Source organism: Diplotaxodon limnothrissa, linkage group LG10 (genome assembly GCF_057381915.1).
Source record: "Diplotaxodon limnothrissa isolate DT_005_m linkage group LG10, D_limnothrissa_male_GT1.1, whole genome shotgun sequence".
Classification (NCBI taxonomy): Eukaryota; Metazoa; Chordata; class Actinopteri; order Cichliformes; family Cichlidae; genus Diplotaxodon; species Diplotaxodon limnothrissa.
The window spans coordinates 9,903,057-10,047,235 of NC_140605.1; the positions used below are offsets into that span (position 1 = coordinate 9,903,057).

Genomic DNA, 144,179 nt, shown 5'->3' on the forward strand with positions numbered 1-144,179 from the left:
ACAAAATTTATTTTTAGAAGAAATGGTCTTGTTTTTAAAAACAAACAACTGCCCATTATTTATATTATTTTAGCATCTCCAATAAAACTGACCTTGGTTCTCCCCCAGTACCTTTATGATCCCACCCTCAACCCCATCTCTATTCATGCCTTAAAACTGCATTTATTTTGATGCCGTTTTACTGCGTTCTTGCACAGCAGACAGCCGTGAATGCATGTCACCCTCCCGTGCCTTCCTCCGTTGAGGTGACAATAGAACTACGCAGAAAACCGTCCTGAGGACGAGCATGTGCATGTTGTTTATTTTGACTGCGTAGACTTCTGAACCATTCGTGAATTTTAGCCATTCCTGTTCATGCATGACTCACATGCCCACGTTCTGTTCGTCAAGTCAGAAGTTACTGACTGGATGAACAGAATGTGGGCACACAGCAATTATTTTACTGGCTAAATTAAGCCCTTTGATATAGCAGGCGTAAATTATAATAATAAAATGGCCTAGATAACTAAAGGGGGTGTAATGATAAGCATAGTAGATACTATCTACAAATGCTTTTTGAAAGGTTAGCTGTCATAAGAAGAAAGCATATTTCAACAAGCTTATCTAACTAGTCATTTTAGAATAATCCTCTTTGTCACACTTGGACTGTAAATTAGATTACTGATGAATGAAACCATAGTTTATGGTAATTACTTTGCTAAATAAGAATCTGTGATGGCTGGCCTTACTCTGAACTCATTCAAAGTCATGTGGTCTTGTCCCATGTTCAGAATCAGAGGTCAGAAGTCACATAAAAGCAGCTCTTAATGCTCCTATGACTTTGGCATCTTGCTCCAGTTTAGCATCTTCTTACCTGCACACAGACTAAAGTTAAGTTTTCCCAAAGAATTGTTCATTACATTCTTGCTCTGGGTTTTTCCCAACACAATGACAAGTTAAGTAACCCCGATAACCAATTTAGCACCCCACTTTATCCATTAAAAAGTTAAAGTCTCTTGCCAGAAGTAGGTAGGCTGACATCATTGGCAAATACTTACAGCCCCGAGACATAAACTATAGCTGGATAAGAGAGGGGGAAAAAAAGTGACCTAAGGGACTCAGAGCATGGCATAGTTATTTCCAGCACCTGAGGAACGTCTCACCTCAGGGCTTGTCATGCACAGCAGGGTCTAAGCTTTACAGGGAATTGGACTGGAAAAAAAAATCCACTCAGCTCCAGTCTTGACTCCTGTGGGCACAAAAACTAGCCAGGGAAGCGTATGCTGAAATTAGGGTAAGAAAAAGAAAAGCAATGTATTTCAGCAAGTGCAGGGTGGAATACAAGTGTAAACTGACCAGCGAATTGAAGCTCAAGATTCACACAGAAAGCTTCTTCTTTTTTTTTTTTTTTAAAGATAGTGTACATGTACCTCTCACTCGCCCTTAAAGCCTGCAGTAATCTGCACTCTATCTTCATTCTTGACTCACCACAGTGTCTTTGGAGGCAGGACATTTACAGAGGTTCTGGGTGTCCAAAACCAAATAGAATGAGTTGCAAATAGCTTTAAAATATGAGTTTAGACGTGCACGTTATCTGCTTTTTATACACAAGTTAGTGAATTTATAGAAGGAAAAAAACAACAAAAACAACAGCAGAAGTCTGAGAATAAGTCAAGTATTATGTCTGGTATAGGCTATCCTAAAAATGCCATCTTTATATATTCTTGTTGAACCTGAACGTGGCTATTGTGATGATTAAAAGGAAGGCTGTTAAAAAGAAAAATATCATCACAAGAAGCTCCAAAGACCGAAAGAACGCACAGAGCTCAGTTATTCCTCTTCCTCCAGCTAACTTTGAGGCTGTTCCATCAGCAGACGCTAGGAGCTGTCCGCGGTGCTGAATCCTCGGCTTCCTTTTTCTCTCCCCCCCCCCTCCTCTCCATGTGCCGATAGCTCACACAGCCAGCAATCCGCTTACTGAGCGTCCAAATTAAAGAGGGACCTCCGCATTTCACTTGATTATTCTCGACGGTCTTCAGTCGGCGAATTATTGAGGAAGTGCGAGAGCATCCCGCGAGCCTTTGTTTAAAGTCCTCGCCTTGCTTGTTTTTATTCTTTTTTTGTTTTTCCTCCCCTGGAAGTATTCTTCTTCTTAACACAAGGACGTGCTCCGTAGGTACGCGAAGAGCGACCTCGACTTTAGTAGACATGTGCGTGAAACAAGGCTGCCAATTTCAGACCCTCTGCACGGTTTTGCTTCTCGCCGCCGCCGTGGCCGAAATCCACGGGCAAGGTAAGAACTTGCGTCTTGGTGCTTTTGTACTTTTCTGGAATTTTAGTTTTTTTCACCCCTCCTTTCCTCTGTCGGCTAAAAAGCGAAGGCAGAGTTTAATGACACCGGGCTCACGATTCTCAGATCTACAAGTGTGATACAAGTGTTAATGTTTCCAGTGACTCGTTATCATTGTTAAGTTTATGACGTGCTGTACTACAGCACTGCTGGGGCTAAAAGTTGCAAGAGGATAGTCCTGTTTGTTTTCTCTATTATACACTGTAAACTACCGAAAGAAGGAAATGGAATCTGAATTTAAAGCGAGAGGCAAATTAATGAAACCCAACAGTTGCAAACAAAGCGTGGTGAATTAGAAGTTATGGCGCATCACTGGAGAAATGCGTTTAACAGTCAGTTACATAACAATAGGCTGTCCAGCACAACTTACACAAAATGGCTTTAATTTGTTCTAAAGAGAGACACACACATCCACGTGGCCACATAAATAGCATGGAAACAGCCTCTCTCCCCAGCTCAACCAACCACCACTACCACCACCAGGCAAGAGGAAAACTAAATAAGACAATCAGAAACTAAACACCAATAAATATGAACCTGAACCAATTGATCAATTTTCCAGCGGGATGTTTATTCGGTGGGAGTAAGCAGTCAGGAAGCGACTTGTTTGGGCGCTGAGGTCTGTGTGACAGACGGTGCTCGGTAATAAGACTCTAATCCTTGGGAATTGCTGAAGATTATTGACCAAGCTGTTTGACACAGATGAGTGCTTGTGGGAAGCTGCAACGGATTCATGCACAGTGGCCTTGTCCTAATTATTTCTCTAGTGTGGGCCTGCCCTCTCATCATCTATGCTTTCTGCTGGACACTATCTGTGTTTCTGCTTGTCTGCACAGCTTTACTGTCACCCCCCCCCCCCCCCTCTCTCTCTCTCACACACCCCTCTTTTGTGGAAATGATGTATATCTATTATTGTTCAAGTAACTGGATATGGACAAGAGCCACCACAGAAATAGTGAATGTTAAGTTTGCAACTCACAAAAAACACAAGACGAAAACAAATGCATATGAGTTTATTATAAAAGTAGGATTTCTGGATGTTATTTTGCCATTTTTATCTAATGCGAGCAACATCTAAAGTTCAAACAGATGCCGGCAAATCAAATGCCCCTGTCCATCCTCTTGTGACGAAGCCTTTTATGAAAGGTGCCTGTTTGGTGCTGAAAATGAACACATTCACGAGCAAATAGTGATTACTAAACAATGCAATAACTGCGAGAGTGAATTCATACTGCCTGGGCTGGTTCAGTCATTACATCTCAGCCCTTTGAAAACTGAGCTGCAATTCCACACCAGTGCCTGAAGCAATATTTTACACCATCAACAAAACATCAACTGATTGAATATCTAGTGGGAGAAAGGTGTGCTGTACGGGACAGCACAGACCTTTTTTGATTTTTATATAATAAGAGTTCAAATCCGGATCTTTTCGATACACCTGAAATACATTTAGAGCGTTTAAATCTTGATTAGTATGTGAATAAATACACACTCAGTGGTGGCGCACAGAACAATGCCGCTTTGAAAGATGTGTGAATTTTTGACTGTTTTCGGATTCACGATCGCACAGATCCCAGGCACACACCTGCTCTATTCGCCCGCTGCTCGAAACTCTAGGGAGAGTGAGAAATGCAGGGTGCATTATTTTTAGAGCAAAATAAAATTTAACAGCTTCCATTAGCTGCTGTTGCTTACCCAGCAAATGTTCACACTGTAGTAAACTCTCCAAGGTGGGGCATATCAATTTTTAATTCTTGAAAGTCGCCATTATCAGGAGTTTTGAATGCGTACTCAGTTACAGGAATGATTAACTTGTAGTTTTGAAGAGGTCCCAATCTCTCATTTGTGCTATGACTTGTTATTGTGAACTTGATTAATTTACCTTGCAGGGGGAACACAAAAACAACCATTCATTTTGTTGTCAAGTTTTTTGGAACCGTGCCATTATTTTCTCACCTGAACTGGATTTCTTTTTTTTTTTTCCAAGAGAAAAATCAGTCTCAGGTATTTATTAATGAAACACTTTCATTTAATTTATGATTTTTGCTTGACTCTAATGTTTCAGTCAGTAGACGTAAAGATTGTAAAGATGTATAAAAAAGTCTTAATAATAATTACAGTATCAGTCCAAAGATATTTGTGCTGGCCTTCGAACAGCACTCAAATCATCCACCTACATATGTTACTTTGCAAAAGAATTACTCAGCCCTTTATTTCGTCACATTAATAAGGGGTGATTTGCAGAGAGAGACAGAGGGAGGAAGGCTAAAATTCAGAACCTCCCAGCTAATAAAAGCACCATTACCTGCAAAAACAACGAGGAAAGACTTCCCGTACAGCCCCTGTATATCTTATGCTGTTAATTAGGCACTTACTTTTAGTTTGTCCTCAAACATCTGCAGGAGTTCTGTGTGTACTCTGCATGGTTTCCTTACACTTACATATACACTTAGAAACCCATGCTTACATTTTCTTCATCTTAAACACAGACAAGCCGACACTGTGTTACGAAAAAGTCTCACTTCATAAATAGACAAGCAGAAAAAAATGTGTGAATCATATTGAATATAATTAAAATGCCATTTATGGGTTGCAATTTAAACATACTGCTGGTCTGACTTGGATAGACAACAAGAAGGTAACAGCTTGAACTTTTATTCAGTGACAAATCAAATTTACCCTCCGATCGACAACGCGTTCTAGCGCTGGGTCAAATCTCATTGTAGGCCATGCAAGAAATGCTAGAGGAGTACACTGCATACAAAGTCTAAGCAGCCAGAGAAAGAAGCCCACATGTGACAACCTCCTTTATCTACATTAAAAAAAGCCGGTCTGCTAAATCAAAATATACTAAAAAAGCATATTATATTTCGACTTGTTACAAAGTCATTACCAACAAAAACAAAGCAATAACTGAATTTTTTTCCGGGAGTATTCAAACAAGTATGCCTAATAAGATGCCAGCAGATGTTAAATAGCTCATTGTGCAGTCATTTAGTGTGCAAAGTTTCTGTTGGCCCTGGTGTGAAACTTAAAGTGTTACACAATTTAATGACATTCAGCTGAGCCTATTATCTTTATGCATGCACATTATCCCCGCCTGTTAATAATGATCTGTAGTGATCTGGGAGTTGCAGGAGATGTGTTTTATGTATTCTGAAGTTCATTAAATCAGTGGCGATCTCCTCCTGGCAGACAGAACTCTCATTGACACACCGCTGTTGATTTTAAGAATGTGTGTTGAATTCTGTAAATCTTTGTTGTTTGAAAACGTAATATTAAGTGTCACGAATCCTGTTGGTAAAACAGTTGTAGGCTGATAATAATATTATTCACTTTATGGGAGATTAGATAATGTAAAGCAACACCACTAACATTTACCCTGCTGTAGTCCCTAAAACTGATGTGTGTTATAAATGAAAATGTCTTTATTTGGTCTTAATAATGGATGAGATGCATATTAAAACCACCGCCAGATACCAAAATGTTGGACTCACAGGAAGGATGAAACACGTTTCCGTGCTTATGCTTTTGTGCTGACACCTGTTACCACTACAGCACAATGAAGCGCCTTTCATTTCAAGCAGTTTTTTTTTGTATGCACATTCAACTCGGTGGCAATTCTTCCTGTTTGTCATACTAATGGTACAGGTTACAGAACAAGCTTTCTGTCTTCCATTGTTGTATGTGTTGTTCTCATTCACATATTCACACAGTTTGCCAAGATCACGGTTATAAGGAGGCATAATTCTGCCTTTGGGTAGATTGCTGCTACGAGCGGGAAAAAATCAGAACATCCTATAATTCCAGGGGAGGTAACAGAAATCATTCAACACCTGTTTGTTGGATTGCCAGTTATTAACTTCATCAAGGGCTATTCAGCATCTGTGTGCTGTCATAATTAGTTTAACTTTCCCAAGGCCTGTCAATGGTAAATGAGAGTCATTATGCCAGAATGCCCCTCTTCAAGGCTTGGCGCCTGCTTGCCTGCCTCAGTCCCTCTCTGTGCCTGTCTCAGTCTCTTTCACTGCCTCCTAGGTGGAGCTCACAGCTTGGCTGAATGCGACTCATTTTCAACTCTTCATGTGCAAATGCCTTTCTCGCTCTGTGAGAATGTTCTATGCATCCTAATTTGACTCATTGCCTCATATATTTTCTTCCTCAAAAAGTATGGAGCTTTATTTGTGAAAGGCAAATGGCTATTTTTGGAAGGATTTTTATTTTTTGGGGGGATTTCATCACCGTATTGCTGGGCTTCTTCTCCAACAGCTGGAGACTCATTTATAAAAATGCACTCAGATTTATACTTGTCTTAATATCATTCCTGGTAGCGTGCTCATGTTTGATTCATGAAAGATGCTGAGCATAAAAAAACACCAAACCAAAAAACATTGGTTAAGCAGGTTTATGAATCGATAAATCTCAATCAACTTAAAGTGACAACAGCTGTCTTGCGATTTTTCCTGATGTAATACCTGCACGAATAAGGGTTTAGTGTGAAACAGCCATAAACCAAAACAGAAAAGCGAACTTCACGGAAGATGAGATTACAGCAATGGCAGAGGTAACGCTAGGTAACACATATTATTCAGTGGATTAAGTCGTGGGGTGACAAACAAAGCATAACACGCGGCTTGAGAGTCTGTCTTTGGTGTAGTGAATGGGTAGAAACACAAAACCGTGACTGATGTCTGTATGAGAATGAAGGACAGATACACAATCGCTTACATGAAGTCTTGACTTCAATGAAAGGGATGAGAGAGAAGTTCATCTGTTTAATTTGTCCTTAAGATCAAAACTGATTGTTAGATTGTTTAATAAATGAGGCCTTTCATATACCATGACTAACACTTCAAATCTAGATGAAAACTGTGTAAATGACTGGACGTGTTTTTAACGGCCCAGCTTCTTGTTACTGTGTGGTTAACACACCTTAGGCCAGGTTCTATTAATACTAAAAAGATTGGATTGGACTAATCTGTTCTAAATCTTAACCTGTGTAAAGCAATACGGTGGCACTAATGTGTTAGCTAAAAAAACAAATGTTGTCTGCCATACATTCACACTCACGTGTGTGTGTGTGTGTGTGTGTTTTGCTTTAATATTCATCAGCACTCACATACACCAGTTGTCACTTGGCCATTAAACAATTTAGCAACAGAACCAGTGCAGTTTAAGCACTGAGCAAAGCCGCTCTTTAGTCCTGTACAAGGAAATTAGCATTTACACACTAGCATGCTAAAAGAATACAGGCACAGTATTTACCAATTATTATTTATGCAATGCAATTTGATTTATCTATCTACATTACACAAAAGAATTAGCCCAAATTTAGTTACATGTAAATGTTCCATGTGATTTTGTTACATAAGTACAATGAATATATTAAAATGATTAATTTAATTGCATCTGGTCAAATGAAATGCACAGGATTGGTATAAATTCAGTTAATACCAAACACATTATATTACAGTTTCCATTCTATCTATCTATCTATCTATCTATCTATCTATCTATCTATCTATCTATCTATCTATCTATCTATCTATCTATCTATCTATCTATCTATCTATCTAGTTATTTATCTACTAATTGTACATTACTAACCCACTATTTTTCACGCATACAGCATTACAGCTAACAGCAGCTGATTTCATTTCAGCCCCAATCAGATGCAATCTATCTATATGTCTATATTTTAGAGAGAAGACTGGCTTTTTTGCTGATAGCGTTTCACAGTCTGTTTGTTTAATCAGCCTGACAGTTTGGATAGACTTGAAATGGGTTCCTGCATCTAGATAATTATGTGAGAGGTTTTTTTTTTCTTAACACAATCACCTCTTAAGAGATTTCAGGTAACATTTTTACAGTGAAATTGTCAACACGTACCCTCAGCAAAGTAGTAGATGATTTGGGCAGGACCCTGCAGGAAACCGTACGGAGCTAATTTGGGGAAGGGGGATCCATGTCTAATTTATATCAAGTGAATAATAGTGCCCCTGTAGCAAAACTCTAAATGAAGAGATGTCGACCACTTTGTCAAGGCACTACATCGAAGGCTTACTTTGTACCTGTTTTGCCTTTGGCCTTGTGCCTTATCGATTTCGCCAGTTGTACACTGGGGGGTGGGGGTGGGGGGTGGGGTGGATCGGTGGGCGCAATAGCAATAGCAACCACCAGGCCAAGCCTCCTTTCTGCACCTTTTTACGCTCTGCCTGGCTGTGTACACACCTCCCTAATCAGGACTGGCGTGTTTTGCGGCTGCAGTGGGGATGGCTCTCCGAAACGATTAGGCCTGGGGACAGCTCCAGCTCTCTTCCCCTCTTCTCCACGCCAGATCCCATCTAGAAAGCATTTCATCTGTGGCAGTGGAAAGGCTTATGTAGGGTCGGAGAGTGCTGTGTGGAAAGCAGCAGCTAATAGGCTGTGTAATGTGTTTGGGGGAGTAGTTTTAGTATTCACAGTTAGTGCTGACCTCTGGCAGGCTGAGCCACCCCCACAGTAATTTCCTATGAAAAGATGTAATTGAATTCATCAGGATGAGTAAACATATTAGAAGGAGCGGAGAAAGATAACAATGTTGTGGATAGATCCAGGAAGAGGATAGTTGCTCACCAAGTAATTGAAAATAGTCAAAGACAAACACAAGCAAAGAAAGTGTGCAGGACGTTGGGAAAAGTTACTGCATTTACGGTAGGGAATGATTTTGATTGCATTTTTACCTCTCTGTCATTTTAAGCACAAATACTCTCAACTGCCATTATAAGCTCACCCAAGCAGTTTTCCAGTGGAAATTAAATCCGTCAGTTTGAATCGCTGAGTGCTATAAAGTATCGCAGCCATGCATACATTTTAAAAATGTTATATGCGTGGTGACATCTCCAATACAGACAACACGGAGGAAAGGGCCACGTTTTGACTGTAAGCCTTTTGAGATATATTGAAGTCGTGTCCCAGAGGACCTTGTGTATAATTTACAGGTTCTAACATCGACCGACATCTTCAAGATATCGAACATTTTCGGTCCAAGCTGCTGCTTGGTGGTCAGGCAATTGGCTGTCAGTTATAAGGCAGTCATCTGCCTCTGGTTCTCTCTTGGTGATTGTGGTCGCTCTCATCTGTCAGAGCAGTAAGGCAGTCTTTAAAAAGAATACTCACCCTTAAAAATGGATTACTTAGCAGGGAACAGCCGGTGCTCTGTTAGACCATGTCATTGATTGCTGGACTATACTGTAGCCCTTAGCTGCAAAAGCAGGTTTGTGCATTTCTGACATTAGATGGTGTGTGAAATAGAAGGTTAGTAGCTTCCTAGTGGAAAAAGAAAAGCTTTGCAGACTCAACAATCCCCTTTACAGTGCATTCTGCATTCTGTTGCTTATCATGCATATTTGTGCTTCAGCTGCATTGGCATGGAATTTGGGACAAATGCTTAGTGAATCCCAGAATAATAGCTTTGGGCAATATAGTAAAATTTTCCAACAGCCATTGTGTAACTGTTGATTGCTGATGTATTTACAGAGGTGTGTGCACAGTGCAATCCTGCTAACGCCTCTGTTTGTATTAGCATGGACTGTAGGGCAGGTTGTTAGTTCAGAAATTTGTTGAACATGGGAATGGAGACTTTCATACTACTGCTTCACTTACCACAGGAGCCCAGTTCTACATGGCACTGCACTGGCTAGTCATTTACCAATCATATACATCAGTGTTTCTGTATAAACTTCAACTTATAGTCAACACAACAATAGAAGATACATGTTTTATTTTTAGAAATTGTGACCTACAAATTAATTTTGCAAGCTCATGAAACAGTAAATCCTTCAGCTTGTTTAGTTCAGGGATCCAAAAACAAAATAAAGGCAAGGCAAGGCAAGGCAAGTTTATTTGTATAGCACAATTCAACAACAAGGTGATTCAAAGTGCTTTACAGAGACATTAGAAACAAGAACAAATAAAAAGCATGATTTAAAATTGATTAAAACAAGCAAATAAACTAACTAACTAATTAACAAACAAACAAACAAACAAACAACAGTATATAAAATCAAAACAGATAAAATCAGAACAGTAGATAAAATCAGTAGTTAAATGTAAGTTTTGAAATTTAAGCTTAAAGTGTGGATTTGGTGCTTTATTCAAATGCAGCTGAGAACAGGTGAGTCTTCAACCTGGATTTAAATAAACTGAGTGTTTCAGCTGATCTGAGGCTTTCTGGGAGTTTGTTCCAGATATAAGGAGCATAAAAGCTGAATGCAGCTTCTCCGTGTCTGGTTCTGACTCTGGGAACTGATAAAAGACCGGATCCAGATGACCTGAGGGATCTGGATGGTTCATACTGGGTCAGGAGGTCATTGATGTATTTTGGTCCTAAACCATTCAGAGCTTTATAGGCCAGCATCAGAACTTTAAAGTCTATCCTCTGACGGACAGGCAGCCAGTGTAAGGACCTCAGAGCTGGACTGATGTGGTCCACTTTTTTGGTCTTAGTGAGGACTCGAGCAGCAGAGTTCTGAATGAGCTGTAGTTGTCTGACTGATTTTTTAGGTAGACCTGTAAAGATGCTGTTACAGTAATCAAGCCTACTAAAGATGAATGCATGGACTAGTTTTTCCAGGTCCTGTTGAGACATCAGATCTTTTATCCTTGATATATTCTTGAGGTGATAGTAAGCTGACTTTGTTATTGTCTTAATGTGTTTTTCTAAGTTTAGGTCTGCATCCATCACTACACCCAAATTTCTCGCCTGGTTTGTGGTTTTTAGATGTATAGATTGAAGTTCTCTGGTGACCTGTAATCGTTTTTCTTTGGCGCCAAAGACTATTACCTCAGTTTTGTTTTTGTTTAGCTGGAGAAAATTGTGGCACAACCAGTCATTGATTTCCTCAATGCATTTACCAAGAGCCTGTACAGGGCCTCGGTCTCCTGGTGACATTGTGATATATATTTGTGTGTCATCTGCATAGCTGTGATAGTTTATTTTGTTGTTGTTTATAATCTGTGCCAGTGGGAGCATGTAGATGTTAAACAGAAGGGGTCCCAAGATGGAACCTTGGGGAACTCCACATGTGATACTTGTCTGCTCAGATGTGAAGTTACCTATTGATACAAAGTATTTCCTGTTTTCTACGTATGTTTTGAACCAGTTTAGTACAGTTCCTGAAAGACCTGTCCAGTTCTCCAGTCGTTTGAGTAATATGTTGTGGTCAACTGTATCAAATGCTGCACTGAGATCCAGTAAAACTAGGACTGACATTTTTCCACTGTCTGTATTCAGACATATGTCATTAAACACTTTGGTCAGAGCGGTTTCAGTGCTGTGGTTCTGTCTAAAACCTGACTGGAAGGCATCGTAGCAATTATTCTGTTTTAAGAAGTAACTGAGCTGTTGAGAAACTGCTTTTTCAATGATCTTACTTAAAAACGGGAGATTTGAGATCGGCCTGTAGTTGTTCATTTGTGTCTTGTCAAGATTGTCCTTTTTCAGTATAGGTTTGATTACAGCAGTTTTTAGTGATTCTGGAAACACACCTGATAATAAAGAAAAGTTGACGATCTGTAACAGGTCTGACTCTAAAGTCTTTGAGACCTTTTTGAAAAAACTTGTTGGCAGGACATCTAAACAGCAGGAGGAGGAGTTCAGTTGACCTAAGATGTCCTCCAGGTCTTTGCTGTTAATAGGTTGAAACTGTTTCATGGTGTTTAAACTGTTTTTTGGTGGACACAGTACATATCCTGGATCTGCTGTTGATGTACCAATTGCTTGTCTAATTTTTTGGATTTTTTCAGTGAAGAATTTGGCAAAGTCATTGCAGGCCATGGTCGAATGAAGTTCAGCTGCCACTGACACAGGGGGGTTTGTTAGCCTGTCAACTGTAGAAAATAAGACCCGAGCATTATGGCTGTTTTTAGTGATGATGTCAGAGAAGTAGGACCTCCTTGCACTCCTCAGTTGTAAATTATAATTGTGAAGTTTCTCTTTATAAATGTCATAATGAACCTGGAGGTTTGTTTTTCTCCATCTGCGCTCAGCTTTCCTACACTCTCTTTTTTCATTTTTCACCAGTGTGGAGTTTCTCCATGGAGACTTTTTCCTTCCAGAGATAACCTTCACCTTAATGGGAGCAATAGTGTCCATTACATTTAACATGTTAGCATTAAATAAATAGATAAATACAATAAAAACAAATTGTACCTGCATGTTAGAATTACCACAGTGGCAATGTTACCATGCTAAATGCACACTGAGTGACTATTTTCACATCTCATTTCTTTTTTGTTAATCAGATTTTTTCTCCAAAGACATGAAATAATGAGTGTCCCATGTTATGTCTTTAAGTATTAAGCCTCAGATAATGTCCAGGCTACATGACTTCTCTGAAGTACCTGTTACATTTGTTTTTGTAAAAGAATGGGAAGTAGAATTCACCGCATTTGATTTGTTGGAGATTTCTCGGCTCAAATGGCATTAAGATGTCATTTCCCTCCATTCAACTGCTCGCGGTTCTGTTTTCGTTTTTTTGGCATGTTGATTTAGTGAATCCATTGTGTTTGCATTGAAATAGAAGTGTATTTAGAGGGATATGTCTATGTACATATTGTCATTGTTAAGTTAAGCCGTTTGCCTTCTAAATGTGGATTCCCTGATGCCCTATAAGGCCTGTGCTTTCATGCGATGTGAATCTTAAATTATTTAAATCCCTTAAACATAATTTATACCCTAATAAAATCTAACTCAGGCATAAAACTAATACCTGTAATCAGTTTTTAAACAAATGATGACTCCTTTTATCCAATTTTAAATGACGCTGATTGAAAAAAATTACCTCTGTGCCTTTTTTTATGCTTTCTTAGTATATTTGTTTAGTAGTTTTCTTTTTCTCTTTTGTAGTTTTTCTTCTGTGAATTTATCTTTATTTAATTTTTCATTTTGCATTAAGATGAAAAATTCCCTTTTGACTTGTCATTTGACCTAGACGTTTTTAACATAACCTAGTATCTTGGAGTGGAGTGTGTATTCAGTCCATGAGGCCTTGTCGTGTATTTTGAAAGATTAAATCTGAATTATTAAGGCAAAGAGAGACAGAAAGGGAAATCTAACAGTAGGCGATCAGCATTGCAATGACCAGACAAGACCTCACACATAGTGTATACACATAAAACCCAAAGTGCTCAAGTTCTGGCTGGGTGGGAATAAGCCAAATATTTTTATATCAGTTTTTGCAGTGCGCTCCCTTGTGATACAGTGTTAACAGCATTCCTTTTATGAGAACAGCTGTAAATTAACTGTAATCCAGATAACATCACATTTTCTGTCATGCTCTCATATAATAAAAACATAAAAGAAAAATCACCTGCTTCAAAAGATCCCATTGTGGAAGTGAGCTATTGAAATATACTGCAAAACAGTATTATCAGCCCAACCATGCTTGTAATGTAAATGTCATATGTATAACTATAGTTTGAATATTGCTACAATCAGATTGTTATGTCTTTTTACTTACTATCTCGATTTCTTAGCTCCTCTGGGAGCTTAGTGTGCTTGCCAGCCTTTTGGCTACAGGAAAATGAAAAAAATAAATAAAATTAATATAATGTGTATGAGTTTAACAAGTAGAATTTCTGCAAATGCAAATACTTTCAGTATTGCTTTATTGCAATCCTGTTCATACATGATTCTGCATCAGGCCTAGATGCTGACTGCTTTGTTGAATCAAACTTGCAACATGCAGACAGCAAGGCAGAGACTGAGGAAGAGAACTTCATATGCCAGGAACTTCGCAGAAAAATTTTAAACAAAAAAAAATTCTAGAAAACAGAGAAAGCACGGGCAGTAAACATGTAACAACGGGAATCAAACAGGCAGACACACAGCTGAAAAACAGATAAGGGAAGCAGGAAAAATAAGAAGATGCAGCTGGAGACACAAGCAGCAGGTCAAAAAAGCCAGTTAGGGGATGAGTCACAGGTGCTCAGGTTAGTGGAACAGTGTGGACACCAGGGGCTGAACGCTGAGCGCTTTATAAAGCTGACAAAAAGAATCTGTATGCACATTTTTTTTATTTGCCCTTGTGAATGTGTAACGCAATCTGTACTTACGCCAAACCTTTAATGCGTGGAAATCAGGACTGTTGACCTTGGGCAGTTCACTAGGTGTCGGTGTCATCAATTTCACCCCGATGTTTAACCCAGAATCACAGTTTCTCTAAAAATAGGTTACAAGAAATCAAATGTATCCCAAATACCTGTATCCTGTCAGAGGCTAGTTTCGTAAAGGAGATTGGTAGTAGCTGCTCCACCACAGGAACAATAAGGCTTCCAGCACACAATGGACACCACACTTACTTAACATAAACACATTTATTAGACACAATTTTAAATAATAAACCCCTTTTTTTTTTGTAGTGTCTTTCCACTCAGTGTCATAAGAAAAATAAAATAAATAAATAAAAACAAATATGTATCCTTTAAGGTCCTTTGGCCAAAAGAAAATCACCTGAGCTCAGGGAAAAATAAAGCGCATCGTTGGGGCCCTTTGAATTGTTCCTACCGCTCTGTTGGAACGGTGTAGCATCCAATAATAGCATCCAGCAACGACCATCTATTTGCCAGGACGGTTCGGCAGAGTCATCAGATGAGGACTTCCACAAGGCAGTTCATCCAGTAGGATCCAGGGCACCAAAAGGGCAAACAAACCAGCCTACACACAAGTGTGCAGAAGAATTAACTGAAATGTTCATAAGTCTCAGTACCACTGACTCAGTGTCCATGTCACTAACGGCTTATTTAACAGACTTACCATTATAATAATACAGGTTTGTCAAAATAAAAATATAACAGAACATAAATGCTGTTAACAATGCTTATTAATGCTGTTCTCTTAGGCATAACATAATAACACTGTAACTGACCTCGTGTCGGCCGCCATTTCAGGACATTAGCTAGGCTCACTTAACGGCTAGCTTGCTAACAGTCAGCCAATAACACACGTTATACAATATTTAGCCTCTTTCTTAACAACATATAATAAGGCACAAAACATTTCATACGAACATGAGCTGCACGCTAACTCACCAGAGGAGTTCGTGTAATGGCGAATGCTGTCGGACTCAGCTCCGCTTCACGTTTGTAACTGCTACAAGACTTTTTCCTAACAACATATTAAATCATTAGCTTCACATATAAAGGTTTTTAAAACTATTTACAGCGACTCAAATGTCTACTGTACCCGAATTTCCAGCTCGTAGAGGGCACGAGAGCAGCATGCGCCTCATCGGACGAACGGAAGGAAAAACTCTGTAGCTGGACTAGAGAGTGGCTATGCGCACGGCACAGTGGTGCGTTCAGTGACCACAAATAATCAGAAATCCCATACTCAAACAATGATCTGGGTTACACTCTCCCCCTCTAAAGTGCATGAGTCTCTGCATGCACACTTGACTTAACAGGTGTGTGAAGGAAAGTGCTCTGAGAGAATACAATTGCGAAACTCTGACAAAAAGGAACTGAGAGCCAAAATTAAAGGCTCACCTAACTCATCATAAGTTAGTTTACGAGGTTGGCGTCTCTCTCTCCCAGAACGCCGCAACTCTACTGTCTCTGGCTCTGAACTCTGCTCAGCAGTGTCGCTGCTTTCTTGATTCATTTCAACAGGTTCTGTTTGTTCAGGAATGTCAATAACAACCCAACCTGGACCTTCATCAGATGGAATGGGAGATGTGGTCACCTCATTGCTTTCTGAGTGTAACAAAGGCTCAGGTTCAGAAACATGACTGGGTGTTTCTCGTGCGTGTGACTCGTCTTGTGGCTCTGCACGGGGCAACCTAGAATGCACATCCCCAGTGGACAGCTGAGGTGTGATAACCTGCCTTTCAGTCTGGATAAAAGGACCTCTGGTTATTATTTCTGGAACCACAAAAGCTGGATACACTTCGTCCTCATCACTGTATACCTCATCTTCCTGACCATCAGGGTCATCAGAAGATTGTACTTCTCTTTCGGCTTTGTTTCTCAGTTTCTTCCCTTTAGAGGACCCATGAGATCTGCTCCCTGCTATTTCTTCCACAGGTAAGAACCCACACGGTAGAAGGAGATCCCTGTGTAAGGTGCGTTTTGGTCCGTCTCCCAACTCGGGTTCCACAACATAGACAGGGCCATCATTGATTCGTTTAACCACAACATGTACTTTCTGTTCCCACCTGTCTGAGATTTTGTGTTTACCTCTGATACTCATGTTCCTAACCAAAACCCTGTCACCTGCACAGAGCTCGGCCACTCTAATCCTCTTGTCAAACCTAACTTTATTCCTTTCTCCGATCTTCTGGGAGTTTTTTGCAGCTAGGGTGTAGCTCTCCTCCAGACGTTGACGAAGGTTGTTCACATACTCTGAATGAGACTTATGGTTGGCATTTTCAGGTTGGATACCTAAGACTAAATCAATGGGTAGTCGGGGTTGTCTGCCAAACATCAGTTCATAAGGAGAGAAACCAGTTGTGTCGTTCCTCGTGCAGTTATACGCATGAACTAAGGGTTTAACAAAGTCCCTCCAGTGAGATTTGTCTTCCTCTTCCAACGTACCCAACATATCAAGAAGCGTCCGGTTAAACCTTTCCACCGGGTTTCCGCGAGGATGATAAGGTGTAGTGCGGATTTTGTCTGCTCCTATCAACGCACATAGCTCTTTGATTGTGTGAGATTCAAAGTCTCTACCCTGATCACTGAGTAGACGACTGGGAAACCCATAATGAACTATGAAGTTCTCCCACAGAGCTTTTGCAATGGTCCTGGACTTCTGATCTTTAGTTGGCACTGCCACAGCAAACTTCGTAAAATGGTCAGTGATAACTAATATGTTCCGGGTGTCTCTGTTGTCTGGCTCAACTGACAAATAGTCCATACAGACGAGTTCAAGCGGGTAAGTTGCTATAATATTTTCAAGAGGCGCTGCCTTCTGAGGCACTGCTTTCCTCCTGACACAGCGTGGACACTGTCTGCACTTCTCTTCTACAGACTTTGTCATCATTGGCCAATAGAATCTGGAACGGGCAAGATGCAGTGCTCGTTCAAAACCAAGATGACCAACTTCATCATGCACTCCACGCAACGCTTTCCCTCTGAACTGTTCAGGTAGGACTAACTGCCATACAGTGTTGTCTCTATTTGTCCATTTCCTGTACAATACTCCATCTCTCATTTCGAGTCTTCTCCACTCCTTGAGAAGGAGCCTAACATCAGGAACTTCAAGGTTTGTTTCTCTGAAGCTGGGCTTTTGAGCTCTTTCAACGAAGGTAATGACACGTGAGACAACCGGGTCATCCCTCTGAGCTTTATACCAGTCAGAGCTTGTCATAGATGGTAATGTGTCTTCTCCAAATACATCCGCAACTGTTGAGGGATCAACAGCAAGAGACTCTACAGCCAAGGGTTGTTCTAGATTTGAACAGTGCTCGATCTTTGACACCACAAGATGGCGTTGACATAAGGCAGATACCACCTCGTGACTCATCTCGTTGCTCACCTCTAGAAGACGGTTTTTCATGTCATCAACTCTCTCCCTTTCTTTGATGAAATCCTCATCTTCAAAAGGAGGAGCTTGTGGTCGTCGGGACAGCCCATCTGCATCGCGATTGGCATGACCGGCCCTGTACTTAACGGTGAACTGATAAGTAGACAGCGCAGCTAACCAGCGATGACCAGCAGCATCTAACTTTGCAGATGTCAGTACATACGTGAGAGGATTGTTATCCGTCACAATGGTGAAGTTAGCGCCATAAAGGTAGCTGTTAAACTTCTCACAAACTGCCCACTTCAAAGCTAGAAATTCAAGCTTGTGAGTGGGATAGTTTCTCTCACTTTTGGAAAGTCCTCTGCTTGCATAAGCCACAGCTCTCAGCTTCCCGTCCTGCTCTTGGTAGAGCGCTGCACCCAAGCCTTCACGACTGGCATCAGTGTGCAGGACATATGGTAGCTGTGGGTTGGCAAAAGCAAGGACAGGTGCCGATGTCAGTCTCTCAATCAAAGTCTTAAACGCATTTTCACATTCAGGTGTCCACTCCTCTCCAAAAGGTAAGTTAATGTTTGATGGTTGTTTGAAATGTTCTCCAAGATACACTTTACCCCTCTTTTTGGGTGAGTAGTAACCAGCCGTGAGACTATTTAAAGGCTTTGCGATCTTTGAGTATCCATCAATGAATCTCCGGTAATAACCGGCAAAGCCTAGGAAACATTTTAACTCTCTCTTGTTTGTAGGACGAGGCCATGTTTTCAAAGCTGAGATCTTATCAGGATCTGTGTGAACTCCTTGGGCATCAACCACATGGCCAAGGTACTTCACCGAGGGCCTAAAGAAATGACATTTTTCTGGGGACAGCTTCAACCCAAAGTCCCTCAACCGGTTCAGCACCCTCATGAGTCTCACCTCATGTTCCTCCAGGGTGTCTGAAAACACAATCAGATCATCCAAAAACACAAGTACCTCACTCAAGTTCAAATCCCCAACACACTTCTCCATCAGTCGTTGAAACGTACTTGGGGCATTTGTAACGCCCTGAGGCAGGCGATTAAACTCGTAAAACCCAAGAGGACAGACAAAAGCAGTTTTAGCTTTATCTTCCTCGGCCATCTCAACCTGATAATAGCCTGATTTGAGGTCCATGACCGAGAACCACTTGGCACCACTAAGGGCCGTGAAGGTCTCCTCAATGTTTGGGAGGGCATAAGCATCCCTAATGGTCCGTGCGTTCAACTTGCGGTAATCAACGCACAACCTGATTGAACCATCCTTTTTACGCACAACTACTATTGGAGATGCGTAGGGGCTCTCTGACTCCCTAATAACCCCTGCATTAAGCAGTTCTTTGAGGTGTTGCTTGACAGCTTCTCTGTCACTTGGGTGGATGGGCCTCGACCGTTCCTTAAACGGCGTGTCATCGTTCAGCCGAATGTGGTGTTTTACCACAGTGGTGTGACCATAAGACAGATCATCAACCGCAAACACTTCTGAAATAGACTTGAGCTTGGTGGTGATGCGCTCTTTCCATTCTTCAGAGATGGGTGACTCATCAAGATTAAACTTAAGCTTCTCTCCATCAAACTTGTCATGAGAAGAAGCATTTGAAACAGGCACCAGGGGTGAAATGTGCTGGGCTACACATACCTGGGCAACTGTACTTCCTGGTTGCAATACAATACTATGCCCACTCAAGTTCTGCAAGACGACTGGAACCTTACTCTTAGCTTTGTAAGGGATGTCTATCAAAGCAGTTTCAAGAAATAAACCACCAGGTAACTTGTCGTGTTCATTTGGTTCAAGGACGAAACTTACGTTAGGAGTGTTCTTTCTCAGCCTAACATCGCCCATTAAACAGCACTTGTGGTTGGCAGGGATGGTGACTGGTACTTTCCCGTGCAACCTCACTGGGTGTATATGGCAATCATCCATTTGTTTAGCCAAGTGCTGGAGAACCAGTGCTACATCTCTGGAACACAGTCTGTGAAGGAAATCTGGACCGTCACGTTCAGATAACTTATCATGGAGTCTTAACAGTGCATTGGTACCAATCAAAACTGGTATTCTGCTGTTAAAATGGCACTCAGGCACAACAAGAGCCAAAACAACCAACTCTTCCTCTTTGCCTGTAATGTTGTGAGGAAAAGTGATGTGGGTCTCAACATAACCAAGGTAGGGAACGTGCTGTCCACCTGCACCCTCAATCTCAAGCAATGCTTGAATGGGCTGAATGGGGAGATGTGCCAGCTTATCCTTGTGAAATGATTCGGAGATTGTAGTGACTTGTGAACCACTATCCATGATAGAGTTGCATTGCACACCCTCAACCAAAACAGAAGCTGAACAACGAGGACCTATCAGACCGGGTGGCAAGCGGGATTGGGAACTGAAATCTTGAACCGTTGTCTGGGTCTTTATTTTGCTCTGAACACCAATTCTTTGGTCACTTGAGGCGGGACTAATGCTGGTCTCAGCTCCTGGACGTCCCACAGCAGGAGCCGCTACAAGTTTAAAGCAAAAGGCTCAGTAACCTGTTGGGCTTGGAACCTTCCTTGCTTTTCCTTTAACTCAGCATTCTTCTGGCGGACTAGTGCCTGGTTGGGTTCATTTGGGCATCGAGCGGCAATGTGGTTATCTTCACCACATCTAAAGCAGAACCATGCTTTTGGCATAGAGGGAACCTTAACTGGTCTCCTGGCACTGCTATTTCTTGCCGCAAGGAAGTCTTTGCCACTATTATTCTCTTTAGGACATTTTTGGTTCTGAGTGAGCTCTCTGAGTTGTTTAGACAACTCATCTATTTTGCTTTCAAGTTTAACAGTTTCTTCTTGCCTCTGTTTTAACGCTGCACTAAGCTCACTGTCAAAAGGAGAATTCTTGGACCTTTGACTCAGTTTCTCTACCTGCTTTGAAAGCTCATCCATTCTCCTCTCAAGCTTAGATGCTTCGCTCTGCTTTGCAGTCTGTGTCGGAACGGGCTCATCATCATAGGAGGGTACATCAAAAATGGAGTGGGCATGTACAGCTGCTTTTGTAGCACCCAGATGTTTTTTCATCCTGTCTAGCTTTGCAGATCTACGACCTTCCTCGGTCCTCAACATAAGGAGTAGATCTGGGAATGTTGGTGGACTGTTCTTTTTGTTTTCTAGTTGGAGAGCTATAATGAGACTCTGGTCCCAGCAGCCTCTAATAAACTGTCTGAGTAGGTGTTCGCTCAAAGTTTCGACAGAGACTCCCCCTCTAGAAATAGCTCGAGTAAGGAGGCTATGGAGTCTGTTCAAATATGCTGAGGGCTTTTCTCCGCTATTCTGGTTGGAGCTGAGAAAGGTTGCAAATAACTCTTCTCCGTCCTCTACAACACTGAAAGCGGAATCGAGCTGCCTAACATAAGCCCTGGGTGGTGAACTCACACCAAGCAACTTAACAACATCGGCTGCTGGACTTAGCAAACTTTCAAGTATTTTCCTAACCTTTTGCACATCACTAAGAGAGCAATCACTGACAAGAAGGTCCACTTGTGTGCGCCATGTTTCATAGTCTACCTCACCATTGGGCCTAGGAGCACGGCCAGAAAAGGTGCGCAGTCTGGTTTGTGTAGACCACGGGGCTGTTGAGTCATTTCTGATAACGTGCTCAACGACAACTTTTTGAATCTGAGGTGGGTTAAGGAGACTGCGGTCGATATTAACAGGGTTCACCACAGCACTATCAGGTGCATTGTGGGTCTGTGTGTAGTGATTAGGTTCATCATGATCACTAGCTACAATGTCATGGAGGGATGTGTCACCATCCTGAGCTGTGTGTGGCTGTGTGTCAGGAATCTCAGAGTTATGTCGAACTTCTTTGACCTCACTCTGAATAACACTCAAGAAACCTGCTTTACCACTATCTCCAACAGCCTTCAGTTCTTCTAAATATCTACGAGCTAACTCCTTGCCTACCTCTTCCTGAGCAACATCTCGAATGGTTTTGACAGACCAACCGATAGCAGGATCCTTGGGGCTCGGCAAGTCGCCTAAGATCTGGGGGTTGATCTTGGAAATGGCTTGATCGGACAAATATTGTATCAGGACTCTACCCTCTGGCTGGTTTGATTCATCTGGAATTCGAACTATCCGAGAAACTTTACCATTTACTGAAAAAACACTAGCAATGTCATCATCTGTGTAAATCCCTTCAACGCCAGTCACAAAAAGTGAGCACTGGCCATCTACATCAAAACGTCTGCAAAGATCCATGTCCAACACAATAGGGTCAAGGAAAAGAGGTAGATGTTGTGAGCTGGAAAGTCAAGGTGCTACTTTTCACCAAGCTCCTGGCTGGCTCGCCACTTGTAACGCAATCTGTACTTACGCCAAACCTTTAATGCGTGGAAATCAGGACTGTTGACCTTGGGCAGTTCACTAGGTGTCGGTGTCATCAATTTCACCCCGATGTTTAACCCAGAATCACAGTTTCTCTAAAAATAGGTTACAAGAAATCAAATGTATCCCAAATACCTGTATCCTGTCAGAGGCTAGTTTCGTAAAGGAGATTGGTAGTAGCTGCTCCACCACAGGAACAATAAGGCTTCCAGCACACAATGGACACCACACTTACTTAACATAAACACATTTATTAGACACAATTTTAAATAATAAACCCCTTTTTTTTTTGTAGTGTCTTTCCACTCAGTGTCATAAGAAAAATAAAATAAATAAATAAAAACAAATATGTATCCTTTAAGGTCCTTTGGCCAAAAGAAAATCACCTGAGCTCAGGGAAAAATAAAGCGCATCGTTGGGGCCCTTTGAATTGTTCCTACCGCTCTGTTGGAACGGTGTAGCATCCAATAATAGCATCCAGCAACGACCATCTATTTGCCAGGACGGTTCGGCAGAGTCATCAGATGAGGACTTCCACAAGGCAGTTCATCCAGTAGGATCCAGGGCACCAAAAGGGCAAACAAACCAGCCTACACACAAGTGTGCAGAAGAATTAACTGAAATGTTCATAAGTCTCAGTACCACTGACTCAGTGTCCATGTCACTAACGGCTTATTTAACAGACTTACCATTATAATAATACAGGTTTGTCAAAATAAAAATATAACAGAACATAAATGCTGTTAACAATGCTTATTAATGCTGTTCTCTTAGGCATAACATAATAACACTGTAACTGACCTCGTGTCGGCCGCCATTTCAGGACATTAGCTAGGCTCACTTAACGGCTAGCTTGCTAACAGTCAGCCAATAACACACGTTATACAATATTTAGCCTCTTTCTTAACAACATATAATAAGGCACAAAACATTTCATACGAACATGAGCTGCACGCTAACTCACCAGAGGAGTTCGTGTAATGGCGAATGCTGTCGGACTCAGCTCCGCTTCACGTTTGTAACTGCTACAAGACTTTTTCCTAACAACATATTAAATCATTAGCTTCACATATAAAGGTTTTTAAAACTATTTACAGCGACTCAAATGTCTACTGTACCCGAATTTCCAGCTCGTAGAGGGCACGAGAGCAGCATGCGCCTCATCGGACGAACGGAAGGAAAAACTCTGTAGCTGGACTAGAGAGTGGCTATGCGCACGGCACAGTGGTGCGTTCAGTGACCACAAATAATCAGAAATCCCATACTCAAACAATGATCTGGGTTACAAATGCACACAGTTTTTGTACACTGAGTACATTGTGGACAGGTTTATTAACTGAAGACATTTTGACATGTGTAAAAATAGTTATTGATGTGCAGATTCCTTTTGTGCACTCTGACTCACTCGGGCAGTTGAAAAGACTAGAAAAGGAATATAATTCTGAATAGTGAGATCTTTTCTGATGTTTTGATGCGCTGAATACTCTTTCATGTGCCACACGATGCACTTATTTGTCTACTATGCTGACAGGTTAGCCTTTGACTGCAGTTGTGCTAGCTAAAGCAGTTTGCAACATGTCAAACCTCTGATCATTCATCATGGTTGATACAATGAAGAAAATGTAACATGGTTGAAAACTTTAGCTGAAATGCCTGCTGAATGAGTCAAATGTTAGTTCCACTGCATCAGTCTAAAGTCATACCAGTTAATTATGAATATGTGGAGGGTCTACATTTATATGTCTACGTGTCTATATGACTACATACAACATTTCTCTACAGGGGAGAACGACTTTGAACTTCTTGACTTCCTTCTTGCTCAGCATCTTCCCAAAGTGCAATTAAAGGATTGAAAGATCCTCCATGATGGCATACAAGGAATCATGGGAGGAGAGAGGAAGCATAAGTTTGCATAATGAAAAGCACCCTATGGGTGAATCTTTTTGCTGCACCGGGGCAAGCACATAATGAGCTGTTACATATCTCAGATTCTCTGAATAAATACTCTTGGGCAGAATCTGGAAAGGGAAACAAAGCAGGGTTCATATTTTAAAAAACCTTCTAGTACAAAGAGTTGCCTCTGGTGAGAATATTCTTAGAATTTTGACCTTTTCGAAGAATTCCCCTTAAGGTTGAGGTCGTCTTAAAGATAAAAGTTGATCACAAAGCATCTTAGTCCTGTAGAGAACTCCAAAGGTGAGACTATTGGAATTAGGAGTTGGCAGGAAGCCTTAGGAGACACTTAACAGCTTTTAATGCAATGGAGAAAATGCCAGAAAGACAAAGGATGAATGTTCTCTAAATATGAAATAATAGCAAGTAAATGAAATGCTCCAGATTAGTACCTAGAGGAATGTTTGTGGTCACTCTCAAAGATCTAGTCCAAATCTCTGATATGAAGCTACTTTGGGTTTTTCCCTTGCTACAAGGGGATGCCACAGCAAGTAGCTCCACATGTTTGAAAAAAAATTACCATGCCTGACTGGAATTGAACCAGCAACCTTTCACTTGTCAAAGTTCTGTATTAGCCACTCCACCACTGACAACACTTCCATAGCTGTCAAACAACCTTCCAAAATGATTAATACACATACATTGTGCCTGCCCCCATTTAAGTAGACGAGCTCTTGGCTGACCTTCTCTCTTGAATATCAACATCAGCAGCATAGAATTCAGTGAAGCCTGTTTTGCAGAAACAAAAATACCAAGATGCTTATCTGCAAGCAGCCTCGAAGAAGGGAAAGAAAATCCTCACACGGGGTATTTTTTTGAGTAACTATCCACGCTGCTACCAGCCACTCTCGCATAGCTCGCCGTTTCTATAGCTCTATTTTACATGGAATGTGCTTCCATAGCCACATATTTTTCACCATGACAAAAGGAGCAAAAAGGGAATTTGCAACACGCGAGTGCAACTCTTGAAGTAATCACTGGTTTAGACTCTCCAGTGCATACTGTCTTTCTCATTCTCTGTTTTTGTTCTTTTCTTTTTTCTCTTTTTGCATAGGTAGCTCTGCTTTTTTTTTTTTTGCTGACATTGAACTCATATATAGTGTAGCATAAAAGTCATATATTTCAATGTGAAGACTAGAACATCTTCAAAGAACAAAGCTGTTACAGCGTATCCTTTGCTTTCACACTAAGGATCGGGCCTTAGCTCCCCTGAGGTATAGCTGGTAATAAACAATTTGACAAGGAGGGCGCAAAACTGGGAGCAGAGTTACAAAGACATGGAGGAAAAATAAGGCAGAGTAATGGGAGATCCCCAACATCTATTTTCTTATATCAAATTTCGGATATCCCAGCTATTATTTGGCAATAGGGTTGGGGTAAGCAATAACAAAGACCGTGTTGAATTAGCAACGGGCAACATAACTAAAAGCTGAAAATGTCATTTCGTGCATGTACACAGCAGCAGGGCAGTTGGTAAATAGCCTTTCAATGTCAGCGGCCATTCCAGCTCGTAGGTGACATGTTTGCATTGAGCTGAATTTGTTGTTTACCCCTGTCATAGTTTCGCTTGGCGAGTAGACAAACCCAGAGGTTCTAGAAGGTTTTAGTAAAGCTGGAAAAAAAAAAAATCTCATCACAAAAGTGCACCACTTGGCTCCAGTGCAATTACCCTCTGTAAATGAAGCTCAGTCTGTCCTGTGAGAAGCTTACCCTCTGTGCAGGCGGTTTGCACATACATTGTGTCAACAAAGTAGCACAGGCCTCTGTTTGGAAGGTGTGAGGCTGTTTACCTTTGTTGCTGTGTGGATTGATGAGGTAGCTCAGGCAGAGGCAGGGACATGATGTGAATAGTTGGTGTATTACTGTGGAAAGAGGTGTTTCCCCTCAGAGGCGGCTAACTGAGTTTGACAAAGCTGTTTCTGCTGAGAGGCTGTAGGGACGCTCCCTGGCTCTGGTCCAGGGACCTGATACCTAAAACTCTGTGTAGATTCCAGATGAAAACCGTGTGTACGCATAGAGGCAGAAATGGGCAAAAGTATTCTATTCGTGTGATTTATTAAGCCGTGCGTGTGTTTGGTCCTCTTATAAATCTCAGTAATCTGGAAATAGTACGCACGTGCACTAGCCTGGTTTCCATTCCCACAATAGATAGATGTGGATGCTCCTTGAATTAGTCATTTGTATGTAATAAATGCCATTTGCACCACATGCTATTAGACATGGTGCTGAAAACAACAGCAAAAAAGAAGAAGTGTGATTTCAGCAAATTGGAGACACTTGTGAAGTGGTGGTGGTGTTTTATCTGGTGGTTTTGAAATCACAAGCAGAACAAAAACTCAGGACAGGAAATAAAAGGCTTTAGCTTTGGAAGTTAAGGGCAAAGCTTTGAAATAAAAAAAGTTCAGCCCAATTATTTAAAATACAGATTCTGAATGAAAAATTGCAGATATTAATATGGGATTGTGAGTGCGTGTGACTATGTGTGTGAAAACAAGCAAACAAAATATATATTAAATGCAAGATCTGTGAAATTGCCTGTTTCAAGTTAAATTCTGTCTTGCTTTGCTTTTCCAATTCCACTTTAACAGGCTTGCCTTGCTTAAAAATATTTGTGTAAGAATGGTCTGAATTTTGTGTGAGATATGTACATTTGTACTGAGCTTTCTCCCTTCACAAATATCAGTTTATATCTGCCACAGTTTCTGTGCAGGATGTTCATACACACAGCCTCAGGAGCTCTCTCTCTCTTTAAGTATTACACGTTAGTCTAGAGATGATGTGATGCCTTACTAGCACGACGAATGTGGAATAATGATCTAATGGTTTGAGATCTGGGTTTTCTTTGTGTGTGTTTGTATTTTTAGGTTTTGGGAACAACTCTAGAAAGGTCTGCTTTTGAATAATAATCCACAATGTAACTGGAATATCAACCCTGGAACAAAAGCGAGATTGCTTCATTCCTTTCAGTCCATGCCTGTTTTTACTTGGTCACATCGATTTTTACTTCTTTTCGTGTGCAGCGGATTCCTTTTAAATCGGTCTTTCTTGTTAGATTATTGATTTATTCTGCTTTTGGTGATTTGGGATTGCCTGATGGTATTTGGATGGCATATAGCCATCCCTGTGGCCTTTATAGGGGACAAACCACAGTGGTTTCTGCACAGCTTTGACTGCCAGAAAAATTGGATTAAACGTCTGCTGTGATTTTGGAGTCATTTTATTCTGCTTCTTTTCCTTTCATTGTCTGTATGTGAGCTATGTCTCAGCATCCCTTGCCATTTCTGAGTGTGCTCTGTGCAACCTACCACCCTGTTGTTTTAACCTTCGAAACTCTTAACAAAGTTAACCACAGGCTTGACTTGAATGCACTCAACTGTAAAAGAAAGAGAAAGGTTACCCCTTAAACCACTGGGACTGATGAATGAGCATTTCCTACTACAGTCAGTTCAAATTCTAATAAAAAGAAATATACAGACTAATTGAGAGTCAAATTCGAGTTAAAACATAGGGATTTCAGGGATTAGATGGTTAATAGACACAAAATTAATGTCACTTTATATTGTAAAGTAAAGACTTTAGAGAGAACCCCAACAATCAGACAACCTGCTCTGAGCAAGAATTTGGCAATGGTGGGAAGGAAAACTCCCTTTTAAACCTCCAGCAGAACCAGAAACAGGGAAGGGCAGTCATCTACCGTGACCAGTTTGTGGGTGGGGTTGAGGGGAGGGAGACAGAATAAAGACTCACTGTGGAACAGAGCCAGAGATGAATAATAACCAATAATTAACTAATAATTAAATGTAATGCTGATTTTCTTTCCTTTATCAAAAAGGAAAGAAAGACAAATGGTACCAAATATTATTTATTGGGTACTTTGGGTAGTTAACACATATTGGTTGTTGTTTAACAGAGTGTTTCAGATGTTTCACTGACTTAAAAAAATGTTCTATAATGGCTTGTTGGAATGTTGAGGTTAAGATGTGTTAAATTTATCTTTGGTTGACATTTCACTCCTTTTAAAACATGCTGCATACACGGTTCAGTGAGGAGTGAGGAACCAGACGCAGGACACTGCAGGCAGTGTGCACAAAACCAAAGGCACCCTTTACAAGTTTTTCAATAAAGGTTACAAAAATAAGCCCGATAAAAGTAGGGAAGTGGTGGGAGCAGAGTCCAAATGAACAAGTACAACAAAAGGCAACAACAAATCCTGTGGTTAACACATCACACGCTGAGATAAACACAGACGAACCGAGGGCGCCGCATGGACTATAAATACACCAAACAAAGGAGGGAAGACAGGAAGTACTGACATTTGAGCTTTCAAAATACTACAGGAAACAAAACAACAAATAAAACAAAACACTGTTAACTCACTGGTGAGTGCAGCTTTCACACGCTTACTGTTTCAGTGTCATAATTTGTCTTTTTTCTTTCAAACACAACAACAAGGAAAAAGAAACACCATTACGTTACGCGTAACGTAACACTGTGTGTTTAACAGCTAAAACGGCAACGCATAGACAAACTATTTCAAAACACGAAATGTTTCTGTGGACAAAAAAAGAGAAAACACCCTTTTACCTTCTAAATAAACAAACACATTTTGAAATAGTCAATTTTCCTTTCCCTCGCAAAAATCTATTATGAGCAAAACGATCTGTGTGTCTTTACGGTTTGCTTTGAAGAAGCTAAAACAAAACTTATTGACCAAGCCACACACTGGCAGACAAAGCAGGTGTCATATTCAACCCTTTCATTGACTCATGAATGGATTCTCAGAAAAGAAGTGTTTTAATAGATCCTCGGGGGTGGGGGGAGAAAAAAAAAAACCTAACCCAAAACACCAATCTGGCTGTTTCCATGGTGATATGAGTGTGGATTGTTAGCTTGCAGAAAGTAATTGCTGGAAGAAACTTTAGTTGAAATAAAGCGGATGCAAACAATAGTAAAAACATTAAGGAGCCCTCATCCTTTAATTAAAACATCTCATCAAAGCCGAAAAAGAAGTAGGCAGAGTAAAAAACATAATAACACGGCATACAAAAAGTATGGAACGATTGCTGGAGCAGAGTGGCATAAAAGGTTGTAACAAAACAAAAAAAAGGGTCAGTGCGTGCACACAGCAGACAGCTCTGCCATTACGCAAATGGATCTGGAAAGGCACTTCAGTATGTTTGCTCTTTGTCTCAGGCCGTCTGAGGATTTGGTGAGCTTGAAGACAAACAGCCCCTTGATCTGAAAGCTCAGAATCATGGAGAAGATACATCAAAGCCCGCTCCTTCTCTCTGAGACGCTTCCGTTAGAGTCAGGAAGATTGAGGGAAGGAAGGAGAGATAAAGGAGGAGGAGAACAGAGGGCAAAGTTTGTGTGTGTGTGTGTGTGTGTGCGCGCGCGCGCGCCTGTGTATGCAGTGTGTGTAATTAGGGTGTTTTTTTTCTGGTAAATGCGTAGGGTTGGAGATAGATCTGCTCAGAAAAGCAGCAGAAGTAAATCCCCCTATGTGGGTCTCGCATCCCCTCAGTCACACAGGCTTCACGGCCCCCTGTCAGACGCTGCGAGACAACATGAGGTCTGCTAAATGATGTGCGCAAATTAGAACTTGAAAATGATGCATCTGCTTCTTAAGTCAAGAAAGAAAAAAATAAAAATTGTGTAACGATTTCACCCGTTGCTAATATGAGTACGACAGCCACATTTGACTCACTTACATTAAAGTTTGAGAATTTCAACTTTGGAGGTTTTTCTGGCTTCATCAGCCAAATCAATAGCTGCAGCACATTTTGGAGAGCGTTGAAGAAAAGAAAATATTATCTCACATTAAGTTTATATTTTATAAAGCGTTTAGACCCTCGCAGGTTCTTGGCTATGCTTGGCATTCAGTTAATGATTAAGCAGAAAGCTGTCCTTCTGGCCTTTATTTGAAACACTTCCTGTGAGAGAAGCTTCTTAAATTAATTATGTTTGCCTAATGAATAATTAAGCTGGGGGAAAGATAATTTGGTGTTATGCAGTGAGCCAGGCCATTGTGCGTGTAGAGGAACCGGTGCTCTGTGTGCCGGGCTGATTTCACATTGGGAGTGTGAAATGAGAATTAGCAAACAATTTGCCTCCTGTTTCATCCTTCACCATGACTAAAACATCACTGCTGATTATGTCTTGACAAGTGTCAATACGGCACGCCTGTTTGTTAACTGTACCAGACACAGGTTGTTTACACGGCTCCATTGTTGTGCGTCTCAATCGGATCCTGCCGCTGATTCACAGTTGGAATGAAGGCAGACAAATACCACCGAGCCAGATTGTACAGTCGCATAAGTTGAGGCAATGTTTTAATGGCAGCAGACATAAATGGTCGTTAATAGCATCTTTTCTGTTGAGGGAAGACACAGATGATGATAGAGATTAAGCCAACAGAGAAGGCATTTCATTATCTAAGTCGTGCCAATTGTTACAGCTGAATAAAACATGGGTGAAGGGTTCTAAGATAGCACACAATCCTACAAGGCAGTAAGGTTTATAATGAGTTTTTCTCTCAAGACCCTAGTGTTGTTCCACATAATACATTTATGAGAGAAAATTTCATGACATTGTTTTTGGATTTTACTGACTTTTTACACACATTTTCTTCCACCTTTCTCTTGCAAAAATATAACACAATCTGTCAGCTGAAAGCAGCCTTCTTGAGGTTGTTTAATACTTTTGTAACACATTTCTAACTTTCACAGCTCATTTTTGGATAACATATCAAATCAAGCAGAAGGAGAAATTGGAATGTGTTAAGGTATCCTTCTTTATAATACACACACCTAGCTTAGATACAGTGAAACAAGGCAAACACAGCTGACAGTTTCAATTTTGGTGCCCCCAGTGATTTATAGGCTCCATGAGTTAGAGAGAGAGAGGAAAAAAAGATAGAGGAACAGAAGGATATAGACACACACCCATTCTATCTCTTTGTCTCCTTTTCTCCCCCTCTTTATCCCTCCCTAGTTATAAAGACACGCCAAGAAATCATTGGCTCAACAGAGAAAGGGCAAATCCTCTTCAGCCAATTTAAATTCTCCTGAGCACACGGTACAGACTATTCCAAACTAATTAATAGACATGTCATGAATAAAAACACTTTGATTATGAAAAGAGGTTGCCCTCTGCCTCCTTTTAGGCTTGTCATTAGTATGAGGACACATGTGGTGAATGGCTCGAGTGTTGGTACCAGCAGACAGAGACAGCCACAGATGCCCTCTCTTGATTAAATTTTTCACTCCATGTTTTATTCAGCGCCGACTGCATGCACCCAGTACTGCGGTCTGTGATTAGCTCTACCTGTACCAACAGGAAAGCTGGGGCCAGAAGGACCAGGAGGGCAAAACCCATTCAAAGAGCAGGACACAAAGACATGTGACCCTGGAGCCCGCTCTCACACAGATGCACTTCATCACCCACTACCTTCCTGCTCTCAGTCAAAGTGACATACAGTACAGTCCTCCTGTTCTTTAGAACCTGCGCTCGCTTAGTTTTATTTATGTGGCTGCTGCTATGCACTGTGAAGTTGAACACTCATAAGAATAAATTAGCTCTTAGGAAGCAGCGGAAAACAGTTTGTCTACCGGGATCAATTAATAGTGAGTGTTTACATTATTTGCGTGACTCTTTTTCTTTGGGTTTTTGGTGACAATGACTTTGCTGTCCATCCATCCATCCATTCGCTTCCGCTTCTCCTTTTCAGGGTCGCTGGAGCCTATCCCAGCTGTCATAGGGTGAGAGGCGGGGTACACCCTGGACAGGTCGCCAGTCTGTCGCAGGGCCAACACACAGGGACAGACAAACATTCGCGCTCGCATTCACTCGCACATTCACACCTAATGGCAATTTGGACTTTCCAATTAACCTATTCCCACAAGCTGTGTGACTTTGCTGTGTGGATCCCAAATTGTTGCATTTATAAAAAAGCCTTTGAAATTCTTAATATCACTACTGCTACTACTACTGTTAATAATAAAAATAATAATGATAATCCTAGTTAATTAGTCACTGGTAACAATTGCCTTTGCAGGCGATTTTAGATATGCTGCTATTTATATTTAGATCTGAAATCTTGTTTTAAAAAACAAAAACCTGTTTGATCCTTATATGACAATAGTATAAGTATGACGCTACGTTGCGATGATTTACGGGGGTATTAGTTTTCAGAAGGGAAACATCACACACCATGTACAGTCAAGAATGGATGCATGTGGGAGTTGTTAGTGTTACACTTGGCTGCTTTATTGATTGTGTGGTAGTAGCGGAACATCAGAGGGACATGCATGGTCTCACAGCTGTTATGGATGACTCTGTGGTGCTGCATTTTGCACTGCAAAGAGGGTCTGCCTGTCAACATGTGGTCTTCAGCTCAGCTGACTTGTCCCAAAGGGGAAGCAAACCCCCTGCAGGAGCCATCTGTATCCTGGACAAGACTATCCATCATCCTCACTGCGGTGCTCAATTTAGGGGTTCTGTGCAGACAGCTCCGAGCGGCATTGAACAGCTTTACATGTACGTGTCGGTAATGAGAGCCCTTGAAACCTGCTCTCAAAGCCAGCCTCAAGGGCTAAAGGGAATCAATGAGTCAGTCCCCGAGGCTCAAACCACACCTATGTTTCATCTTACAGTGTTGTTCCAAATATGGGTTTCTGCAGTACACTGCGCAGCAACATTAATTAAGAGAGGAGGCAGATTAGTGTGTTTAGTATCGTACAGTATCATACAGCCATGGCATCTGGGTCAGTAAATCTCAAATAAGCTGTGGTATTTGAGTCTTGTGTGAAGATTTCACAGAAAATTGAATCTGTCACTGCAACTGTGGATTGGGATACATGGCATCTAAAACAAAAACACTTAGAATACCACAATACACCCAGGAAACTGCTGAAAGCAACCCTGAAACACTTTATCAGTCCATTTTTACAACTCCTCTGACTTGATTTCCCGGTTGCTCTAATGATCTATTCATGCTCTTTAATATTTTGATCAGAGCAATGGTTTCCTTGTGGCACCCCAGCACCATATTTCTTTTCTGTTGTTCTTGTGGAATTTACACAATGTTTGCATTTATTTTAGCAGTAATGCAGACTTATAGCTCCCATTCATTTGCATCCCAGGGGCAAAAAGCTATGTGGGGAAGGGAGGATTATATGCAGTTCTTAGAATTGCATTAACTCATGCTTGAGGGCTGCCTGCTGCAACCACAGAAAAATTCTTCTCATTAATTTCTATAACCTAGACTCCTCAGGTAACCTCCAGACAACAAGCTTGCTTGTTTAAACTTAGGATACCACTGGCCATTGCTAGGAAACAAATACACATATACGTCAAACAATCAGCTCTGCCTTTGATGCGGTGCAGAACCAAGAAACTTTACTCAGAGCCCCTGAAGATCATGCCAGAGGTAAGAGCTGATTTCTTTTACAGTCATTCCAGTTTTATAGCATGATACACACCCCACAGAGAATTATTAATAATCTATTAAAGATCTGGACGAATCAATTTCAGCTCCCAGCACCAATGCACTTAAAATGGCTCTACAGTGTGTGATCTCAATCCAGGAAGGCTTTCAGTTGTAATGATTTATTTATGATGCATTTATTTATATTTGACTGAATCTTGGTTACAAACTATTAATGAAAGTCCGTCCACCACGCTATAATTCCTTCATGCAACCCAGGGTAAGCTGTTGTGGTGTAATTGGTATACGTGCAGTCTGACACATAATGGCCGTGTCTTTTCACTGGGCGTAAAAAAAGAATAACCCCTTTTGAATTACGGGATGCAACAGTAGATCAGATTTCAAATGCATAGCTTTTGTGAACTGTAAATCACCTCGCATTAATAGTGTAGCACCCCGCTTTTCATACAGCTGCATCTTAAAAGAGCAAGATCTGTCAAAAGCTGTGCAGTTTTACTTTTTAAGCCAAAGCCCACGTGCACGAAATGTTCCAAAACCATTTAAATTCTGCTTGCTTTTCCTCACCAAATATTTTGAGGTTAACCCTTGGAAAGAATGTAGCCTTGGGTAAACAACAACATTTGCAGCTGTACAAGAGAACGATGGAAGGTAGAAAACAAATGGAAAATGTCTACAAGTACAAAAAACTACAAAAGAGCCATTATTGTAGCATTCTTTCCATATATATCAAGAATACAAGAACACACTGTTTTTTTTTCTTTTTCATAGCTTTTACTCATCAGCATAGTCCCGTATTTTTATTTCTGATCGCCCATCCAGTGGTAAATCCATGCTCTACTTTTGCCTTGTTTATCCTATTTTATTGATAGAGTGAATTAATAAGATCCTCTCTGATGTCCTCTGTCCACATCAAGATAATTTGAACCAGCATTACAATTTGAACTTTTAATAAGAAACTTTTTAGAAAACATCTTCCATCCCCCTGAATGCAGCATTTTCAGTTTCTACTATTGACTTTAAATTTCTGTAAGTTGTAGGCAATTCAATTTGCTTGTCAAATGTTTCTGTCTTTGGTTATTTAAAAACTGCTTTCTTGAACATGAAAGAAACAGGATGAGATTCCTGTCTGCCTCACACATTTCTAAACCCATTTCTAATTTACTAAAAAAATATTAGAGATAAAATAGCGGCCAAGGAAAACCTCACAGCCAAGAGAAGCAACATTTCTGAGAAGTGCCATAAGGGTTCAAGAAGCAGCAACAATCTCTTAATGGCTGCTGATGATAGCATGTGGTCTGTCACTGTACAGGGTACATGGCTTTCGGCTTGCTAGAGCACAGGACTCCATGGGACAATCTTGTTGTCTGACAGTCTGATAGTCCCTTTCCCCAGGCTTTCAGTATGTTTTAAAAAAGATTTTCAGATTTTACTGCTTATATTAGTGAAGCGTGGTGTTGAATCTCTAGTTATATTCTGACCTCTTAGCACCAGATATTCTTTGAGAACAGAGAGAGCAGAGGTCTTTGGCCTGATCTAGGGGCCCAGCTGAAAACTAAAGGGGACATTGCAGTCAGGGCCCCGATCTGCCCAAGGAAATCACATCAGCTGAGTCAGTGACCTCCTTTGGGCTCTTCTTTAAAAATACTTGGGAGAGAGTCTGTGAGTTTTACTCAAGTTTTTTTTTAATTTAGCTTGAATGCTATTTATTTATTTAAGAAATCTCCCTTTATTTTCCCATACTGATATTTTTATGCACATTTTCTTGTAATCATTGTAGTGGTTTACACTTTTGCCTAACAAGCGAAAGGTCCCTGGTTGGATCCTGGGAAGAGACACAAATCTCTTTGGGGTTGGGTCAGGAAGGACATCTGGCATAAAAATCTGCCAAATCAAATATGCTGTGGTGACCCCATATGAATAAGGAAACAGTTGAAAGTAGCTTTTTTTTTTTCTTTTTCCAAAAACTGACTATTTTATTGCTCGTCTGTTTTATTTTGCTGCCCTTGTAAAGCACTTAGTAAAGTGGATTTTGAAAAGTGCTCCATAAATAAAGATTATGATTATTACACAATTAATGTCTGTCTAAGCCACTATATCCTGGTGAAAGCTTGTATCAGACACACTTTAACTGCCTGAATTCAAAGTCTGTCACTGATGCATTTATCTGTGCAGCAGGTTGAACAAGCAGAGTCTACTTCGTGTCAGTTAATTCGATCACCATCAGCTGACTACTGAGCGCTGATGGTACTCTCAGAGACCACGGGGGTTTCAGCCAAAAAACAAAAAAAGATAGGAGGATCCTCCTGGCAGGAGGGGTGAAATGTCATAGCCCACTGCTCGGGCCAGATGACGCTGAGTTACACACCAACTTGGCAGCTCGAGACAAGATAGCTGCAGCTTATCACAAGTAAGCTCAGGCCAGTGGGTTTTCCCACTTTGTGTTGTTGTACTGAGTCCGCATCTCTACATTACAAATCTCATTCTTCATGGTGGCTTGCTGAGCTTTCATACAGTTTCTCAATAATCGCATAGGCTGGTTGGCAACAAATCTAAATCCCTCTCCTACAGGTTCCCAATTCCATGTGCAACGCCTGATGTTGCACATTACTGCAGCCACTAGTCAGCTCCCACTGACTCAACTTACACTGTAAGATGTAAGATTACAGGATGGAGTGAAGTCTGGTATCTTAACAAAAAAAATGCTAAAGCATGCAGGAGAATAGCTTCAGCTTCAGCTTAAATTAACCATTTTTGGGAATATGAAGCACAGAACATAAACCTCAACAGGACCATACTTCCATTGTACCTCTAGTTATTAGTGTGAATTTTTGTATTTTGTTTCTTTTTTTCATTCCACTTGGTTTTGCGAGATGTGCTTTGACAGAAGCAAATCTGCACAGACCCGTGATGTCAATGAAATACATATTTCAAAAAGCCAAATGTAGTGCGCTTTTGTTAAGACAGTATTACCTCTATTACTGGAAAGTTTTAAGTTTTATCACACTGAGATATTTAACTGTAGAATGCTTTGAAACCAGTTCTCTTCAGTTTCAGTTTCTATCAGTGCATTTAGCTCACATGATTTGTAAGCTTATGCTTTGCTTCTATTCTTAGGCAGTCCCCAGAGGGGCCTTTGCTTTTACTTGGATCACACAAGACTATATCCTGATTTTTCCAGTGATCATGCGCTTCCTCACCATCTGTCGGACTAACAGCAGGCCTTCCTATAGACAAACATCTACCTACAAAAATGAAGGGAAATACCTCCACAACACTGATCCATCCATCCGTTATCTTTTGATTATTCAATTCAGGGTTGCAAGAGGGCTGGAGCGATAGGTGGGGTACACCCTGGACAGGTAGTCAGTCTGTCATAGTGCTAACACAGAGAGACAGACAACCATTAGTTATTAGTTAACTCAAAGTTGTCTGTGTCTTTTTGGAGACAATGTCCTTCATCAGCTTTAATGAAAACATTGAAAACAAAACAGAGATTTTCTGAATATCTGCAAGATGTTTAGCTCCCGCATTTAAACCTCGTGGGCATTTGTGTGTTCATTCTCACCATGTCTGTATCTGGAAAATGTGTGTGTGCGTGTGCCGTGCCGTGTTTGAATCATGCGTGAACAGTCGAACATGTGGCCGAGGGACTGTCACTAATAACAGAAATTACATTTTTGTAGATAAACATATGGAGATTGTGGGCTGTGAAATTGACTTCAGGCTGTGAAATTAAAGAAAAACAGAAAAAAACCCACCGAGGTGATAGCTCTAGTTGTTCAGAGGGGAGTCATACTGCACTGTATGTCCACATATACTGCAATTCAATTAGTGTCCTTGATCGTCTTCTTTAGCAAGTCTGATGTGGTGTGACTTTGAGATCCAGGCACAGAGAAGCCGACTCAATTGCAGAGAGAGAGATGCTTGATTTATTTATTCATTAGGAGCTCTCTCTGCAGACACATACCTCTCATCAATCCCTGTTCACACTTGACAAGAACAATCAACTGACATCTCCTTTCATAGCCAAAGGGAAATACGAGAAAAATTGCCATGCATCATAATCATCGATAAGGTTGCACCCTGCCAAAATTTTCAACTAACCCACAGCTTGGCAATCCCTTCCAAAGTGGATTTTATATTGCTTAGTTTGGCATGTGTGAGGAAGGAGAGGAGGCTAGTGAAATGCCAGGAGGATTAAGTCGAAGTGGATATAGTGCAGCAGCTATCCTGGAGTTGCTGTTTCTCAATAATACAAATGTCAGGAAGGGGAACGGGGAAGAGGGGAGAAGGGTTTGAGGGGAATGTCTTAGAAATCACAGCCAGTGTAGAATTCATCATTATCACTACCCACTCACAATGACTTTAAAATGGCATTAACCTTTGCTGCTGAGAAAGTTCACACTTGTTATCTAGGTGAGACTTTTTTATTCAAATGATTTGGAACAAAACTGCTTGATAATGAGAGGTCAGTGCAATAGTTTCCCCTCAATGAAAATGTAATCAATTGTTCTTCATTACGCTCGCACACAGGCACACAAAACGAAGCATATATTTGTCTTTGCAAAATAATAACAATTCATAACATTCTGTTAATATGCGGTTCCGTTTAGAGAAACAAACATTAAAGCAACCTTGCCTCGTGGAGGCAGTGTTCTTTATCACCATTTTCCTGCTTTTCTTTTTACAGTGTTATATTTTTACCTGAGCGATCACATTGTCAGCATCAGTAATTCCTATAGTAAATCCTACCGCAGAAAAGATTAATCTATGAGCAGTGCTGCTGCCTGCACTAATTAAAATTCTGCTGGATGGCCAGGGTTTCTCCTGCCATCATTGCTTCCAAGCATCATTCACTGTCTTTCTTACTGTCTTTGTCCTTTTGTCCCTCACAGCAGTTTTAGTCTCTTACAATACATTTCAGGCCTAATGCCGTCATTCTTTGTCTTTAAGGAGATGATAAGCAGAAAGAACAAAGGGCATTTTCAAGAAATAAAGCCAGAGATTGCCAATGCCAGCCATCGACTTTAACGGCTTTAGTTCTTATCACTGGGATCATGGTTATATACAGTATTATCTAGAAATGAAAGATTTAGTTTCTTTAGCAATTCTAATGAATTAGAGTTCGCCAAGTTTGATAGCATGTGTTGCGTGTGGGGTGCAGCATCTGGATTTGCTAATTTCCCAATAAACCCAGCATTTTTAAATTTATTTTATTTTTCCTTAAAGAGTTTTGCGGCCTTATAGTGATGCTGTCCAGAAATGAACTACTGCTGAAGAAACTTCTGTTATCCAAGACTGCCTGTCTTGCTCAATAAAGATGTATTTTCTTTATGACACTACGGCTCACAGCTTCACACATATATTCACTCACAGACAGAAGGGAAAGGCATTGTGCATCTCTCTGCAGCATCAGCATTATGCAAAATCAGTAAATTCTGTTGACAATGTCTAACAGCCCAGTAATTTATAATTTTCACAGCCAAACTTCATGCCTTCCATTTGTAGTTCACTCAAATGAAGTAACAGACACCTTTGCATGGGCTATGTCCCTCTCTATCCTTACAGTGTTAAAGACACATACTGTATATAAACGATGTTTACAGCCACAGTGTGGTCCCTCCCCCCCTTTTGACATATTTATCATGAAATCTATGGTGTTTTTTCTTCTTAATAGCCCTTGAAAATGGCACGAGTAGTGTTTAACTTGGTTCCCTATAAATCTTCTTTCCAGGTTAAATCAGATTTTTTTTTACTTAGAAGAAGAAGCTTGTTAGTAATAGCACAAAGTAGCTAGTTAGCTGTTTGATTAAGCTTATTAGCTGTTAAGCTAACCTAATGAAATGGTATGAATAATCTTCAGAAGCTGATACTACAGCAGTTCTCTGACAGTCTACGATACAAGAAAGCATATATAGTAAAACTTTAGTTTCTAGCCTTTTTGGTATCTGTGGTGTCACACACTAAATCACTATTAGCTGCACACTAGGGCTGGGCCATATCATATCGTTCACGGTATTACCGGTATAATGTTGGGCAACAATAAGAAAATGAAATATCGCGATAGAATATGGGTAAAATGTGCATGCGCAGTGCCTTTGTTTACATACGCACATGGCGGCGACAGAGAATGAGAAGGGCGAAAGCGTATCGTTGAATGAAACGGATGAACCAGAATTTGTTTGTAAAAATGCTGCAACTTCAGTGGTGTGGAACTGGTTTAGCTTTCGTCTGTCAGATACACAACAAAGCACTATTTTTGGTAGAGCATGCTAGCTGGCTGTCGTTATTACTGTATTTTCCCAAAAACACGGCACACTTAAAATCAATCCTTTGATTTTTCTGAAAATCGACAGTGCCCCTTTATAATCCTGTGTGCCTTATGTATGAATTCTGGTTGCGTTTACTGACCTCGAAACAATGTTATGTCGTACACGGCGCTCGAAAATCTGTCAATGTTTCAGTATGACTTTGCTAAGCTACGAAGCCGCACCGCTTGATGGATTGTCGGTAGGGTTGCCAACCGTCCCTTAAAATACGGAATCGTCCCGTATTTCGAAACAAAAGTACACGTCCCGTATTGAGCTAATAAGGGACGCACTTTGTCCCGTAATACAGTGAGAATCAAAAGTAGTCTATAAATGTTAATGGAATTAACGCTTTGTTTGAAAACATAATTCCCAGCCCCTCTCCTGCTTTGTGACCAATGAGCTGACAGCACACTTACGAGTATGACAATTCAGATTACCACTCATCTCATTGGTCGAGGAAAGGTCGCTTACGGAGAAAATACCGGAAGACAACAAATGACCACAACAAGAAGCATGGCCAACAGGGAAACAAACGCAGACACTGCGGTGCAAGTCTCGGACGACAGTAAACCTAAAGCTGGGCAGACACTGTGCAATTTTTTTCAGTCACGTTATTCAGCTCCTGCTCAAACTGCACGATTGACTCGCAGGGGTTAGAAGTTGGTAGGTCACGATGCAGGGTCTCACACTATACCGCCCGATGCTCTGATGCGACCTGAGTGCTCACACTGTGCCTCCATAAAATGAAGGTTATAACAGAAAATCTGTCGCGCTCTCTCTCTCTCCGTCTTACACTCACACAGACACACACACCACCACCATCAACTTTGCTAAATTGCTAATGAAAAACATTGATCGGGCAGCTGTGATTGAGCAGCGATGTAAATCCAACTGTTTTCACGGTTGTTGTGGTCATGATAATTTTGTGATGCCACATCGAAAAGGCTCGGATGAGCTTTCCAAAGTTCTCCAAGTTGTGCCTCCGTCGCTTGTGTCCAGATCACACGCTGCACAGCCGTGCTGCTCCGTCTTTTTCACGGCGTTTACGTGTTTGCGCGCGAGCAGTGTGAGCGGCTCACGAGCGATTGATGATCGGGAGCTGGTCGTGAGGTGTTAATCACTTCTCGTTACCCCACGTATACTACACGACGCACGATGAAGGCCAAAATCGGTCCGATCACTCAAAAATCGGCTCAAAATGGGCCTAAAACCGCACAGTGTGAGCCCAGCATTAGAGCAGCAATGTTTGTTCCCCTCAGAGAAAGGGAAGAATGGGAAAAGGAAAACACCTGGCTGGAAAAAGTTAATATGGGCATGTGCAGTGAATATCAGCGCTATGTGGCCAGAAGTGTGATAATATAATTTATTTTGTGTAATAAACAACTGCAAGAATAGATGATTACAACAAATAGATGACTAATACATAAAAGTAATACATAGATGAATAATGATGATGAGTTAAGATGCGTAATCATGGGAGCAAGTGGGTTTACAAACAGGAGCAGCTGATTAGCATTAGAAAAGCTGAAATAATACCTCAACTGAAGCCAATTGTACTAAATGCACTAAATGTGCACTGTTACAAGAATGTTTTTCTTTCTATTGTTTTCTATTATTTTAAGTTAAGCAGGACAGAGTTCTTTTAAAGAAAGATTTACTTATATTCTCAAAAGTTAAGCATGACAGGCTTCTGTTTAAGAAGGAGACCTGTTTTATCGTGTTAATGTTGTCATTTTGAGCTAAAAATAAATGGCTAAATGATCATTTGTTTGACATGTGTTCATATCACAAAGAATACACATCTACTTAAATCAAATTCAAGTCAAATGGTTAAAAAAATAATTTCACACACAAAAAAAGAGCTAGAAAATTCACCACACTGGGAAGGGTGAAGACAATTGGGTCGCCCGGCCCTGGCCATGAGGTGTCCCTTATTTATTTTTCAGGGAGTTGGCAACCCTAATTGTCGGAGCATTACGGCTATCGTATGTAGGCGCCTCGCAGAGTGATGTGCTTCAACATAATATTACCGTATTGTGTGTGTATAACCTCTTTTTAAGTTTTGTGGATATTATACATGGTTATGCTGAGGATATGTCGGCCAGTTTCCACTGGAAATGCCTTTTGATGAAACTGTCAGCAAGGAATTTGCATTTGCACTGTTACGTTTTTATACAACTTTAATGCAAAAAACAGCTGCTTGTTTAAGTGAAAATACATTGATGTTTTTTTTTTGCACTAATAAAGTTGTGGAGTTGTAAAGTATTTTGTCTAGTGTCAATTATATCGTCAGTTATATCGTTATCGCAAATTTGTATATCGTGATAAATATTTTTGGTCATTAAGGATTAAGGAGCGTAAAAAGGACAAAACCATGAAAAGCTATTTTATTTGTCATATAATAGATGGCTGAAGATAAAGTTTTACATACAAAACTTACAGCATATATCAAACTGGTCCCGTACTTTGCCCAGCATGTCTGGAGTTACTCTAGCCACTGCTGTTGCTGTGCTACCTGCTAGCTATCGTATGAAATTTACGAATCCACTTTTTCAAACAGTACATGTTTCGATCGTTACGGGTGAATGGCTGTGGAATAAAAGCACATTGAAATCAGATGATTCTGTTTGATACACTCTGTATGTATTATATAATATATACAGACTGTCACAATAGTTAAACTATTGTCTTCATTTTGAATAAATGTGTTGATTATATTGAAATAGGAAAATTAACAAAGAGATAAATTGATACCGTTTTCCACCGATTCTTAAAGATACAATACAATAAAGCATCTGTAAGGAAATTATTTATCATTTGCTCACTGCTGTCATAATAGTATCTGCTCCATAAAGATTATACAGTTACTTCAAGTCATGCCATATTAGAAACATAAATCTTGTGTAAACAGCTGAAGGAGAGAGCTCTGGGAGATAAAAGTGTTTCTTCCACTATTCACACCTCTCTGTTTGCTATATCAAACTAATTTCCTGCCTAAAATCTCTGGGTGAAGAACAGGAGCTATGCAGACAGAAAAACAGGTTTCATTCCTTTTAGTTACACACTTAACTAAGTGACAGTGTTTTGCTAAAGACCTGTTTCTTCGTGTCTTGTTAGAATGACAGCAGTCAAAGAAGTGACAGATATAAAAATACTGTAAAGCAATCAGTTTCTTATCTAAATCTGTCACAAGGCAATGGTGCCAACTCAGTGAAGCTCAGCAGTATGCTCTTTGAAAGATCTTTGATGACAGTAATCTGCCCTGTTTCGTAAGCTGTGCGACAGACCATTTTTCAGACTATATGATATGGCGCCATCGTTCCTGTCAGTTTAAATTTATTCGTGCCCCATCTTTGCCTCTTATTGCCTCAAATGTCATCTGTTTATCGGCTCTATCACCTTATCGAACTACCCTTTGTCTCTGCCTTTTACACTTGATTGATGAGTCTGTGTCCCATTTGTAAGTTCTCCAAAAATTATGTGCAAGATTTCTAAGTTTTAATCAACAACCTTGCCCGCTTATTGGGAACCTGATTTTGTTTACAGCTTTGGTGACCTTTTCTGTTCCATTAAAATCTGCCTGTGCCACTCTTTGTAATATCATAGGGTCATCGCTTCATCAGTTATCTTTCTGCTATAGTGGGAACATGACCTAGACTCCCCCCTGTCCTCAGCCATCAGACAGTGAGAGATAGATGGCTTTTTATCTGTAAATGTAGCTATTGCACTACACGTGCTGACATAAATTCCCAGATGATAAGAGCAGCACTTTACTGGCCAGATGGCTGGTCGTGGTTGCATCCTACCATGAAGCGAAAAGGAAAAGGAAAAGAACACATGGGGCGCCTAGTTTTGTAAATACAATTGCATTAAGATTGTATTTGGTAGCAAATCAGCTGTTTTTAACCTGCTGAAGCATGTATTTAACAGAAATCTGCTATTATAACTTTTAAATTTTTGCTGTAATTATAAAGTACTTTTGAACAGTTATATGTGGTGAAGAGCAATGCAGCAGTAACAACAACAATACCTGCCAAAAAAATAATAATTATTGTTTCTGCTCTCTGGATAAACCTTCTCACAAGTATTAAGTGAGTTGATTATCCCTCTGGCACTGTGCGGCACGTCTCTCATTCTCAGACCTAAGACCCCAGCGAATCAGCCGTCAGTGCTATTGATGCTGAGCTTGATAGATAAGGCATGGTAGATCAAATGAAGAACCTACAGTGGAGTGGAGTGAGCAGCTGGGTTGTCTGGATTAAGGATTTTACCACAGAAAATATGCTACATTCTAAAGCAAGTGCATACCAATATGAGTAAGACAGGAGAGAGTTTATTTTAAAAATATGGAAGGGTGGGGAAAATTGTTAATGAACCATTTAAGGTTTTATTTCATAATAAGAGCTAAACAATGCAGCATGCTGATTAACAAATAAATGAGCATAGAAGACCTCAGGGTCATTTAACTTATAGACCTTTGCTTGTAAATATTTAATTTACATTCATCATTCTTTCAGTTATTTGCATGCTAATTTTTATTATTTTCCTTTGTTTTATTATTATTTTTTTATAACATCTCAAAGCACAGCCAAAAGGGTTGAGGAATTTGTATTTGTGTTTTGGGTCTAGAATATTAAAATGAGGGTAACAATGCCTGATGCTCTCAGGCTCCGAATCAGATGAAATATCTGATTTGCTTTTACTTTTATTTTGTTTTCTCGGGAGAAGCATGCAAATATACGAGATATCGCTGGGAGATGGGGAAAAAAAGCAAAGAAAACAAGTCTCACGATCTCAGTTAAGATCAGAATTACCTAACCTTTTAACCTTGTGGCAGGCACAGCTCGCAGCACTGACACTCTGATGTGCTGGACTGCTTGCTTATTCACCTTCCCACAGGACAGAGCAGACAGGTAGCTTAAACTGTGTGAGGGTGGCTGGCTGACATTGTAGCGATGCCATTTGATTCTGTAAAAAGCCTTAAACAACACTTTATATTATATAAACATAATAACACTCGGCTGACGATTCCACTAAGATTTCAGGTGGATTTTTTGTTTTTTTTTTAACACCAGCATGACATTTTACTGCAAAGTCAACAAATGTCAACTTTGAACACCAAATTTTGAAAATAGCACTACAATAAATATAAAAATACATAATTTATTAAAAAGTATTATTTATGCTATTATGTCTGCTGCACAATTGGAAATCTGTCCATTTCATTTATTTAAATATGTCAACAAACAGCAGGTAACCAAAGCTCTTTTCACACGAGACCCAGCTAATCAAACATTTAACAATGTGACAATGTCTAACACGTAGTATGTGTTTCCAAAAATGCTGGCTTCCCATAAGCTGGTAGTTCTGCCAAAATTTAAGGGATTAGAGAAGGGTTGCATTTTCCATGGTGCTACAGACCACTTAACCCTGCACTGCTGTGACAACAGCTTTCCACTCAGATTAACCATCTTACTGTGGGACAGCAAGCTTAGTACTGCTTTCCTTAGTAAATGTATACCCATACAGTGTAAATATGCACTTTATATATTCCAAAAATAAGGTGTGATTAAGTGCGTTGAGTTAAGCAAATTCTTTACATACGTATGAGTAATTTAAAATAAGCACGGGAAGTGCAGGACAAACCTAGGTCTAATTGCCTTGTACTTACAAAAGATGAAACAAGTGGTATCACGGCTAATTGAAGGGTTTTGAAAAAAATTTTTCCTCAAGATAATAGCTGTTTCATAATGCTAGCTCTTGAGATGGCTCCCTAATTACTACTTCATGAACTAATGTGCTTCATTTCATGCCAGAGATCATTTTGTAACAGTAGGTGCTTTTCATTTCTAATGTTTCATTTCTACTCCTGGCATTTAGCTGTTAATAACATATAATGAATTGTTGCTTGCTGGGTTGCGGTGCAATGTTTCTCTTTGTGAAAGCACTGCTGAGTAGCTGAGGCAGAGCTTTAAATCAGCTTGCAACTCACTACATCAAGGCGGTGACATTGAATATCTGATTTTATCTGCTTAAGCATGAATACAGGAGCAGGAAAACTGAATATGGAAATGCATGATTTATTTTGCCCTAAAGATCAAGTACTAACATATGGCTGGACATGCAGTACATGGGCATGCATTGAAAATCCTTTGTGCTGCTGAATGCAGAGCCTATGTATTGATGATTAAAAAAATTACTGTGACGAGATACTTTCTCTGAGCTCTATCTCAACAGTAGAGGATCACATATGGTATCACGCCGAACCAGTACTATGGGCTTTGTTGACTATTCTTGTTTAGATAGACTCAAGTTTTAAATTGAAGCCTTTAGATCGAAATGATGCAGCTTTATTGTACTGCATGGTAAAAGAAAAAAAGAATCTGCCGTTTCGGGTTTGATAGGTTTTGATTGCTATAGAAATACAGCCTCACATACACATCTATTTAAAAGTCAAATCAATAAAATTCCAAACAAGTAGAGCCTATGCAGCATTCTTCTTCCGCAGCCCTCACCGATTGTCATATAATACTCTGGGTTTCTGGTATCCCTGGCAATTCAAACTGCTTTCAGACTGAAGTTTGTGACTGTGTATGCATCAAAAATCTTAAGAGATACCTTTACTGCCAGCGTTTTCCATTACACTCGTGGCTTTATCTAGACCTTTACCATTTATTTAGTAAATGCAGGCTACGTGGTAGATCTCAGCTGTGATGAAGGATGACATTTGTGATAAATGCACTGACCATAAACTGACAAATCATAGCAGAACCTGCCTCCCGGCCGCTCCCTTAGTTACACTCTGTACCCTTCCCCTCCTGTCTTGTCCGTGTTTCTCCCCTTCAGCCCTGCATGGCTGCCACGTTGGAAACACTTGGTCAGAGTTCACTTTGATGGTGAGTCACAGAGTCGCCAAAGGCATTTGGCAGCTAACGTTAGTCACCATTAAACATCTCTTCACCTCTTTCGACAAGTCTGCTTTTAAACTGTAGAACAATGCCTTGGTCTCCACTAAAAAATTCAGAGGAATAAATTTGGAAATCTTTTCACAACATACACAAACAACAACAACAAAAAAAGAAGTGTAAACATATATTAAAGAACACTGCAGAAAACTGGATGGCAGTGAGTTACTTACATCTCTTAGCTCCCTTTTATTTTCTTCATGTCTTATTCATTTGCCCAGTTTATCTTCTGCTGACAAGTTGTCATCCTCCAATTGTCTTTTGTCCCGTTAAAAAAATACATTGAATTATTCACCCTGCTCATGCATGATATTGCTGCTGTCAGTCTACTTCACTTTGAAGAGAAATGCTGTTGGATCATGTTTGTGAGAGCTTCCAGAGGATATTGATTAGTGATGATGGCTTATGGTGGACTTTTTTTTTTCGTCATGCGAATATGGTTGTGTGAAGTCATATCAAGATTTTAGTTCCTGCTAGAGTCTGAATATTTCTTTAAAATATGAGCATAACTGTTTAAAATTCTAGGAGATACTGGCCTCAACTCAAACGTATCACAGTTTAAACTGAGTAGAGTTTACAGTTTTAAAGGAGTGCTTCAGCCTGGTGACGCCACAGTAAAAAAAGAGGAAAGAATATATCAAAACAGGTCAAATGTGTGTAGCCTACATCTTGAGCAGCTAACATCATAAACACTAGGTTGAATGCTGTTATCCGTCTCTGCTCCTGGTGGACAGAATCAAGATCTCAAAAGAATATGTGAGCTGTGTACGCTGGGATTTTAGAAATTCATGAAAAACCACCCAGCTGACAAAAACAGATTACATGGCAATGAACTATGTTTCCTTTTCAGGGGGCAACAAAGATCCCATTGTTATGTACTTTTTTTTTTTTTTTTGCAGCTGGCAAGTTTGATGTCGCAGCACAGTGCTAGCACAACATGGATGATCATGGTGCAGGACTTGTATGTGTGTGTATTTATGCTAAATAGGATGCTAAAATCAAGAGCTCTTCATCTCCTTGCTGCAGAGCTACAGAATAAACAAAAAAGCTGCAGATGTGAGCATTAGCTTTGATGTATGTCTCTTGCAAGTGTGATAGCACAAGGGTTAGTGCTGGCGTGGGTGTGGTGAACACCTGCTGTCTTTTAAGACCTTGAGGAGCTGTGCTAGATTCTCAAGAGGGTTCAAAGAGGAGCATACAACAGAGACATGAAAGAGGCAGATGAGAGAAGAAGAGTTCCATCATTGATCGAACATTGTCAGTTGTGTTGCCAGTCACCTACCAATTAATGCTCCTCTAGCGTCCTTTAGTTCAGTTTAATCTAGATGGGATCCAGACACAGAGCTCATTATGCTAACAAAAGAAACAGATTTGCACTGAAAGCCCTATTTCGATATGAACTTGATGCTTTCCCTTTTTTTTCTCTTCCAGAACGAGACAGGATAATTGTTCATATTGTCCAGTTTGGTTTGCAGGTAGCCTTTCTGCAAAAGGTTCAGTTTAGTATTGTGATTTGGATAAGCAGAAAAAAGATGGATGTTTAATTTGGTGATAAAACTGCTTACATATCCTGTATCATCAACACAGCGGTAAGAACTATGAAAAACAATCAGCTCCAATTCACAAAAAGGGTGTAAACACAACATAGGTCCTAGCAACACATCTTTCTTTTAAATCCTGTGAGGAGGTGGGGCATCCATGGCCCATGACCCTGTCGCTGGATTACCACTGTTACTACCTCGGACCACTTTTGATTGTAAACTGGGAACACCCCACAAGAGCTGCAGTTTTGACCCATTTGTCTAGCCTTCACAATTTAGTCCTTTTCAGACTCGCTGAAATCCTCACCAAGTTTTTCCTGCTTCCAACTCTGAGGACAAAATGTTCACTTGCTCCCGAATATATCCCACCTACTAACAGGCGTCACGGTGAAGAGATAATCAGTGTTATTCACTTCACCTGTCACTGCTCATAAAGTTATGCCTGAATGGTGTACATATTATATATTAGCATTACTGCAACTATTTCAGCTGTTACCTGCCACTGAGTTTTGCGGCTTTTTATGGGAAATCTTAAAATGTGTACCATGTACATCACAAGGATCGCAGAATGTAATAGTGCACACTGGTAAGGGCTGGGAATTTACAACTTCATGCATTCTTAGTGTTTTTAGTGTCCCAGTGTTGTTGTATAAAAGACTGCTCAGGTTGCTTCTCCTCTGAGAAAGTATCTGCAGTTGATCTAGTAACGTAAGCCTAAAAGCCTCATCATATTATTATTAATTATTAGTTAGTTATTATATAGAAAAAAAGTAGACGACCATAGAGTCCTATATTGTTGCTTAACTCAATACAAAACAATTTTTGTTATAAGAAACATAATCCATGGGATTACAAATAAATTATTTAAACATCAAATACTGAGAATGTTGCACTGTGTTGAGTCATGGTGGTTAAGTTAAAGCATCAGTGCTCACCAATGTTTTGGTAATTTGCTTACAGTATATAGTAGAAACTCATGACGTCTGTTGGTTGTTTGGACCTATAGTTTAAAGACTGGATTAATGATGCAATGACTCACACACCAGTTTAGCTGCATAAAACAGAGTGTGAGAGAGGAGCACACACTGACCCTCCTGCTTTGTTTTGTTGAAACAGATACAAACCATTAAAAATGTATTTCAACAGTGAGAAAAAAGATTAATTACCAGCACTAAAATTTACTTTTCATGCCCTTAAATCCATTCAAGCTAAACAACTTTAATTTCAACCCTTATTTTTTTCCACTCTGTGCTTTTTCACACACATTTGCTCTTGCACCGCGTGTGTTTGTAGAGCCTCTTAGGGTAGCCAGGCCTGAAATCCAATTTTAGTAAAGCTATAAAGCACAGAAAAGAAAATAAATTAAATAAAAAGTTTACGAACTCTAATGATTCCTTTCATTACTCAGAAGCCTAAAGAGAGCAACTTTTCAAATTCAGTGCAGGGATAGGTTGTTGGTTTTTGTCACCAGTGCTAATGTGAAGTTTGCCAGGATACCTCTCCAACTATCTGGTCTGTCGATGTTCTCTGGTTACCTGGGATGGTAACCTAGCAGGCTCTTGCACATCCTCTTGTGTTAAATAAAATAAAAGCTGAATATCAGGTGTCTCTCAGTCATGAGCGAGTGCACTGTGCAGCAACAGTTTATGAAAGCAATAAGCTACAAGCAGCTGTGATTGGCAGCGGAGCCGCTCAAAAGAGCTATTCTTAGCTTAAACAACCTGCTACTGTAAAGTGGGTGACTGTTAACGTGATATGATGAATAAGTGCTTTGTTCTTTTTAATTAATGTAATTTTCATTTTGTTTCCTTTACCTTTCAGGACCCTTTTGCCTTCCGAGCTGTAAAAAGCCCGGCAGTGCCATATGTAGAGAGAGAATATGAAAAGTCCAAACATAAACTACAGCAAGTGTCTCGCTGTTGATTTCAAATATAACCATCGCAGTGGGAAGAACAACATCAATTTTATCTGCTGAGTGCAGCAGACGCAGATAATATAACATTGTTTTTGGAGAGGAGGTTTTTGACCTTTAGCTGCTCTTTTTCTTGTCTGAGGCCAGTAAACTGATCTGTTTTTAGGTGTGACACTATTGAGGAAAGGGAAGTTAATACTAATGCACATAAACCTGACACAGCAGCTTATTATGACTGTGCCATAATACATACTGGTCTTTAGTGTTTGGTGCATTTTGTTGTTGCTATATTTTTTTTCATAAATTTGACTGTTTTTAGAAACATTGCAGATCACTAACTTTGAGTAATCTAGCTATTTACTTTACCTAAAGAGTGGTGTAATTTCAAAAAGCGAAGATGAGCAGGCAAAGATTTGCTTTTAGAGACAAAGCAAGCACTGCTGCACATTAGGAAAGAGCTTTTAGGAATATCTCACCTTTATTTGTTGGTAATATTCAAGCATATATGTAATAATGGACCCACGGATGGCAGAAAACACTGTCTATATCTATGCAAAAGAAATACATTAATGTTGCACACCTATTTTTTATAACGCACATTTTACTCGTGTATGCACAACACACAAAAGGCCCCTTTTAGTCTAGAAAACAGTGCTTCGTACCTGTAAAGAGTCCTCCATCCATCAGACCTCTACAGGAAGCAACACCATCCATCACTGTCGGTGTTAATATTGTTTCCCCTCACCTCCCAATAGGCAGCTTGTGTTTTGGTTTACAGCGCTTATGTTTTGAGACTTGTGTACTCACAGGCCCTCACCTGACTTTGCTCTTTGGCATCCACCTGCCAAAATGAATAAAAATAATTTAAACTTTACATGCAGCTGGGATATTAAAACGCTTCTGGTCAAAAATATGTTTGTCTCTCTCTTTTGAACTCTCTTATCCTCTCCTTTACTGATTATTGTACTGTATTTATTCTTATTGTATTCTAATTTTTGCCTCATAACTTTTGCACTGTCCACTTCCTGCTGTGACAAAACAAATTTCCCACGTGTGGGACTAATAAAGGTTATCTTATCTTATCTTATCTTATCTTATCTTATTGTTTTTTAAATACTCGTTCTTATCTCGTTTCGAGATAGTTTTAAAATATCGCAGTCACTCAGACTTAATCCAGTTAGTGGATAAATGCATATTTTAATTGCTCATTTTTTTCAAACATTTGAAAATGCCTTTCATTTTTAAGAGGGTTGATAAGATGCTACAACAGTTAGAGCTGTCCGAATGTAATGGCCCAATGTCTACGCTGACTAAACTATCACAAAGCATGCTGAACACACTAAAATAGAAAGCTTCGGGGCAAAAAATTATTCAAAGCCAAAACAATAACAATGCTGTCTAGCCTCTTCTTTGTTTGTATCAATACTGTCTCTACTCTTGGATGCAGTTTTCCAGTAAGCTTGTCACCCCGCTTGAAGAATAGTTACCTAATTGTGGATATTTCTTAGTCTCTGCCCTTCCTTGAAAGAGATTCATCCTTCGCATCTAAAAACATATATCGGTTTTGCCACATTGTGTGTATGCTGCTTGTATTCTTTTCTCTTCTGTTCAAAAAATTCCCCTGATCAGTTATTTTACTTGCTTGCTAAGTCAGAGTGCACATAGAAAGTATCCAAAATGCTCTGATTTTGTCAGATCTAAGAGTAAAAAGAGAAACAAAAAACAAAACTGTTTTTGTCCAAAGGTCTGCTCTCTACCTGTATCCACCTAATCCAGTCAATATGCAAAAGGTTAAGATTCACAAACATGTTTAATCCTTTGATCAGTTAGTACTCCATGGGATCATAAAATATACTGTAATTTTTCCTCCTTATCCATGGTCATTCCACCCATGCATCCATTTCTACAATTCTCCACTTCTTTGGGGAGGGGGTGCTGAGACATTAGTTATTGCACAGTGAGACACAGTGAGTCACCACTCCATCACAGGGCTAACAAATAGGGAACCACACACTCACGTTCACACCTATGGCCAATTTAGATTTAAAAATGAAACAATCTTTGGACTGTTAGAGCAAGCCGGAGAGATTTGGCGGTGCTAACCCATGCACTACAATGATTCAAACTGTGTGTGTGTGTATGTGTTTTTATTAATAAAAACCGGTAACAAAGTATATAAAAACAAATATTTCTTTTGCGTATTAAAATTCAGGTAATCCAAATATATTCACCTAGTAGTCACATCTAAGATCACCAACGAAATATAGCATTCAAGTCACCTAACAAGCTACTCACAGCAGCATGTGGAAATGAGCAGCACTAGCCTGAAGCAAGCGATCAGAGTACCAAGACCACAATTTGAGCTATAACACCAAATGGATTTTCAAAAACAAGCACCCACAAAGCACTTTCATTAATACCGTCCTGAAACATGATCTAGTACAACGTTTTTTAATCATTTGCCTTAACTAAAGTTAAGGCAAAGTTAAAGCAAACTACTTGTGCACTTATGTATCATAACATAAGCATTGTGACGAAGCTCAGTGTCAAAACAGTGTTGGGTGTGGGTTTAATATACATCTGTTTGAATGTGTTGAAAGTAAGTGTTGTTTCTGCACCTGTTTTTAAAGACATCTCTCGCAGTACTTGTCATGGGGGCAACATGGAAAATGGAGCTTTGGAACAAGTGGTAAACTTTGCAACATATAATATTATTTAATATTTCTTATTATTTTATAATTATTTTAACCCAAACCTTGATCTTTTTCTAAACTTGAAGTAGACTGATGCTCAATCCAAAGAAAACAGGAAGGGAACAGAAAGCAAATAAAAGTACTTTTTTTGACTAATGAGTTTCTTAATGTCTGTGAACAATAACTAATAAATACAATTTATAAAAGGTTAATAATAATAATCATTTCTTGAATATTTCACACAGTGCTTTTTCTGTGTTGGAAACAAGGTGAACTGTGTTGGAATTTAAGACGGGACTAAATGGAGCCTGTATCTCACTTTCTCTAAATACCAGGAAGCTTATTTAACTGGAAGCTGATTCTGCAGGAGGAGGTTTCTACAGAGTGTAACACTCGGGGAAAACATTTTTAGTTTTCAATGCATTCAAGCAAGTGCATTTAAAAAAATTGGGTACTTTTGAAGCAAGAAGTGCTGGATCTGTTCTACACAAAACAAAATATGTCAATATAGACTATTGTTAAAGGACTTTTCAAAAAAATAGAGGTTCATTTTGATGTTTGCTCTTCTTTTTCCCATAATTTCTGCAGCAATGAAAACACCTACTGTAAAAAGAAAGAACAATCTTTCAGTCTGAGCTTTGCCTACATGTAGAAAACACTAAAAATGATTCTTTGCCCTCGTAAACGTGCACCTTTTGTTCAAGAATAACCGTCATTTTGAGTAAAATGCAACTGAAATATTTAAGAGCACAGGTTTATTTATTGAAATAACTAATCATTAAGGAAAATGTGTTAGATATGAACTCTTATTATATATCATGTACTTAAGTAACGAAATTACATCTAATCAAATTACTTAAATGTTTCGTCACTCATCTAAGTGGCTTCTTTCATTTTGGTATAGCTCTTCTGCTTTAAAGTGTTTAGATAGTTAGTCTCTGCCTGAATCCTCTTAATAAATTTGTTTAGTTTTTTCATTATGCATTGAGCCAAATGCTGATCTGAGACCTGCATGTCCTCCAATTTGCCTGCGATATCCGCAGTTTCCAATTTTTTGAACTCAGTCTGGACCCTCGATCATTTTTCTTTCTGGACTCTGAGAGTGGTCAGCTCATGAGAAAGGATCTGCTTTTCAGCTAGATGCTTCCTTTTTACCTCCTCAAGTTCCTGGAGAAATTCCTCCACTGTGAAGGAGCAGGCTACCCTCTCCTCACTCATCTCATGATTTTTCAAGCCTTCTTGACTCTGCAGCTCATTTTTCAGGTCTTCAATTTCCAGGAGCATGACCTCTTGGCCACTCAGCCGAGATTAAAGCATTGTAATACAATTTCAGCTCCCGACTCTCAAGCTGAATGGCATCAGTCTGTTTGGAGAGGACACCGATTTCACCCTGATAAATATTACACAGGTCAGCGTGCACGTGCTTTCCTCTCAGTTTCCTCTCAGTCTTTTGTCTTTGTGGTTCCTAAGAATACTTGTTCTCTCTATATATGAGCTCTCACATATCTCACAACACAAACCAAAAAAAATAAATAAATAAGAAAGTGATTTTTTTCCTTCTCTTTTGCCTGGCTTCAATTTTCAGATGGTCTCTACTATCTGATGAAGAAGAAGTTCTTGAGGCTAAAATGAATCTTGTTTTTGTGTCTGGTCTAATTCAGAGTTATAACATAAGCCTCCCCATGAAATAGAGAGTATTGACAGGTGTAATGGTCCACATTGGCACGTCGATCTATAACAAGTACACGGATGAGATTGAAAATTGCTGGGGTGGCTCTTTAGTAGTGTTTTCCTTGAGCTGATGGATTTCCTGTAGGTTTGGGAAATCATTTGAACGTGGGCAAAGGGTGTGACATCAATCAAGTAGCTTTTAAATTCAAAGTAATGTCTGCGCTGTCACCAGAAGAGCCACAGATGTACACCGCGCTCTCTCTCAGATAACTATATTTACAAGATAATGATGCTGCCTATTTATGCATTTCATCATGTGTTTGCGTCTTCATGCTGAATACCTGGATGCATTTGACAGACACGAGCAAATGAATTAAAAGGGGTTTTTTTTACTCAGTCTTCCAACTTTTCCCCCCCTTTTTTCCTTTACAACTGTTGTTAACACACGGTGGAGTAATTTTCTCACTGTACTGTAACTGGCTAAGGATTTTAAAGTTGTAGTTCTTGTTTCACCAACAGCTCTCTTCTTAATTGACTCCACCATGGAGTAAATGAGAAGAAAATGAAAAGATAAATTACACTAATGGAAGGAAATGAAGTGTGAAAATAGACATTCCTCCCAGTATTTTTCTAGGATGCAGAGCAATAGTAAATTGAAATGCAACAAGGCTTTGGCTTCTACATAAGACAGATTCTATCACGATTACGGAAGAAGATGTAATTTTAATGCCAGGCATTTGTAAAACAAGACACGTATTCATTTATTATTTGTTCTTGGGCCAAAGAAAAGCTGGAAAAAAAACTGTAAATAAAAAAATAGCAGATTTTGTTTTTCAAATAACATTCAGCTGGCAACAGTTTATTACCAATTAAAACACTTTTAAAGTTCCGATTTGGTTAAGAACGACCTGCTACCACCTGCAACTTAAATACTTTACAGTAGGTTTTAATGCAAATAGTGGTGACGTGTAACTCTGTTTTTGTTCTACTCCAGCTTAAAGGTCAGGCCTTACGAGCTTCATGGCACCATTAAGACACAGTTTGTTTAAAGGCTGTCTGAAGGACGATGTTCAATGAACCGGAACTCAGAGAGGCTAGAATAAATGAAAGGGAAAAGTTATGGTTCCGCTCAATGAAGTCAAAGGTCACATGAAGGATAAGAGCGTGTCTCATCTCCATATGCTGTTATCCCCATGACTCAAAAGCCAGACAGACAGTACAAGGAAAATGTGATGCTATGAAATAGGAATGTCACTTCTGTTTTTAGACATAATTACTGCCTGAGAAATAAATCGTGACTTTTTTCACCCCCCTTTTTTCTTGCCGGTTTTATCCAGTAATCAATTTAATTTTCCTCATTTCCTTCCTTCTACCTTTTGTTTGTTTATTTATTTCCCCTTCCGTGCACCTGTCACACCCACAAGGAAAATTAAAAGATCAATTCATTAAGTTGACTAATGGAATCATTTATCAGTTTCACCCCATTATTTCCTCTGGTCTCTCCTAGTCGTTTTATGCAAACAAGTGTAGAATCTGCACATACTCGGGGAAATGGAGTCAAAGTCAGCAACAGGAAATTTTTGCCTTAGCTTTACAATGAATTCATGAGTGCAAACCTCCACAGAGAATCCTAGAAGGAGTTACGTAGAGAGACCTGAAGCCCTTGTATCTGAGCCCAGCGGAAGTGGCTTATTGATTTGCTTGTCTAGTGGCTCTCTGTAATAATAAGGAAATAAAGCCCCTGGATATTACGAGATTGATGTCAATCAGAAGCCTGCCTCAAGTGTGGCTTGTCCCATCTTATTAGTGCTCTCTCCATGCACTGAGTGTTCACTGATGACTCCATTTGTATGCAACTGAAGAGATGAGGCTGTCTGTTGCCATCTTGAGGAGCATTCCCCAATGATTGCTCACTCTGTCATCTTAGTCAGTGTAGACTGAGAGATTGTCATGGATCCATGGACAAAGCATGATCGTGTGCCTCCCAATGTAAATGATGCACATAATCAGGATTGCTGGAAAATCTTTATTATAATTGGCCCTGCAGGCCATAGGATTGTAAATATATTCTTGGTTTTCTACATTCTAATGTTAGACTTCTCTAAGGATTTCACTAGATAAAAACCAAATCACAGCCTAGTTGAAATTTATAACATTTTGCACCATTTAACATTTGTTATGGTATCAGGGTTGTCTCGGTTTGTTAAGGTTATTTTATATCACTAAGTCTAATATTCCTGTTTCTCAGTTTTGACAGCAGAGCTGGTACTTTTTGATGTAACGGGGCAAGAGAGCATAGCAGATTTCTTTAGGGGCAAATGAATATATTCCGCACTCTTTAAATGGTTTCCTTCCTCTCAGATAAGTGGTCTCATAAACGTGTACTGAATGTGCTCACAAAGGAAACATGTCACTAACTAAATTTCCCCCGGGACAATAAATGGTATTTTATTGTACTTGTTCTAATGCACTGAATAATATCACAGTAACGTCATTCTGTCACTGCAATTACCACCTTTAATTTATGAATTAGCTCTAATTAACCAGCTGCAGTGTAGTGTGATGTGATTCATTTATACACGTAACCTCTTTAGCGTGCAGCATGGTTGCTACTTTTAGCTGTTGCACGTCAATAAATGATGTTTACCTGGGGTGCAGAGAAGCAACAGCTTCCACGAATGATAACAGCTGCTATGGCTTTGTGATTTAAAACTAATCTTGTCACAAGTCTTGTGACTTGAAAGAACTTGCCTGTCACTGTTTGCAACAGTATGACACAAACCTACCAAAGCACATAAAGGTCACATTTTTTTTTAAAGTACACTGTGTACGGCAGTATATTAGAGTACATAGACACATGGTTAGACAATAATGTTTAACTGGTGGGCAGTGTTGGGAGATATTATAACTATATACTTCACAGTCATGTGAAATAGAAACTAAGTAAACCCTTAGTGGTTCCATAGGAATTAAGAGGGTAAGCAGTAGCCAGGTGCTGCTCATCAAATGCACTTGATGAACTGATCATCAAAAAGTTCGAGCGCCTCTATAACAGCAGATGTTTTGGCATTTTTATGTAGCATTAAGTCACAATAACATTCACTTCATGGTGCTTTATATTGCTTTATATTGTAAGGTAAAGAACCGACATTAATACAGAGAAAACTGTATCATATATATAATCAGAACACACATCGTGATCAAGCACTTGGTGACAGCGGGAAGAGTGAAGAAGAAAGATTCATGCATCACGGGAAGCCCTCAGCAGCCTAGACCTATTGTAGCATGACTAAGATGACGCAACAATAACCTGATGCTGCTCTAACTATAAGGCTTATCAAAAAGTAAAGTTTTAAACTGGGATGTACACTCCATCTCCCCAGCAGTAGAAATCCAAGCACATTACCAGGAGAAAGCCTCTTTTTTCTAAAAAGAACATGGCAACGCAGCTTAAGTTTACAATGTTGTATCAGGACAAACCACAAGACTTCTGGTACAATTTCTTTTGGGCAGACAAGACCAAATGCACAGCACCACATTTGATCATGATGATTGGAGACGATAATTTGGGCCTTTTTTGGAGCCTTGCAGTCACTGAATTGACCATGAACTTCTCTGTATACAAAAGTATTCTAGAGTTAAATGTGAAGCCATCTGTCCGACAGCTAAAGCTCGGTCAAAATTATGTCATGCAACAGGACACTGTTGAATGCCAGCAAATCTAAAGCAGATTGGCTGAGAATTAAGAGACATGATGCAATGGCCCAGTCAAACCTCAACCCATAACCCTTGAAATGTTGAGGTGGGACATTACGAGAGCTGTGCATAAAAGAATTCCTGTAAACCTAAAGGAACTGAAGCAACGCTGCAGAATGGACCAAAATCCTTCTGCAATGATTTGAGAGACTGATAAAGGTCACATCACTTCCCGTTATTGCTTCTAGAAGTGGTTCAACCCATATGGAAAAGATATATATAAATCTTATAAAGTTTGTATCTGTCTTGTGTGAAACTTGTATGAAAAGCATACAAAAGTGAAAACAGATATAAGATCCCTTGAAAAATTATATAATGAAACTTGTATGTTTTGGATACTTCCTAAAAGAATATATGAAAGTAATGAGAAAGTGGCCACTTTAATGAGTAAATCATATAAGTTTTTACTATTTCTTTTCCATATGGGAAGCTACTAAATCACAAGGCATACTTAGTTTTTCCCAACTACATAGTCTTACTTTCTTTTTTTCACAACTTCAGCAACAAGGTGTGTCTGTATTATGAGGAATGCCGCCTGAGAAAAACGCCAGTTATTTTTCATAATGTAACATTACCATGAATAGCATCACAATTTAAACATTTGCATGACATTTTGAAAGCTTTGCTTCTGGTCTTGCTTTTTTTTTTTTTTTTGCATTATTTGAGAACGTGTATGAGAGAGGACTAAAATTACAGTTCAGGCTACTTAAGCAGAATATTATTTTCGTTTAGACTACTGTTGAAAAATTCCTGGCAAATGAACCCCACAAATGGTGAAGTAAAAACAAACAAACAAAAAACCCCAAAATGATGATGAGCCTGGCCATGCTCTCAACCTGACCACTTAGGACTTGAACAAGATGGTTCTTCCAAGAAAACCAGTGCTCATTAAAAGTGATGATCCTTGACATCACGACGGCTGAACCAGTTTGAAATAAAGGAATTTAAATTTAAAAAGGGAACTTCAAGCCAATTTTTTGGCTTGAATTATAGCATTAGACAATTAATTATATGCAGTCAGTATTTTAGTGATGTACCTGGATGAAGCATAACTAATTTTAACATGTTTTTTTTTTCAGGTTGAAACTAATAAATAAATTACTTTCCTGATTAGATTTCTTCAAAATTATTTTATTGATTAACTGTCCAATTTGTTGAGATAATAAAAATACATGTTAAAATGCATAAATACTAATAGAAATGGTACTTAAAATTCAGTTTCTCCCTGTTGCTCCAAACCTCAGCTGTAAACAGCCAATTAAAGTTTGGAGATTAGAACAATATGGTAGCAGTGCCTCTCTGTAATCACCACAGTGAGGTCTTCAACCTGTACACATTGATCCTCTATTGATCTGTGTATGAGAAACTCTGGTTCAACCCAGCCTTCCATCCTCACTCTCCACATTCACTCAATATTCTGACTGGAGGGCAGAAAATAGATGGTCGAAATCTGTGCTACAAAGACAGAGACAGAGGGAGAGGAAGATAAGACAGTAGGAGGCAGGGCTTAACAGCCACAAGGAGCAATTACAGTAATTACGATAAAAATAAATAAATGAATAAATAAAAACTCTCAATTTATTATGCAATATGTGTGTATGTGTGTCTTTGAGATTGTTGAAGGCCAGTCTTATATACTTCAATCATTTATGAAGACCCCCCCCTTTAGTCTCTTTATTCTCTCTGCTAGAATGACATGTCAAATATGCTTAGTTTGCCTTTATAGCACCATTCTTGCTCCCCTTGTTGTGACAGAATAAGGCTACAAGGAAATGTTTCTCCTCCATCTTAGAACATCAAAAGGTCTTTGAATTGCTTCTGTCACCACAAAAGATGAATGTGGTGTTGTCGTGTTTGTCAGTAAAATGTAAAACCATGTGTCAATTCTGTCCGCCTAGGAGAGGCTTTGTAATAAAGCTGTTTACTCTTCCTCTTGAATAGCCCAATCAAAGTTTTATCAATGTGCCCGGTGGTGGTAAAAAGTACTCTGCGTCAGCAAAATGTTACAGAACCTTACAACTTCTTTCCAAGTTTATGAGCAAAGCAGAGCGTCTCCTTCGGCACAGCAATTTTTCAGATTTATTCAGATACTATTTCTTTTTTAAAAACCCAAATGTATGTTTCCTGTTGTGGAATCCTTAGGAAATCAATAACTTCAAATTTGACTTTGCAGGGTGAATGTTTACCAACTGGCAGGCTGATTTGAGCCTGAAATATATGCTATATTTCATAGGCAAGAAAGTGACGGGTTCTTATAATCAACACATTGAAAAGTGTCGGTCGATTGAAGAATATGCAAGCTTTATAATTGAATCAGATGTGAGGAAAGAGGATGAAACAGAGTTCTGTAAGAGTTCACGCTGAGGATCATGGTATAAATTCATGTACGATTAAAGAAACAGGCTTATCTAGAATTTCAAGGCACAAACAGTGCGTGTGCTGTGTATCTATGTACTCAACATTTTTTGTGCAAATGACCTCTAAGGGAATCACAAAGGCCTAGAGACCAGTGGATGATCACCTATCACCCTCTGGTCCCTATAGTTAAATATTCTCCCGACAATATAAAACACAGATGCAGCTTCCAGGTTGGAAAAATGAAGCCATCACAGAAGTAGCTTCAACATGCACTGTAACTGAAAGTGACCAGATGGCAAGAGCTGTGGTTGCACAAAGGCTCCCAATAGAAGAAGACTTGAGCTCTGTAAACACTTTCCTGCTAAGTTTATGGGCTCGGTCATTCACTTTTGGTCATATATTTAAAAAAAATAAGTCCATTTTGTAAATCGTTGTTATACCATCTTCCAGAAACGAAGAATTATCTATATGACACCACATGCTCATGCTCAACCACAAGCTTGTTAATCACAAGTTGTTAGTCAATGAGCATGCGGTTTAATGCTGTAGCAGTGCACATAAACTGAAGTAAAGCTGGTAAACTTTTTTATGTTTGTGAAAAAGGCAGTGTCTTCCATGCATACCAATAGTGACTTTCAACCTGCTAGCAATCAAAGCAGTTTCAAGGTGCATCACTGTATAGTTCTTTATAACCAGTTTCACACTAATGATTGCCATCTATCAGCCTCTCACAGAATACATATTCTTCCTAGCGACTCATGACTACCTAGAGTCACTGACCAGTCTTTTGACCTGTGTGAAGGAGGCTTTAGCAATTGATTTCACAGCAAATATGAGCTACCTCCAGCAGCCACTCACAACTAGTTGGGGAATACACTTTTTTTTCTCAATTCCGGTGGTTGCCAGATGGTTGCTGACAAGCCTTTAGGCTTCTCTGACTGAAGCCCTAAATATATAACGGAGTCTTCCATTGGTTTTGATTTCAAACTTAGATTCTGTCATGCTCTTGGAGTGCTGTAATAGAAGCACTCACATAGGGATATCTCATTGATTTGCTGCCACGGTGTCAACAACATCCTTTCATCTTTAAGTGTGAAAAGTGTGCCGGCAGCTATTTTGCCTCATTAAGGCAAACTGTCACCCCAAATGCAAGCTAATTAAAGTGCCAAAGCTGACAGCACTGTTTCTTGTTGACATATGTGTATAAAAGAAGATAATATGAACTTGCAAACCTTAACAAACCCTACATATTATTGAAATAGTACCAGGCTGATGTGTCAAATACTGAAAGTTAGATATATTTTTTAAAATGTTAGAAGTGCCAGTATCAGAATGGCAAAATGACTGCTTAGTTTGGGATGATTTAGATCAGGGGTGTCAAACTCAAATACACAGTGGGCCAAAATTCGAAAACTGGAACAAAGTCGCGGGCTAACGCTAATATTTATTGAAAAAAAAAAAATCTTCCTCTAGATATAAGAATGAATCTTTTCTTATGGACTCAAACAAGTTTTGCTGAAAAACTGAATATGGAACAAGCAAAGCTTAATACTAAACAATATATATATTAACTGTATAATACCAGTAGGCCAGCTCTAATAGTAATTTGGTATGGCTTCGCGGGCCAGAGTTTGACACCTATGATTTAGATGGTTAATGATAACTGATTTTACCCATGATTGACTAATAGAGAGCTTGTTTTCATTTGGTGGTGTTTTTACTTTTTTTTCTTGTTAAAAGCTAGACTACATCCTCTCAGTCTCACGCCAAGCTTTCATTGAATGCAGAGTGTAATTATGGAATCTGTTTTTGATACTACCTTATTAATTGTGTTCATGGTCTTAAAAATACCCCAATATGTTAAGTACTAAAAGTTTTTTACATTAACATAGAAGATGGATACACTCCATGTGTTTAAATACTCCCTCTGTACAGTAATATTCATACTATATATTATATTTATGTTAACCTATTAGACTGACTTGCTAGTGAATAAATTTATAAAGGACTTTATTATGGTCATAGTTTCTCCAGCCTCACTGCACGCAGATGCACGCACACACACATATACACACACATGCATAATGAACTGATTAAAAATAGCAAAACTCAAAAAAGAAAGTGTGGAAGAATTATACAAGAGGAGAGCCTCTCACCTCATTAGGCATAATTTTGCAAGATTATAGGCTGGCAGAGTTGATGATTCTATAATGAAACTGTCAAAAAGACATACTACTCTCGTATACTGCATGTTGCTTCTATAGATCACTGGACTGTAATATTTTGCTTAATATAACTATATTACTTTTTTTTCTCCTTTTTTCTTTTAATTTTCAGTTGCAAAAGATAGTAACAGCATCAGTAAGAGGACACTGGACCTAGATAGGGACCTCTTCACACACTCATCAACGCAGGACACAGAAAGTGAAGTCCATTCCATCACTACCGTCTCACCAATGAACATCCCCAACCACCAGCCAGTCTTCAAGGGCCTGCTGCTTCATGAGCATTTACTTACAAGGGACTTCCGGGGGGACCAGCATTTTTTTCGGAAGGATGGCTATGTGGCTGCATATCCCACCATGCCAGGCTCTGTGTCTGCTCCAAATGCAGCAGACCTTGTCACTCAACTTGTGCCCCATGAGGATGCTCCAGCTTTTTCAGATGTTGCCTCTACTGCTACTGTGGCTGCCACATCACCGCTGACTACATTTTCCCCCACAACACCAGCACTGCCCATGTCTATGCCTCAAAAGAAATCAAAGGAGAGGACCAGGGGGACAGACAAGGTCAATCCAACAACACACTCACTTACCACCCAGGTGACACCAAATAACAGAGGTTCAGGTGGTGAAAACAGCGGAGTACCTCCCTCATCTTCACTAGGAAGTCAGCCTCAGAGTTTGGGTGCTTCTCCGGAAGAGGCCACCTCGGGGAAGATGGAAAAGGGGGAAGCTAGTGAAATGGCACTAAAAAACAAAACCAGCCCTGGTCATCAGCTCCACAAGCTCACTCCGGCTTCTTCAGAGAAAGACACCACAACAATGTCCACGACTGTTACCACAACTACCACCATCACCACCATGCAAACATCAGGTAGGCAGAGTAATATTCTTTTTCTTTTTCTCTGACTTTCAAGGATGTACTGTACTGAGCTGGACATTTACCCTTAAATATAACACATGTATCCCAGAGGAAAAGAAAATTAAGCATCAAATCCTCAGCATTACTCCTGTTCATTTTGCATTCTGCACACAGCTATTCATCTTTCCGTCAGGGATAACGGAGTTGCTCATATGTCAAAAACAATCTGATTTTTCCTGATGTGTCCTGCCCGCCCTTCCCACTGGCCACAGAGGGCTGAAGGCCCAGATGAGTAGTGTCAGAGAGGATCTCTGCAGAGATAGTTAGAGGGTTACAGGGCCAGGGAGACACAGGTGGGCTGTCAGAAAGATCAGTGATCCGGGAAAAAGGGAATCACTTGTCATTTTACTTTCTTCCACAGAGCCGTGTAGTCTGAATTTCACTGACCCTGAGGGTAACATTGAAATCCTGCAGCAACTTGACTCGGGAGTGGAGTGTAACTACTTGATTACTGTCTACCTGGGATATGGCATCGAAGTTCAGGTCAGTGCTAAAAGCTCACAATAATTATAATGTTAGTAATTTGATGAACGTTTGATGAAGTGGCTGTTTGGTAAGTTTCAAAACTCCATTAAGTAGCCACCTGAGAACAGGCTAAAACCAGCTCTAGCCAAAGCACTGCAAGAACTTTGGGATAAAATTTGAGGTCTGAAAAGGTGGAATCTAATGATATTGTCAGGTTGTGTGGAGCGTAAAGGTTAGGGCCCAACTGCAGGAAGCTGAAGGTTGAAAAACCACAAAAAGTGATGGAAAAAAGACAAGACAAGACAGTGCGTGAGGAATAGACAAGGGAAAAATAACAAATGCTATGAAAAATGCTAACTCTGCAGTCTGCTAAAGGGAAGACAGGACTATTTATAACAGAGGGCTGATTGGGGAATGACAGATAGGAGAGTGGTGAAGGCAATCAGGACAATCAGGTAGAGACAGATAGGAAGTAAAACTAAGAAAATAAACTTTCAAAGTAAAGCAGGAAATAGCCAAAGGAGACTAATATAATGAATGCTAACACTTAACAAGATGCCAACCTAAGAGAAAGATACTGAATGTGGACATAAGGAGACTCACACTACACATGAAGAAAGAGACAATGGAAATAAACTACAATGAAGAATAATTCAATTTCATTTCAATTCTATTTGTACGCCAAATCACAACAACAGTCGCCTCAAAATGCTTTATATTGTAAGGTAGACCCTACAATGATGCATGCAGAGAAAAAACCAACAATCATATGACCCCCTATCAGCAAGTACTTTGGCGACAGTGAGAAGGAAAAACTCCCTTTCAACAGGAAGAAACCTCTGGCAGAATAAGGCTTAGGGAGGGATAAGAGAAGGAAGACAAAAAATGTAATAATAATTAAGATGTGAACCAAAACACTGGATTACCAAAGCTGAACTTCATTACAAGGTCAAAAATAAAGTAATATCAGAAACTGTAGACTGAAAATCACAAGAACCAAGGTTCAGAATGGGATACCAATAGAATCATGTAAAAAGGAAATCCCAGTTTTTAACATATACACACAGAGATCAAAATGTCATAAATCTTAAAAAAAAAAAAAACAAACCAAAACACACTAAACTTTTTTAAATAGTGAAAACAGCTGTCAGTGTATGGAGACAGTGAACCAAAATACTAACTCTGCAGTCTGACAAAACAATTAGCCTAAAAAGGCTATAAAGCTCATGGGAGCTGGGAGGAAATGCATAATTGTTTGTGGGTTTGTCAGAGCGACCCAAAAAACATGTTCCATTGTTAATCTAAAAATACTGATTATCGCCATTTCAACCTGAACTGTGCTTTCTGATGCTTTATAAAATGCTTATTAAACCAGTAAAGAGCAGTGACATATTTTGGTTTAGTTTAAGCAGTAACAGTAATTTCTGGTCTTGTGTGGGTTGATAGAGATAGAAATGCAATGAATTACTGGGTTGAGTGGGTGGATGGGAACACAAGTGATGGGGTCTGTCTCAGGTTGAATGTTTGCCTGGTAAGTCTTTTCACAAAAGGTTATAAAAATTAACTGTCAGTGTATGCGCTCCCTGGCATTTGCAATTCTTCAAACGCCTCATTTACCATTGGAGACTTTATAAAATGTGTGAGCTTTGTCTTGCTGCCTCTGGGGGGCGAAGATAAGTCTTGACAGAGTATATGTTTGAGAGTGTGCCTTTTTTTTCTGAAAGCTTCCTCTGGGTAACTTAAGTAAATCTTGAAGCACTTATAAGCACATGCACACTCACCCGCACATGTGCATGCATACCCACGTAGGCATTTGATGTATCAGCTTTTTGCTTTCACAGCTTCTCCAGTGCTTTTGGCAGAAGATTTCTTGAACTGAAGGGCTATAAAGCGAAAATATATAGACATTTTATATTCACACATCAGTTGGGCTTGATAAAGAAATAAGATGAAGCCATGCATTTCAAACCACCATGCAAGCAGACGGGGGCCACTTTTCCCCTCCCTCCTGCAGACAAGCTGATAGTGATCTGATGGCAAACTTACAGACAATTGCTTGGCACGACTGAAGAGATTGAGGAAACAAGGCCCCTGTTCCTTGGGAATGCATGAAGTGACTGAAGGTGGAGAGATAGAGATTGAAATCAAGCATGTGTCATGCCATGCCTTTTCATCAGCACTGTGTGAAGCTCTTCTTCAGGGAGCCTATCCAAGATTTGGAAGGTTTTAAAAGGAAAAAAAGATTATCACAGAGTAGCAATGTGGCGTAGCAATGTCCTCATACAACCATATGCAAGGAGAACAACCTTAAACCATAAAATATAACCTTAAATTGGAACTATTTTGTTTTTTCACTTGTGAGTAATTTGTGCAAGCAAGCAGAAAAATTTGAATGTATTTATTCCTACTTAATAGTAATTTAAAATTAAATATGAATATTTAACATTAATATTAATTTGTTACATTCTTTTGCACTACTCCATAACATGTGACCAGTAACCAGATTACACTTTTCACTATTAAATTCAGCTAATACATTACACAAAGGTTCTTCAATTATCTGCATGTTGGAAGGATAGAGGAGAAAAACATCAAACAAACATGCTTTTTGTCTACCTGTGCTCTTACACTACAGTCATCTAATTTCAGCTCATCTGTGGAAGAGGAAAATAGTGGCGTGGTCATTACATTTATCTTTATTAACCAAAAAGACGAGAGACAAGTGTATTATACTGCTAACTAACTAAATAACTGCTAAATAGACCCTGTGCACGAGAAAATGCTAACTTCCTGGTTTGAGACCGGATGTGGGGTTGTATATTTCCGGTAGCTTTACTTTGCGGTCAATCGCTACTGCGGATCAGGTAGCGAAACTCGAAAACGGAAAGATCGCGTTAAGTTACAAAGAGGAGAAGGTGGGAACACTCACCACTGTTGTGTCATAAAAAATCTAATGATTAGTTTTGACGTTTAAAGAGTTTAGATCGATCAGTTGTTTACATCACTCAACACAAGCAGAACTGCATTACAGAATCAGAAGACACATCGTCCACATTCAGAAGCACATCTCTGTATAGTGACAGTTATTATGATTTAAACAGGAAAATGTTCAGCATTCAAACTATAGGTGAAGAATAGTCAAACCAGATGTTTCCCCCGTTATGTTGATATCAGCTAGTCAAGTACACACCTACACAGCATGTTAACAAACCGTGAAAAAAAAGCCACACAAAAAATGAATGATTGCTGGTAAGGGTTTCTATACATTAGTATTTACGAAGGGTATGTTGTGACTTACCTTCAAAATTACAGTGGTCCCTCGCTATAACACGGTTCACCTTTCAACCCCGATGTTTCGCAGATTTTTAGTGCAAGTTTGCATGTTTTATTTTATGTCACATTGTGTCCTGCGTCCTGATCGCTGCAGACGATCTCCTCCGTGACGTCTCTCCTGTACAGTACAGAATCGCTGCATCGATCGCTAGCAGTGTGACTCTTATTTTTAGAACATAACACCTGTGATAAACGAGGGGCAGCTGTTTACAGATACTGAGAAATATAACATTTGAATCCCTTTTCTCTTTTGCTGTGAGGCGGGGGGGTAACATCGACAAGTCGATGAACAGCATTTACAGATATATTGGGTAAATGCCCAAGACATCTATAGAAATGTAAATCGCTGCTTGATTCATTCATTTGCTTAACTTGTTTTGGACCGTAAACAGGGCGCGAATAGGACACCGGAAACAATGCTCCCCACAAGAGTTTCCGCACCGGAAGTAGCATATGCTAACGTGCACATAGTCTATAGCATGCTAACACAAAGCTAGCCTAGAAGTCAGAGCGGCACTAAAGCTCAGCGCATCCCAACCCCAGTCTAACAGCCTGACGCTGAACTTTATCAGGTAACAAAGGCAGTGATGAACACAGTAGTGTTCCTCAATGTTTGGTCTCCTTTGCTTCTGTCCCAACTGTTGAGAGGGCCCAGTTGTTTTTAGGGTATTAGGAAGTGAGCACAAAGGATGGGAATTCACTCTTGTTGTTTCTTTTTTTAAATCTGTGGGTAAATAGATGGTAAATACCTTTTCCCCCCTCTTTTTTTTCTGTCTTTTTTCTCTTTTCCACATGTATAATTGTTAATGTACGTAATGGCTTTAAATGTATATGATTCCCTTTGTTTTTGTGGTTTGTTCTGTTTTGTTTTTGTGTTTGTGCTGATAATGAATAAAAACTGTTGAATCATGTGGGAAAAAAAGGCAGTGATGAGCAATCAAGTTACAGCCTCCCTTTCTACCTGTTCATGTTTCTAAAATAGGATCATCATGATGATACTTTAAAGTCTCTGTGAGCTTTGCTTTATGGTGTCAGCTTTGTGTTCGCGTACAACTACTAAAAAAAGATCCACATTAGGATAGTGATTTGTGTTGGTGTGTGGAACTGTACCATAAGGTTTGTGTTGTTAACTGGTAATTGTGAGACATTGCATTTCAGGTCATTTTACAGAGTAACAAGAAAGTAATGTAACAAGTAAGTCACAAATTACTTTTCTCTGGTGAGTATTAAACCTGCTGAAGGTATAAATAACACGTTACAGTCCGGCTTCCCAAAACAGTTCCCAATCCTAGTTGGAACACAAATACAGCCTTTCTTTAAGTGGTTAAGCCAAAGCTGAAGTGCTGAACCCTAAGCTGAATGCAAAGCAGAGTTGAAGCCCAAAAAGTACTGGTAGAAATGGAGGCTAAAATGGTACAAGCCTGACTTGAAGATCAGGCTCTGGCTACTGGGCTGGTATCAGTATACATTGAGCTTTAACATCACTCTGGCTGCTTTTCTAGCTTTGTGTTAGCATGCTGTCTGTGGAGATACAAAAAGCTGATGTTGTGTTGGTAGTATACTTCAGTTGTTTCTTTCCTGATTGCAGTTTGCACTTTAGCACTCGGCTGTCGTCCTTTTGTGCAATAAAGGTAAAAGATCTAAAATTCCTCAGAAATTTTCTGTGGACTACTGTGGACCATTAGACCATTTCCCACCTCACTTATTATTGTATGATATTTACGTAACAATATTAAAATGCATTGAGATGACTGTTGTTGTGATTTGGGGTTATATAAATAAAACTGAAGTGAAACTGCTCAAGATAAAGTTACTTCATCTAATCACTCTCCTCTTCAAATCCTACATTCTTATTTTTGACACAAGATTAACCATTTATAATAATAATAAACTGGAAAAACACTTGGAAATCAAAGGGTTTCACAAAAGCCACCATTTGGCCCAACATTAAAAACAGGAGTATAATCAAATAAAATGCCTATTAAGATTTTCAAGCACTTTCACGTTCTGTAACAGCAGGTGTCTTCTTTGTAGGCAGCCCTTTGTGTGGAGGTTTTTGGGAGATTTTTCACTAAGATATCATTGTAAATCAACAGTTGCTTGTTTAAGTGGAAAGGTATAAAGTTGGTCTCTACTAAAGTTTAAAATCCTTCCTTTTTTTTTAGTAATTTTGAGATAAACAGACAAAAACATACCCATGTTGGCAGGGATGAATTAGATTAAATTACCAGTTGTTGTAAAAAAAACAATTGATTGCTTTCACTTGTCTGATGAGCCTATTTGCAATAATTACATATTGATCTGTGAAGGGATCACACCTTCCCTTCAATTTCTCCAGTTAGGTTATGGATTTGTTGGTTTGCTAGAAACATACAAAATAACTCCAACCTGGGTTAAAAGCTCTTAGTGCCCACTTTTCAAGCTGTGTACTGATACAATTTACATTACCAACCATTAACACAGATTGAATGCACCGCACTTTGTACCAGAGGAGCTGTAGTAGAGACATTATCATGAAGGGGCCTCTATTCTGGAAGGTAGCCATCAGTACAGAAGGCAGGGGAGGAAAATTAGATGAAGGAAATAATCTGAAGGGCAAATATGGAGACTGTGATAAATATTTATATGTTGCTGTTATGTACCTATGGCTCAGAGAAAAAATATAAATCTAAACAGCATTCAGAAACCCCCACTGAATTCTACCTGCATTGAAAAAAAAAATCCCACAGAAATTGGTGGGGAATAAATAAGCAGAATCAAACCTTTTCTGTATTTAGTCAATATTCCTTTCAGCAGTCTGGCTTCTTGTGAGAGAGGGAGGATGAAAAATGCATCACGAGAGTTTACTGCCCCCAGCCTGACTGTTCAACCCCTCTGCCACGGCTAACAGAATGCATTGCCCCATCTGGTGATTCTGAACATATAATGATTTTTTTCATGCAAAATAACTGCAAATATTAAGAAGCTGCTCTAACATGCCTTTTAGCACTAACCTAAACTATTAGTCACTACCCCCGCCCAAAACCCCCCCAAAACAAAACAAAAAATAAACAAAAAAGACCAAAAACCAAAAAACCAAACCTAAAAGTAGTTTTGAAAAGGGCAGGCTACTTTGACATTAGGTGCAGGTTTTAATTGTTATCTCCTGGCCTTGTATTCAATAGTTAAATACAGAAAATATGTACAGGATGATAGCCTGTGCAAACTATGAGCTGGATATGAGATGTAAAATACTGATTTCCATCTGACACTCACTCCTATTTTATGAGGTTAGCTGTGATGAATTCCTTTAAAGCCACAACACTAGGGACTAGGGAGAAGTTTTTTTTATGGGTTTAATTCCAACCTCGGCTCTGAAACTGATTGTAGATTCAAATTGTGAAAATAGGAAGAATTAGAATCAAACTTAATTTAATATTGAATAAAGATAAAGACTCATGGGCTTACAGATGCCATTAGACAGTCCTATGGAGTACAAATGCTACCAAATCAACAGGAAGGAACATGTTTGTCCCTTTTCCCACTGTTTAAATACACATGGAGGTGATTTTTTTTCAGCTGTGAATTAGTGATATCTAAAGCAGATCTTATCTCTATATCAATCTCCCCTTGTACTCCACTGACACTTTTGCAATAAGGTTTTAGGGGAGGACAGATGGAGGTTTTCCAGAACTGGACTGTGGCATTAAAGTGCTTAGAATCTGTTATGGTGCTTTTTTTTATTTATTTGATCAAATAAATCCAGTGGGTTAGCTAGATATCAGTGCTTTCCAGGCCATCTGTCCTGCTCTGATTTCTCTGTTTCCTCTGCTTGCTGAACTACCTGCCTGGGTCTCAAGCAGAAACCATTTGAGGCGATGCACTGGTTGTCTCAGTTCTGTTTCATACCCGATTCTACATTCTGGCTCAAAGCAGTTGTAATGTGTGAGTACCATTGGTTAATGCATTACTAGAATTATAAATCAATTGCAAATCTCTCCAACTGTGTTGAAGTCTGATTATATTAGTGTTCCCATTTACTGACAAGCTTATACTACTATAATTCACGGTAATGTTCAGGAGTTACTATGCAGTCAGTACTCTATATTTTTTTTAGTCTTTCACCATCAACTTTTATTTACTTTACCCAGTTATTTTTCCACCTTGCTCTCATCTATTTTTTTTCCAATTCCTTCTCTCTTCTGGTTTGTCTAATCCACTTCATAGTATTTGAGCAAAGGGGAGTAAATTAATAGAATATGGCAACCAATTAGCATGACTCCAGTTGATTTGATGTTCCATTCATTTTCTTCCGCTAATCATGACTGATCATGGGGACAGCAGCCTAACCAGAAGAGGCCCAGACCTCCCTCTCCCTGGCCAACTCCTCCAGCTTGTCCAGGGGAACACCCAAGTATTCTCAGGCCAGCCAAGAGATATAATCTCTCCAATGTGTCCTGGGTCTATCTCCTCCGGGTCAGAAATACCTGGAACACCTCACACAGGAGGCGCCCAGGATGCATCCTTGTAAGATGCCCAAACCACCTCAGCTGGCTCCTTTTTTGATGTGGAGGAACAGCGGCTCTCCTCTGAGCTCCTAAATGATGGCCAAACTCCTATACCTATCTGTAAGGGACACCAGCCACCCTTCGGAGAAAGCTTATTTCTGCCGCTTGTATCCACGATCTCGTTCTTTTGGTCACTACCCAGAGCTCATGACAATAGGTGAGGGTAGGGACTTAGATCAACCGGTAAATTGAAAGCTTTGCTTTTACGCTTTTTAGCTCTCTCTTCACCACAACGTACTGGTACAGCGTTTGCATCAATGCAACTGAATCTGTCCATTCACCTCTGGCTCCTTTCTCCCTAACTCATGTACAAGAACCTGAGATACTTAAAAAAAAAAAAAACCCCACATCTTACAGTAAAAGAAAAGAAAACTTGCCCTTTGCTTGTTTCCTTAATTAAACCTTATGAATATCAAAGGCTTTCAGTCTTAGTGGAGAAATTTAAAACTTCCAAGTTTTTATTTTTAATCCTGAGAGGAGTAAATATTGCTTCAGACACTTCCAAAGTAAAACAACAACAGCAACCCCCCCCCCCCCCCCCCCCAAAAAAAAAAAACAAAAAACAAAACAAAAAACAACAAGACAAAAAATAACAAACCTAATTAGCTCAGGGCTGTATATGCTAATGAATGACACTGAAGGTAGGGTCGCCAAGGATGACCATCAATGAAATGCCCCTTTAAGGATTAAGATGTTACAGAGCATGCCAAGAGTTTATAGCTAAAACTGACTTGAGGGTTAATGATTGGTATTTGATGCTGCTTCTGTGACCATGCTCCTCTGACTCCAATCAATAGTCATGTTAATAAGCGGCACAAATACTTGACACACAGGCCCCTCTCAGTGCTGGTTGAATTGCTGTATTGATCCTTGCACTCCGATTTTAATTCTAGCATTTCTTACAAAAGAAGCAAACTGCACAAGGCATTGACCCTGGCTGAGGGTGGCTGATGAGGGAGGGAATTAAATTTGTTTTGTTGGCGTTCAGTGACCGCTGGTGCTCGTTTCAGATGGAAGTGCCACAACAAAGATGGAAAGATTTTCAACAAAAGCGAGTCTCGGCACTTTTGTAAAAACAAAAGTTCCACTCGTAAAATTCTTTGAAGAACGTAATCACGCGGTGTTTTAACAAGGTAATGTTTAGGCCATTCTTTGGATCGGGTCCCAGGCAGCACAAACGACAAAGGACACCGCAGATGTGTCACAGGGAAACGAGTCTGACTGAGGAATGGAAGCCAGCGGAGGCTTGCTGCCTTTAATCAACTTGAGATGAGGCAAAAGGAAACCTTCATCAGCCTTTGCTGTGGGTGAGTAAGTCAGGTCATAAAGAAGGCCAGTTTGATCTTGATGAGCTTTTCAGGGCTTTGGCGAGATGAGTTTTCATGGCGCCTTGCAATCCTGAGAGGAATGCTTTCAGGTGACACTAATTGCTCCTCCACCCAGCTAGCTGTCATAAAGGAAGAAGAAGAAGTCTGTCTGGCAGAAGGTGAAGTCGTCTCCCCCCCCCCACACAACTCTTTTAGTGCCATGATGAGAGTGGGAGGGTAGAGATGCATGCTTGAAAATATGAAGAGTAATCAGTAATGCATGAATTTAAATCTATGCAAAAAATGCAGTGTAGCAAATAAACCGAGGTGTCAAGGCCTGAGAGAAAATGAAGCTGATTTATCAAAAAGAAAGAATCTCATCTAATGAAATGGCTTCTAATGTCTGAGTAACTGAGCAAATAGAACAAAAAACAAAACCCCAGCATCCACTGTTTAACTTATCACTAAGGTGGTTGCATTTGGTAAACTCAAGAGCCAGCTCAAATTAAACACAAGGGACAATGAGTGAGTTATTGTATGCAGCTTCTGGCTCCTGCACATTCTCATTAACATTCAGCATTTGCTTATTGGTAAGAATCCATTGTTTTAGACAGCAGGGCAAACAGGACATGGCCTTGACTGTTTTATGTAGAGGTGAATGTTCAATTAAGATAACGTTTTTATATAATGAGCACTACAACTCCTTTTTTTTTTTTTTTTTTTTTGCTTGCACAAATCTATCCAGAGATACACGAAAACTGCCAACTGGATGAGCCAAAAATTATTCAAATGGCAGTGGTTGTGATGGTGGTTGTGGTGGGGGAGGCACAAGCAAGGAAGCAAGGTAGACACATTTCTGGTATGTTCCAGTTTATAAGCCAGGGGATTTTATCATAGTAATTATGATACTGCAGCTGGTGAGTCCAGTGGCTGTTGATTTATTGCCCCCAGCGGCAGGGTCATTTAATTTCCATGTATGGCGGTATCATTTTGATTACATACAGCTCATTTCTGCATAAGCAATAGCTCCTGTGAGTCAGTGTAAATGTTCATTACTTTTTGCCACCAGATGTTTTCAACAATAAAATATCAGTGAGAGCAAGCCTCTGTGGACAGTTAACTCATTTTGCAGATAAATGAATAAATTAGTGAACAATGCCCATATCTCACGTGTATGAAGTCAGATTGGTTTGATATAGTGTCTATTTTAGGACACCAGGAGAAACATTTGGGTTTTGTCCAAACTGCATTTGTACTTTACATTTTTAAACATAAATATCAAAGTTTGAAATAACTCCTGGCTTTATAATATGGATTATTTAGTTTATATTTAGTATTAGATTAACTGTACAGTATGACGCAATCACTGCATGAAGTCTGTGTTTGGCTGTTTTCTGTTCAAATGTGATAACACCCCTACACGCTGTTGACGCACACAATAGTACAGTTCAAAGAAAGCTCCTTGTCCTACAGGGCTACACAGCAAGATCAAGGTGTTCAGTCCTACAAATATCATTGTCTTTTTGAACGTTATAATGGACATTTTCTTTCATAGTTAGTATTCCAAGTGCAATTCTAGGCCTCACAATTGTACTGTAGCCTTGCAGGATAGTGTGTTCATTACAGTGGTTTGATTGAAAAGACACAGGGTAGAGGAGAGGGGTGACCTTCTCTTCTCTAGTCCTCTCATTTTGATTTGTCTCTGGAAAAATATTGGACCAAGGGTTGGGAGAAAGATAATGCTACTAGAGAAAGTGCACCTTATCCAAGGTCGGTGTTGCATTTCTTTTATTGCCCTGAGCTTATTTCATGAAAAAAAGAAAGAAAAAAAGAAAAAGAAAGATATTCTGTCCTCTCTCAACATAATTCTGAAAATGGAACACCATACTGTATAGATGGCATCCTGTGATAATGATGTGGTTGGTGCAGAAGTGTGCTTGGTCAGCCAAATCCCTGGCCACACAAATGTGTCTGCTGAGGCAGGGATTCCAGCTAGGACTTACCATAATACTGCTCTCATTACAGTCCAGAGGAACACGCATGTGTGTGTGCTCTTCCACACACACACATACAAGTGTATGTGTGTGTGTGGTGTATGTGTGTGTGAGTGTGAGTGTGAGTGAGACAGTGAGTCCCTGTGGGCATTTGGCTGTAGCACTGGAGAAGATAAGGTAGTCTGATGTCTCCTGACATGGTCAATGATTCATAATTGAGGCAGGACAGCTGTTGCTGGGTGCACTGACAGGTCCCAGGGTGGATGACAGATGATAGGGCCCTCTGGGGCTGAGCTATCTATCAGTCCAAATGTTCTCTGTCCACTATCTGCTCACCTATCCTTCATAAGCCTCCCTGATATATGTAAACCAAGTAGTCACAGATCCGCAATCTTGTTCTGCTCACTGAATATGATAAGTTGTTGCAGTATCAAAGACTACTGTCGATACCGTATCCAAGGTGGACATCAAATAATTAAGAATCCAATTTACAATCAAATTATCTTCTGTGTTTCAGTGAATTCAAATGCTGTTTTTAAACAAAGCCACAAAAAGCTCTTAAGTGAATATTAAAAATGACAAAAATAAAAATTTTTAATATTTAATGTTCTGCACCATAGACAAAGCAACATTTATAAATCAGAGCTTTTCTAGCAGGTCCACCACAAGCCCATGATAGTGAGAGTAAGTATGCTACGAAAGTGTTTGTTTCATTGTGCTCTGGAAGCCACTATATGGATGTCTCCTCTGTTAAGACACTTTTATTGTGAGTTGCAATAAAGGTGTCACAGCAAGTGTTAATCTTTTTTTAAGGCATCAACATCAAACGTCTGAAAGCCAGGACAAAACACATTGGTGACAAAAAAATGATGCACTAAAGTAAACCAGTGGGATTATGTAATGTTTTACACTGTACAGTATATACTAGAGGGTTTTTTTTCTCATTTCAGAAGGAAATTATTGTATTTATAGCACAGAAAGACTTCTTATCTCACAGAGTGAACTTTACATTTTGCATGTGCTTTTACCTGGAACAACTGTGCATCTGGGAATCGCCACTATCTGATTAGTAACTACAAATTAATTATAGTTTCCTCAATAACTGTAACTGCACAATTAAATGTACATAATAACACAATGCAGTTAAGATGACATCATTCACATCTGTTTTCTACGGCTCTCATTTGCTAAATTTGACAGGCTAAATTGCAATTCCACATTGACTACGTTTCAGTCTCATTCTTTGAATATATCAGTGTGACTGTTAAAATCAGGGAGAATTACTGTGCTCTCCTGTGAGCCTGTAGGGAGAATTATTAGGTTATAAAACAGTCAAATAACCTAAATAATCTGATTTCCAAAAACACTGTGCCCACAGCCTTGTCATTCTCATTACCCTTGAGGAATTGAGAATCTGATTCTAAAGTCACGTTTCATTCTTTTATTACTCACTGTGACACTCCTATTTAAGGCACATGCAACTATGCAACTCCAAAAAAAAAAGCATCTTGGCATCTTTGACCTGATGACTGACTGCTTGTTGTGCACCTTGTATCCCAGAAAACCTTCAGAGATTGGGTTTAAATCTGGCATTGATTAAAAAAAATCAAATCAAAGTGGCTGATCTCATGGATAATTCCGGAAGAAGTCACCTCTAAGCTCAGGCTTGCAGCGTCCATCAGCCTCTCTGCAGTCATTGTCAGCACCTCCTCGACTGAGTGACAGTTTGTCTACGTGACCAAATTCATTTTGCTACCATCGTGTGACTAGTACTCATCTTGCCCACTGTCTCAGCTTTTCCAAGCTGCTGCACTAACAATCCTGCAACATAGCCTAGGGCAACCTTTTTTTTGCCTCGTGACATACCTGAAACCTAAGCCCACTACCTGTGACAGCATTCAGTTTCACATACTGTGCCGACCTCTTGAGTTTTATACATGGCTCGGAAAATGGGAAGATATTTCAGAAGACATTTATTTAAACATATGCAAACATAAATGAAAGTATATAAGGCAAAAGTTTAGAGTTACAGCAACAGTTCACAAAGTTTTACCAAGCTTAAGTTTGTGAACATCTCTTGTGTTGTTCTTCTTCTTGTGTTCTTGGCAGAACTTAGTCTTTTCTCATAGTTTTTCATAGTTTCTTGACAGCCACCTTTCCAGTAAGACTATTTCTAATGATGCTTTGACGAACAGTAGACTGATAAACCAAAGAACTAGTGTCAGATCATTGCTTAATTGTTTGTTGCTTAAAGATGTGACTTTCAGATACAGTTCATGCGCTCCCAATAGTTTTTCAGCCTGACACTCCTTTTATCCTCCACTTGTACAGTTTCCTTCGAATTTTTAAGGATACACTGGACACCAATGCCATATCTTTTGGCAATCACCTTGTTGGTGCAAAAATACAATGACACAAACTGTGTCATCTTTATTTTTTGTAGATTCAACTAAAGACATGGAAAAAAAAAAAAATGTTTTTGCGACATGCTACTAATAACAAAGGTCCAAAAGATATAACCTGTGAGTGTCGCTTTGCTAGGTTGTCTATTATGTGTAGACACAAAACAGGTTCATCTACTGATTTTAGGTGCCTCCTTCATGCTTGAATAATTCATAGTTCAGTATTAAATGGCTTAACAATCAAACAAACTGTCACGGTTTGCGGGGCAAGCCGTGTGGATTTGTAGTAAGGACCCAAAAGGCGGCAGCTCTGGTGCAGGTGAGTGTTTATTTACAGCAGTGGGTACAAACAGCAACGGGGTGTGAACATGAAACCGAAACTGGGTAAACTAACAACACAAACCAGGAATGACGGTGCAGGGAGGTCCGGGGAAACACAGACGAACCAGCGATTACTAAGACAGAAAATACAACTTAAATACACTCAGAACACAGGGAGATTACACACAGGTGGGAGACACAGCTGGGAGTGATTAACATGACGAGACCAGGGAGGCAAACTGAAAACACTCACATAAGATGCAGACCTTCACAATAAAACAGGAACACACGGGGGGAACAGGGTAAACACCAATTAGAGAACAGAACCAAAATCGAAGAGAAAACACAAAACGCTGGGTCAAAAGGACCCAGGATCATGACAGTACCCCCCCCCTCAAAGGCTGGCTCCAGACAGCCCAACAAGAAACAAAAACAGCCAGAAAAAACAGAAAACAACCCGACCAGGGCAGGCGGCGGGGGCCCAGGAAGGAGGGCTCGAAGCAAAACAAAACCGGAGCACCAGAAGGCCAAAAGACTAAAACAAAAAACGAGCCCAAAACAGAAGAGTCCAGGGGGCCGACAGCACAGGAGTCCAAAACAGTTCGGGGGGCCGGCCGTGCGGACGGCAACGGCGGCGACGTGGACACAGTTCGGGGGGCCGGCCGTGCGGACGGCAACGGCGGCGACGTGGACACAGTTCGGGAGGCTGGACCAGACGAGGCTGATGATGAGGCTGGACCAGACGAGGCTGATGATGAGGCTGGACCAGACGAGGCTGATGATGAGGCTGGACCAGACGAGGCTGATGATGAGGCTGCAGCCGGCGAGGCTGATGATGAAGCTGCAGCAGGTGGCTGGACGGGCTCCTCGGGCCGTCCAGCTGAGACAGGTGGCTGAACAGGCTCCTCGGGCCCCCCAGCGGAGACTGGAGACGACGGCCGGAGCGGTCCCTCGGACCCTCCAGCGGAGACACGAGACGAAGGCTGGACGGGCCCCTTGGACCCTCCAGCAGAAGCCATCACAAAGCCAGCAAGCATGGAGTCCTCTGGCAGACATGAAGGCAATGGGTGCTGTGCTGAGCACTGGCCCTGCTCAGACAGCACTGACACGGAGTTGTTCTCTGAGGGCTGCTTAATCTTCAGGGGTCCAGAATCAGCTGGGGACTGAGACCTAGCCTCTGGGGAAGCCCTGGAGTGCAGAACGGTGCCTGAAGCAGCTAAAGCGCGAGAAACTCCCTGACTGGACCTTAAATTTTCTCCCTGCATGGAGTGAATGAGTGGGGCCTGCGCTACGGGCGGCACTGGAGCTACTGGGGCCTGCGCTACGGGCGGCACTGGAGCTACTGGGGCCTGCGCTGAGGGGGGCACTGGAGCTACTGGGGCCTGCGCTGAGGGGGGCACTGGAGCTACTGGGGCCTGCGCTGAGGGGGGCACTGGAGCTACTGGGGCCTGCGCTGAGGGGGGCACTGGAGACTGAACTGAGGGGGGCGCTAACCGAGCTGAGAGTGGCTGCGGGGGAGCTAACCGAGCTGAGAGTGGCTGCGGGGGAGCTAACTGAGCTGCCGGTAGCTGCACAGGCGATAAGCAGCTCGCGTTGACATCCGCCACACAAAACGCAGCCCCTGAATGAACAGTCATGCAGTCTGAAAATGAAAAAGAGTCCTCACTCACCACAGCCGGCGATTTAGAAGCCCGAACGTCCGGCTGTGGGGTGGCGCGCTTGCGGCGCGATCGGCGTTTCCTCCCCGCAGACGGCTCCGACGGGCCGGGCAAGATCACATCCGGCGAGTCGGGCAGCGAGGCAGGAGTGGCTGAGAGAAGGTGAGGTGTGTGCCGGAGAAAAGCCTGTATGGTCGGAGGAAGTGAATTCAGTAGCCATGGCAGGCCGGAAAAGAGACGTTGTAGCCGACCTTCCACGGCGCGGCGAAGCTCGTACGGAGGATTCTCCAGCCACAGCCCGAGGAGGATCTCCACATTGTAGCCGATGTCATCCTGGAGCTCCTCGGACGGATTGACTGCCGCTGGGTCCATGGTGGCTGGTTCGTTCTGTCACGGTTTGTGGGGCAAGCCGTGTGGATTTGTAGTAAGGACCCAAAAGGCGGCAGCTCTGGTGCAGGTGAGTGTTTATTTACAGCAGTGGGTACAAACAGCAACGGGGTGTGAACATGAAACCGAAACCTAAACTGGGTAAACTAACAACACAAACCAGGAATGACGGTGCAGGGAGGTCCGGGGAAACACAGACGAACCAGCGATTACTAAGACAGAAAATACAACTTAAATACACTCAGAACACAGGGAGATTACACACAGGTGGGAGACACAGCTGGGAGTGATTAACATGACGAGACCAGGGAGGCAAACTGAAAACACTCACATAAGATGCAGACCTTCACAATAAAACAGGAACACACGGGGGGAACAGGGTAAACACCAATTAGAGAACAGAACCAAAATCGAAGAGAAAACACAAAACGCTGGGTCAAAAGGACCCAGGATCATGACAGTACCCCCCCCTCAAAGGCTGGCTCCAGACAGCCCAACAAGAAACAAAAACAGCCAGAAAAAACAGAAAACAACCCGACCAGGGCAGGCGGCGGGGGCCCAGGAAGGAGGGCTCGAAGCAAAACAAAACCGGAGCACCAGAAGGCCAAAAGACTAAAACAAAAAACGAGCCCAAAACCAAAAGAAACGAAGCACACCAGAACACAGGAAAAAACAGAGCCCAAAACAGAAGAGTCCAGGGGGCCGACAGCACAGGAGTCCAAAACAGTTCGGGGGGCCGGCCGTGCGGACGGCAACGGCGGCGACGTGGACACAGTTCGGGGGGCCGGCCGTGCGGACGGCAACGGCGGCGACGTGGACACAGTTCGGGGGGCTGGACCAGACGAGGCTGATGATGAGGCTGGACCAGACGAGGCTGATGATGAGGCTGCAGCCGGCGAGGCTGATGATGAAGCTGCAGCAGGTGGCTGGACGGGCTCCTCGGGCCCTCCAGCTGAGACAGGTGGCTGAACGGGCTCCTCGGGCCCCCCAGCGGAGACTGGAGACGACGGCCGGAGCGGTCCCTCGGACCCTCCAGCGGAAACAGGAAACAAAGGCCGGAGCGGTCCCTCGGACCCTCCAGCGGAGACACGAGACGAAGGCTGGACGGGCCCCTTGGACCCTCCAGCAGAAGCCATCACAAAGCCAGCAGGCATGGAGTCCTCTGGCAGACATGAAGGCAATGGGTGCTGTGCTGAGCACTGGCCCTGCTCAGACAGCACTGACACGGAGTTGTTCTCTGAGGGCTGCTTAATCTTCAGGGGTCCAGAATCAGCTGGGGACTGAGACCTAGCCTCTGGGGAAGCCCTGAAGTGCAGAACGGTGCCTGAAGCAGCTAAAGCGCGAGAAACTCCCTGACTGGACCTTAAATTTTCTCCCTGCATGGAGTGAATGAGTGGGGCCTGCGCTACGGGCGGCACTGGAGCTACTGGGGCCTGCGCTGAGGGGGGCACTGGAGACTGAACTGAGGGGGGGGCACTGGAGACTGAACTGAGGGGGGGCACTGGAGACTGAACTGAGGGGGGGCGCTAACCGAGCTGAGAGTGGCTGCGGGGGAGCTAACCGAGCTGAGAGTGGCTGCGGGGGAGCTAACTGAGCTGCCGGTAGCTGCACAGGCGATAAGCAGCTCGCGTTGACATCCGCCACACAAAACGCAGCCCCTGAATGAATAGTCATGCAGTCTGAAAATGAAAAAGAGTCCTCACTCACCACAGCCGGCGATTTAGAAGCCCGAACGTCCGGCTGTGGGGTGGCGCGCTTGCGGCGCGATCGGCGTTTCCTCCCCGCAGACGGCTCCGACGGGCCGGGCAAGATCACATCCGGCGAGTCGGGCAGCGAGGCAGGAGTGGCTGAGAGAAGGTGAGGTGTGTGCCGGAGAAAAGCCTGTATGGTCGGAGGAAGTGAATTCAGTAGCCATGGCAGGCCGGAAAAGAGACGTTGTAGCCGACCTTCCACGGCGCGGCGAAGCTCGTACGGAGGATTCTCCAGCCACAGCCCGAGGAGGATCTCCACATTGTAGCCGATGTCATCCTGGAGCTCCTCGGACGGATTGACTGCCGCTGGGTCCATGGTGGCTGGTTCGTTCTGTCACGGTTTGTGGGGCAAGCCGTGTGGATTTGTAGTAAGGACCCAAAAGGCGGCAGCTCTGGTGCAGGTGAGTGTTTATTTACAGCAGTGGGTACAAACAGCAACGGGGTGTGAACATGAAACCGAAACCTAAACTGGGTAAACTAACAACACAAACCAGGAATGACGGTGCAGGGAGGTCCGGGGAAATACATACAGGGAGACCGAGGGGAAACAACACAGACGAACCAGCGATTACTAAGACAGAAAATACAACTTAAATACACTCAGAACACAGGGAGATTACACACAGGTGGGAGACACAGCTGGGAGTGATTAACATGACGAGACCAGGGAGGCAAACTGAAAACACTCACATAAGACGCAGACCTTCACAATAAAACAGGAACACACGGGGGGAACAGGGTAAACACCAATTAGAGAACAGAACCAAAATCGCGAAGAGAAAACACAAAACGCTGGGTCAAAAGGACCCAGGATCATGACACAAACAAACAAACACATTTCCTCTGAAAATGGTTGGGTGCAAAGACTTGACTGAATATGAAGGAAAAAGCAGCCAATGTTCGAAGAATAACTTTAAAAGGTCTTTAGAAAGCCTGAAGAACTATTGTTCAAGACCACTTCAAAAACAAGAAAGACACGAGGAGTGGTTTAATTTTACAGATTACTGTATAGAATTACTTAAGATTATTTAGCTGCTTGGCCACCAACATCCTGTTGCTCTTCAGTTTTCTATGGCAGCGGTTTTCAGAGCAATGTCTCAGCGTACTCTACAACCTAAAGAAAACAGCAATTAGCTTTAGAACATAGTGAACCATTTATCAGACATTCACAGAGAGACTGGTCGAGACCAAAAATAGTGCTGAAAGGCAAGATTAGACTTGCATTTTCCAAGTGGTCAGAAAAAGAAACCCGGCTATAACTGATGTGCACAACATGATAAACAACAAATAGAAGACGCAGGAATTTATACAAGGGCAAACTGAGAACTAATAATGGGAGTGGAAACAGCTCTGGAACAAGAACAGGGGATGACAATCAACGCAACGAGATAGGCGAGAAAGTAAAACTAAATACAACACGAGAGAAAGCAAAAGGCAACAACTCTTATCTGGAAAACCAAGAGCTGACTAAAAATAAAAAGCCAATTTAAAAAAGTAGAAAAAAGTCAAATGATGATAGAAGAATATATATATACAGGACACAGGGGAGGGGAAGAAAATAACAAGCAAGGAACCAAATAATTACTAGGACTCTAAGGTAAGCTAGCAAGAACCAAACTTCAGCATGAATAATGCAAAACTCAAAGAACCATAAACTATGCAAAACTCAAACCCTGGCATCAAGACCCAGGGACCATGACAGACTAAACAATATGTGTGTCAGATGAGAAGAACAATGAATTATAAAATCCCATCAACCTACAATGACATAATCAGAATGTTCTAGCAAAACCCAGTGATGAATGTACCATCTTTTATTATCATATAGAATGATGATTAGGATCTGTTGTTGGATTTTTATTTTCCTTTTTGACTTCTGCCAATAATTAAATAAATGATGCTCCAAATGTCTTTACACAGACCGTTTTACTACATACAGTAGTCCTGATTCCTTTGCCAAATTTAGCTGCAGATTCTGAACCCAAGACATAAGGCGTTGCTAACAGACTATTCTGCAGGCAGGCAGAAAACATAGAAGAAGAGGAATTGTGCAACAAACCATTAGTGGAATGACTCAGATAGATTCTACTATTAGTCAAAAATATGTTTTCATCCCAGCTGCAGGTTATCAAAGAAATGAAAGCAAACATGTTTTCTGAGGGGGAATATTAAGGGTGAATACATATGCTCAAACTAGTACTGAAAATAATATGTATGCAATGTAACATTTGATAATGTGTTGGTCTAATAAGAGCCTTTGCAGTTCTGTTGGAAAATTGTTTTTTTTGTTTTGTGAAATTGCACCAGTGAGAGCTGTTGTTTAATCTTACTGCATGGGTGTGTTTTTTTAGGTGCTAAATGTGAGCGTGTTGGAAGGAGAGCAGGTGACCGTGGAGGATACAGGAGGTCAAGAACCCTTCATCCTTGCCAATGAGTCGGTCTTGATGACTGGCTTAGTGCTACGCAGCTGGAGCAACCAGATCTCTATCAGTCTCCGTAGTGAGAAACGCCGCAATTCAGCATATCTCCTACTCCATTACCAAGGTGAGCAGAAGCTATACATTACTAGCTTTGGTGCCACATCATTCAAACACGTTACATTAAACATGACAACAGCTTATTGTTAAGCAGCAGCTTTCTATCAGGTAATGCTTGTCCTCAAGCAAAGATGGTGCAGAGCTGGTGAGAGGCTGCAAAATGGTTGACTAATTGCATTTAAAATTGCTCTATTTCAAAACACTATCTGTTGACCTTCAGCTGGGCAATGATGTGTATGTGCCTTTTCCATTTAAATTTTTTCATTTGCCATTTCACGGATCACATTTGTAAAGAATCATTAAGTGTAATAAAGTAGTATCTGGTGTGTCAGCCGCAAATCCTGTCAGTAGAAATAGTTACTGTGTTGTTGGTGAATATAATGGCCTATAATTTCCAACCTCTCCCTCGCTTATTTTGTGTGTGACATTGATCTTCTATGTCTGTAACAATGTCTGTTTATCTTAGCAATCACACAAAGTGGCCGCCAATTACATGCCCCATCGATTTGAGCTGACGGTGGTCGCTGGTGGACAATTCATTCTACCACATTACTGTGGTACTTTCATCAGCTAGAAAATGAAAGGGGCCATCAGAACTGTGCGGCTGATGTGAGATAAATCAGCCCATCGCTGTTGGATGTTTGAATATCACTGTGAGGTCAGGCCGAATGATGACAGTGAAGGGTCACCACAGAACATACAGGGTGATGTATAGCTGGGAACACATGGTGATAAACAGTTGAAATATATATGAGTATTATTTTATATTATTTATATTTATATTATTATATCAAACTCAATTGAAGTAATGCAATGCAAATGCAAAAGTACAAAAAATAACATTGAATACATAATGTACTCTATAATATACAGGACATCCTTAAGTGAATAGCATACCTCCACCTTGGCATTGAAATTATGCATGCTGTATTTGCTGTAAAAAACAAACAATTAATTTCTATATTATCCTATATTGCACCAAAATAAGTCAACATTTTGCTGTGCTTCTCAGTTTTAACATTAGCAGGGCATTTTTTCCCAAAATTCCTGCCCACTATGAAAACAATTTAACATAATAGGCTTCCGTGTTATACTTCTTTGCCAACAATGTGTCAAAAAAATGATCACACATGCAGCCTTGTCCGTCTAAAAACCTGTTTGGTTTGAAAGTTGATGGAACAAATTCAGCTACATTAATGAGAAAAATAGCAGGAGCAGATTTCATGAAGATTAGACATATCGGAGTCACGGAAGATATTTCAATTTGTGTTCTTCTGCTTTGCAAGCGGGGTATCTTCTTGTCCTTTACAATGGACTGTGAGAAATGTAATTGGACAAGCGTGGAGAAGCAGATAGAACTGTGGAGAGACGCATCTCAGCTCGTCTGTAATTAATATTTGCTACAGCACGAGCTTGTGATGGCAGACTGATGTATCTGTCTATAACAAGAGCAGTTTGACACTTGGAAAATAACTTAAAGTGTTTTTTACTGTTTATGTTAAGAGAACATAAAGTGTGGGAATGAAGAGGGGCTTACCACTCTCCTCATATGTTCTTATCAGCGTCTTTTTCTCAATACCCCCACATATGTTTGTGATCTTATCTAGAATTGAAAGTATAGTTAATAATATCATCTTAAGAGAATGTATGTCTCGATTGTTCAAATATTCTCCTTAAAAACTGATTTTGTTAAAAAAGGAAAAATCCGAAAAAATACTTACAGTTAGGGATTTTTCTTTTACTTTTTCTAATGCACAGATTAGCCATTACATGAAACCCGGTGACAGATGAAGTGAATATGATCTGATGTGATTGAGCAATCTGAATGAGCATCAACGACATGCTGTGGATCAAGCCCAAATCCATGGAGATTCCGGCCCACAAACCCACAGAACGCAAAAGAGCTTCTGCCAGTGCTGTGTGCCAGACTCTGCATGATGCCGGCGTAGGTTTCATTGCCATGCTGCAGTGAGTTAGAGCTGCTTTGGAGGCACAACAGGGAACGCTATATGACGTTAGAGGTTTTAATGCTGGGGCTGATTAGTGTACAGTTTTGGTATTAATAATAAAGGAGTTGGGTCAATTAAAAAAAAAATGCACACAACGAAATAAGCACCCACCAATACAATTTTTTTTTTCAAATTCAGGCATCTATTCTCTGTAGGATTAAACTGAAAACAATTTAATTTCTCAGTAAGGCATTGCTGTTTAATATAAAATAACAATGTGAAAAATTTATGATCTTGCTCTTTCAATGAGAAGAATCGGTTTAAATTTAAGTTTTAAAAATGAAATTGCATACTACAGTGCAAGTAAGGATTATGACTTATTTTATCCCAAACCCATCCCTGCTTTCTGAAAACTTACTGCTGATGAGTAAAAGTAAAGCCCACCTTTCGGCTATTTTATATCTATAACATACATAAAGAATTTTGTCTGAATTAAATGTAATACCGATGTAATGTCTGTAATATTAAATGTAATACTGTCAAAGCCTTATTTGATTCCAAAATGTTTGATTGAAATTATTTACAACCTCTTAGCATTGAGATGATGATATAATAATTGTATTTGACATCTAAGGTGAGCTAGGAGTTTTTAGCTGTATGAAGTAATCCATGCTGCTGATGGCAGCGGTGTTTCACAGTAATTATTCATTGTTTTTAACTTAAAACCTGCAACGACAAGAGATGTGGTCAGAGGACCCCTGCCGCTGGTAGCAATCCAGCACATGCCACCTGTTCTAAGTAGCATTGATAAGATTCTTGTCTCTAGTTCAAAGTTATTGCTTTTTAATAGCCTTTATTGAGTAAATGGCCATTTCGATTGAGGCTTTAACCAAACCACATAAATATCAATAGGCTATATCACTGCGGAACTATCGTCTGGCTTTGTACAAGTGAGGCACTTTACCAGAGACAACACTATTGATGTTTCTATAAAAGGTAATGCTTTGATGCACAGCCAGGTCATGTGGCTTAGATATATATTGACAGCCACACTCTCCCACATGTCGCCTACAAGCTGAGCGACTGATGTTATATCTGTATATTAAACCAATAACTGACTATAAAGATGACTAATCATTGCCATGGAATCTTCGCTTCTTGCACATTTTACTCTAAATGTCAGTGTAACACACAATGGATAATATTTTCCAAATATCGTGCCATTATATATAATAACAATCTACACTACATTCATTATCTGTGTTGTGTTTTCTGTCACCTCATTTCATTATCTGCTGCCATTTTTGATCCTATTCCAGCTCTCCACCTGAAGGGATTCAGGCAACGCATACAGGAGTGTAAGCGTTTATTAGAGCTAAATTGAAATGCATTTTATTTGTTTGGCCAAATACACTGTGGGTAACTGACTATTACTAGCTTCCTCAGCTCATCTATTGTGCCCTAGTCAACAACATTTGTCCATCATTGGTTGAAGAGCAGCATTCTCAATTTGAAGTACTCAGGCAGATGAAAAATGTGCATACAGCTGAATGAGGCTCATTAATGGAAGGAATGTGTGAGTGCATGCAGGTGTCGCATCAGGCGTTCTTTTGGGAAATGTTTACTTTCTTTAAATGTTTTCGAAGGTTGATCTTAAGTAAATGTCGATAGAGGACGGCAGAACGGGGAACTCATTATTGGATCCCAAATACACATTTAGAGTTCCACATTTGAAATTCAAGTTTGTTTTTTGTTTTTTGTGCCAACATGTAGGTGTGAAAGGGCAGGAAGCAAAATAAAAAGCATACTTTATATTCAATAAAGACAGTACAAATCCACAGCTTGTGCACAGAGAAAGAGAATAAAAGAGAGAGTGAGTGAGGAAAGAATGGCAAGAATGTTTTTTTGTAATACTGACAAAAATAAAAATAAAATAAAAGACAAATAAAAATAAAAAAAGACAATTAGCATGTGCCCATGTTCCTTATGGTTATATATTGCTTGCGACAAGGTACAGTGTAAAAATCCAGAAGTGTTTTGAGCTACTTTTCCTCTTCTATTTTTAATATTTACTAAAGTGACATTTTATTCCATATAGTGTGGCATTTTTGTCAGGAACGCTTCATTTTGACATCATCCATTGTAATATCTGCCGATCAGGCATAGCATTATGAGCACTGACAATAGTAACACTGATTATCGCTTCATCATGTCACCTGTTAGTGAGTGGGATATATTAGGGAGCAAGTGAATATTTTGTCCTCAAGGTTGATGTGTTAGGAACAGGAAAAATGGGTGAGTGTAAGTATTTAAGTCTGAAAAGGGCTAAATTGTGAGGGCTAGACGAACTCAAAAGTGGTCCAAAGAAGGAACAGTGGTGAACCAGGTCCTGGGTACTGAACAAAAAATGGTTCAGCACAGCAATGAGTCTGAGATTTTGACCGCCAAATTCCCTAGTTCTCAATCAAGTTACGCACCTGTGGGATTTGCTGGACAAACAAGAGGGTCCACCTCGCAACTTTAAGGATCTGCTCAGCTACATCTCAGACTCAATAGGCCTCTGTTAGCAGGAGTTAAATGCCAAAGGTCATGAAAGCATAATTACAAAAGACTGAACATGACTTGTTTGGAAGGCTTGCCAGCAGAAAGCCTCTTTTCTCTAAAAGACCATGGTAACATGGCATAGGACTGCAAAGCTGCATCTGAACAATCACAAAATTTCTGGAATAATGTCCTTCAGGCAAACGAGACCAAAGTGGAGATGTTTGGCTATAAACCAACATATTCTAGAGTCATCTATCTAGCATTTAAAACTTGGCTTAAATCCTGTGACGTAACAGGACAATGATCCTACGCAACGCAACAAATGCCCACAAACCTCGATGTACTGAAGCAATGTTGTAAAAGACAGTGGGCCAATTCCTCCACAACAAAGTGAGAGACTGATAAAGTCATTCAGAAAATGGTTACATCAAGTAGTTGGTGATAAAGATGACTCTACAAGCTATTCAGTTGTTGGGTGTACTCAGTTTGTCACCTACACTGCCTCTGCATTTTGGCATCACTTTTGTTAAAAAAAAAATACTGAGCCAGTGTAATATTTATGTCTTTTTGTTCATCAGAGTTTGAGTTTTCCCTGGGTGAGAGTCTGCATTATTTTTTACCACAATCGTACAGTAAATCTGTGGTATTTAAAAGGTAATAAACAATATTTTAATGAGAGAATTTGAATATTCTAATGATACTTTTGCAACTAGCTTATGCATGTACTGTACTACTGTGGGTTTACATGAGTATTACTATGACTATGACTATTTCCTCCCCACTACAAGAAAACAATAACTAAAGACATACGCTTCACATCTGTTTCCTGTGGCTCTACAGCACCATCAGCTAATCTTCCTGGCTGTCTGCACTGTGGATCTATTATTTCTAATGGTGAAACAATCAGACTTTATGGCCCAGCACCACATCTACTGGAATGGAGGCAGCACGTAATTTAATACTTCAGGAATTGGCTCCACAATTTTTGCCTCTGGCTCTCCCACTGCATGCTCAATAGGGATGTAAATGCTGCTATGATAATGGCAATAACTAGGTTCATTGGAGCTAGTGATAAACTATGAATGGAATGGATGACCCAGGGGCAGTGTACCTCGTCCCTGTGGCTCACTGATTTACTGCAACGCAAAGGCCGGTTTCATTATGGTAGAAACCAGTGGCTTGTGTAAAAGAAACACATAAGTCAGTAGTTTCACAAACCTTTATGGCCGTTATGCATTTAGGGCTGTTTTCCCTCGAGTTCAAGTTCAAAGATTGATAGAATGACTTTTTTTTTTTGAATAGACAATTTAGCTTCAAGGTAATGGTAGAAAACATCACTAAAGTGATGTTTTTTCATGTCCAAATGACTTGGTTGAAATGAAAGCGCTTCAAATCCAACCTGCTGCATATTGTCTAATCTGTTTGCACTGTTTAACCTCCACTTGCCCTGCTTTTGTGGAGGTGGGCCAACAACCCTGTCTATGAAGTGTGTGCTATTGCTTTATACATGTGGCTACTGCTCTAGTACTAAACACACCATGTTAAGATGCCAGTCTTGTAGCTCTTTTATTGAGGATCCTGTATCTGTGCTTTTTTGTATTTGAACCAAATTAGACTCGATATATTGAAGATAAACCCATTTCTTGATGTAAACGTACTTTTTTGATGTTACGTAGCCATTTGTGAAATCATGCAAATATATATTAAAATTATGAGTGTTATACAATTCACTTAACTGTGAGCAAGCTACCTTTACCATATATTATCATTATTATTAATTTTGGCCATTGTGCTGTAATTTAAGACTTTAAGGCTGCAAATATGATTTCAGCAAGACAGTTTTAACAAACACATGACTACCAGCTGCCCTTTGCTTTGTTATCGTTGCCTGTTAGCATTTGTTTAGCTTTTGCATCCGCTCCATTAAGCTAAAGCATGTTATACAAGGCTTCTAGCTTTCTGTACTTCTGCAGTCTCACAATCACACTGTTATTGTAGCACAAGCCATAGTGCGTCCAATTATATTCTGTTGTTCACACATTTCCAGAAGTTTAAAAGTTTTAGTCTGGCCATTAAGTGCCTACACTAATGAGGTAGAACAGTGTGGTTATTAGACAGGAAGAGAAGGTTGTTTAATAGCTTCCATTAAAGACTTGGTTAGCTTACTTCATTATCAAAGTGAACTCCATGCCGTCCTACACCATTTATTTAAAAAGGGAACAGGACAACAATGCATAGCAAGTCTGGGAACATTGATCTTACCCCGCTGCAATCGCAACTCTTTGACAACCACTATAGAGGCTATTCCTCAGCCTAACGTTACAGACCCACTATGATGTTCATCCGACCAACCATGCATCCATTTGTCAAAGTATCTGCAGCAACTATACACCAAACCACACAGTGATGATAATTACTCTAGTGCCAAGAACATGTCTCTGTACATTTGCATACTGTTTGTACTGGTAAACTACAATTAAAAGATGTAGTGTATATAAACAAATCTGAAGGCTGGTTCTAATAACTTCTTTAATTGCATGTTGAAGAGAAACAGGAAGACAGAGACAGATTCATTTGCACAAATTCACAATCATTTTGGATTTAAATATTTATGGGTCTTCAGCAGTGGTTTGGAGGAGAGACAACTTGGTCAACAATGAATACACAATGCAGAACATAGAGGATTATGTTGTGCAGCCAGTTAACATTGTTGGCAGTTTGGTCCAGGACTGGATTGTGCTCAGACAAATAAAAGGCTGAAAAACCCTGGAAAATGATTTTTCTAAATGCTAAATTAAAAAAAAAAAATAAAAATAACTTAGACCAAGCATGTCCTTTCCCAAAATGATGCATTTAGTTATTTGTGCTGTGATTTCACAGCTGCTAATGGTGAAATCAGTTACATTAAAATGCAATTACTGGTGTTATAGTATAAACATGCTTTGTCTCTCTGTCTCTCTTTCCTATCACTACTGTATAACATACTGAACTTTATAAATCGATACATTGCAACAAAAATTATCAAATTATAATGTATTCATAAGAGCACTTTCATTTCCCTTTCCCTCTATTTTTGACTCCTTCCTCTGCAGCCTTTGTGCTGAGTTGTGCATTCCCCAAAGAGCCTGCTGGTGGAGAGGTTTCAGTGACGCGCCTGCATCCCGGCGGAGAAGCCTATTTCAATTGTTTCACTGGATACAAGTTGCAGGGTCCAAAAATGCTCACCTGTCGTAATGCAACCACGCCTTACTGGAGTGGAAAAGAACCCCGATGTGTCGGTAAGGCAAATTCGTTTTCTGGATAGGCAAGTTTCAGGGCAACAAGATCCCCCCACCCACCCAACTGATACTCTAACAATAAAACTGCAAAGAATGTAATTAAACTAAATGAAATCTAAACGCTATAACAGTGGGTTATGGGCTTATCCCTTCAGCTTAATTGGAATGTTGGGTGATTTGGTTTGATATTTAATTTTGCTTTGTAAACTAAATTACCTTCAGGCTCGTTGCCTGACAGTGAGTGTGAATATGTTCAAGTAGTTAACATTGACTGCCAGGCTTTCAAAGCAAACATCTAAGTATTGCTATTAATTTTAATAATTATTTAATTATTCTTATATTTGAGAGTTAAAAGAAAAAAGAGTTAAGGAAAATAATTTGCAAAGTGAAACTCGCAATTTTAAAGACACAAGCCTGTTTCTCTTCAGCTTTCTCTGAGAGAACAGGTGATTTTGATTAACAGAGCCTTTCACCGTGTTGTCTCCTACTGAGTCACACTCGGAGGGCAAATGAGCGTGTTTGCATGTGATTAGCAACACAGGGAGCTGTTCTTTGGAGACGGGGCAAAATAAGGCCATTGGACCTGGCTGCCTTAATTAGAACTGGGCCACATGACTCTCCTTCTCCTGCTGGTAAAAACTCATCTGCTAGTTCCAGCCTTTCACCGCGCCTGCCTGCAGCTGTTCTAAACTGATAGTGTTACTGCCGCTGTTTTGCTTTTACCTTCACAAACAATCAGGCACTCTTAGACCCAGGAGAGCCGCCTGGTGTAGCTCAGCCACAGTCCACTGCATATCGATGCAATCTGTGCTCAGACAGGGACTTTTCTCCAAAATCCCCCTACCACAGTTCGAATCATTACTTTTTTTTCATCAAGTTTTTACTTCCTACTCTTTGTCCTTTTTTCTTTTCTTTTCTTTTCTTTTTCTTTTCATACAGCATCCTGTGGGGGAATGATAAAAAATGCCACATATGGCCGCATCGTCTCTCCTGGTTTTCCTGGCAACTACAGCAACAATCTGACCTGCCACTGGGTTCTGGAGGCACCTGAAGCCCACCGGCTTCACGTTCACTTTGAAAAGGTGGCTTTGGCAGAAGATGATGACAGGTAGTTTATGTATGCTGTTAAAATCAAAACACACATTGAGAATAAATGTGAGCATAGTGTGGAAATGTGAGTTGCGTCGAGCTTTGAACTCTGAATAACAGTATTCCTGCAGATGGAGGATTAAAATTCTCGAGGGCTATAAATGACCAAAATCTTTAGGGAGTGACAGATGAATTTGAAAGGACCTTTTATCATGATAATCCTTTAAGTGTGCTCTGTCAGGCAAATGAATTGAGGGGACCAGAAGGTAGTGAGAGGTAGGAGACTGCAATTGCATTATGTATCCTTCTGTAACCACTGATCCATATGGCAATTGTCATGCATGCCCATTCACCTCATTACAAGGTGTAGAATGTTATCACAAAGTTATTACAGCTGCAGCTGGAACAATGAGCAGGTCTCGGGTACCTTGTAATTTCTTTCTTTAACATCTATTTTAATCCCATCAGCGCTCTCTCCCTGTTTTCTTTTTTTAGGTTGCTAATAAAAAATGGCAACAACATAGACTCTCCCCCTGTGTATGACTCCTATGAAGTTGAATACTTGCCAAATGAGGGAGTGCTCAGTACCGGACGTTATCTGTTTGTGGAGTTCACCACAGACGGGACGATGACCTCCACCGGCGCAGCCATAAGATACGAAGGCAAGCTGATGAGGCAGAATGCAGAGTTTGCTAATAATATCTTGCACCATCCTTGTCACTTATGTTCAATGTCATACACTCTGTCTGCAGCTTTTGCGAAAGGGATGTGCTACGAGCCCTTTGTGAAGTACGGGAACTTCAGCAGCAGCGATTCCACCTACAGTGTGGGCGCAGTGGTCGAATTCTCATGTGACCCTGGCTACACACTGGAGCAAGGCTCTGTGGTGATTGAGTGTGTGGATGCACAAAACCCTCAGTGGAATGAGACCGAGCCAGCTTGTAGGGGTGAGTTAACAGATGTCATGATTGCAGGGCATAAAAAAAATAAAATAAAAGTGCTTCCACTGGAGAAGAACTTGGAGCAATATCAGATTGACCCGAGGACCCGAAGCTTTCATTGTCTGCTTGATCACTGCAGGAGTTAGTTTTTCTAATATTAAATACCAGTGACAGTTAACTATATCTTCCTAAGCTGCTTTCCTCTGATCCGTGATAAATTTTCTCTCAAAACTGTAACAACGATTTACTTTGAAATGTGCGCTCGCAGGGCAGATTTTCGAAGTGCTCGAGATTAAAGGCGCACAATAGCTGGCCTAAGATGAGAACTGCCACAGTTCACAGGCGACGCATCACATTTAATAGCGGCCCAACCCTGAGCCCTTCCCTTCCCCTCTCTGTTTCACTCCTCCCACATGCACATACACACAAACATGACATGCTGACCTTAGTCTTGGTCTTTAAAGCCTTCATGGTTATTCTGCAACAGAGTGAAATTGAAAAGCTCTCCAGTAAAGCTAGCTATAAGAAAATTTAATTTCTGCTCGTATGGGTCATGGTCACCAAGTGGTTCAGTGTCAGTTTGCAGTTTTGCGAGGATCACACCAAGATGCTTGCACAGCACCTGATTTCAGCTGTATTTTATTAAGCACTAAGATCACGGGCATAATCTAGCTAGACAAAATTATCTATGTACCAACATATATTTTGAGTGAATTGATTTCTAATTTGCATCTTACTTTCCTGTATCTTCAAATCTTTTACAATTGGTTTTTTCAGCCTGTACTGTTTGTGTGTTGCAGCTGTGTGCAGCGGGGAGATCACAGACTCTGCTGGTGTTGTGTTGTCTCCTAATTGGCCCGAGGCTTACGACAAGGGGCAGGACTGCATCTGGGGTATCCATGTGGAAGAGGACAAGCGGATCATGCTTGACATCCAAGTGTAAGAGACTGCACCCAGGTGTAAGACTAGAAATCACTCAGGGAGGTCAGAGAGGATGTCAGGCTCCAGATATAAACACACACACCCCTCTTGGTTATTTTCCCATCCTTTGTCTCATCTACGCAGACACACTACAAAATGCGAACAGGAAAGTGTTTCTGTGGTTGCAGTCACTAATTAGATTTTTTTTTCAACATCCCCTACATTAAGAATTCTGTGTTGCTTCCAGCTCGCTCTCTGACCAGATTAGCCAGTAAGCCTTCCTGTTCTCACTTCCCTGGTGTCTGCCTCAGAGTTGGCTTTGAAATGAATCTGCTCTGGCAGTCAACTACTCTGAGCCACTTATTCAGCCTACCCAACTGTAATTCAGCACAAATGCACAGAGATGTCAAAACAGACAGATGCGCACACAAAATCCAGGCACACTGTTTCACCTTCACCAATCACTCATGCACAAATGTCCCCTGAATGCACACACATTTTGTTTCAGTCTACACTAGTAATTGATCTTAACTGAAGTGAAAATAATCGCACAACCTTTTCTTTATGGTACGTGGAGCCTTTCTCAAAAACAAAAAACTCCGCAAAATTATATATCTTGTGCCACTGTCTTGTTATCTTTTATGGATTTATCCCTTTGCTTTGGTTGAATGATTTCCACAATATTGCCTTGCACATGCAGCCTATCGTAAGCACCAAAACTACATCATAAGTGATTCCTGTTGTTGCCTGAAGCACTTGCAAACAAGAGGGCACAGAGAGGTTAAAAATAAACCAATGGGAATACTGCCTGAGGTTGTAAAAAAAAAAAAAAGTCGCTGACAAATCTCAACCAGTGGCAATTGCTAGCTGTTGGTCAGAGTGGTCAATTGTGCATGCGTGCATGAATTTGTTCCCTTCACTTTTCATATTTCCCATATTCATAATTCTTTCTGAACAGTGTAATAAAATTAGGACATAATTATGAAATGAAGTCTGAGGCTGTACAGACAGATTGCAAGCTGTCCTTAATAGACAACCTCCAGAACAAATCAAATCACTATCATTACTACAAATCTACCATAGTGAACAGCAGCCAGAGGCGGCAATCATGAAGCTTTTTCACTGATTTAAATCACTCCATCATTTCAGTTAAGACATTCATGGTCACTTTTGTGGATGCATAGGGAACAGTGCTCGCTAGTTTAACATTCAGCACTAATGCACCATCTTCAATTCATTATTGTACATCCCGTGCATTAAGTCGGTAGCGGTATAACTGACGTTTGGTCAGTTGCTCAGCATTTTATTATTTGAGCTATTTAAATTTAGATTTTTTCTTATGTGGAATTTGTTTTACATATGTTTTTAATCAGGCAGTAACACAATGTGAAACATAATAAAGCCAAGAATGTGGCTCTGAGTTCCTGGTGAAGAAAGCTCCACCACTGAAAATGATTAAGTCTAGGCATAGTCATCATATGGCATTCTTATATCTGTGTATCTGAATTGTGCTACTTTGTTATCAGAGTGAGGTGGTCACAATCTACAACCAGTACTGTACTCAGGAGTGGTTCTGTTGCTATAAACTGGGACTTGACTAAACTAGAGAGTGTAAAATATACTGATAAAAATAAACTAACCTGTTCATATTTAATGTACACTAGAACAACAGTAGATATAGTAACAAATACTGTGTTCCACTGCAATGCTCATTCATCTTTTAAAAGTTGCTGAACTAAGCATAAAGATACAGATTAATATCGCCCAGCTGTGTCGTACTGAACATTTGTGTGGGCGGGGATTATTTCTGCTCATGCCCAGTTTTGTATGCTGCTGCGTGGTCTAAATACGCATCATTTCCCAAACTATATCTGTCCGGCACTGAGATATGAGCCGTCACTCAAATATGAGCCGCAGATCAAAAGGGAATAAAAGCATTAGAGGAGACCAATACAAAACAATGTCTGAACACAGCACTGAGCTTTATGTGACCCTGCATGCCACTGTGATCTTTAGATAGAGATTAAGACCCAGTGATTAATCTCTGTTATTAAAAGTCAACCAGTGCACCTAGGGTAATAAAATAAAGATCAGAGAGGATTTTTTATTTTTTTTATCACGCAGAAGTAAACAAGTTTGATTAGAGGTAAACTGATTTTCATTCAGTGCCCTCTTTTTAAATTGCACCATACTCAAATTTCTTTTAATCCTGGCCACATGAGACTGTTCACTGTAAATTAATGGTGGTGTGGCCGGCTTTAGTTTATCTCAGGGTTGGTCATGTGTAGCTTTCCTGGCACTTGAAACCCACAGCTTGTCTGATCCCTGCGGACCCCACCATTACCTTCAAGTCTGGTCCACTCTGCTTGAGAAAAAGCATTCCTTTAGGCTCGGCCAACATGTAATTTGCATCAACGTGTGTTTGTGTGCATGCGTTTAGCATGTTAAAGTGACAAAAGGCTCTTGTGGATAAGAGTCGTCTCATTATAAGGGTGGGCACACACTTTTCTGCAGTAATGAGAATGTTTTCTGTGTTATCATTCATCACTGTGCCAGTGCTGGCAATTACAGAGGAGCAATGTGCATAATGAGGACTGATTAATTAATTTAGGCCAAACAGGAGGGCCGACTCCTTGCTAATTAGCATGGAGCATGGCTCCAGCAAGAGCCAGACACAAGGGGTTACAGCTGATATCCCCACCTGTGGAATATAGCTAGGTAAGTGGTCCGCGTGTGCTTTAGCATTGAGCGTATTGTATCTGGAAGTGTGTTTCACCAGACAAAATGATCACAAAGTCTCTTTAACAGTGCTAATGTTTCAGTTTAGTGAGCAGGACTGGAGACTTTGCAGCTTGAACTTACTGGTTTTTAGAGTCCTCTTGTGGTGACTCTATACATGACATGCAACCTGGACGTCAGCTTATGCTGTGATTATGTAGGTGCCTATTTTTTATGTTATTTGAACTGAGCAGAACAATTTAAATGTCAAATATGTATGAAAAAGATGTTAGAAGGTTGCTTTTGAAAGTATGGTACCGTGAGCTATTTCCATTCTGTTAGAGTTAATAGAGATTTGCTGTGTTCTTTAAACTTGACTGGTCAGTGAAGGTGAAAGAATGCCTACAGGCTTGTAGAAAACAACTGTCATTCCCTCATCTGCAGAACTGAGCCGGTGGCATTGGTATGCAGAGGAGTTTTCAGAAATTGTTTTTCAAGCAGACCTTGGAACTTTGCAAATGCCTGTGCCAAGTTGGTGAGGGAAATGTTCAGTCAAGTAAGATCTGACTAAATTTAGTCAAATAAATAATCTTTTTTTAAGTCTGTCTTGCATTCTCACCCGTCTTTGTTTGTGGCCAGTAGTAGTTCGTGACTGTTGTTTACCAACAAAGATCTCAGATGTTGTTGCTGTATTCCCAGAAACACAATATCTTTCGAAAATTGAAAAGAATTATGAAATCATGGATACAGAGCAAATGACTCAGGGACAACATATTTCTAAGATTAGTTACCAGTTTTCAAACCAGGACAGGACTGGCTTTTCATGACTTGGGGGCCATCTTTTAAGAAAGGAGCCATGTGGGATGACATTTGGGTGCAGTGACTGCCAGATTGGTGCGGTGTGTGGCCGAGTAGCCTGCAGTGACTTACTGTGCTGTGGATGTTTGGACTGGAGGCATCTTGCGTTTGGCAGTCTTCTGTGGTGTCACTGGGATTTTTTAATAAACTTCAGGTAGAAAGGTTAGCGAACAGATGAGGTCAGTAGGGCAATTTAAAACCAAGGTTGACCGCAAGGTTCTTGACGAGCTAGCGTGACTGAGGGGGCTATTTAGGAAGCCAGACGTGAGTGGTTTCAGTGCATCAAGTGGAAAAGTTATCCGCTGATGGTGCCCACTACAATACTGATTGTTTTTGGATATTACAACAGTGTTGAACATGATATCTAAGATCTCGAGGGGACCTAATGACGCTGAAAGGCAAAGTTGTGCACCTAATTGTTTATCAGAACGTCAGCTATGGCACTGATAAATATATTTTGATTAAAACACTTTAAAGACCAAATCACTGCCAAAACTGTGAGGAAAGATTTCTCAGATGCACTGGTTTGCACAAAGGGGGCAAAGATCAACACGGCTGAGATGGAGCTCACTATACATCATTAGTGTCAAAGAATATGGGCTGTGGTGCTGATAAACCACCGTAGTAGGAAAAAACAGGAAAATCAATCACAGTGAAAGTAGTAAAATTAGAAACTAGCTTCATTAAAAAAAAAAACAAGAGACAAAGAACAGCCAGTACATTGGCAACATTTTATAGTATGTGGCAAAAGGGATCAGTGGGTGTTGATATATATTTGTGATGAGAATGCAGAAACCGGATGTAATCACACAGTATTAATACCAAATGACAGATCTACATCACTCTGGGAGGAAATCCATGAGAGCAGAGAAGACTGATAGCTTTTATGACCCAAAGGTGAAGAAGAGCTCAAACAGAAATGAAGATTCCATGCAGTGTATGCAGAATTCATGGTATTCCTCAAATAGATTTATGAGAAAGAAGAAAGTTTAAGGTCAAAAAAGTTATTTGCCTATCCTGTAGATGCCCTCATAGAAGGCACCAGGTCTGTATTTCCATAGAGTATTATCATGGAGATTTGGAAGTGAAAATTGGCTTTGTCATTCCTGTCACTTCAATCCACAGTGGTCGATTGTCAGAGAACACGGAGGTGTAAATTGCCCTCATAGTGTTCCAGCTAACCAGAGGGAGTACATTGCCACCCAAATTCATGCGGCCCACATTCATTATTTGTGTCCAGGAGGAAAACCCTGTCCAGATTTCTTCTTCTTCTTCTTCAAAAAAAAGATCTACCCATCATTCTGGCCATATTGTGTTAAAATTTTATTTTGCATTATTTTTCACAGAAGCAAACCTCGTGGGGCTAATTAGATCTGCTTTTTGTTTATACTGTTAGTCAACATAAAATATTCAAGATTTATTCCTAGTCTGATTTTAACAGCAGTTTGTTTGCTCTCAGAGGAATTCTGTGGGGAGGTTCTGGGTAAAAGACAGAGTAGAAGAGAGGTCATTTGTTTCCCTTTATTATGAAACGCCGTCAATCACAGATAACATGGCTCATCAAATGCACCACCATCTTGAGATAACATTAGCTGAGCAAACTTACATTAAATCGGCTCAGCCAAATTACCATCAAACACTGGACATACTTGACAAAGTTTGCTCCTAATACAGAGCAAGGTAAGAAAGCTAATAGCTCAGTCAGACGAATGAAAATTAAACACCAACCTTATTCCATCTACATAAAATCCTCGGCTCCTTGGTGATTGCATTGAATTTTTTAAACATTCTCCAACCTACTGCAGCTTGTGGTGACTGAATGTCTGCCCAGAACTTGAGTGTTGCACATCATGACAACTTAAGATCACAAGGCAGTTGCACAGATAGGAGGCAACCTTTCTGCAAACATCATAGTCTGACTTGGACTAACTTCAATCACTCTCAGAGAGATTGTCAACAGTTTGCAACTATAAATTAGTTCGCAACTAATTTATAAATGCAAACTGGTTACCAACAAGATAGGACTCGACTCAACTGCCTGCCAGCCGGTTACATTTGGTTTATATTCCTATAGAACAACACATGGTTGAATAGGTGCAAATGTGGATTTCTGTTTATGTAAACAGCAACAGGTATGCGATTTTTGACAATTCATCATTTAATTGCTTTATTATCAGAAACAGATAGCATTCAGTTACAGACTGATATCAGGCTAATAGCAGGCAGTGGCAATATTTACAGCAGGTTTTAGTGACAGTGTTGGCATGTTTGACAATTTCAAGTAATTTATTGGATAAAACAGTATTTAATTTGGGTGATATAATTTGAATTTGAACAAAGGTGAGCACAATCACAGTATATGTTTTTGCTTCAAATCTTAAGGACCACTATAGTGACCACAAAACTATGACTCAGTAATATCATAAAACTGAGGTCATCATATAAAATAATGCAAAACTGGAGCCAAAAACTCAATCAAGAACATAATCCAGAAGCTAAAAGATACAGTAAGCAAATTTGGGGATCATAACAGCAAGTCAGCTGGTAGTTGCATTTTGTCTGTCCTCAGCATGCGATTTAAAAAAATCCTGTCATGTCGTTTCAATGGCTCATGTGTGCATCAGTCACATATATCAAATCTGGTTGAGCATGAGATACTTGAAACATTCACAAACATAAAGTAGCACAAAAATGCTATAAAAGCTGTAATTTATTACTTTAGTTTTCATTCATCTTTTAACATTAAATATTTATTACACATCTGTGCTCTTTATACGCAGCATTGTGCTGCTGAGATATTTTTTATTTATTTTTTTAGAGTGTTGGCATATGTTTGCTTGAAAGTTTTTTTGTCAGTATTAATAATCAGCTCATTAATGAGATTTTTTTTAAACATTTGAGAATAGCATATTATCTCAGAGCTTATTATTATTATTTATTTGTAACATATTCTTACTCATTTGTGTTCGGACAGTTGTTACACAACAGTCGCTTTTCTTATAGATGAGCTTGACTCAGAATTGGATATCTTAACAATATGGATATCTCTACAGTGTTACTGTAAATCTATTGCTCAGACAAATACATGTAGAAAAGACAAAGACACACCATTTAAGAACAAGCCGAAATTACATACAGCAGCTACAGAAACTGCACATTTTTGAGGCATAGTAATTTGAAACTTGTACTCTGAGCACTGTTTTCTCACCACACTTTGTGCCCTTGTTTTGTCACTTGATCTGGCACAGTAAACAGTGATGTGCAGTTTGCATTGGAGACGGCTGTAAAGACACCACTGCTGGGCTCCCATGAAGCATGTGATTGAAGGCATTGTGCTATTTTTATTCTTAATTTTTAAATGGTACAGTTCAGTGATTATTAACACAATCAAGTTAAGTCGTAAAAACTAGCTGCACTGCTATTTCGACACCAAATTTAGTCACGGGTAAGAGCAACCATTTTCTTGTCCTCTACAGCTTATATGACTACATTTCTTCCCCCCAGTATTCTTCATACTCTGTGTCTGATTGATGCTGATGTGATTACAAAAACATATGAATTTTCCAAATGGAAAAAGGTTAATGCATTTTTATGTTAATCAGTAACAGCGAAAAATCCGCCAAACTGTGACTTGACTACCGTATACTCTATCACACATTAACATCACAAACACAACACAAAACATGTACAACTGAATTCATACGTATTTATTCATTATTTATTATCTGTTATTTTTTCTACCTGTTTCTGTAGTTCTTCTATAATTCAGTTTTTGCTTGTATGGCAGCTTTTTGTAAAAGGCCGGTAGGACTATTCAAAAAGTAATTCCTTTGGATTATTTTGATGATATGCTCAAATACCCATATATGCACATCAGTATATATTCATGGGATGCGGGGTGGGGTGTTGGGGGGCGTCAGACAGACATGAATCATGAATAATTTAATGTTTACATTGCATCAGATGCATCTAATATAAACAAAATTGCAATTTTCCAAGGACTGCTGACACTGTCTAGTATCATCAGCTTGTGCTTTCATCAGCGTAAAGGGAGACAGAACACATTTACCAACTGAAGCTCTGTGCACAACACTCAGTGTCAGGTTTATATTGTTGATTGTCATTTATGCTTAGAAATATTTAACCATATATGCTTAGAGGTGTATAATCGATTGTGTAGTGATAGGATGTGTGATCCTTAGGAGTCTGCAAAGACTTCCTGTGCATTCCAGAGTGCTCTGGCATTCACACCCACACCCTGGGAGCATGGGAGAGGTCGTACCTTGTTTTATTGTTTTATGGTAGGATAAACATAGCTATGTCAGTTTTAGTCTAAGTGCCTTTTGTTTAGATGAACTGCTGGACTTCCAGGCCAGCAGGTTTAGGGAAGTTGTCTATGGGGTCACACTCTGACCCCCCCCCACACACACACACACACACATACTTACACAACGCACAGGCAAGGTACTCTTTGTGTGTATGAACCTATGCATATTCATATAACCACAATAAAAGGAGTGTTACAGGGAACCTGGCTGAGAGTCTGACAGAGGTCAAGTGGGTGGAACGACACTTGGCTCCAGGCAGGCCTCACGCATGCATGAGTAACACAAAGAACTTTGCCTACTTGTGTCTTGCTTTTGCTGTGTAGTAAATTGTCTTGAACGTTCCAGCGAATAGGTTTATGCTACAAACCTATCACTCAGCAAATACACCTCAGAGCCAGGGAACTCTGTCTGAATCTGCAAAGTTACTAAGGGGAAAACAAACAAAAAGTAACTCCTTTTTTTTGTGATGTCAATCCTAGTCTCCATTTGGGGAAGAATGACCTGCTGACCTTCTATGATGGTGATGACCTGACTGCCAACATCCTGGGCCAATACAGTGGCACGCGACCACATTTCAAGCTCTATACCTCCATGGCTGATGTCACTATTCAGTTTCAGTCTGATCCTGCCACTAACATCTACGGCTACAACAATGGCTTTGTAGTTCACTTCTTTGGTAAGACGGTGGTTTAGTTTCATTCCCTCTTAAAAAAAACCAAAACACTAATATTACATGCTTTTAATATAAGGCATACATTCTTCTAATTTTCTTGGGATTACATATATTGTATACTTTTTACTGTAAAAGTACCACAAGCAAGGGACCACAAATGGAAACAAATGTGGAATGTAAAATGTTACTCATATCTGGAACCTAACACATCATCATTTAGGGAACAGGAAAAAAAAGAAAGGTGTATTTGTTCCCCTGTCTCTTTGTTCCCCACTCTTGCTGTGCCTTTGTCTATCTGTCTTCTGGCTTATCCCAGGTGCACAGGATTAAATAACAACAAACACGAAACATAATAAAAGTGTTCACTTCAACATCAGCTGGTTTTACCTAACTCTTTGTGTTCCCCGCCATGTATGCTGCAGTTAGGGAGGCACAGATTGACTGGTGCCAAACCACATGCTGCGCTCCTCCTAGGAAACATCACAATTTTCTTCCCAAACAGTTTCTGTTTAGAGCACAAAGAAAGCAAAAAATCTGCAGTCGTATTTATTCCCTGCAGTGGGGGTTGCATATTAATGCTCGGCGTTTACCTTGAGGATCCTCATTATTCCTTTTAGATCTAGATCTGCTCTAAACAATAAAAAAAATGTTTGTTATACAAGAAAATGGATTATTAGGAGAATATTTATATATCCTCAGTAACACATTGTCCTCACAATCTTTGCAAATCCTTTTTTAACAACCTGTCTCTTCCCTCCCATATCTGCGCTGCATGACACCAATGGCGCCAACGCCAACAGAGGTGCCAAGGAATGACACCTGCTCAGAGCTGCCGGAGATCACCAACGGCTGGAAGAGCATGTCGCATCCTGATCTCATACACGGCACTGTGGTCACCTACCAGTGCTACCCAGGATACACACTGGTTGGCTCTGAGATCCTCATGTGTCAGTGGGATCTCAGTTGGAGCGGTGATGTGCCAAAATGCGAGGAAGGTGAGAGGAAGCATATAAAACTTTGTAGTTTCTCTTTAGTCCACCTTGGGAGTTAGAATAAGCCATCATTGGTCCAAGTCTCAGACCTTTTTGCTTAAATATTATGATAACATGGCTAATTATAGTCTTGTTACCATAATACCTGGTTAATTAGTTAGTTTGATGTAACTGTGTTATTCTGTGACTGTTCAACTTTAATACATAACATGAGGATGCATTGTCATGTGGCAAATAGTTAACAATATGACATTTAGGGAACAATATTTAGTGCAGCCGGTGCACTTCCTTTGCACAACAAATTCAATGTAATGTGCATATATGTAATTGCCCCTCATAATTTTTTAAAGGTTTTTCCAGTTACCCAAGAAAAAAAAATCAAAACAATATCAAATTGAATATTTTTCCTTGTTAATTATACTTTTTATCACTCCTGTACCAGCACCGGTGGCAGTAATAACTAATTATCATCACTTGTTTTTGGTGTTGCACCAGTGATGACATGCCAGGACCCCGGGAATGTGCAGCACAGTCGTAAAGTGATCACAGGCAGTCGCTTTGCTGTTGGATCGACTGTACAGTTCATCTGTAACAAAGGCTACATCCTGTCAGGCTCCAGCCTTCTAACCTGCTACAACCGTGATTCAGCTATGCCCAAGTGGAACGAGAGACTGCCCAAATGTGTCCGTAAGTTCCCTCAGTCAGAATAGCATAGATTCGCAGACATGCAATTATGCACGCCCACACTGTCAGCGATGTGCAGCTAAGCAATTATGAGTAAAAGGCAAAAATTACAATGTGTCACTGTTTTTACTGTACAAAGGTGCATGAAAATAATAATAGTCCTAATCAAATATATTGTACTGCTCCTCAGCTGAAAAGTATGAGCCATGCAGGAATCCCGGTGCAGCTTCCACCAGCATGCAGAGCTCTGAAAAGGCTTTTTATCAAGCAGGAGAGATGCTGACTTTCTCCTGCCACCCCGGCTATGAGCTGCAGGGTTATGCCACCATATACTGTGTTCCTGGACACCCGTCACAGTGGAATAGCACTCCTCCTGCCTGCAGAGGTAAACCACGTAACAAGCTTTTAAATACAGTCAAAATATACAAAAAGTAAAGCAGAATCTCAACAGTTTTAAGTGCTGTTTACAAATGCAGGTTCTTTTGATTCTTTTGGCCATAAAAATAAAGCATGCACTGTGATTCACATTGCATAAATATGGTCTACATACTCATTAAACTGCAATTATTTCTTGGTAGCGTCCTCGACACATTATGTAAATGAACGCAGACTAGATGGTAAGTCATATTTCAGTACCTTGCAGAATTGATTGATATTTATTTGTTGACAATCATTCACAGGGGTAATTACATGTTATGTCCTTTTTTTTTTCTTCTTCAAGTTGTTAATACAAATTATGGCACAGAAGGAACCAACATTGCCCTTGCAGTATTTATTCCAACTGCAGTCATCTTGGTGATTGTCCTTGGGATTTACATCTACTTTGCAAAGTAAGTAATGACTCAAAATTTTATGCGTTTCCCTTGTAATAAAGGCTTTACATGATGTTTCCTGTTTCTGTACTCTTTGCTCAGACTCCAGGGAAAGTCTATCAGAATGCCAATGTCCTCGCCACCGTATGACAACATGACAGAAGAGTCTGCTTTCGACAACCCCATATATGAGAGTGGAGTAAGTACAGATGTCATGAGCATGCAAGACGTGGATTCACAGAACACCAGCGTGCTGTCCTGATCTTTTCCCATCCGGATGTCATCCCATCGTCATCTCATGTCTCACCAGCAGAGGGCGCCCTCACACCTTTCGTCATCATGTCACTCATCGCTGAGAGCTAGTGGTCTGAGCTGTGAGATAGGAACATTTTTCCTCACTTTACTCTGATGTCACATCTCATTTGCATCCTGGATTTCCATTCTATCCTCTCAGAGAAGTGAGAGTGCTATGTTAGAGCTCATAGTGGTAACTTTTACCCAACTTTTCCCTAAAAGTTGTGGTGCTGTGTAACGCTGATTTGGGGGCAACAGTAGACTAAATACAAAAACAAATTAAATTATTTTTTTTAAAAGAGTGTTTTAGCGAGATTAAGAAATGCTTCAATGTGAGAGACAGTATAGATAAAGAACATTTAAATGTAATTTACCAACATGTATTTCCAGAGGTGGGACCAAGTCATTGTTTTGCAAGTCTCAAGTAAGTCTCAAGTCTTTATCCTCAAGTCTCAAGTCAAGTCTCAAGTAATGTCAGGCAAGTCAGAGTCGAGTCTCAAGTCACTGGTGTAAAAGTCCGAGTCAAGTCACAAGTCTGAAACTTTGAATTTCAAGTCCTTTCGAGTCTTTAAAAAAAAAAAAACAACGAAAAAATAATGTTGCAGTTATATGCTAAATGTAAATATTAGACCATGTAATTTTAAAATCTGTGTTTTTCTCAACACATGACAAAATAGTGAACTTAGAAAATATACACAAATTGTGAAATTGCACCTCTATAAAATGCAGCTCAATTAAACCTAGCTCCAAGAATAATTTTCACCGACAGTTCTGAGATAAGCTGCATGTTATTCTTGGATGCGGTTGTAGGACCAGCTTTAAAATCGCATGACAAAAATATACACATTAAAAAAAACTGTATCACCAACGTAGCCTGGACAACATTTGCTAGTTAGATGAAGTCAGCTATCTCATCTTAGCATATTTATATGCATATTTATAATTATACGGTTCTTGGAGTGAGTGCATACACTCATGAAGTTTAGTAACTTCAGGTCACTGCAACAAGCCCAGGTACAGTTTACCGACGGATGGGTACAGGACCTTGAAATGCACCGTGTAGAACGAAAGACCATCGTACGTATCATAAGTTTACCAGTCTCACAAATCGTCGTCATAAATACACATTCCTTAACCGTTTATTAATAGGACCTTTGAGCTCAACGGTAATTAATTAGTAGTGGAAATAATTTCTGGTAGCATCACAGAAATGTAGCAGTGACAACAATACTGTATGCTGTAATCGTACTGGGCAATTAGTGATACAAAAAACCTGTTTTATCCTGTGAATAAAAGTATATGTTTTTGTCAATGTACCATAATAACAGAGGCGAAACGCAATATTGTGTCAGGACAATTCACTATTTATGCACAATAAATAAAGGAGCATAGCGCGACAATTTCTGTTCAGCGCCAGACTTGCTTGTAACCTATATCACCAATTATGTTATGAAAATGACGTATTAACTACTAAAAAACACTGACCTTCGTGTAAATGCTTGGAGCAGACTAACCTGTGAGCTGGAGTGTTCTGGGATGTTATATTTGATCTTTGAATGGCTGCAATCCAGGCCATCCGTCGCGTCTTTGTTACTTCGGAAACATGGCTTGAACAATTTCTCTTCAACGACGTAATCCGATAACAACCGATCTCTTTACCCGTCGGCTTCCCGTGGCTGTCATGCGACCGGCTATTGCAGTTAATAATACAACGGCTTCTTGACATTTTTGTGTTTCTTTTTATCGCTGTATAACTGATTTTAATTGAAAGCCTGCGTGCGCTAGTACCGCTTGCCACGAGTTCCCAGAATCCTTTGCGGTTCTACCCGTGAATGACGTCACATTTTCAATCTCTATATAATATGCATGTTAAATTTTATATTTGGGGTAAAATATCAAGTCTTTTCAAGTAAACCGGTTCAAGTCCAATTCAAGTCCCAGGTCATTGGTGTAAAAGTCCAAGTCAAGTCACAAGTCTTAGAACATTTTTTCAAGTCAAGTCTAAAGTCATAAAATTAATGACTCGAGTCTGACTCGAGTCCAAGTCATGTGACTCGAGTCCACACCTCTGTGTATTTCCAATACTGCATAATAACATCATGCTATTGTCAACCACCCAGAAAGCATTGCTTTAAAATGGTTCTGTAGCAGAAATCCATTCACACGTTCAGGAACACTTTCAAAAGCCATTATTGTTACTGCATCTACAAATCTAACACCACAGTACAAAGGAGGCCTTTAATTTTCAACACTTTACATGTTGCCTCTGTACAGGTTTCATTTAAATATGGCTTTTAAAATTATTTGGAAATCACTCTGTTTTGTTTTGATTTACATTTTACACAGCATCACAATTTCTTTTGGAAATGATATAGTTGTATGTTTATCATGCTATATGCTGCAGTCCCCGTGTGTGTATAAAGGTACAGTTTGCTGTAAAATCTAGCAAATGAAATCTAGCAAATGAACTTGTGCTGTGACGTTAATTAGCCTTAAACTAGCATATACCTATAAAGTGTACTTTAACCTTTGTAGTGAGAAGAACCTAGAATTACATAAATGGCTATTTTTATTTAAAATAGATATTTAGTTTTTATACATATTCTCAGTCTTCTTGAGGGTATAGTTACCAGCTGATTCATAAGTCAAAAGGTACACAAGGTACATAATATATGCATAGGCTGTTGTGACAATAGTAATTCTATGACTCTATTCTCTCTTCTTTGCTCCTTCAGCACTGGCAGACTCATTCTAGATACTAAATCCTGTCATTATGTCCAGTTTGGCTGTACTGCAGAACAACTATGAGGTGAGGTCTCCTTCTGATTCTGAGATCTCATCTTACTCCAGTACCCCGACCGTTCAACGATCTGTTTTTGACTTTATCTCGATCCTGCCACTTACTCACTTTTTGTCTGAAGATTTTTTTTTCTCTTAAGAACCACTGGTTGGTGAGAATTTGGAAAGACATTGTCGGTCTGTCATGAAATATGTAACATATTGAGAATGAAATGCTAAATCATGTTTGTCTATACCTAAATAATGGATAACAGATAGGCTACTTAATAAAAAAGAAATATCCCCTTGAAGATGCTTTGTCTATCACTGCATTTCAGTGAAGTTCACAATGTTGTGCTGTTATTGAACAACAATTTTATGTGTGGCTATAACATCTATGTATGTCATATGCAGACTTGTCAAACTTCTTTTTAGTATTGTCTTTATCAGCACCCTGCTTTACTGTTTATAAGTGACAATTGTTTACTCACTTTCATCAGAAGAAAAGTTAAAATGACCATAAGCTGATGATAGACTTTTTTTTTTTTTTTTGGTAAAAGCTTTAGCAGTGGTATTTGAAAAAAAAAAAAACATGTAGTGGCAATCCATAGCTGCCCACCTAACAAACATTTCATAGGCTTTTTTTTTTTTACTGTATCATTGCCATTGCAGCCTGTATTTTCTTATGTTCAGTTTAATAAAATGTCCAGGACTGATCACCAACACTTTATACATCATCTAACTACTTGCTTTCATCTAAGCTCGCACTGCTCATTTTGACAACATTGAATCAGAATGGTAATAACATCTATTAGAAAAGAGATTTGCTGTAATAATTAACAGCTGTATTATAAGGAGGAGCATATATGCACTTCACAAGCTGTACCACCCTCAATAATTTCCTGGGTTTTTTTTAAATTATTATTATTATTTTTAAGCAGATTGCCTTGTCTGATCTGTACAGGATGAATGAAAAAGGTTAAGAGTGTTCCATTTAGAGCACAAGTAAGAATTACTCAATTTCTTTGGACCATCTCTGCACTAGTCATCTTTTACTCCAATATTCTTTTTTTTTCTTTTTTCCTCCCCATTTTACCTATTTTGTGTATTACTGTAAATATGTCTTTCTCTCCACAGTCAAATCAGTTAATCTGTGGGACATCATGGTGATATTTTTCTAAAGTAAATTGTTGATGACTGTCAGTGATTGAATGTTTTCGAGTCCTTTTTATCGCCTCGAGTCAGTGGCAATTAGAGATTGGAGGAAATCTGGCTTTGATTGTTCAGCTCTGTTGGATACAAAGGCCCCATCCACCCAACAGACTTTGAAAAAAATAATTGCCATTATTACTTGCTTCACTTTGTATGAGTCTGCTATCTGTAAATAGACTGCCTGTCCAATATGAGTGCCTCACGACTGACTATAACCTGAGTCATCACATGTGAAAATAACAGGTACATGAAAGATTCATTCAAGATTCATTTACTTTCACTTATGATTCATTTCTATCTTAATGTTCATGATTAAGGGATTTAAGAAATGATCCTGGATATATTACTATGAGCATTTGTGTAGTTCTGACTGCATACGGCCTCAGAGGATTTCTCAAATACATGTTTTCATTCAGGAACCATTAGCTATGCATACCGCTCTTCTCCTATCACACTGTAAAGTCTGCCTTAAAGGATAAACATCAGCTAGCTAATTTGTGTATGTTACAAAGTGTAGTCGCACCACATCATTAGCATCCTAGGACAACAATCCTCAAAATCTAGTGAGTGCATACAGTAATCAGCTCACATCCTGATCCATGTCACTGAGTCACTGCTTTACAAAACAATTGAAATCCTGCAGTGTGCAAAATAAATCCCTGTGCAACAGATGGTTGTTTACTTGGGGTCATGTTGTGGTGCATCTGCCTGTGTTCAATTTTGTAGATAGATCTCATCTCCTTTGTGCAAATCCTTTCTGTTCTAACAAATCTTTCTTTCAGTATCACAGCTGCTGTGACCACATACAGGAAACTGCTTCATCTTTAACTATCTATAACCCTCTCAAAAAAATAAATTAAATTGTTACATAAGTATTGTCACTGACTCATTAATGACTAAACTTGTGTTTTAAACTCATAAAGAAGTCCTTACCTGATATAATAACAGGGCAGACACGTAACATTATATGTCACAAGTCAAAATGTTAGCTTTAAAAAGGGCCAAATGGAAAATGTATATTGTGTGGAACCACTGATTTTCACCACAGCTACAGCGGGATAAGGCCATATACTAGAAGCTGCAGCATAAGCATTTATGCTGCCACGTGTCGGCAATTACCAGAACTGAGATTATCAGCTATCTGTGCAACTGAAGCATGTGCGTTCAAATGAAATCGATGCAAAAATACTGTATTGCAGGCAACACCATATAAATGTCTCCATGCATTTGTGCACCTCTAGATGGCAGCATGATAACAAGACATGCACATGAGGTACTCACAAGCCTTTGTGATGAGCATGCTGTAGTTCTCATCCAACTTATATTAGTGAATTATAACTCACAGTGTATTTGTTTCCTCTTCACATCTTCTTATGAAGCATTTGTATATATTAAAACAACCCATCTCTGGTGTGTGTGTTCCTCAAACCCCACTAGAGGCCTGAGGTTATTAGCTGTTCCTAGGGCTTCCCTCTTCCATTGAGGTTTGGGTTTTACAGCTCCCAATGCCGCAGGACCACTGCAGAAATGCATATATACATTGCCAGTTACACCAGTGGACCATGGGCCTTCTCCACAGGTGAGGCATGGACAACCAAGGGAAAAATATGTATAATAACTAATTATATATATATATATGATTTATAAAATAGACACAATAAGATAAACATAAGCACTTTGTTGTTGCCACCGTGCTCAACATCAATCCTATTTCTATTGTTAACTGGAAAAGCAATGGGATGTGTAAGGGTTGTGAACTTCTTCTTAAATGGGACATGCCAGAAAGGATCCCAGAACCAATGAATAAGATGAACAGTTTTGATCATGACGTCTTACTCATTAGCATTCAAATAGCTGAGTATGGCTGTGCACTCAGAGGGTTTTTGTGAGGACCACAACTAGAGTAGCAGTAGTAGCAAATCTGACAGCCTCAAATGAAAAGATCTGACTTGCACTGCAATACGAAGAGTCGGTTATGTTGTTTAACAAAAAAATAGGAAGAGCCCACTTTAAATAAGTAGCAACAATAGTAATGAGTAAACAATATAATGCAGTTATATCTAAAATACAAGCATTTTGTTTATTCTAAACTATCAGAGGGAATGAGACTATATTTCTTTTAAAATACATGAGGGGGTTACCTGATATTTGGGGCTTTTTGATATACTAGTTAAACAAATGAAATGCCTGCTAAAAACGTCAATTCCCTGTGTATATTTGATCACTCACACAGTAAAGACATAAAGTATTTCTGCTCAATATAATCTACGTTTGACCTTTTTTTTTATCTTATCTTATCTGCGCAATTCCTGGTGGTTTTTCTATCATGTCAGATTATTCTTAGACTATGATCCTCTATTTTGATTGAATGATGGTTAAATGTATCTAATAAAATAAACATGTGCTTCAATCCAGAAGATTTATAACCATGTCAAGATTTTGTGTTTTTGTGCTTATGTGCATAAGAACCTGTTGTTTTTTTGTTCTTTCTTTCTTTTTTTCCTGTTCTCAGTAAATCATTTGGAAGCAGTCACCCATGATTTCAGCTGAGCTTTCACTCTGATGCTGGGGACATGGAGCAGCTTGAGCCATTAAAATGTAAATTGCCTGTGCAGTCTGAGGAAGAGGGCCAGAACAGGGATCTACTCATGCATTATGTTGTTGCCTTTACTTTACACGTTAATCATTGACAGAACAACGCAGTGTCTGCTGTCAGGGACAAGAAAAAGAAGAAAAAGAAGAAGGAAGGTACTGAGAAAAGTATAAAAATGCACATATGCAAACATGGCAGTGCTGGGGTTTTAATGCTTTGCATGTATTCATTTTAGAAAAGGAGTGACAAAATAGTAAACTTCTCCTAATGAAGTAAAACACATAGATTGCACATACGATGGAGGTGGCCACCTTGGCATGTTTTTGCCACCATGTTGGCATTTTTTGGCGCCACAAGCAGTCAATATTTGGAGATCTTAGAGGAATGCTAATATATTAGCTAATGCTAAGGTGTTCTTTTAGCAAGCTGCATGCAGCACATACACAAAATAGAGACATAAACATATTAGATATTTCCATTTAAAATGGCCAAAGGGATGCCACCACAACCTGCACAGTGGAGAGGTCCAGAGCATGGGAGGTCAACAAGGCAGCTTCAGCTACAGCTGCTTGTGTCAGCACAGCTGTCAGTCTAAGTAGCTAACTAACTTTAAGCCTTATTAGCATCCAAAAGGAGGAGTCCATAAAGGAAGGGGGGGACTGTGTGTTGTCAGCATTGCAGGCACGTCTAGTGTATACAGCAGTCAGCCTCACTGCGCACAGAATACATTCAATGTACAGAGGATTTTATATTCTAGCATCCGATGAGCCAATACCAATTGTGGTGGTAAAACGTATAAGTGCTTTTGTATACTTTTTTTTTTTTTGCATCAGTCAGCAGCATGACTGTCCTTTGTTTGGACTTGGTTATCATCAATGAGGAGTTATTTTGCTAAAACTCCAGCAGATGGCAATCTACTACTGAGTCTGCTGTGAAAAGAAGGTCGACATGATGAAGACCGTCACCAACACTCACTACTTCTACACTGCACTCGTGGTGGGCTCACAATTAAACTGAAATGCCCTGCCTACAATCCAATGGAGACCTGGACATGGCAATTAACCCACTAATACTGCAGACCATTAGACCTCCCTCTCTGTGTCAGCAGTCCCAGTGCATACAGTACACTTACTAACAGACTGGGTATAAATGACAAAAGATAGTTTAATGTAATGACCCGTTTGAGAGTCTAGGGTACAGTGTGCACTCATCTTTGTTAAGCTGCAGCTGGTTATTTACGCAGTAGAAATGCATTTCAAGACAAATTTCACTTTTACCTAAATTGTATGTATTCAAATTAAAATAATTAGGTTTCCAGATGTACAAACACTATCATATGGAGATGTACACTATAAGAGATTAGTATTTCAGTAATATTATCTTAGGAAAACAAATTATATTAGCTACTGCATAATATTTGAAATTTAATTGAGTATTTAAAGCTTTGACATTTGTCTCTGAGACTTCTTTCCCCACCTGTTTTAGCTGAGATAGACAGGCAGCTCTCCCTTTTAATCTGATGTTTGTGACTGCAGTGGAGAAGAAACAGCAAATAAGCAATAAAACTACTACACACTGTCTCACATCTCTTGCTTTTCTCCTCACAAACCTTACTTAATCTTATGTAGCCTTTAAGCAAAACAATAAGTAGGGAAGCACTTTGTTTATCAGTAACAATACTAAAATCTTTTTTTCTTTCTCTGAATGAAAGCATCCGACTTGAAACAAATGCAACCACCAGACTTAAGTAACATAAGTACAGTTTTACTTCACTGACATTAAGCGTAAAGGGAGGGAATATGAAAATGAATACTCAAAGAGGCTTCCTCTTTTTTCTTTATCCCCTCAGTTCTAGTTTTCATGTAAAACTATCTTTAATCTGCTACAGTGCTGCATTTGTTACAGTCCCTGGGGACCAGTAGCTGATGAGGCAGGCAGCCATGTCATATCGCTCAGACAGGACTCACGGTTGTTATTACAAACTGCAGCCTCAGGAAGCCATTTTGCGCAAAACAAAGGGTAAAACCCTCCAAGCCTCTGGTATTGCTTGATGTGGCAAGATGCCAAATCTCACTCTCCAGCATATGCAGGGGGTCTGGGCTTCCCTAGCACACGTTGATCACTGAGAGTCGTGTAAACAAAGAACTGCCTGAATTAGATATCATCTTCAATCTCCAGAGCCACAAATGATTTTCCTAGCAGAAACTATAAACTAATGTAAAGTCAAAGGTGAAAATGTGCAGGAAAAACACCTTCTTCTGTGATTATCTTGATTTATTTTGACTTATAAGGAAGAGCTTAATAGTATGCAGTATTTTTATACTTCTTATCATAGAACCAGATGATTACAACCAAGTAACAGGACGGTTCTTTAAGTAATTAAAACCTTATTTGCAAGTGGGATTCACCGGTACTCTTTAGAAAAGATTGTACTCTGTATGTTGAGTATTAGAAAACACACAGCTTTATTGTTGCATCGTTTCAGTACAGTACAAGGATGTAGCCTTACATGCTGCTTATAGAGTTTGTCTTCACCTCTTCCTTTAGCACTTCTAGTTCTGTAGCACTTGTAACCAAATATCTTGACCTTTCACATATTATGATCTTGTGAAATACATACATACACACATATATATATATATATATATATATATATATATATATATATATATATATATATATATATATATATATATATATATATATATATATATATATATATATATATATATATATACATGAAACATATATATGGTGTTTTAATGAGAACTTTAATTATTTTCTAAAATGAATATAAGGATGCTGGGAGCCTCCTTTGAAACTAGTTGTCTTGTGAATCCATATGGTGTACCCGAACCATGAAGGTGACAAGGCAGAGTTATGCATGGAAATTAATGTTGAAAGGAATAAGAAGATGCATGGTTGAGTGGATGTTTTGAAGACTATGTAAAAAGGATAGATGATGATGATAACAATGGTGGGGATACGCTGAGAAGCTGAGGCAAACAACAAAGAGTGGCTAACTTTAGTTAATGTGAGCTTTGTAAGCTCTGCTACCTTTAGAGGTGCAAATGTTTCGTATTTTGTAAAATCAAAATGTATTTATACAAGCTGAGAAAAATAATTTATGATTAGAGTTTTTAATGATACTGTGGTGTAAACGTAGGAAGTGATATTTGATTTCCCAAAGACTATGAAACCATTGGGTCAGCACCTTCTCGGTATATTCAAGCAATGGTACATGCTGGTCAGTTTCAATCGCTGACTATGTGTGCAGCTTCCCAAGTGTGTTACTTTTGTGCAAGCAGATAGCCTTAAAGTGTTAATGTGTAGGTGTATGTGTGTAAGGCAGAGAAATCACATCAATGTATTATCTGAGGTAGAGCAAGATAGGACATGTCTTCCAGGATGCTGGGCAGGCTTGAGATTGAGGGGTCTGAACAGAGAAGGTACAAAAGCGAGAGAGCCAGAGGGCGGAGGCGAGTGGATGAGCCGGTGAGATGATAATGCAGCATGACACCTCTGAAATGAATCCCTGGTTACCATGGCAAAAAAAAAAAAAGAAGAAGAAGAAAAGATGGGACAGTCTCTCAGGAGCCTCAAATAAAGCCAGCTCTAAATGATATTTGATTAGTATTTAGATCATGTTCCTGTTCAGCAGAAGCATTTTGTCAGCTGTTTGTGCACAAGTACCTCCAGTTTTGTAGTTACTATTAGTGATCCCTTTTGATTCAGTGATATGTAGCATGGTTTGAATAGATGTTTGTTGTTTAAGAAAATCTTTTTTTATTCTTTATTCACATGGTCTTGGATGTTTTTGCTTTCAGAGTGAGATTTTTGGAGAGATAAATTCAGTAGTTTCTATTAAAACTATTAAACATGTTGCTGAATACGGAACCAGGAAGACTTTATTCTATTTCTTTCATTCTTTAGCCTTGTCATTCACCCATCAGAAATGTAATTATTAACCACATATGTACTTCTTTGAATGTTTTCAAAGCAGCATGTCTGTGCATTGTCATATCATAGCTTTTCCAGCCTACATGTAAATTTGCAGCATTTATTTATGTACGTCAACATGTAAAATAGATTTTATTTGATCTATTTGACAGTCAGCTGGGGCATCTTTACATATCGTTGCATCACAGAGAAAAGGAAAAAAACATGTATATAGTAATTTGGCTTTTTGTGTATCCAGTGGAGTGTACAAAAGGTCATATTACCAAAGTCAATATAAAGTATAGCGATGACATTTTTTCAGAACACATTGCAGTTGCTGAGTAATGTAAAGTAAAGCACAGCAAATGTCACAGCTATTTGGAAGCAATATTCCATTATGTCTGAATTACTGAATTGCATAAATGTCAGGTAGAGTGTATAGCGAAGTTGGATTGGTGCTGTAGGTAGACTATCCTGTATGTAATAGACTGTGTGCCTCATGTCCAAACTGCTGGACTCTTTTCGCTGCTGCACTTGCACTTCTCGGTTTTCTTGTCTTCTTAGACTGCTGACCAACCCTGAACTAATCACATCTGACTGCTATCTGTCTCCATCAATTACATACTAGGCGCCTCAAGCTCTTCTGCTTCAGTGCTGTGAAAGAGGCCGTACAATGCTACAAGAGACTCTTGCTGATTTGACTTTACCTGCTTATTCCTATAGAGTGCCTCTAGTAATGACGATCTGGGAGCAGAAGGGCAGGGAGGTGGAGCTGACTTTGATAGGAGTGGTTCTAGTGGGTGGTGGTGGATGGTATATGTGTATGTGTGGGTTTGGGTTTGGGTCACTCACACTGCAAACACAGATTGACAATCGCTCACTCACACTATAGTCAGTCAGTCAAACAAGTTATTGGCTTTCCTGACCAGCTTTGGACTGTTGGAGGAAACACAAACACAAAGAATAGGCAAACACGGGTCAACTGAGCTGGGTAATAACTGAGCAGTATTTTCTTAATAAATGTTAAATAACTCCTGTAAAAGATTTACAATGCAATGCGCAATCATAATTAATGGTGTGTGTTAACAACTTTTTCGTTTGTTGCTAATTCTCACTGATAACCAGCTCAGTGTGTTTCTGTTATGAACAAGTCTGTCTTTGGTAGCTGATGCCAAACCAAGTAATAATTCAGCTAACTCCACTGAATCTTTCTTTCTTTCTTTATATTTGATCTCTTACCATACACCATCCTGGACATTCCTCTTATTCATTGCCTGTCTTCTACTTGCTCACTGTCTGGCCGTGTTGCATGTACAGGAGATGTCTGACAGAGACAGATTACTCAGTCACAGCTTAAAGGTGACTGCCTTGCTCTGTGTTCCCAAAAGCGATGGATCATTTGAATCCATCATGGGCAGCAGCTCTGGTCTCTATATAGACAGAGCACATGAAAGAGACAACAACAAAAGAGGCAGGGGGGAGGGGGTGGGGGGCTAGAATTTGTTGGCAAGAAACAGGGAGATAAAGGGGAAGCATGGAAGACTGCAGGAGAGTTTTGTGCTGCAAATACTGAGAAGCGCTAGAGCAGTGATGGAATGGAGAGAAGAGGAAAACGAGAGCCGCTGAAGATCATCATCCACTGGTCATAGCGTATGGAGCCTTCTACTTGAGAAGAGTGTATGGGGGTTGGGTGTGCTTTGAGGCATTTATCATTATTGGCTCACACCTCCATCCCTTGCCCAACCTGATATCCCTCCTGCCGTTGACATAAATCATGATTTTTCCATAATAGGTCTCCTTTCTGCCATGTGGGGAAGAATGTGCAGTTCCCATCGATTTTAGCCTCTGTTTCTCCTTCTTCCCACACATCAGCTCACAATAATGATGCATATCCATTATCAGCCATTTGTTTTGATAGGTAAAGTTTACTTTTACAGTATATGACCTAATTTGGATGAATGAGGTACTAAGGGGAGTAAACAGTGCTTAGTTTGGGAAACTTGTACAGCTATCCTTTTCTTTGCTAATATCCGTTACCTGTCCATGTATTAAGAGATATAGTTGTTTGACAGAGCTGCATTTTAACTCAGTATTTCGGGATGCTTATATTAGCAGGGAGGAAGTATACTCTTTGTTTTTCAATGGTAGCTCTGAATCAAAATCAGCACTTAAATCATTAAAAGTCATAAATATTTCATTTGAGATCGTTTTTATAATTAAACATTAAAATTTAATACATTCTTTAATATGTTAACCAGGAGGGACTACAAGACTATATTTTACAAGTGGTGATTAATCACTTAGGGGCAAATGTATTTTCAAATTATACTATAATTAATCATTTAGTCATTTTGTTTCAGTTGTGGCTGAAAATATATGAATAAGAGTGGAAAGAAATTTCCACTCAAGGAATGTGATTTTATTAGCAAAAAGTCTTTAATTAAAAATACTGCACATAACTCACAAAGGATGACGGAGCTCCTTTGTTTCTGTTATACAGACACTGACTCTCTGTGCTATCGAATCAGCCAAGTGTTGTTATCTCATGCTTGATGTGTGTTACAAGACATCTGGTTAATAGAACATTCAGAATGCCTGCAGAACTTAACAGAGGCTTGATTTGTGAATACTCATTCGTACCCTCCAGCAGTTTCACGCCTTGTATGCCAATCCAGAGTCATTTGAAGACCAGTCATGTAAGAGAGTAAAGTGTGCCAGCATGTTAGGCTGAAGCGCCTATTTTGGAGGCAATGTTTAAATATTAATTAACTTTAGGTATTGATTTTCCTTTACTTCTTTATGAACTGTGTTATTTCTGACTTAGTAGGTAAAGTAATTTCCAAGCTATTCACTTTTTTTACCCCTTTTAATAAACACTCATTGGCCACTTTGTTATTAAGAACATTTTGGTCATGCTGACATGACAGCATCATGCTGTTGCTGCAAATTTGTCACCTGCACATCCATGATGTGAATTTTCAGTTCCATTACCTCCCAGAGATGCTCTGCTGGATCTGGTGACTGTGAGGGGCACTTGGACACAGTGAACTTGTTGTCATGTTTAGGAAACCAGTTTGAAACTGAACTTTGTGGAATTTTGCATTATCCTGCTGGAAGCAGTGATCGGAAGATGGGTACACTGTGGTTCTAAAGGAATGAACACGGTTAGCAACAATACCTTAAAATGATGTGCAGTTGGTAATAAAAAGCCCAAAGTGTGCCACAAAATGATCCCCCATAGCATTACACCACCAGCTGCGGCCTGAACCATTGACGCAAGGCAGGATAGATCCATGCTTTCATCTTTTTTTTCCTTCTTTTTTTTAACAAATTCTGACTCCATCATCTAAATGTTGCAGAAACTAAGACGTATCAGACCAGGCAATGATTTTCTGGTCTTCCCCTCTCCAGTTTCCCGTTCTTAGTTGACAGGAGTGGGGTTTTCTGCTGCTACAGCCCATCTGCTTCAAGGTTTGATGTTGTGAATTTAGAGATGCTTTTCTGCATATTTTGGTTGTATCAAGTAGTTACCTGACCAGGTCTGCATTTCTAAATGCACTGAATTGGTGTCATGTGATTGGCTGATTAGATATTTACATGAACAAACATTTGAACAAGTGTATGTGACATAGTAGCAGTTGAGTGTAGCTGTCTCACACTTTTCTCTAGCTTGCACTGTATAGAAAATTATATAACTTCTATCATATTCTCACACGTTTCACACAGGGCCAAAAAGGGTTGGCTAACTTTTTCTCTTAATAAATGATATCCACCTTTAAAAACTATCTTCAACATTGATAACCCTTGTATTTACTCAGGTTATCTTTGTCTAATATATACAAATGCAGCATATACAAAATATACTGGAATATAAAGCACTATAAATTCTAAAATAAAATAAATAATTTTTATATTTGTGTAGTCAGATTTGTCTTGTGTCCATTTTACACCTCAAACATATGATTTGAAATTGTGAATTTAAACAGCATTAACAATGATGCATTTATTAAGGCAGTTTGTTTAAAAATATATCAGTAGCTGGTGAGGTGGTGATTAACTTCAACTAGAAAGACTAGAGAAATGGGAGTGTAGATGAGCCAGAATAGATTCTTGGCTGGATCATTTGATGATGCCTGAGCTTAACTGTCTAAGAGGGGATTAAGTATGAGGCCCATACATATAGCGCCTACATAAATGATTGCAGGGTTAATTGCATTGTTCTGTGCCTTTGGGTAATGGACTGTATTGAACTAATGATAAAGCATGAGCTCCAAAGCTTTTGGTTTTTGCATCCCAGATTTCCATGCTTCTCTGTCACAGCTCTTTCCAAGATAACCTAATTAAGAAGAACAGAGAACACTAACATTAAGCTATTCAGTCAGGATTATAGCTGAATCAATCCATTCAGCAAAATAAATAAAAATATGATGCATTTTACTGCAAATGATATCACAGAGAATTTCTATATATAACTGTATATAATTTTAGTATATAATGTTTTAGTATATGAAAATATATATGAAAATATATATGAAAATTGTCATATACTAAAATTATCTATCTATCTATCTATCGATCGATAGATAGATAGATAGATAGATAGATAGATAGATAGATAGATAGATAGATAGATAGATACTGTATACATATATTATGATTGATTGATATATTGACTGATTATTCCTCTTATAGTACTAAAACATCTTTATTACATTTGAACTAGTCAATGCACTACATGTACATTCATTTATTCATATGATGATTAAGAAGAAGGGCTTCTGTGGCAGACATAAGTGGATCATTATCAAACCAGAGAAACATCAACAGAGTAATGAAGGGCACTACATCAGAGGTCCAGCAACAGTTCACAACCTCAACAAGCCCCGTACTGCAGTCTCATAATGACTACAGTGTTTAGTGAAAATGCTAATCGGCTGATAACACGACCATTTTGATTGTCTTTTAATTAGAACATACCTAAACAGAGTGACCACAAAAAAACAACCATGAGACTTTTTGAAAAGCTCTTAATTGAAGCTCTTATTAATTAAGAATCAATTCATCTTTAGACTTTGAACAAGTTGCCTTTTTCACTTTCTTACTTATGCTTCCTTTTACATTGTAAATGTTATGGACTTTTTGTCTTTTACTGAATAAAAGGGGAACAAATTTTTAAAAGCTGGTGCTGGCATTTATATTTTATGTCTCAAGTTAGGGTAAATAGTTATAAAAGCATTAATATACAGGAAAGTTCAAATAACAATAATGTGTTGAGAAGAAGATAAGAAGACCAACTAAATGCTGTAACTGTCAAAGTACTTCAATCACACAAAGGAATTGGAGGCAGGAGGTGTTGGAGCAGTAAATGGAAGGGTTATTATGGCAGATTGTGGGGCCTAAGCCTTGTTGCCTCTCCACCTGCTCTCTGTGCTTTTTTTTATAGTGCACAGAAAGCCTCCTCACCTCTAATGGCAGTTTACAGAATGTTTGCCCACAACCAAAAGTGTCATAATTTGCTCTAACCACCATAATTATGCCATTTATTTTTTTTTAGACATAAACTATATTAAATGGGAACAACAACAGTATCTCTAATTATAACTTGTAATGGTTGTTGCACAATAGCTGTGTTTGAATTGTTGCTCAACTACAGTAAATTTCACCCTCAAAGTATAAGATGCCTCCAATTTTGCGAGTGTAAACGAAAACAAGGACAAATATTTCACTTCTGACAAAAGCTGTAGACAATCAAGGGAACAAAAGCTGCAACATTGTAAGTGTGTTGTCTACAGTCTTACAAAAGGTCATTTTTAAAGCAATTTAAGGGTTAAAGACTCACTTGAATGCTCTTTGAAAAAGGTCAGACGTTGCTATTTTAATCTAATTTACCTTGAGGAAATATTCTTGATGCTTTAATTTTCCAAGAAAGAAAATCAGAGTTATATCATCAACCTTTGTTTCACTTAAAGGACGATGTGTTAATGTTTGTACACATATTCTCAGGCTGGCTGATACATAAGGTACTCTCTGCAAACTACACACCTTTCCAATTATTTGGGTGTTAAAATTCAGACAGCAAGTTTGCTAATTATTTCTTCTCCTCTTGTGTGGCTTATAGAGCACTTAGTCAGCCATCCTGGCTTTGCTTCATTTAGTGGAAAAATAAACATGATGACAACAAGCATGAAATATATCAGTTCATAAATATAGTTTGACTGTAAAAATAACCAAGAGGGTGTATTCAGTGAAAATGGATGGATGGATGAATGGATGGATGGATGGATAGGATTTGTAGACTCTTTCCCAAATCATTCTGATTGTGTATCATTACCCATATAAACTATTGTCTTCCATCAACACTAAATTTTTTTGCTCTTGTTAAAGACAAAAAAAAAAAGAGCAAAAGAGTATTAAGACAAAATTTATGATTGTTCCTTTAACCAGAAAAAAGTATATAAAATATTTCATAAAATATGATGTGCTCTGGTAATCATTAACACATGAAATTAGCCTTCAGGGTGGGTCTTCTACAACAGCTCTGCGTATAACTCACAGTTCTCACAACACACTAGAGTAAATGGTAAATGGACTGGTACTTATATAGCACTTTTCTACTCTATTTGAACACTTAAAGTACTTTCTTACTACAAGGCTCATTCACCCATTCGCATAATAATAATAATGGATTGGATTTATATAGCACTTTTCAAGGCACCCAAAGCGCTTTACAATACCACTATTCATTCACTCTCACACACTGGTGGAGGCAAGCTACAGTTGTAGCCACAGCTGCCCTGGGGCAGACTGACAGAAGCGAGGCTGCCATATCGCGCCATCGGCCCCTCTGGCCAACACCAGTAGGCAAGTAGGGTAAAGTGTCTTGCCCAGGGACACAACGACCAGGACAGAGAGCCCAGGGATCGAACCGGCGACCTTCCGGGTACAGATACGCTTCCCAACCCCCTGAGCCACGGTCACCCCATTAGTGCTTTTTCTATGCCGAAGCATCTTGCCTAACATTCACACTCCAATGAATGCATGAGTAGTAACTCAGGTTTCAGCATCTTGGCAAAGGACGCTTTGACATGTAAAGCAGGGGAACCAGAAAACTACTGACCTTTTGATTGGTAGATGACTCATGGCTCTATCTGTTAAAAAATAAATAAAACTATGACAGCACCCTCATTCTGTCTTAGAAAAATAGGTGGTTGTGTTTAATTCTTTTGGTACTAAAGAATGATTTTAACCCATTTAATCCCACTGGCAACAATTGTTACCGTTTTAACCCCCTATTACATTAACAAAATTAAACATATTGTGTGTATGTGGAAGTCTAAGGAGTAAAATGCATGGACTTATTTTGCAGGGAAACATTTGGGATCAAATGGAAGTAGTTGCGGGATGAAACTGGTCATTCAGAGGTTGACTGCTCAAAATCCTCAACTTCTGGGCAACAATTTCTGATTGCAAGAAGACAGCACAGGTGCCCTCTTTGCAGTAGGGGACTCCTTAATCCAACTGGTTGTATACTGTTTATATTCCAATATAAAAGCACCTATGTCATTCTGCACTAAAATTGTGATCCTATAACAACCACGTCACTATTTGACCTCAACTTGATCTCATCTAATTACAGACTGATAGTTGACTTTCTCTGTCTTGTTGACATTTTATTGCTGTCTTGACACACCAAAGAAGCATTTCAAAGGCAACAAGATTGCAAGTTCATTGCACACAGTTGCAATAATTTCTCTTGTGCCACAGTGTCCATCCACTGTCACTGTGATTGTAGCATTATTGCTGATGTTGACCTTTGAGTTCTAAACATGACTCCCACACGCTTCAATGTGAATGGAAACCACATTGCCTTCACAACTGATTACTGAACATCTTTCATCAGCCACTGCTCTCCCAAAGGCACTTGAAATGAGCCCGCCTTATTTGCATGATAGTATTGTCTGAATGTTTCTGTGAGTATACCAAAGTGAAACCAGCACACTGTGGTATGAGACAGAGGGACATGGTGGTGATGATGGTGTTTTGGGGGAGTGGGGCTAGTAGAGGAAAGCTGATGAATACAAAATAACATTAAACATTCATGTTACCCAAACTTTTTATCTGAGAGTGCTGAACAAAGGCAGTGCTCTTGTCTGGACAGCATTATATTAGACCAAAAGATAAATGCGTGCATTGAACAGTGAGAGAGAAATTCATCACAGTGGTTCACCTTTTCAGCAGCTAAAAAAGTTTTGTGGATGAGTCCAGTTGTTGAACAGTTCATATAAAATAACCAAAAACTCTGAAAAGTACTTTCTCAATAAGTTTCCCACATACACACAATTTACTACATTTGCAAATGTAGGGATACATACAATAAACTACAAGCCCAATTTCAACATTAAAACAGACTACAATTTTAAAAAAATACTATATATGTATGTATATATATATATATATATATATATATATATATATATATATATATATATATATATATATATATATATATACACCTTGTCATATTTTTCAGCACACAGTCTCTGTGGCTTAGTACTAGAAGCCCGTGACAAAGTAATTGCAAAATGTCCCTACACCAGTATCTTTTTAAATGCCACTTACTTTTTGAGCCTTTTGTTCCCATCCCAAATATTTAAAAAAAAATCTTAAAATCATACAAATTCTTCAATTTAGATATTAAATGTGTTTACCCTGTTGTAATGTGAGTAACATATTGTTTTGTTCCTATTTGCAAATCATTTCATCGTTTTTTTATTTACAGTTTACATTTTTGTAATTAGGGTTGTACAAGCACAACATGAAATGCAGTCTTTATTTACTATATTCAAAATAGCTGAATCTCGTTTATGCAAATTAAGACAGTTGTTCAAACTGGTCTATTGAGAAAAGGCCTGAAACCAAATAATACCAGTTTATAAAACTTAAATCAGGTTTTTGTGATGATGAATGTAATGTTCCAACAGCACTTTCTCCTTTTTCTTCATGTCGTTTGCTGTTTTCTGCATGATCACATATGTGATATACCTTATATGTGAGCCTGCTGGGAGACACGCTGACTGCGCTCTGCACTTCATACAGCAAGCCACAGAGAATCAGAGCTCAGTAAGCCTGAGTAACACCCATAACAGGCAGGGGGCCTTTATACATTTCTTGATCCCTTATTCTCTTCCCATTTGCTCTCCCCTCCTCCTGCCATGACGGCACAATTAACCATCAGACACACAATAGGGGCACATGTCCCCCACAGCCACGGCCAGCTCCCTCAGACCTGTACATCCTAATAAGGATTAGGCTAGAAGTTAACAATGAATGAAGAAGTCTTTCAGGAGCCTCTAATTCTATTCTGCCCTGTGTCACTTTTCATATGAGGTCTTTCACAACTGTGTGTTTGAACATAAGGTATAATCCTCTTAAATATCAAAGGTGGACAAATCATATTAATTTAGACATTACTTCCCCAGGCTCAAGAGCACATTATTCACTCGACACAGACCCCCAGTATCACCATCTGCTCTACTCTGTCACCTGCCACTGAGTGACAACCGAGTGCTCCTCCACTCAACTTCTTGCCTTTTTCCTCCATCTGACTTTAATCCTTTAGATTTAGTTCTTTTCAGTAACACTCTGATAAGTAATGGAAACTAGATAATGTGGAGACATGATTGATGATCAGGACGTAATTATACAAATATTTGATTCTGCGGATTGCTCCTACCAGTTAATCAAAAACATTTGTGAAAAGTTGAATTTCTTTTGATATATTATCTATCAAAAGAGAAAATGACTTAGTCACTGGCTCTGGCAAAGGATTTAAACCATCTTAGAAAAAGGTTTACAAGTATGTTCAAAGGATATGAGAATATGTGGCACACTTGATCTGATGAACACTTGAACACATTATTTATGTTTTTACTCTCAGTGAATATTTCTCTTGCGGTTCTGTTAAATTAAAAGATTAACTTAAAAACATATTGTTTATTAAATATTGCTGAGCTTCTTCAACATCTTTTACAAAACCGCAGACACTATGTTATCCCTTAGCTAATTTAAAAACTCCACAGATCCACTTAACTGATACATTTTCTTTGATTGCATATGTTGGTAAAACTAGAAGGGATCTTATTTGAAAATTGCAAACACCTGCTTCGTTTTTCCACTGTTTAATAACGCAGTGTACATCCAGCCTTGCTACATGTTTCTTTCTACAAGTGTAAGTGAAAAATGGCCAGAATCTGTTTCATCCTTTAAAGAAAGTCACAGTATCAGCCTACCTTCTTCCTTCCCTGGAGTTATATCTGTTCATTTGTACAACTTCAGTTCCACTTGAATTTTATCAGCCTTCTGCTGGCCTCTTTCGTGGAGATAGCGTATACATTCTGACAAGAATTAGCCTCAGACTAACCGATACGGCTCCTCCCCAGAGAGTTCATGCTCTCATCCTTTACTTTTTTCTCTTCTCCTTTCTTTCTCTCTGCTGCCTTCAGTTGGTTTTCTCTTCCTTGTCACTCACCTGTCTGTAAGACATCAAGCAATGCCTTTGTCTGACAGACAGCTGCTAGCGATGTCTGATGGAGTAATTTGCAACAAATGTACAAAACACGACTGATGAGAAAAATGTCATCCGAGGTAGTGGTGAACACTAGAGCACTGTGGATGGAGAAGAGAGGTCCATTTCCATTCATCACAAGTACTGACAGATGGTCCCAGTTCTCATTTTCCATCTTTCTGTTCCAAGTCCCTCAGCTCATTAATGTTCTACATCCTCCACAGGTTGATTTATTCTCTACTTGAATGCAGTGCTTACCACCACTTGAGAAAACAACCTGTGCATTTAAAGGTGTCGGAGCGGTTTTAAAATGCAACTGGAATTAGAGCGCTATACTACATAATGCAAACAATCAATATTTGTAGAACACAAGTCTTCATTTTCCGCCCCGCCGGGTCATTTAAAGGGAACTGGAGCAAACCATCCAATTGTAATTTATATCGAACTCTGTCCAGATTTATTTTATGAACTCAGCACAAAAACGAGGGAAATTTGTATTTAGGTGATTATTTCTTTGTTGTAACAATCGTTCTTGGCAATAGATTCTCACACAATGGCAAAGCCTGTTTATTTCCCCTTAAAATGTGAAATGGTTTTCAGTTTGTCATTCTGTTTCTCCCTAGTTGTTGCCCGACATTCTTTCCTGTGTATCTTTGCTGATTTCATGAAGGCCTGGTTTGGATAACCACATGTTTTAAGAGCTTTCTTTGCATGTCTGTGTTCCTTTTCTTTGCCTTCTGCCTCAGATGGAACATTTTGTGCCCAGAACATTTCCTCTTAGGCAGAAGGGAAAGAAAACAACTTAACCTTTTTGATATAAAATGGTTTTTACTTATTTTATCCCATCATATCTCTGTAATTTTTAAAAAAATTGAGTTATGTTCAAAGACATGTTTTATGTGATCACAGTGACCTCTAGACATCCAGCAGACTTCCATGTGAATATTTCAGAAAAAAAAACAATACCCTCCCCCCACCCTTTATATACTGTATCCTGTGAATGGGACAGAATGACATCCGAAAATGCTAATGCTTCCTGACCCACCTGTTGCTGGCACAGAGGCACATTATAGGTGGAAAAACCTTCCAGGAAGTAATGGTGAAGGCTACGAGGTGCAGGCAGGGTGTTTGACTTTGTAACACTCTTTGGTGTAAAAGGCTTGTCTGCGTGTTTGACCACAGCATGCTATGCTGTCAAACATCTTTATTTCTGGGGTACAAAAAAGCAGTTACTGGATGATATCGGCTAGCACTTTCCAGGGTGTTGGCCACAGATGGAAAATTGATTTTTCCTTCCAACAACATTTCATCTGTTCACACATTTGTCGTATCCGATACTGGACCGGACAAGTCCATGGGCTCTGATTTGGAGGTAAAGGTTAAAGACAGAACCTGTATGATCTACACTGCCTGTCATATTTACATCACAAAGCAAAACCTGACTGTATAGCAAAAATCAGCCACATAATTTGTATTACTGTATGCATGGGGGGGGGAAGCTGGAATCTGTAAGAACACTGCAAGAAAAACTTTTGAAGCTCTGTTCAGATTACATTAACACTTTAGAGAATCATTTCATGCCAATCACGGATTATAGGGTTCAAAAAGAGAGGCTTCTTAGTTTTTGGTTGCATGCATGAAGAAGTGTATCAAGGAGGAGGTAAACAACAGATGTAGTGGAATAAAGCAGTCTAATCCTTTAGGTGAGAAATAGAATTAATAATTATTTTAGGAGATTAATAAAAATGGAAATCTTCTAACATATAAAAGCCACCGAATTTAGATAACCATGAAATGCACTGTTTCTTTTTCTTACTTTTCTTTTCTTATGCCTCATTTGTATTAAGGTATTTTCCTCTTTAGTTCTTTATGCAGCATCAATCAATTTGATGTAGAGCTTCATCCACACAGTGTTCCTAAATTAATGGGGTTTATTCTTGAACACCAATCAGAACAATGTTTAAAAAGGGGGGGCTTTCTTAGTCCGTATGCCTCATTTCTGTGTGAAAGAGTTCTTGGAGACATGAAGGAAGAAAAATAATCGATACACTACACAACACTCAGAATCCAACACTAACACCTTAACTAAAGGTTTTCTTTCAAAATTTCCCCTGACCCTGAAATGACCATGTTCTGTTATTGTTGCTTCATCTTCACTGAGGGGCTAAGAGCCACACAGAATTGATTGTATCTCCACAACATGGAGATGGTCATTGATCTTATTCTTTTTTAAAAAAAATTAAAAAAGAAAGAAAAAACGCTTTGTTTAGCTGACATCTGTCTTTTCTCTCATGGTCAGGATACCCCAAAGCTTTATGGTGCAGGAAATCAGTGGGCTGCTTGATTACATTCAGTGTTTCAGCAGGAACACAAAGTACTGCTGCTCTTTGGAAAAATGCCAAAGACTAAATCTACCATATCAGGTCTGTAAAATTCAGAAAGAGGTTTCCCTACTGTGCCCCTTCCTTTTCTTTGCGGTGAATTTGATGGTGATCTCTGACAATTCCTGATTGTGGTTGGGGTACAGTGTCATGCTTCTTTTATCTCTCATTCTCTCCAGAGAGTAGAACCAATAGGCGTACTGCGCCAAGGCACCGATCACCACAGGTCCTGTGTTATTAACTGAGGTCAGATGTGAAGAATCAGTGATTCTCACACCTTCTTCCTGTCACTCTCTTTAATTCTCACTCATTCCTCACGGGAACTGAAAGGTTTTGACTGATCAATCACCTGCAAATAGCTTTATTGACACAGCATATGTAACATCTGCATTGATGAGGCTGTTTGGACAAACAGTTGGCATGGTCACATAACACTCAAGCAAGTGAAGTAGTCTCAGACTCAGCTCTAATCTGTAGTAAAATATTAATGAATAACTGTGGAACCTTAAGCAAATGAGTAGATTGGGACAATGTTTCAAAAATTGACCAAAACAGTGAGGAAATTATTAAATACACACGCTAACAGCTTCTCCAGTTTTATTAATACATTTTTAATAATGCAAATATTATACATATTACACATTATTCAGTCTGCAAAAGGATTAAATTATGTGTAAAAGGGGATTGGCAGTCTTCTGTCAGGCCCGGCACTCAGCAATTTGAATTGACAAAATTAGATGCCAACTCTGTGTTATTTCAGGCTGGTCGGGCAGGGAGGGAGCAATAGATCCAAGTCCTGCATTCAGCTGTACTGTATTTTATTATCAGCATTAGTCAAGCGGCATGATGCACTGGGCTGTGAACTCTGAGCTGTGATCAGCTGTTCCACTTGGTCAGTCCATTAACACTTTTCTCCATGCATTGTCCCGAATCTAACCGCCCACTGTCACTCCGGCACTCGGGCAGGCCAGAGCATGAACAACTCTGATATAAGTTGCGTAATATATAGATAATATATATGTAATATATCTAAGCTATTATATTATACTAGTGCTACCACTGGTGTTTGGTATTATAGTGAATATTCCTTATCGCCTCATGATGTGTGACTAGTTAACTAATATGAAGAGAGGTCTTTTTTGTGACCTTGATGCTAAGTGAAAACCCAAGAGCTGGGGGAAATCAAAGCAGCACACTAACATTGCAGCGCTTGAAGGTATACGTCACTCAATTGATTTGATTTGTAAGCTCTTCTACTTCTTTCTCCTCAGATTTATTTGCATGATAATGTGCAAGTGTACTAAAGAGAAGCACCACACGCCACGCGTGATCAATTGATAAAAAGTCCCTCATCAGACATGCGCTCACACTGCTGTGTACTCTCATTCCAATTTTGTAAGAATCTCTGTTAATTGTCCTTCTCTGCCGTGTGGCCTTTATGCAGCCACAAACATGAACCCACAAACGCACAAAATCTTTAAACTACTCCTCTCTCTCTCTAGGGATATTGACCTTGCCAGTTACGTTCTGGTTGGCTGCATTCTGCGCCGATGTTGGGTCTGTCAGAGGAAATATACAGTCCTTGGCTGGAACCCAGGTGTGCTCAGGCAAACTGTTAAATTTGGTCATTACTCTTGTAATAGTGCTTTTATGGTTTGTTCACATGGGCCATGTGCACAACCGCCTCAGCAGAGCTTTGCTGTAAGGTCTGCAGACAGAGACGAAGGCATCATTTCTCAAGAAGCTCAAATTAAAATAGCTTCCTGTGTCCACGTATGAAGCACCATGACTATAAAGCAGACATCTAAACAGCCTGTTGCAGAACTGAAAGATCTATCTATCTATCTATCTATCTATCTATCTATCTATCTATCTATCTATCTATCTATCTATCTATCCATCCATCCATCCATCCATCCATCCATCCATCCATCCATCCATCTGTCTAATTTTGGATGTATGCATGCTACAACATATGTACGTCTGAATTGATTTGTAAGTGTCAACTCAACTAGAGGCAGGACCAGGAGGAGGGAAAAGCAATTCTAACGGCTTTTTGATGTAGATAAATGGCGTACAGATGGCCCACTCAATATATTTAAATGAGATATAAAAATCGGGGAGGGGGTGACTGGAATACATTGATTAGCCTACCAAGCAGACACGTTTTCACTGCTATAATTCAAATGTTTATATGATTTGATAAGTGCCCTTAAATATCATAAAAACGTTTGTAATGATGTCATCAAAAGTATTTTAAACAAACAGAAATTACTAAATAAAAATCTCAACACTAAGATATCTCTATAAACAGGATTTTTATTTGATATAAAAGTGTAATGCATTAATAAGAAAACGGTAAACTGTTACAACATAAATGTACACCGACATAATGGATAATATATTTGTTATTGAAGTTGTAAATCCCCTGTCTGTTTCAATTTAATGTCTGAACTAAATCCAATACTTTCCATTCATCTCCTTTGTTTTTGGGATTAGCTATAGGGTAACAACAGTAAAAATACTCAGTTTTGTCCTCTATTACACTGTAGAGGAGAGGCAAAGTATTGCTATGGCAACATGACAGACACACTTGTCGTCAAACATGTAATGTTTTCATCATTGTCCTACCAATTTGATTTACTAATGTCTCATGACTCCTCATGGGGGTGTTTATCAGATTAAAAGGAGTGAAACTGACACAAGTTAACCAATAGTGCAGACAGCAGAGAAAAGCAAATCTGAGAGATAATCAATTGACTTGACACATTATTAAAATTTAACATTAATGATAATAAACAAATGCATTTCTCCAATTACACTGATGTCATGATGTATGTATACAGTGTACATAACATCACAATCCCATTCCAGTCACGAGAAACCGTATTTTACTATGAGCTACTCATTTATTTCTACCCTGAATGCACTGATACTCACCTTGATCAGTGCGATGTAAGTTGTTATATTACCATGTTCTTTTTTTTTTTTTTTAAATATAAATATAAATATTATTCAACAATAACAGTTTAAAGAATTGAAAAGTTTTCATTTGTGTGTCATTAAAACTTTTCAATGGCAATACCATGAAAATACTTACTTACTGGCATAACATACCATCTGTAAAAGGTTGCCTGAAATATCTGTTAGTCTTAACCTATAACTCTATTTTTATGTAAGTCATGTAGTCTGTGATCTTTCTGCTTTTTGTAACTCTACCTTGTGAAGTTGAATGACGACTCCCGAAACAGAAATTATCGAAGAAAGCTTAAGTCGGGCTGTAATTAGGAGATTTTGTGCCGTCGCGGTAGAAGAGATCAATACAAAGATATTAATATACAAATGAATATAAAACCATCAAAACACAAAAGATAATGCAGGGAAATCCACCACTGAAGACAGCCTTGGGTGGTGGTATTATGACTCTCTAAGATGCACCAGCCTAGACATTTTATGACTGAAGAGATAATCCTCTTCATTCAGCCATCTCGGTCTGCAGACACTATCCTGAAGGTAAGAACTGCTAACACATTCCAAACAATACTGTCCGACAAGTGTAAATTGTATTTACCCACAGTTCACCTTTAACACTGGGCTGCAAAAGAAGCCCAAATGCGATTATGCACGTGAAGAATTAATCCCGAGATGAGCACAGGGTAATGTATGGTAATTATCCAACAGGATATTCTTGCGTAGCGATTAGCATATCTGGGAGGCCAGACATGGATGGGAGGGCAGTCTGAGAGGAAGGAAAGGACACAGCTGCTGATAAGAAGCCCAGATTTCTTTTTTCTATGTTGATGGTCTGGCTACAGGCAGTGACTCATTCTCCCCTTTGTGTTTCTCTCTATCATATATACGCATATACAACATCAGATGAAAATCTGAACAGTTGGATGTACACAAGCACTCACAGACTGACAACGCACCTATCATAGCGAATGCTGGTAAAATAAAGAAGTGGAAATGCTGGATATCTGGGAAACAAATGCTCTCAGACACTTACAGTGTGTCTATTTTGCACTTCGGTTTATAGTTTTATAAATCCAGCTTACAGTTTATGCCAGCAGCATGGTTCAAAAACTTTAAACAGGGGCATGTTTGTTGTTGTTTAACCTGTATTTTTTATGCAAACAAACATGCCACTATCATTTCTCATGAAGACTTGTTGTTTTCATATGTGCAGAATATGGTTTATAATGGTCTTGCTAAAATATGTAAGGTCTTCTGTGAAAATGATATCATCGCTCAAATCTATATGCATTGAAAAATGGTAGTAATGGCTCCTTTACTGATAAAATTAGTCATGCATTTCCATTCATACTACCACAGATGCTTGTCAGCTGTGTATTGATCATTTTATTTTAGATATTATTATTTATACATACTATTACATTTATACAGTTATCACTTCTCTATCCATCTTGTATGAGTTTGGGACAAGAGAATGCAGCTTGGTAGAGTTTTAGCTTCACTGTCAACTTCAAGTGAGCCTCAGTCCAACTGATACTGATTTAGAATTGTCATCCAAATAGAAACATGATGAAATCTGAATCGTGAAATCCCCAAATTCTCAAATTCTGTCCAGTTATAAAAGGAAAAATGTTTGTTAAATTGTTGAATTGAACCAACATCATTATTATTATTTTATTTTCATTTTTTCCCATAACATCTTTTATGCCTCTTAGCATCCCCCAGCTTTTCATTTCTTCACTTCTACATCTTCTTTTGTACCAGTAGCAGTATTTATGAAATCTGAATAACAGACACAGGTTTCAACCCATTTTTTTTTTTTTTTTTGGCTGCCCTCTAAACCCATTGCATAATGTGACCATGAACCACTGTATCAATTCTGGGTTTGGTATTTAGGTGTAATCAGCCATGTAGGACACCAGTTTGCTGAGAAGCACGGGCCTTTGTGAGATGCCCATCTGCTTAGTGTATTGGGACAAGCCCAGTCCCACAGAGCTGCTGAAATGAAAGGGGTGAGTATGAGAAAGCCCAGCTGAAAAGACAAGGGTGGGCGGCTGCATCAGGGCACAGTCTGTCTAAGGCACTCCTGCAGTTCTGTCTTATTCTAATGCAGCGTATACGAGTCCCCTGCTTGCATACAACTCAGAGATCAGAGACTGACAGATGCACCATGGGAAGCAGACTGGGATGTCTGATGCATGCATGCGTCCATCCTTTCATGCATGCGGTGTCTGTGTTCTCTCACTCTCTGTTAAGCTGTTTAGCTAATATTTGCCTATTGACTTGACAGTGTACATATTACCCTGCCTTGGTGACCTCTTAGCAGGACATGTATGTGTGTGAGAGTAGATCGATTCATACAGTGGGCTCCCCCATCCTTGTTGTTAGTATTCAGCAGTTTGGCTGAGCAGGGTGGGAGCAGGTGATAAGCTGCTATAGGCCAGTGAAACCATTCCAGCAAGAGTTGTGACCCTACTTCAGCAGGACTGATTATATCTTTCCCAGGGCTGCTAGGTCTGGCAATCGAGCCTACACTACAGCCTGAAACATATCACCCCAGACTGAGATCACAGCAGCCATGTTCGAGATAATAATAGCCAGTGAGCAAACAGTGGGAATGGCAACAGCGTTGTTTTCAAAATTCTGTTCATCCTTTAAAATGTGCTTTTGATGAGTTATATTTAAAACTGTACATTCCTGCATCTTCATGGCTAAGCCAGACTCCTGTCACATTTAGAAATGTTTCTGTAAACTTTAGATTAAACATAGCTTTAATCGGCTTCTTTGGCCTATTTTTAAGCTAATTTAACTATTTTATTTATAATTGTACAATTTCACATGATGAGTGCACAGAGAGTTTTTGATAACCTTCCACCTTTACAAACAGAAGAGCAAAATATTAATGGAAAACACACACACAAACCATTTTTCCCGAGCAGCCTGGAGATGTGGGGCAGGTGACCTGCTTGTGAGAGACTTGCCATGTGTTGCATGGAAAAGAGAGCTTTTGGTCCTGTAGGTCCATATGCCCTCAAGCTCCAACAATCCTCCGTCCGCTTCCCCCTTAGACTTACACACAAGCATGCTTCTCTCTATCAAAGCAGGCTGCACCCCCACCCCCGGCGCACGCTCTTGATAACTGACAGCAGCTGCATTGATGAGCACAATGCACGGGCCAAGGCAGCTCAGCTGGCCTCACTCCCCACTTGACACTGGTTTGACCTCTGGCATGTGAGTCTTCCTCCCCGAAAGATGCTCTTCCTATAGCCTGACACAGTCTGTCTATCTCCTTTACCCACACTCACACAGACAGAAGCACGACACACACCCAGAAACGGGTGCATCCTGAGGTTAGCTGGGTCAATTAAATTCAAACCAAGGATAAATGATTTGTAAATCATGTACAGATAAGGAATTAATGGACAATAGAGTTAGCAGCAGTGCTGCTTTCATTTTCACGTAAAAAAGTACTCACAGCAAGCATCCGTAGGTGTTTCTTCCAATGACCCATAGTAAGGAAGTAATTCTCAAGCAATCTTTATTTCATTACTGCCTTTGAAAAACCAAGTCACACTGTGCTTCACAGGTGAACATAAAATATAATACCAAAAGTTGCATAACTGGTGAAGCATTGAGAAAATAAACAAAGATTTTGAATAAAAAAGAATAAAACCATAGTTTCAAGGAGTTGTTATGTACACTTCTTGCCATATACTCATACATACTTCCATATGCGCACAAGGAGCATCAGCAGTGTATCCAGTACGAGTGAGCATGAAAGGCTTGTAATAGCTCACCTCCCTAGGGGACTGATGACACCAAGGAAACCAAACAGAAGCTGATGGTATGACAGAAGAGCTGGGGAGGGCGTGCTCATCGCTTCCCCTCCACCATTGTGCTCCTTTACAACTTTACAAAATAGCCTTTTAATTTGCTGCAGCGTCTGGGGTGTCTGAATTGTGCCAGCATCAATCACCATCATCACCAGGGCCGTAGGCACTCCGTCCCTTGGGCCCTCTCACTGAACGGCCCCCAAGGCAGATCACTCTGTCTTCCCTCATACAGGCTAGGTTTCCCAATCTGTGCGATTGCTTGCACTACCTCACAATCATGCAAACAATGTGATGCTGTTTGAACCCTAACATTTGCTCCACTCGACATCACTCAAATTTTGACCAGCCTTTGATACTCCAGTGTTGTGCATGAGAGGAAAAAATCTAAATACAAATGACACTGGCTTGAGCATGAGATTTCATTGGTTAGTTTTCACTGGTTTTTACTTTAAGAAAATCTATCAAATTTCTCTTTTTCCAAAAAAAACAAAACAAAAGAGAATATTTACATTACATTAATATATATATAGACTATTTTTTCTATAAGGCTTCAAGATTTGGCTTGCGAAATTACCCCCATAGTGGAAAATGATATATCAAGACAGTGCCAGGGTAAAACACACTTCTCTGGGTTTATTTTGGGGGTTTTTGTTTTTCTTTTAAGTATTTGAGGTTAGTTGGTTAAAACTAGAGAAGGTACTTTAACAGAAACTGATAATAAACATTTTTTAAACTGTTTAAAGATCAGTGCTTCATGAAACCTGGCTTGTTAGGCATGTTAGGGATAGAGCCTGATACAAAAACCTAATAATACCTCCTCCTACACAATGTTCAGTTTGGGTGCAAATGATTCAAAGAAGTGTTGGCTCAGATCGGGATTTCTTACGTGGTTTACTAATATACACGCATGGCTGATGGAAAAGTTCTTATATAGTGCTTGATATGTGTTGTACATGTCTTATTTACTTTTTCTAAGTCCAAGTGTTTTGCTGCAGTACCCTAACCTATCAAGGTGAACTAACAAATAGAGATGCCTTTTTAGTAACAGACTGCAGTATCGTGATTGGATTAAACTTAAATTGTCCACAGAAGACAAGAAGGGCATTAGGAGAGGGATTTCATCTGCTACTAGTGTGTGTGTGTGTGTGTGTGTGTGTGTGTGTGTGTGTGTGTGTGTGTGTGTGTGTGTGTGTGTGTGTGTGGTGTGCTTGTAGTTTTTATTACCTTAAAGCGTTGCAGACCTATATAGGTTTTTATGTTTCTATCTATTATATTAAGTATATTGACTCTACATGTAATGAAATGTTCTATATAAAATAGAACTGACATTGACACTGACAATTATGTAGACTGAGACAGCTTCTCTTTGTTGTTCTAATAAATGTCAGCTGAGTAGTGTAAATGTTCAGTTAGGCTGTTGAGCTAAGTTTCACAACTTTGGAATTGTTCTTTTAAACTAAGCCTGTCCATCCATATTCTCTTCTGCTTATCCTTGTCAGGGTCACAGGGGTGGGGCTGAAGCCTATCCCAGCTACCATAGGGCAAGTGGCAGGGTATAGCCTGTCCAGATCGCCAGCCTGACGCATGGCTAACATAGACAGATGCACAATCGCACTCACATTCACACCTACGGGCAATTTAGAACCACCAAATAACCTAATCCCACTGACTGCATGTCTTTGGACTGTGGGAGGAGACGATATCCCCCATAGAACTCACACAGACACGAAGAGAACATGCCCGCTCCACACAGATAGGTCCTGGAAAGGTGGTGGAGTGGAACTCAGGACCTTCTTGCTGTGATTTATTGAATTCATTGACAGATGGACGGTTGGCTAGAGTCCATCTCTTCTTAACTGAACTCTACATATAATCCCTGTTCTAGTGCTAAGGCCAGGCAGTTATCATGATGTCACTTATGAGCTGTTCTGACTGAACAAAGCAGACCATTAAGCACCATTCAGCATAGGTACCAAAATGGTAAAGTTATCCCGCTTCACATTAGGAATCTCTTTAATCTGCAGATATGCTTGTCATGCCTTATTGTGTGCTGCATAGTATTTTCTTTATGTCTGTCACTTCCCATTCTGCCACTGCCTAGTCAGTTTTAATTGACTTTAATTAGCATCTAGTAATTAATTTTGTTTTCTACAAATTATTTGTATGAGTGGTCCCAGTGGGTGGCCTTGTTCATCTCGTTAGGGCCAATTAGCTGCAATTAACAACCACTAATGACTTTCTTTTTTCATTCCAAAACAAACAGTGCACACCCTGGCAGATTCCAACACTGCACAGAGACCTCTTGTGTGTATAAGTGGTGCTGGGGCCAAATGATGGGCCAGGCCTCTAATCAACACCTTCCCTGGAGAAACCAAACTCACTAAGGAAATTTGTATCCAGCTTCCAGCTTCCCTCTGGTCTTTTTGTTGTCAGCCACTATTACACCAAAGCTTCTGGGAGCAAACTTACTAACAGAATAAACTTATGAGAAATCTTTATTTAGTTTAACAGTTCAAAACTTGTGAAAACTAATTTATTGTTGAGTGGGTGCTTATTTTTGCTTTTAAAATAATAATAAAAGTAATAATAATAAATCACATACTTACAGTGCCACTGAGAGACTGTCCTTTCTGCACTGTGACTACGTCTTACTTGCAATGTTTTGAGGCCATCTTCGTATATGGTTTTGTGTAAAGTGTAAGGCCTGATGAGTGAATCAGCTGATAAATTCATAATTTAAAACACATCCTCTTAATTAATCAGCATTTACAGTTTATCAATAAGACCACAGCCTGAAAATAGTGATAACGATTCACGATATGCTACAAATCTGCTTTATGCACACAATTCTAGCATTAGATAGGCCCTTTAATCCCTTGATTTTAATTCCGTACACTAAGTAAATGTGTACATAGTTTGTTCACTGAATCAATAATAACCCCCTACTCCCCATCACAATTCTGCTTGATTGACTGGTTGTCAATAACTGAGATCCACATTAGTTGTTCTAAAAGCAGAATTTTAAAGTAATGACTTTAAGTGTCAAAGAAAATGTGGAGACGGTAACGTTGTAAATCAATACAGTGGACTCTGATAAAAATGACTGATAAAATTACGAGTTGTAAAACGTCAGGCGTGATGTGACCTTGCTCAAAAAGAAGAAAAAAGTCAAGAGAAAATCCGAAGTGTGGCTTTAAAAACGAAATGTTTTTTTTAAAAAAGAAGTTGTTTTTTTTAATCTTCAAACAATATATATATATATATATATATATATATATATATATATATATATATATATATATATATAGCTCAACCTACATATCGGGACATCGGATATCAGGGCCCAGCAGAACCCGAAGCTTGTATGAGAAAATGCGCTATCTTCGTCCCCAGTGTACCAACATGGTGAGATAGCATCTATAAGAGGCAGCCTATCGCCACAGATTATAACCATTAGTGTTCCCAGTCATTTCAATGCAATGAAGAATAATGCAGGGCCACAGCGTCGGTCTGTGTGAAAAGACTGTGTTGAGCACGTCCTCTCCCCACAGCCTTCTGCTGGGATAGACCTGCTGATCATTTGTCACCTGCCACTGCTTCAGTCAGACTTATTCTCCGGCCTTTTCCAAAGGAAATCATTTATTCACGTGACATTATCACGGCCTCTCAGCACTCTATTCTACAGAGGAAATGTATATCAGTCATAAAAAAGACTATTATTGTAAAGTGAACCACTTTCCTTATTATTTTATATTATTTATTCGTAACTATAATTTCTTTTAAATATTAGTTTGAGCTTTTCTTTTTAGTTTGCGGTGTTAACATTAGACATCCGTCACTAAAATCTGCTTTTAGAAAATTTATTTTTAACAATTTTCCAAGAAATAAAAAGGCTTTAAAACATATTGAGGTTTCCTGTAGTTTTTACCGCCACATTTCTATTTCCTTTTATTTTATTTTGTAACCATGATGCTTCACCTCTGTAACTTAAATAGTTATTTGTGGCGGACTGAAATGAAATCCCCTCATCCTCCACCCCTGAAGCTGACGTCACAGGTTTGTTAATAGGCAATAGGCTGAGCTCCGCTAGGTGAGCTCATTACAGCGTCTCTCTCAGAGAGAGCTCGTCAGAGGCAAAATGGGACACATATGACCACACTAAGCGCACAGACAGCATTTTATTGTTGTTCGTTCTTCTTCTCCACTTTAGCCAACTGCGGATTTTTCGCAGTGAATGATTTTAATATTTATGAATAGCTTTCTTTTTTTTTATGTCCTGAAATCGCACACCTCGGATCATCTTCACGGCCCGCTATGATCTCCAGTCAGTGATTATTATATATACATATTTTTTTAAATACCAGTTTGTCTTCAACTGCTGATCTTTCATTTGGAGCAAAAGACTGAATTTGGATTGTTGCCCTGTGGAACAAAAAAATCAAACAAAAACAACTACTTTTACTCTCACTGATGGCGACCTAATCGATGCGAATAATTCGGATGAGCTGGATCTTTTGGATTATATGCACTAAAGCGAATCCATATCTAGGTGAGCGGGACGGAAGAGAAGAGGAAGAGTTGATTTCGCACTCGCACACTGGAGCGGGAATAAGTCTAGACAATGCTTCAGTGTGCCAGCTGTGAAAAACCTATTCTCGATAGGTTCTTGCTCAAAGTTTTGGACAGACCGTGGCACATCAAATGCGTCCAGTGCTGCGACTGCAAATGTAGTTTGACAGAGAAGTGTTTTTCTCGAGAAGGGAAACTGTATTGCAAGAATGATTTCTTTAGGTAAGAATTGACAGTGTTTGTGGTTTAGTATTTATAGAAAAGGTTTGGGTTTTTTTAGTCAGTTAAAAACAGGTTAAAAATGCATTCCAGTGGTTGCAACTAACCATCTGTTTTTATACAATGGACACGCCTGTCTGCTGTTATTTTATTTCCTCGTCTTATCTTTCTCTTCTCTCTTTTCGTTTAATTCTCAGTTTTCTGTCTTCTTTGAAAGTGAAGCTAACCCTAACTGCTCGTGTGATTATTATGATGGAAAATATCTTACAATTGTACCTAATATTTGTGTTTAGCCTGTTTAGTTAGACAACTGCATTTTTACTTTCTGCTCAAATCTTACAGTTGTGAAAAACTGACTGTGGTAATTTCACTGACTACAACACACTAAGTTTCCGGTAGTTTGAATGGGGGGTTGTTTTGTAAAAACAACACAAACTTGTCAAAACTGGGCCTAAAGTCATAGCAGGTGTAAAGGTGTTCTCCTAGATTAAGACCAACATATCACGTCTGTGCCGAAACTTTTCCCTGACTTTGGTTCTCCCTCTTGAACAGGAAATTTGGAACCAAGTGCGCTGGATGCGCGCAGGGGATTTTACCCAGTGATCTAGTCCGCAGAGCCAAGAGCAAAGTGTTTCACCTGAACTGTTTCACCTGTGTGATGTGTAACAAACAGCTGTCCACCGGAGAGGAACTGTATATCCTGGACGAATTCAAGTTCGTTTGCAAAGAGGACTATGAAAACAACTCTGGGAAAGACACAATCCTCCTTTCAGGTGATTTATTATTATTATTATTATTATTATTATTATTATTATTATTATTATTATTATTATTATTATTAATTATTATTATTATTATTATTATTATTATTATTATTATTATTATTATTTAGTGTAGGCTATTTTATTTATTTTTTTAAAAAGATTCCTGAGGTGCACCTTTCATAAATATTTAGCCTAGAGTAGTGGCATTTTCTGATTGTCTTATTCTGATTACAGTAACGACGTGCAGCGATCCAAGTCTGTCTCCGGACTCTCAGGACCCGCAGGACGACGGGAAGGAGTCAGAAAACGGGCATTTATCGGATAAAGACACGTGCAGCAACGAGAACGACGAGCAGAGCGCCGTCGGAAAGCGACGCGGGCCTCGGACCACTATAAAAGCCAAGCAGCTGGAGACCCTGAAAGCGGCTTTTGCGGCCACACCGAAGCCCACCAGGCACATCAGAGAGGAGCTGTCAAGGGAGACGGGTCTCAACATGAGAGTCATCCAGGTAAAAGCAACAAATATAGAAAAAGAAAAAAAAACCCAGATAACTATAAGTTTACTGTTTTTTTATTCATACACAGACTCACACAAAGTGACAGTAACACAATCACCAAGGCACTAGTGTTACAGAGAATAAAGCCTTTGATGTAGGCAACTCAACAAAGCAATGTGGCTGGTGGCGCTTGCAAGCACCCACGTACAATATATGCTCTGCTGATTTTCATTTTTTCCCCCCGCCTCTCATTTGGGGTTTTCCTTAATCTGTGCGCCCAGTGCGTCCCTAACATCACAGAGAACTCATGATGCCCATGGGCATTTTAAAAGGCCCCCTAATAATAATAAAAAAAATCGTGTCGCACGGATACATCTTGAATGCTAATTTAAAAATGCTATAAATTATATTTTTAGTGACCTAAAAAGTTAATTTTTGTGTCTTTTCTCATCAACTAAAACCTTACCCCAATTTACAAAGACCTCGTCATTATTTTGGGTTGATTTATTTCTAATCATCGTCTTCCAAATCATCCAACTGCAATTTGTCGCCCTTATTTCAAAAAGCTGTTGGCCACACTTCATAATTCATGCTCTTTGTTTTTGAACTGCTGTCTTAAAGGTTTGGTTCCAAAATCGGAGGTCCAAAGAGAGACGTATGAAACAGCTGAGCGCTCTAGGCGCTCGGAGACACGTGTTTTTCCGCAACCCGAGGAGAATGAGAGGCCTGGGAGAGAGAGTGGAACCAGGAGAGCTTGGACACTTTTCTTATTATGGAGGTGAGCTATATAAAATAATGATTAAGATTTAGTGTTTTAAGACTGTCACATCATAAACAAACAGATAAATAAGCAAATATGGTACAAAGTATCTATGCTTCTTCAGGTTGATGCATTAGCTGTAATCAATAAAATGAACCTTATACAATCTTATAATCAATGCTGTTTTTGACCAAATTGTAAAAATTCAAGATACATAAAAAAGCCACTACTATTCTTTCTTTAAATTCTGACACAATGCACTAATCCTTATGTTCATATGAGTGCAGAATATCCTGGTGAATACTATGGCTCAGGAGGGAATTATGAGTACTTTCAAGGCCCACCATTATCGCAAGCACAGACT

At 39.6% G+C, this 144,179-nt stretch overlaps 2 protein-coding genes across 2 annotated transcripts in view; both read left to right on the plus strand.

Annotated features, from left to right (window-relative positions):
- Positions 1–2,187: 2,187 nt before the first annotated feature.
- LOC146623885 (seizure protein 6 homolog) lies at positions 2,188–106,701 on the plus strand. The gene is made up of 16 exons (XM_085363407.1): positions 2,188–2,272; positions 63,144–63,902; positions 64,312–64,433; positions 84,467–84,659; positions 92,238–92,423; positions 93,363–93,531; positions 94,008–94,174; positions 94,265–94,459; positions 95,254–95,392; positions 103,758–103,954; positions 104,752–104,946; positions 105,439–105,630; positions 105,818–106,012; positions 106,206–106,244; positions 106,349–106,457; positions 106,542–106,701. Exons 1-16 carry the CDS (start codon positions 2,188–2,190, stop codon positions 106,699–106,701), a joined length of 3,102 nt encoding a protein of 1,033 aa, XP_085219533.1.
- Positions 106,702–141,627: 34,926 nt separating this feature from the next.
- The window catches only part of LOC146623886 (LIM/homeobox protein Lhx1-like), a 2,852-nt gene continuing 300 nt past the window's right edge, over positions 141,628–144,179 (plus strand). Inside the window, exons 1-5 of the mRNA XM_085363408.1 lie at positions 141,628–141,797; positions 142,347–142,567; positions 142,793–143,067; positions 143,677–143,833; positions 144,103–144,179. The exon at positions 144,103–144,179 is cut by the window's right edge and continues 300 nt beyond it. Of these exons, the coding sequence (XP_085219534.1) occupies positions 141,628–141,797; positions 142,347–142,567; positions 142,793–143,067; positions 143,677–143,833; positions 144,103–144,179 (900 nt within the window). The remainder of the gene's footprint in view (positions 141,798–142,346; positions 142,568–142,792; positions 143,068–143,676; positions 143,834–144,102) is intronic.

Coding starts and splice junctions, on each gene's coding strand:
- LOC146623885 (XM_085363407.1), top strand. CDS start 2,188: ATGTGCGTGAAACAAGGCTGCCAATTTCAGACCCTCTGCACGGTTTTG. Junction 63,903..64,311: donor CACCACCATGCAAACATCAG/GTAGGCAGAGTA, acceptor TTTCTTCCACAG/AGCCGTGTAGTCTGAATTTC. Junction 64,434..84,466: donor GATATGGCATCGAAGTTCAG/GTCAGTGCTAAA, acceptor GTGTTTTTTTAG/GTGCTAAATGTGAGCGTGTT.